The 144,179-nt window shown below is 39.9% G+C and overlaps 1 protein-coding gene across 1 annotated transcript; it reads left to right on the top strand.

Moving 5' to 3' along the window:
- Positions 1–41,328: 41,328 nt before the first annotated feature.
- Positions 41,329–138,160, top strand: PPARG (peroxisome proliferator activated receptor gamma). Its single transcript, XM_089499021.1, has 7 exons — positions 41,329–41,374; positions 98,317–98,544; positions 100,100–100,269; positions 102,388–102,526; positions 117,565–117,764; positions 129,530–129,980; positions 137,785–138,160. The coding sequence occupies exons 2-7, from the start codon at positions 98,325–98,327 to the stop codon at positions 138,030–138,032; spliced, it is 1,428 nt and encodes a 475-aa protein (XP_089355147.1). The 5' UTR covers positions 41,329–41,374; positions 98,317–98,324; the 3' UTR covers positions 138,033–138,160.
- The last annotated feature ends 6,019 nt before the right edge of the window (positions 138,161–144,179 follow it).

Here is a 144,179-nt window from a genome sequence, read left to right as displayed (position 1 = left end):
GACTGGAAGGAGCTTGTCAGTGACGTAAAGCACCACTTTATTCTTCCCTCCACCAGTCACAGAGCCACTTGGGTACCCGGCCCAGTTGCTTCACTGGGGCCGTGGTGAGTCTTTGCTCTCTCGGCGTCCGGGCTTACACAATCTTCCTAACCAAGTTACTTCACTGGGTAGGTGAGGCTCTCCCGCCTAACCTGGTCTTGCCCAGCCGAACGCCTCTTCACAAGGTTTGGGGACACGGTGTGCGGTAGTCCCATGCGGGGCTCTCTCGTCCTTCCTCCGCTGGGAGCCTGGCCGCCCCTGCTCCGTCCCGCTATCTCTCTCATGCTACCCACCAAGGCTCTTCCCCCTCTCTAAGCCCCTCTCGCCTCCAACCCACTTCCGGGTTCCACGGCTGGTCACCAACTTCGACCTCTCTCTGAGGACACGCCGGGTGGGTAGTCAAGACTGGGCCTACACGGACACTTCCTCCCAGAGAGGGGTCCCTCCGAGCCCTGCGGCCACCTCCAAACTCCTGCCGCTCTTCCTCGCTCCCTCTCCCGGAGGCCTCCTCGCGTCCCAATCTTCCGGTCGCTCTCCTCCCCCCTTGTGCCTCTCCCTTCCCCTTTATCAGGCTCCCTGGCGCCCCACCCCTTCCCACCGGTACGGCCCTTGATTGCTCCCCCGGTTCCAGCTGGCTCCTTTCTGGCCGCCTCGCCCCTCCCGGGTCCTCAAGCCCCTCTCTCGCCCGCTCAACCCGACCTCTACTCTCCTCCTCTCTACAGTGGTATTTCTATATTTCAACATATTTAACTGGTCAATAAATTATCCACAAAGTGGAGAAGAAGAACAGCACAATCAAAACATACCCAACAGATGGGCATCCACCCTCTGTTTAAAGACCTCCAAGGAAAGAGGCTCCACCACTCTCTTAGGACAGTGGAACACACTTCCTTGTAGAGTAGTGGAGTCTCCCTCCTTGGAGGTCTTTAAACAGAGGCTGGATGGCCATCTGTCAGGTATGCTTTTATTGAGAGTTCCTGCATTGGACTGGATGACCCTTGTGGTTTCTTCCAACTGATTCTATGGCAACAATCACAATAGTGTATAGAATAACAATCCCAATATCTATAGAAACAATAATGAACAATTCAATCAGTGCAAAAAGTTCAAACAATATGTCTGCAGTGGTCAAAACAATAAAAATCCAAATAAAAACATTTGCAAAACCATGTTAAAGAAAACCAGGTCCTGGATCAAGAGGATTTCATATCCACTAACTGTCCCAATTAATCCTCTGCCAGACCACTTTTTCAAGTACTTTTAACATGTCCCGGTCTCTCTCCTTCTCTCACTTTCTCCCTTTGCCCTCAGCTTACTTCAATTGCTGCAAAGTGAGTTCAAAATACAAAAGTAATTTGTATTCAATCAACTCAGCAATGAAGAGAATTGAGGAAGAGGGAATTCTGTCCTTTCCATATGACAGAGCAAAAGCAAACTGTTGCAGCTTCTTGAAGCTTATCTGTTCTTCTTCATTAATTACTTTATCCATCTTGACCATAACCTGGTGTTGCTTGTTGTGTGGTTACTTGTTAGAAATAGTTGTGTTGTCCATCACTGATAATTTTACAGTGATACCAGTGTAATAAGGAGACCTTGGTCTGGGGAATTTATCATTAGCTCAAACAGAGGAGCAGTCTCTATCCTATGTATACAAAGGTAGCCAAGGTTATAGGTCAACAGAGACAAGTTTTATGAAAACTGAATACTGTTTATTATTCATTCACACATAAGACAATCATACACTCACACAATCATCCAAGAACTCAGGAATATAGTAAGTTAGCGCTGGATAGATAACATGAGGCTTTCTAATGGGAATATTCACCTGTATTGGTGGTGCTCCAGGTCCAGATTGATGAAGACTCAGCAACATGGAGGGGAAGGAAGGGAGGGGGAGTGGATTGGAACTATATCAGAACTCAGACTGACATGAAGCCTGTCTGGATTCTAAGACAGAACATAGACAAAAGATTTGAGGGACCTTAAATAGGCAAAATTTTGCCTCAGGCAAAGAGTTGTTTCCACATTTCAAAGCAAAGCCAATCTACATATTAAAGATTGCTTGATCTATAGAAGTCTTCAAGGTGAGAATGGTTCTGGCCTGGCAAAGCATCCTGGCCATAAATCTGCCTCAAAGGTGTAAATGACTCTTTTCTGTTGGCAACTCCTATCTGGGCCTCTTTGATCTATATTTCAATAGCCTACGTGACCTGTCCGTCTTGCAGTGATGGAGAACTCTACGTCAGGTATCCCATCAGGCTCTCTGCATAGGGTCATCAGAAGAAAAGTCATACACATTTAGGATTTTAAGGCACCAATGCTGGTAACACCAGCTTACATCAAATAGTGTTTACTAACTCTCAGTGTACCAATGAGTATATACTGCAGAAGTTGTCCCTTCAAGCATCTCAGTTCAAGGCCATAAAACTACCTTATATATATATGGTCTTGAAGCAACCTGCCAACTAAGACAGCTCATAAAGAATGATGGTTATCCATTCCCTATAACCAGAACTGATAACAGATCTGATTGCAGCATCATGAAGCTGTAGTGAAATAAGAGAGTGAACAGCCATGTACATAAGCATTGTAACTTCTCAGCTAGCAAAATGGCTTAGTGCCAGTAGGAGATAGAGGAAAGCCTACAGAGGAAACAAGGATGAGCTGCAGGCTTCCAGAGGAAACGATAAGGCAAGAACCTTGTAGCTATACTGCAAATTTCCAAAATGTCCAGGAAGGAAGAGAGCAGACTGTAGAGAAGTTAGAGTAATTAGGATGCATAGCAAACGACTAAGGTGTTTAGTTTACGATTTTCTTTACTTGTGGCTTTGGAAACTCCCTCATCCAGTAGATAGCTTCATGTTTTCTATTAATATCTAATGAAATAATTTCTTAAATCCTTAAACTGCATACATAATCGTCTGTAAGACTCCAGGGTAAAAGTCGCTTAGCAACATTGGTGGCATTTTTAATGCAATAATTTCAGACTGTATCCCATAAGCCACTGTATCCTGGAAGGGGTAAGTTGCTTTTTTTTTTTTTTTTTGGCCATGCAATAAGGTCCTAACTGAAGTTGGCAGCATGAGCTTCAATGTGGTCGCAGCCAACGGAGGGGGGGTCCATGAGGTCCAGCCCCCCTTTCCGTTAATATGATGACTGGTGGGCACGCCCATGGCATGAGTGCACCACCACACCACCACACCCACCCACCCCTTCCCCAAATCCTGGCTACATCCCTGGCTTCAATCTACTTCCTCAAATGCTTTTTTGAGCATTTGATGGTTTCATTTAAGATTTAAGATATATCATTTTAATAAAGCTCCACTTCACGATAAAATTTAAGAGACGAATTTAGCTCTATGCTTCTTGATCCAATCAAAACTTTTGTGAACAAAAAGGGAGGCGACCATTTAACCTATTTCTCATCCCCATCTTCTGGAGTTCTCTGTGCCCCCTCCTAATCTTCTTGAAGGAGCAAGAAAAGGGACATGATGTAGAGGCTACAAGTGAAATGCAGACTTTGCCCCTAGTGACCCTCCTTTCACCTTTCATTACTGAAGCCCCAACTGAACTCTCTAAAAAGGCAGGACATAACTGGATACAACTCCTATTTTGTTGTTGTTATTAGCTAGCTGCCTTAAAATGGACTTGGATGTATGGTGTCCCCACAAATGAGATACCTCCAAGGTGCCCTGTCCTCCTCAGCTGCTCTGCTCAGGCCCTGTAGGTTCTGGGCTGTGATCTCCTTGATTGTATGTGGTCTTCCTCTCTTTCTACTACCATCCATCTTTCCTAGCATTATTGTCTTTTCCAATGATATGTCTTTTCATGATATGTCAGAAGTATGACAGCCTTAATTTAGACATCTTGGCTTCCAGAAGAGTTCAGGCTTGATCTGTTCTAGGAATAATTGTTTGGTGTTTTGCCATCCATGGTACCCTCAGCACTCTTCACCAGCGTAACATCTCAAATGAGTTGATTTTCTTTCTCTTCACAGTCCAGTTCTCACATCCATACAGAGTGATGGGAAATATGAGGGCTTGGAATATCCTAACTTTGGTGTTCAGTTTTATATCTTTGCACTTTAAGATCCTGCTTAGTCGTGGGTTTTTTTATCTGCCTTTTCCAATCCTAGGGGTTATTCAGATGTTGTTTTTAGCACAACTATATGAATAATCTCACTCACACATTCCAGTTTTGTTGTTCACACTATTTTTTATTGGAACCATATCTATGCACATCTCTCCATGTTCTGTTGCTCATACATGTCACCCCTGAGAATAAATGTGGAGTCAATGAGACAGATATATTTAAAACACATTCAAGACATGCAAAGTTGTATCCTGGTTTATCCCAAGTCTATTTACATCGGTTGTTCACACAGCTGACAATGCAAATCTGTTAGGAATTTTTTTGGGGGGAGGGGGACTCCAAGATTGATTATCCTGGTTCAGTGGGATTTTTGACAGCCCCCCTCCCCCCAAACTTACTCAGGTGCATTTGAAATGCCAGTGAGCAACAAAAATTCAACCCACATTCTACCAGGATTATTTTCACTGTCTGAATAACCCCCTAGTCTTCTGATTTCTTGACTGCCTTATAAATCAAGATGCCTTGTGACACCATGTTTAATTGGAATAAGCTTTTCTGAACTGAAGCCTGCTTCTTCAGATGAAAATAGTATAGCCTTAGTAGACAGACATTTATGTACACATCACATGAGACTGTGTGTAGAATATAATAGAAATTCAAAAGGTATCAGTATGTTGACAGTTTTAACAGTAGTCATTAAGGGCCTCTGGAAAATCTTCTACTGGGAGACAAGTTCCATTGAGTAAGTGACTATAGAGTTGCATCATATTGTTACTTCAAGCAAAACTTAGTTTAAGAAACACAATTTTGTAACTAAGGAAGAATCTCTGGGCAGTTTCTTTTAGAGATATGCAAACATGAAGACCAAATCAGTGCCAGAGTTGCAAAATACATTGTGTCTCCAACAAGTTTTCCTCCAGATAGTGCCAGTATTGCATACTATATTGATACATCTTGAAATCTAAAATTAGGTTCCTCAGAGCCAGCATCAACATTGCAAAAATGTGAGATTGCACAGACAAACAAGCAAAAGCCTTATAAAGAAACTGTTAAAGAGGCCCTGGTGTAATTGTTCTCGTGGAAACTAAAACTTTTATATGTTTCCCTGATATTTATATACACTACTATTTTTTTTTTTAAAAAAACAGCCTTTAAGTTGCTAATACACAGATTTAAATTCCATTCAATTTAAGAGGATGTGTGTGCATTCATCTTTCATTTTCCTCATTAATTGCTATTTTTCTTCGAATTTCCTGGTACGTTCATTATTCTGTTGATTGCTTTATTAACTGATTATTAATCATACAGAAGAGGCTCAAGATTATTGGAAGATTTTTGCATTCTCTTTCCCACTTCTTAGATAATAATAAATAATAAATAATAAAACTTTCATTTTTATCCCACTTTTCTGTGATGAGACAATCAAAGTAGCTCACAACACAGATAGATAGATAGATAGATAGATAGATAGATAGATAGATAGATAGATAGATATTTCGTGCATGCACTCTGCGCTCTCTCTCTCTCTCTCTCTCTCTCATTCAGACTAACCATGTGATGTAGGCCATTCCCCCTTTTGGGAAGCTCTCTCACTTACAGATTTTTCTCCTGAACTGTTGTGTCCTCCATCTTCCTCCTCCCTCAACTTTCTTTGAACAGATGGTGAGATAAAGATTTCTTTTTTTACCTGAATGATTCACTAGCTAGATTAGGATACAGCCTCTATGTATATATAGATTAAAGACATTAGTAAATTTTTGTTTGAACCACAAGCTACTTGTGTGGGGTTTTTTTTCCAGTCAGTCTCAGTTCTTAGAGAAGCATAGTTGAACAAGGACACATTTCTGCTACTCTGCTGATTTAAAGCTACATTCTCAAAGGCTTGGCTTTCATATTTTTGATATTTCAGTAGTTTTGTTTCCTTAACACAGGCTGAAACCTTAGAAAACCTTACAGAAATCAGCTATGATAAACAAGCATATCTCCTTGGAGTTTATCACACGGGAGGAATTTCTCTTAATTTTGAATGAAAAGAAAGTGGGGCCAGAATGCATTCACATGGATTCGCTAGTTCAGCGAATTTACATGAATTCGAATTGCATTCAAACTGACTTCCCATTGCCCGAAATAGCCTACCATTGCCCAAAATTGCGTGTGGTAGTCTATAACACAATAATGTGAAACCCCATGATTGCATCCAGACTGACTTCCCATTGCCCAAAATTGTGTGTGGTAGTCTATCATGCAATAATGTTAAACCCCATGATTGCGTTCGGATTGCTATTGGATTATACTTCCAATTTCCCTTGTCTGATAAACTCCCTTATCTGTCCCCCTCCATATTATCCATATTGTACTGAAAATAGAATCCTCAAAGCTTTGTAGGGAGACCATCATCTAAATTTTCTTCTCAAAAATCCACTAATGAAAGAAGCGATTTTAGATCATTTTCTGTCAATCCTCATCAATAAAACAAGGTCTATAATAACAACAACAATAATAAAAATAATCTTCTTTGTCCTCCTTTCTTCTTCATCATAAGCATCCTTTGTGGGAGAGCTGTGTCTCAGTTGTACATGTTATGCATGCAGAAAGTCCAAGCTTCTATCCTTGGTGCTTCCAGAAGGGCTGGAAAACTTTCACTATACACAGGAAAAAGTGAGAAGAACTCTGGAGGAAAAACACAGGAAAATAGTGAGGATATCATGCTCCCCTCCCCCCCCTTTATGATTCCTAGAATGGTTTCTCTAGGCTTCTGTGATATCAGTTCAATGCTTACTTAAGAGCCTGGTAGCACAGTGGTTAAATGCCTGTACTGCAGCCACTCACTCACAAACCATAAAGTTATGACTTCAATACCTGCCAGGGACCCAGGGTCGACTCAGCTTTGCATCCTTCCAAGGTCATTAAAATGAGTACCTGGTTTGTCGGGAGCAACTGGCTTACACATTGTAAATCGAAAATCTGTCAGTGATACCTTTATTGGCCAACCCAAATGCACAATATATTTGTTGCAAGCTTTCAAAGGTCCATGGGCTTCTTCAGGCAAGATGTTACAAACCAAACAGGAAGAAAAAAAAAACACTGGAGATGTTAGTCAGATGCCTGCATGTTGTTTCAGTCCTTAGTAAAGATGTTATGATGGGGAGGATATGGTTTGTAACATCTTGCCTGACGAAGAAGTGCATGGAACTTCAAAAGCTTGCAACAAGTGCATTTCGGTTGGCCAATAAAGGTATCGCTGATAAAAATTTTGCTTGTAATTGTTAAATGGCCAACATGGCTACCCCTGCATGTTTTCTACATTGTAAAACGCTTAGGGAATGCTTAAGTGCACTGATAAACGGTATAGGAATGTACTTGCTACCTGCTTGCTTTAAGGCCAAATTAATCAATAATTCTGTTAAACACTAGGTACTATTCTACATCTTTGTAGTTTGGATGGATTATTTATTTTCTGCCATTTGGCATTGCTTCCATTATAATGTAAGCACAGAGTGAATTTATTTGTTAGGCCATAAGCCCTAACAAAGCTTTTTAAAATAGCTTATAATCATCTTAACTTAAGAAATGACTATGGTGTCAGCTATCAGATAAATTATCTAACTTCCTTTTGTTTTCACAAAACAAGATATATCCTAGCAGTAAAGAAAGCGAAAACGACTTTCCACATTCTTCACTAGGAACTGAGTTGGACATATTCTGCTGTATTGTATTTGGTAAAAGACCTTTGTTCAGACTTACCTACATTTGACTGCTGCCAAGACAGGAAGTCCAGTTCTGCAATCTTGGCAACTTTTCTGGGGGTACACTATTGTATTCTCAGAGCACATGTCCACAGAAGGCTATTATGAAAAGAGCCATAAACATAAATTCTGAGTATTAGGATGCAAAGAATGAGGCTCAAGATTCCAGTTGTGTGCCAAGTATGGATGTGACCATTGACCCCATTCAGGCCTGGATGGTACAACCATGTTGTTCTTTTACCACAAGACACAGCACACTCTGTAATGAGGAAACAAACAGCTTGGCAGGACTAGGCTAATGTCAAGGACATCTATTTCTGGGAAAATATAATTAGAAAGTAACATTTCTATATCTGAAATGCTTGGGACCAGAAGTGTTTTGGATTTTGGAATATTTGCATATACTTAATGAGATATCTTGGAGATGGAACCCAAGTCTAAACACGGAATTCATTTATGCTTCATATATATCTTATACACACAACCTGAAAGTCAGTTTGTACACAATTATAAAATATTTAAATATTCTTAATAAGTTTGTGTACATTGAACCACTAGAAAGCAAAAGTGTCACTATCTTGGCCACCCTTGAAAAAAGTTTGGTTTTTGGAGGATTTCAGATTTCTGGATAAGAGAGATTTCAACCTGGATTAATTTAACATTCAGTGTATGCAAACAAGTTGAGCTAATTTAATATCATAAGATGCTGTCTTACACTGAGTGAGACCCCTAGTAAATCATTATCAGTGCTGAGTGGCAGAAAATCTGCAGTGTTTCAGTGTTTCTCAGTTGGTGGTAATGCCATAGTTTTAGGTGGGGAGTGAAAGAAATTAACTCTGGGTTCCTAGATATCTTGATTTAAGCCTTAAACGCTCTCTTCTTAAGGTACCTTGGGAAGTGTAGTTTGAATGATAGCAGATGATTTATCAAACCTTGTCAAACTTCAAACTTCAAATTCCACAATTCCATAGGATGAAGGCACAGCACTTAATGTGGTATCAAAATTCTATAATTGTGTAATGTAAATGCATCTTTTAAAACAATAAGGATATAGCAGTATTGAAAAACTGAAGAATCTTGAACCAGATGGCTAAAATGTTGAACACAACATTTTTTGGAAGGCGCCAGTTCATTGAATTTGGGTTTTGGGGTGTTTTTTTTAATTTTTATGAATTCATATACTCAGTCTCTATATGGAAACTGTCATTTCAAAAATTAAAAAGTGGCTTTAAGAAAGTTCAGATGGGGTGAGACTAGTGCATCCAAGATTGCACCCTGGCTGCAGTCCTGCTGTTGGAAGTCTCAGGGCCCATTCACACTATAGTTATAGCACTATTATTCCACTTTAACTGCCATTATTCTATCCTATGGAATCTTGGGATTTGCAGTTTAGGGGGAGGCATTTAGAATTTGCAGCCAGAGAGCGCCAGTCCAGGATTCCATAGGAATGGCAGTTAAAGTGGAATGACAGCGCTATAATTGCATAGTGTGGATGGGGTCTCGCTGTCAGAAGCAAAATAGGACAGATAGTTCTTCTTCCTTTAGCAGTCCATATCTCTGATAAACTTGATTTATTTAAAACCCTCAACTAAAACACTGGTTTCATCATTCATTCCTGAGAGAAGAATTACTAGATAGGAACTGCTCATTTTATGGCTGATAGAATTTAAGGAAAATCAAATCATTTGAAATATGGTGCTAGAGAAGAGTGCTGAAGATACTGTGGGTGGCTAAAAAGACAAACAGATGGGTCCTTGAAAAGATCAAGCCAGAAATCTCCCTGGTAGCCAAGAAGAGGCTGTCATACTTTGGTCACATCAAGAGACGACATACATTGGATACATTGGATAGAAAAGACAATGACACCAGGAAACATAGAAGGTAGTAGAAAGAGAGGATGATAACATACCAGATGGTTAGACTCAATCAGGGAGGCCATGGCTCTGGGTTTACAGGACCTGAGCAGGGCGGTAGAAAGCAGGGAATCTCGGAAATATCTCATCCACAGGATCGCCCTGAATTGAGGACAACTCAAGGGCACCTAACAACAGCAACAGATGACAAATGTATTGAATGGGGAGATTTGCCTACTTCTGCAATGTGTGTACTTCTTAAACTATCTAATGGAGGAAATGGATGGCTGTTCCTTCCCAATGTGCCGGGGACTGGCACCTTATTTTTGCCAATTGACTACAACCACTCTGAGCACTGCACTAAAGAACAAATTGTGTGGACTGTGGAATTGTTCTGTGGTTGCTATTGCTTCATCCCTAGCTTCTGGGTAGTTTTGTTGCTATGGAGTTAATATGTTAATTCTACCTATTCCTCCATTCACTGCTCTGTAGTCTACCTGGTTCTTTGTATTGAAAAGCAAATGGAAGGTTCCATGACTCACTCTGAATTTTGTGAATTATCCCTGCCCAAGAAACAAAACAAAAACAAAACAAAACAAAAAAACCTGAAGGTAATTTCCTACCAAAATTCATTTTACTTACACATTATACATTTATACACACACTACATTCAGTACGCTCACAACACAGTGCATCAATTAATGTGACTCTAGGGACAGCACAGTTACTTTTCTATAAAGAAAAAAATCTTAAACACATAGACACATTTAAAAAGCAAAATCTATTATGACAACTGATTAAGAAGATAAGCAACATTTGGTATTGTGAAATCTAAAAGCCATGGTAAAAAAGCAAGGAGGACACGCTTAAGAGACTACTCTAGTCATGAAACTGTCATTGGGAAAATACCTTTTCTGCTCAGTGTCACCTGGCTTGGATTACTAATACAAAGGAGCAACCAACCATGTGGGATGTGTGGGAAATGTAAGATTTAGTTAAACTCAAAAGCTTTACCACAAAATGAAAAGGGTAGAAGGAGAAAGAAACCTCACTCTTTATGCACTGGACAAATTTCTAGCATGAACTTTCATGGACATAGTCCGCTTCATCAGTTGCATCTGATAAGGTGGACTGAACCCATGCAAATTTATGTTAGAAAATTATTCTTCCTTGTTTAATTTCAAAGGAGCCACTAGATTCCTTTATGGGTTTTTTATCCTGAAAAAGACTAACATGGTTGTCTCTTTGAATACCATTTGTGCACTGAATCGATTGCCAACCAAATATATGATAGAAGAAGAAGAAGAAGAAGAAGAAGAAGAAGAAGAAGAAGAAGAAGAAGAAGAAGAAGAAGTTTTATTTATATTGTCCTGCCTCTCTGAACGGATCGAAGCGGGATTATAGTCAAATTATGCAATCAACAATAATGCTAGTAACAATTATTTAAAATCACAATATAAAACCATATACTATCTAAAAACAATTAATACAGTATAAAATCTCATTACAACCTAATCGGGAGGTAGCATATCTAATCATATCTATTTAGTAAGCTGGTTGGCTACATTTTTCCTTTTGATCTGGGGTGCATAAATCATAACAAGTCACCACCATCTCTGACTACCAAAAAAAAAAATATATGCAGTGAGCACTGGCTAGATCTGCTTTGCCACACTATCCAGAAGACTGGGTTGGGATGCCCTCCTCCAATAACCCAGAAGTAGCTGGAAACAATGTTTCCACATTGTAACTGATAGTATGAAACCAGTGATAACCACAGCATCAGTAGGATGGACAGGAGGCCCAAGACTTCCATTCCCCCTCCACATTGCTGCACATTGGAGTTACTTGGGGAGAAGAAGTTGTAGCCTCCTGTCCACACATGATTTTGAAAGACCTTCTCCAGCACACAGTTATTGCAATTACAATTAAAGCCTTCTGTCCATATGTGTGTGCCCATGTGACCCCTAGGGCCCTGAAGTTTATGTCTAGATTTCTGTAATGCTCTCTACATAGGGCTACCCTTGTACCAAGCCCGGAAGCTTCAGTTAGTACAAAATATGGCAGCCAGACTGGTCACCGGTACATCTAGGTTTGACCGTATAACACCTGTTTTAAAAGATCTTCACTGGCTGCCTATTCGCTTCTGAGCACAATACAAGGTGTCGGTTATTACCTATAAAGCCCTACATGGCTTGGGCCCGAGTTACTTGAGGGACCGCATTTCCCCATATAATCTGCCCCACACACTCAGAACATTTGGAAAGAATCTTATGGAAATTCCACCTTCCAAATATGTTTCTACATCCCAGATGGCCTTTTCAGTGATGGCCCCGCGAATCTGGAATAGCCTTCCCGAGGAGCTCCGTTTGACAACCTCCCTAGAAACATTTTTTAAAAGGCTTAAAACCTTCCTTTTTTGTCAAGCCTTCCCCCCTGATAAATGAAGTTGTGTATGTTGATGCCATTGATTCCCTGCCTTACCTTGCTGTATGACTGTGTTTTAAATTTTGTATAATTGGTTTTTATCTAGAGATGTTTTGTAACAGTTTTTTATGGTTGTAATGGTTTTCTACGGCTGTAAACCGCTTTGATCTGTGGAAAAGCAGTATACAAATAAAATTTATTATTATTATTATGTGCACCTGCATTTACCTTTCAGAGGGAAAAGGTGCATAACAGGAGGATAGCAGGAGCTGAGGGGTACAGGCGGCCCTACCATTAGCTTCAGTGAACTCCCTAACTCATGCAGCAGCTGCTGTGGGTCAGTTAGTGGTGGCATGGTGTTGGAGGACAGAGAAGTGTCTTATGCACCTTTTGCTCTCAGATGGGCCATGGTCAACTCTTTGTCCTGTCCACTTCTGTATATAGAGCTCTGTGTGAGTGTGTGCATATACCAGCACACATATACAGTATCTTATCCTTTGCTTCAGGCCGCAAAATGTCATGAGCCATTCCTGTTGAGAAATTGACATTCCATCTATACAAGGGCAGCCATATTCCCTAGATTTGTTTTGTGTTTCACACACTGAATATTTCAGAAAGTCTATCTCTAGGGAGTCAAGTTATGAAGGAACACATTTTTAATTTCCTCTCTAGGGATGCTGGGTAAAATCTTAGTTACTGAAAGGAAATTCCTCCAGTCGATATGCACAGTGGCCAAATTCCTAACTACATTCACCTACAGAAATATGTCAATTATTGAGGAAGTATGTTTCACAATAGTATAGTTTACATACCATGGATCAGTCACTGTAATTATGGCAATTATCTACTGTGGGATTCACATAGTTATTAAAGGAATCTGTTTCAGTGACTACTACCGAAAAAGAAAACATTAATTTTAATCATGCCAGTGAAATGAAATGGCCCCCAGTTTTAATTTAGTTTAAAACTGTTATCTGCCCTACAGAGTGTTCTAAAAATGAGGCATACAACACTGGAGTATTTGTGTATTTGTTGATGGAAAAAATGCTCCACCTTTCAGGTCAGTTCTTCATTGGGCATAATGTTGGAGAGGAGAAACTTTTTGCAAATCAGAATACACAGTTTTAAGGAGACAAGACTGAAATATGTGTCTGAATTGTTTAATGTGCTTTAATGTGGCATTTTAAAAACGTTTTATAAACATTTTCAATTTGTTGTTATGGAAGCCACCTTGGGTCCTGGCCTGAGAGAAAGGTGACACACAAATAAAGTAAATAAATAACAACTAAAATGTGTGTGATTGTGTACCACTATGCATGGTACATAATCACACACTGACTCATGGCACATAATCACATGACACTGTCTCTGACAACTGCAGGATCAGTAGGTTGGCAGTTCATGGCCCAAGTGCCACATGATGGAGTGAGCTCCTGCCACTAATCACAGGACATTATCATATGGGGATGGGACAGGGTCAGGATCGGTGTCTCGTCCTTATCCTGTTTGTGATTGCAATCACATAGCACTGATCCTGTCATTGAAGTGGAATGTCATATGAAAGTATTTCGCATGATTACTGTTACTCTCACTTCTCGGATAAGACAATGTCCTGATAAGTGTGAGGGCATGTGAAAATCCTTCTCACAATCACATGGGAAGGATGGAACAAGGACATTCTTTTCCCATCTGTTAATCTCCTGGGCTTCTGCCAACTTGGCAATTCAAAATCATGTAAACGTGCAAGTAGATAAATAGGTAACACTTTGGTGGGAAGGTAACAGTGCTCTGTGCAGTCAGTGTTCTGTGGGTACCACCCACTAGAGTTGGTCATGACTTGACAACCTTTTCAAAGGGGAAATGTTTACCTTTTTATTTTATGCATTATGAATCACTTGTCCAGCATCAGGTACCATTCTTTTGCTGTACGAGGTAAAATACAAAATGGCACCCAGTCCCACCTCAATGTACAGGAAAAACCTTTTTGACTTGGCAACAGAATCAGATGCCAATTATCAGCATTTTCCCATGGTATATGAGGACAATAGACTGAAGACATTGCACACACAACTTTGTCCACTAACATAACATTGCCACTACACCCAGCATCTTCTGGCTAAAGCCAGCCTTGCTTGACTTCCTTTTGTTGTGTAAAGTCTTCCCATTCTAGAATAGCACCATTACATATGCACTAAACATTTTCCAGTTCTCTCATGTGACTGAGAATCCAACCTGGTCAATTCTGGTATTACTTCATGAGGTTTTCATTTTAGGCCTAGTCAATATGGACAAATTATCCCAAATTTCCTCTGGGCTCTTTGCTCCGTGTTTACATTATGCAGGACCAAAATCCCCAATCAGGTGTGGACTGTCTTCACGACAAGGCCTTAGTCACAACGCTGATTTTGATTGAATGGAAGTATGTGTGCACACATCCCCTTCCTTTCATTTTTTGAAATAAGTTATGTTATTAATAAGTCTTTAAAAGTTAATAATGGTTATATAGACCTGGGAATAAATTACAAAATATAGTCAGAGATAAGATAACCAATTAGAGACAAAATCAGACATGGAAACATTACTTTATGGACTACAACTAACTAGCCAACATGGACAATGGGCTATCCTAGTTAGAGAGGTATGGTAGTTGTAGTCCAATTTTTTCCCCCCAAGCTAGGCACAAAGTGCATAGAATTAAGACATTGCGGGTGTTTTTCTTTATCAAAAACAGTCTCAGGGATCGATCGTTTCAATGAACAGAGTGGAGGCAATGCTTGTACATTGTGCTAAAGCTGCTCCATAGTCCTTGGAAAAAGAAAGCCTTAGAAGACAGAGCAGAAGAAAAATATAACAAACAAATGAACATTATTATAGAAATGTGAAGTAAAATTAGTTTCAGGAATATCTGGAAGAATCTTATACTCACTCCCCGTGTGTGTGTGTGTGTGTGTGTATGTGTGTGTGTGTCTGTTATAAATGAAAAGATTCTTGAGGACTGGAAGTTATCCAGAGTAGCTCAGCTTTAAATATGGTCCAAGGGACATATTTCATTGGGAAATTAATTACAGGGAAAGCATTCTGTATTTTTTTTTTTATTTTGTAAAAGACACATGGGACAGCTTCCATGTTAGTTCAGTAGTTATTGTAACAATTGAATTACAAGAGGGAAGGGAAAATGTTATGTGGAAACTGGCAGTCCCCCCCTCCCTCGAAACTATATAAGTCAATCTATGTCAGGCTGTTTGTGGGATTGTGCCTAATAGGTGATAATGTAGACCACCCCATGATATTGCAGTAAATCATGTGCAGCTGAGATTTCTCCCTACTCCTGTATTTTGTAAAAAGCAGAGTTGCAAGACAGGGCTTTGCTGGCAACTAGCAGAACAGGAAGGTGATGTATCCTGATGTCACACCTTCCAATGTTTATGAAAGCTGGGACAAGCAACCTCAGCAGGTGGCCAAGATGACAAAAGTTATTAATGAGGAAGAACACACACAAGGTAAGAATGGCTGTGGCAGTTTGCTTTTATCTGGCCATATTAGGAATGACCAGCATGAGGAATGAGCCAGTGTTGTGGATTGTTTTGAATGCTGGACTAGGACTCTGGAAGAACAGGGTTCAAATCACTGTACAACCATGGAAACCCACGGGATGACCTGGGGCAAGTCATGCTTTCTCAGCCTCAGAGGAAAGCAATGGCAAACCGCCACTGAACAGATCTTGCCAAGACTATTCCATGATAGGTTCACTTTAGGACTGTGCTAAATCAGAAATGATTAGAGATGAACATCAGCTGGGATAGGCAAGATTTTATCCCCTCCTCTCCTCTTTGCTGAGTTAATTAAATGCAAAATATTTTTGTACTTTGAAGTCAGTTTGTAGCAATTGAAGTAAGTCATGGACAAAGGATGAAAGTCAGAGGAGGAAAGAGAAGCTGGGACATTTTTAAAGCAAACAGGATGTCAGGGGATTAACCGGGACCATCCCAGCCAAACTGGGCCAGTTGGAGGGAGGGTAGTGCTCTTCAGATTCGATTTGGCCTTATTTTAGGCCAATTTCCAGATATATTTTTTCCATGTGAGTAGGTGTGGTCAAATAAGGCCCAAATGCCATGTTTTAGAGGGGTTTCGTTCAATTTGGCAATTTCTGCATGATTTCTTAATCTGAAAAACAATTAAATGGGAGATCCAGCAGCTGCAAAAGAAGGTGGATGGAGGCTATAAATAGCCCATGGACATTTTGTCCACTCTTGGTCTTAAGCAGACAACCACAGGGGATAACAAGTGTCACAAGCAGGTAACAAAACATTGGTCCAAAACACACTGTAGAAATAATCCAGTTTGAGATTACTTTTAACTACCCCGGCTCAGTGCTAGGGAAGCCTGGAAATTGTAGTTTATTGTGACACCAGAGCTCTCTGACAGAGAGGGCTAAATCTTTCACAAAACTAGTTCCCAGAATTCCCTAGCATTGACCCAGGACAATTAAAGCAGTCTCAAACTAAATTATTTCTGCTGTGTGTTTTGGACCGATGTGGATATTGGTTTACAGCTTTTTCAGATCTGATGTAGAATACAGGACCTGAAAAGACAACATGACTACCCGTGTCTTTTTGTATAGTTTCTCACAAATGTGCCCTAAAATGCAAGATTCTGACTGTGGTGCATGAAGTGGACTTTCTAGTTATAGTTTTCAAGCTCTTCTGGTTAGTTCTGTTCCCAAAACTTTGCCTCAATGGGGCCCTGGGGCAATTTTTAGAAGAGCCAATTCACTCTACTTTGCAGTACTGTTTGCAAGTATCAGATGGTCTGTGACTAAAATATGATGTGAATTGCTTATTTCCTTTCCTGTTTTTAGAGCTGCATAATATTTCATTTTCAAGCCATTTGCGTCTAGGGACACTTAGAAACATCGCTCTTGGCATCTGATTTTATTAAATTCTTAAAGCGTTAACTTTTTAAAGTTTTATCATTTCAAACAACTGTGGGGAATTATGCGGCTGTTTCGATGTCAAACTTCAACTCCACCAGTATTCCTTTTCCTATGCTGATTTTTCCTGGACTTCTGCTGGACTGCAGGGAGCTGCAGTCCAGGAATATCTGTGGGCTTCATAATTCTTACCTTGATTTTCATTTCCAATTTATGACCCACTAAGATAATTGAAACATAAGTAAGTCAGCACTTGCATAAGCTCTCTTATTCAATGAGTCTACTCTAGTTGTGATCAGCAGTTGGATTTAGGCCAGTGTCTGTTATTTTTGTCATAGAGGTAACTTTCTTTGCCTTTTCCTATGATTAGTCCATCTGTCCCTTCATCTGGTGAATCCCATTATGCCCAGGAACACAAAAGGAAAGAAAGATAGAGACAACTGAGGCTAAATCTACACTGTGGTTTGATATAACTTTAACTACCTTGGCTCAATGCTATGGAATTCTGGGATTTGTAATTTTGGGAGATATTTAGCTTTCTCAGTCAGAGAGCTCTAGTACCACATAAGACTACAAATCCCAGGATTCCATAGCACTGAGCTATGGCAGTTAAAGTGGTGTTGAACTGCAATAACTCTGCAGTGTGGCAGCAGCCATAGTTAAGCAAGGTGAGCCAAACGTCCTAAAGGGAGTGTGACTGAAAACTGGCCATTCTTTTCCAACTAGGGCTGCCTGCAAATATTTACACACATTCAGAACTCAATTCTGAATAGGAGGCATGTAGTGTATAGAATTGTGCCATGATTCTAACATTTCCTGAGAACAGCAATACCACTCTTCTTGTGTACAGCTGTACCGTGCCTTGAAGTGATCAACTCCAAAATTCAGTTAAAATTAAACAGAATTGATAGCAGAAATTGGGAAAGTGCTGAAAAATAGGCATGTGTTTCATGGTAGCAATCATGGGAAAGTCTTAACCCATAAAACATACAAATGATAGACTCATATATATTAATATATAAATAAACGAATGTGCAAGGGTGGGAGGAAATGTTCCTCTGTTTCTTCAACTGTTGCTAAAGCTAATTATTACAGGAAGAAAAATGATGGTAATCTAATTATACATATATAATGGATTTTAAGAAGAATTCAAGAAGAACCCACCAGCATCAAAATATGAGTCCTTCTAATTTGCAATAGAGGCTAGGCAGATAGTTCCACAGCCAGGCCAGGGAAACAAAAAGTCAGATGAATTAGACTGCAGCTTCCATTATCCCCAGTCTGCATAGCTGATAGTGAGGGATGAGGAGAACTGCAGCCCAACAGTTTCTTGACATCCACCTGTTGGCCACACAGATATAATCTTTCAATCTTCCAGTTATCACAGTGCTTTTCTTTCAGAAGCCCTTTCTGCCAAATATGAATACAATTCGCTTTCAGATGAGAACATTTTCAGCAATTATCATTTCATTTAAAAAAGTTTTTGTAGACGGCAACATGTCAAATAATTCTGTAACATTTTCTCCCTACTACTACTTATACAAAGCAGAACTGCAAATCAACACTGTATGCTAAACATTTTCAGAAATTAGAATTCAGCTTCAGAATTCTGTTCCAGACAGTTTGAAACAATATCATAACAAGTCCCACTGATATATGAGGGGAGACTATTCAGACCTCACATGGTACACAAGACTTTTGCCTGTTTTTGCAGGAATTATTCAAATAGGTTTGGAATTCCTATTTGTCTGTGATCATGTTACACCACAATCTACATTGAGAAACTGGAGCGTGTCCAAAGGAGGGCGACTAAAATGGTGAAGGGTCTGGAAACCATGCCCTATGAGGAACGACTGAGGGAGCTGGGGATGTTTAGCCATGAGAAGAGAAGGTTAAGAGGTGGTATGATAGCCCTGTTTAAATATTTGAAGGGATGTCATATTGAGGAGGGAACAAGCTTGTTTTCTGCTGCTCCAGAGAACAGGACCCGGAGCAATGGATGCAAGCTCCAGGAAAAGAGATTCCACCTCAACATTAGGAGGAACTTCCTGACAGTAAGGGCTGTTTGACAGTGGAACACACTCCTTCCTCGGAGTGTAATGGAGTCTCCTTCCTTAGAGGTCTTTAAGCAGAGGCTGGATGGCCATCTGTTGGGGATGATTTGATGGAGGGTTCCTGCATGGCAGGGGGTTGGACAGGATGGCCCTTGTGGTCTCTTCCAACTCTGTGATTCTATTATTCATTTTCAAGTGTTAAATGTCTACAAATTGCTGGATTGTATAGAGCTTTCAAAATAAAATCTTCAGGAGTGGTTTACCGTTGCTTCTTTCTATAGAGCACCTGCTCCTATAGAGTTAGTTATGCCGCCATTGCTCCTGTCTTTAGACGATCCTTTGCCAGTGTCACCCCCTACTATTGTTGCTTCCCAGTAGCTGTTTGGAACATTAATTGTGGCTCCCCAGCTAAAGCCTATCTGACATAGGAGATCCTACCAGCAGTATTGCTACCATCATATCATCAGCATAGTGTCTTGCCTCATAGGAGAATGCAATCTCACCACCACAAGACAGTAGCACCAAGATGGTGGTTTGGAGGTCTTGGATTCATAGGGTTGCCATAAATTGAAGTCGACAGCAAATAAGAATTACAACGGATTCCTAGTGAACCCATCCCTGTGGTTTCCCAACTGAGGAGGCCTTGCCTCCAGGAGGAAAGCCCAAATGTTATGACTGTGAAGGCAATCAATCATATACATTTGAAAGGCCACATTTGTTCATGAGACCAAGATAACGGGAGCTTGTTGAAACATGCAACCATGGCAGTCACTTTTCTAATAACTACCATTCAACTCACGAAATGATTGCCCTTACCTCATACTGGCTATTGTATCATTTACTGTATATTTACAAGTTTTGTTTTTCTATTTCTAAAGTACATTCAACACAAAATCAGACAGACTTAGCTCTCTTGGGAATATCTTCAGGATCAGGACATGCAAGAAAGCCAGGTGATCTTGTGGCAACATAAACATATGAAAACAAAAGTAACAAGATGAAATTAGAGGGTGTGCTCCCCTTGTAGATGAGGGATGGGTGGAAATATGTTGATACCCATGTTCAACTGGCTGTGAAAGACTGGAGAAGATGGGCTTACACTTCTAGGTCCATTTTGGACACTAACACATTTAAATGGTGTCTTCCCCAGTACAAAAGATATCTCCCCATACTAGCTTTAATTCCTGCTTCTAATTAGGGAGGCTTAATCCCATCTCTTGAGAATACCTGATTCTAGAGCATGCTGCAGAATCAAACATGTCCAAGATCGTAACCTACAGCCTAACAAACATCACCTGCATTGTAGGGTTCTTCTACTCCATGTTGAAACATTTTTTGCAAAGTAATATACTGTGTGAAGCATAGTGAAAACAGTGCAATCATTTGCTATGTTTGGTGCTAATTTAGAGGTATGTGAGAGCTACTGTCCTAACATTAATAATCCCCTTTTGGAGCAACGTGCTTGAATATGTGTGGCTGGATGACAGAAACAGACTTTCTTGGGGGGGACGGACAGATTATCTGGGGCCATTTTGGTCTAGTTTCAGGCCAGGCCACAGCACTGAAGTGAGTTAAACATTCTGACTGTCAGCCTGTTATTGTTGTTCTGGTTGTGTGCCTTCAAATTGTTTCTGATTATGGCGGAAAAACCTATACGTGATGGAGCAAATCTGAGGTCATTTTTGATTTTAGGATGCCAAAGTTCTATAAAATCAGCACACATTTTAAAAATGTTTTTATGACCCTCAATTGTGTAAACAAAATTTCTTGAACTGCTTTTAAGTGTTTATATTCCAATAGTATGCTGCCCTGAGATCTCAGAACAGAGGATGGCATATAAATATTTTAATGAAATAAATGAAACAAACAATTCAGCTTTATTTGACTACATGTTCTCATATTGCACATTCACTGAGAGATAAGTTGAGTGTGACTTCCTAGTATATTTTGCAGGTAGAGTGACCCACATATGGATTTCATGTCAGGCTGGCATTCAATGACCCATAGATCCTCACTCATGCATAAGTAAGGTCTTTTAAAATAAACTTGTTTACTTGTGCACATAAACTAATACTTGAATACTCTTCTGGATAAGGACAAAGTCTGCAGCCATTTTTTAAAACAGCCTTCCATAGCCCTGTTTACATAAAAAGAAATATAATTAAACAATTGTGAGTATGTAGATTTTTCATTATAGTTAAGAGATTTTGGTAAAACTTTCACTGTGCCATTATGTGATGGTTAATTTTGAAACATCTGCTTTGATGACACATCTGTAACATGCCTTTGCAATAAGATGAGCAATTGCTTATCATGGGAAAACACAAGTTTCTAAAGGAATTTTCAGATGTCTGCTGGTTAGAAAGCAGCTTGGGGCTATCTTTTGTTTTCAGTTTGCATTAGTTGAACTCCCTCCCCTACTCCCTGATCATTCTGTGTGTGTACCAGGATGTCCCTGCATATCCTAGTACACACTAAAAGCTCACTCCCCCCCCCCCGCCCCAGTAATCCATATTGATATTCACAGCTGTGAATCAGGGCGAAGTTGGGACTGAACTGAATTATTCTATTAATCATATAATTCACAGTTTCTCTCTAATAAACTTTATAACTTTTAAAATCTTTTGCTTTAACCATAGCAAACTCGTTGGATACAGACCTCATAATGTCATAAAACTGAGTACCAAGGCTAAAGGTGGGATTGAGAGCATATGATGGGCAAATGTCCTAGTGCGCTTAAAAAGCAGTTAAATGAACAATAATGGAGAGGAGCCAAATACTTGAAAGTTACCAAAGATCATTAGAATTGTTGTAGATATAATGGTGTTCAATGACAACAGCTGTTTTGGAACAAAAAAGGTTACTTCCTGAAAATTACTGGAAAAATAGTTCATAGTTTGCTAATAATATTGCCTCACATAACATACATTCATCTGTAAGCTGCCAGCTATATAGCATCTTTATCTTGTAGAAGAGGACATGATGTCAAAATTGACTGCTTCATAAAGGTAGACCAGTTGCATGAGATGTCAAATGTGACTTGTGGCTCTATCTGAACACTTTAGCAGGAAATATTTACCTCATTTATATACTTTTGTATGTAACAAAATGGATCTTGTCTGCCAGTCCTTATCTTGAGCCAATTTTGTGATTTGTGAAAAATACACTAACAAATCTACTGCTCCCAAGAACAGAAAGAAGCTAGGCATGTGCTCTAACAGTGTCAATACAAAGAATAAAACCTGCAACTATTTGTTCTATGTATTTTAAAGTAAACCATTTTAGTTTAAGAACAGCACGTATTCCACAGCCAGAATGATTTTATTTGATTTATGGTTAGCCTGCTTGAATGTAAGATTGCCCTCTAGATGCTAGGAGTCTGGCTAGATAATCTCCTATTCATTCCAGAACACAGAAGTTGATATGCTCAGTGCTTTATGCCTATTAAAACTGTGGAATATATGGAGAAAATGTACAGGAAGAATAAGTGGGAAATATCAAACTGATTAAATATGAACAGGAGGTTTGGATCTTTAAGTCAGGAATTAAAACACAGGCTTTCACCTCTATTTTCTACATGTATCCAATCTAAATTTTGAAGTAATTGTCATCAGCCATGGAGGGATATGATTAGTTCTATTGTTATATATTTTGAAAAACTTTATTAGTTCAAAATTAGAAAAAGTGCTGCTTGATCAGCTGGGGAGAACTTGGCATAATACAATGTGGAAATGTTGCTTCTACATTAAGCTTGGCACTTCAGCAGTCACTGGCATCCTCCATTCTTTCCTGCGTATAATGTTTACTATGCAATCCTATATATGTCTACTGATACCTATGGATTTGGTTGGTTTACTCCCAGGTAAAGTGGTACATGATTATAGCTTTGGGCTGCAATCTTATATCAAAATTAGCTCAGTATTGAGCACTGAGGGTTCAACAGAAAGTGAAGTGGAAACTGCTCTGACAACACTTGGGAGAAATAAATCACCAGGAACAGATGGCATACCAATAGAACTGTTTCAAACGATAGAGACAAAATCTATTCCGACTGCAACAAAAATTTGCCAATAAATATGAAAACAAAACAATGCTCCACAGACTAGAAACGCTCAATGAGCATATACAATATAAAAGAAATGGAACATGGGAGATTGTACTGATTATCAGACCATTTCACTAATCTTGTAACAAAATATTCTCATGATTTTGTTGCAAATGCTTTTGTCATATATGCAGTGAAAAATGCCAGAACTCCAAGCTGGGTATAGAAAAGGAAGAGGCTTTAAAGATTACACTGGAAGCATATTTGCATAACTCAGCTTTACAAAACTTAACATAATTCAAAAGTGGATGATGATGACAAGAGAAGAGTTAAAGGATTCTATAATTTGGCTCAACCATTAATCAAAATGAAACTGTAATCAGAAGAAATCGGAAGAGTTTTAGGGACAGCTATGAATACCAAAGTCAGGATCATCCCTGCCATAGTATTTTCATCAACTATAAATAGTTGTGAAAGCTGGACAATAAAAAAAAAGCTAACAGGAAAAAAAGTTAACTCATTTGAAATCCAGTGTTGGAGAAGAGTTATATGGATACTGTGGATTTCCAAAAAGATAGAGAGCAAATCAAGCCTGAATTCTCTCTAGAAGCCAAGATGATTAAACTGATGGTGCATCTACACTGTAGAAATAATGCAGTTTGACACCACTTCAACTTACATGGCTCCATCAACCAGAGTCTCATGATTTGTAGTTATGTGAGGCATCAGCACTCTCAAAGAACACTAAAGATCTTACAATTCCACAGAATGGAGCTGCAGCACTTAAAGTGGTGTCAAACAGCATTATTTGTACAGTGCAGATGCACCCTGGGACAATCATACTGTGGAAATATGAGACAACATATTATAAATGGATAAACTCAGTCAAATAAACAGTGGACTTTTATCTCCTGAAGGTCTCTAATGTATTGGGTTGCTGCATGTTTAAATCAACTTGATGGCACATAACAACAACTACCACACTTTGTATTATCTTCCCCAAAGGCGGATAAGATTATACTGTCTTATTGCTTGCTATTAACCTTTTTGTACATGGGATTGCAGCCTTAGAGGCTGTCAAGTTACACTATCAGTAAACAATAGATGTGAATATTGCAGTTCCCAGGGTTTCTGTACTCTCCCATTTACATTACAAGTACAGACTCCACTCCCTCCATTTGTTAGTTTGCTCTAATCATAGTTTGATATAACATCCAAATTACAAATCATGATTAGTACTAGCCATTATTGCCTCCTCAATATGGTGTGCAGATGCAATTTGAACCGTGGTTTCAAATAACTGTTAGAGGCGATTCTTACTAAGCTTTGCCTGAACAGAGCGCATTGTCATGCAAATGAGGAAAAGGAAGGAGGACAAGAGAAGAAAGTGAGAGAGTCTAGAGCCATCGTGGTGAACCAATGGCACACGTTCCAGTTCTAGCACATGGAGCTCTCTCTGTTGGAACGTACGCCGGCTCCTCCTCTTCCCCCGCCATCCCTTCCCTTCAATTGTCTCTGGGGAGGTAGAAATGGGAGGCTAGGTGCCTTTAACTGGTTCCCAGCACTCAGTTTCTAAAAGGTTTGCCATCAGTGGACTAGAGGGAGTCCACAGTGCTCTCAGTTACTGAAAGATAGTTTATTAACCAGCTGCTGTTACACCTGACAGGAAGGATAACACAGGCCTGTAACAGACTGCCAAAATAAAGCTGCTTCGGGTCTCTTTGGAGGTATGCTGTTTAAATGATACATGCATCCTAAGAATCCGGAAGCTGCACCAAAGCTGCACTCCAGTGCTTAGGAATGGAGTGTGGCTTTGGCGCGACCTCCGGACTCTTAGGACCCACACATCATTTAAATAGCATACCTCCAAAGAGACCCGAAGCAGCTTTATTTTGGCAGTCTGTAACAGGCCACAGGAAGGCCTAGAATTAGAAATTATAATGCTGTAATGGCACCCTTAGTGCAATCCTGGCGATGTCTATTTGGAAGAAAACCTCACTGTTTTCAGTGGTGCCTGTGTTAATGCTTTTTCAGAGTACCACAAGACCCTTTGCTGTTTCTGGTGTGCCTAGTCCACCACACTGAAGATACCTGTACACAAAATTTACTGTGAAAATATTGCAAAACTTTAACATAACATATTAGGTAGACTCAGGGGCTTATTACACAGAGGAGGCAAGTGTCCTCCTCCCATCATTAAATAACCATTAAATATTGTTAATAGCATGATCAGAGGGAAGATTATCACATGCCTGCATGCTTCTCCCATTCTTGTCCTGTCTGTAAACAGTAATGGAGGCATCATTTCATATTAACGGAAATTCCCGTTAATACCAAATGACGCCTCCATTACTCTTTACAAACAGGACAAGAATAGGAGAAGCACACAGGATTGTGATAATCTCCCCGCCCCCGATCTCGCTATTAACAGGATTTAATGGTGATTTAATGATGAGAGGAGGACATTTGCATTCTCTGTGGTAAAGTCCCCAGAATCATACAGTTATGCAGGGAGGAATAGTCACTACTAAGTACGGGATACATTTGAAAAACTTTCAGACGGTGGAATAATCTTTCACATCTTTTGTACACTACTGGTGGATTGTGCCCACCAACTTATTTCTAGCATAATTTTCAATTTGCTATGTTCCCTTTGGTCCCAATTGAAATGTATATTTTATTTCCCTGTTTCAACACTTAAGTAAGTTTCATGTATTCAGGAAGTCTACTCTCATTAGGACTAACCATTGGATCTAGACCATTATTACATACTACTCTGTAAGAATTAAAAAGTTTGGTTAGTTCATCAATCAGTTCTTAAATGTCTGTAGAAGAAACAGCAACTCAATTTCCATTCTAAAACACCTGGCTATTTTGATAATTTTTAAAATAATAGTTAGATGGCAGTATCCTACCCCGAGGATACAACAAAGCAATAATAACAAACATATCCAGAGGAGTTCAGAGTTTCAAAGTGGAGTTTGCATGATAAGAGCTTGTTCAAATGATGTCATGCTTGCGAAACAGGTAGTCTACTGAGCTGGGACTTATTTGCAGCATGTCTGAACTGGATCTGGGTATGTCCCTCCCCTTCTTATTTATGTGTGTGTTTGTGTGTGGGATGAAACTAAAGGAACAATATTTACTGTTAGCAATTCAGTTTTTGCTGGTTCCTGAGAGTGCCTGTAAAGTTATACTGCATGCTGCCAGTTTTTCCAGATAAGAAGTTTGTGTAAAGAAAGGAGAGTCATTGCTGTGGCTACAAGCTTGTTTAGGACTACAGCTATAAAGCCTGCAAGACAAGCTGTCTTTACTGTTATCTTAATGAAAAAACCCTCCTGATTGCTCTGATTCTTATTTCATAGTATCTCCTAGGCAAAAGGATCTTGTAGCATTTTTGAGACTCAGGTCTACTTCCTCAGATGCATGGAGTGAACTGGTATCATAATATCTTTAATAGACTATGGGTTGATGCTTAAGGGAACATTATTTAATCCAAGAAGGCAGTGACTGTGGGTTGGATACTTCTCATCTAGGAACCAAAAGACCTATCATGTATCTGTGCACTGTAGATTTCCAAGGTACAAAGAATGAAGAAAATGATTCTGAAAATGGAACGTACAACAACATTCTGCAATTTGTTTCATCCCATGCCACTGACCTTCAGTCAGGCTTTTGGATGGAATCAACTCTTATTTTCTGGCCTTGATCTGAAGTTGAGGCTGCTTTTATCAGCCTAGTTGATGAGCTTCATTGGAAAAATGTGGAGGGGGGGGGATGACAGTTGATTTTTAAAAATCCCTTTATGGCACTAGCAGGGTATTCTTGTAAGACTGGGGCTGAAGACAGAACTTCTTCCTGGTTTCGAAAGGATAATTCTTGGAGGCTGTTGTTCCTCCTCATAGGAGACCTTACCCAACAGAGTTCTGCATGTTTTGTGTTGCCCTCCACGCTGTTTAAGAAGGAACTGATAGGAGAATTGGGTGGAATAGGGTTTTGTGTCAACAGCATACTAGCTCTCTTTCTATTTTTCATCATCCAGTTGATGTGGACCTTGAAAACCTAATCTATGATGGACTTGAGAATCATCAATAAACTCAAGATTAATCTAACTCCCACAAGGTTGATGATAATAAGGGATTCAGCAAACAAGTAGTCAAACCTATTTGCAATAAACAGGCTCAAATACAGTGGAGGCATTTTTTGCCCCAACTTTGCTTCTAGATTCCTATGTTTGCAGTTGTTGGTGGGACACAAAGTGGGGTTTTTTTAAATCAATTTTGGTTTACATGCTAGTTACACTCGCTGTGGATAGACAGAAGTCAGGCTAATATCATTCATGTATTACATTTCTGTTCATTTTCTTTCTTTCTTTAATTTTATTTCTATCCCATTTTTCTCCCAATATGCAAACACAAATAGAAATGTCTGCAAATCAAGTTTTGGTGAGGGGAAAGGCATCATATAAATTAACAATAACAACACCATAATAGGAATAAAGGTTCTCAGATTAAACTGTTACAATGCACTGTACACATGACTGCCTCTGAGGATCATTCAGCATCTTGTGTTCCTACAAATATGGTAGTGCTCCTATTAGCACATGGACAATATTTGCATGTATCATCTGTTTAGAAACATCTGTCCTCGATGCCAGGTCATCTCCTGAATTGTTGGTTCTTATCTTTACAGTGCTCAAGTTCTAGTTTATGTCTTCCCTAACTCACAAAATGTCTCAATTAGTTTCAGATCTTAAAGACTTGCATCAGATATTCTTTTCCTTTCTTTTCTTTTTGTAAAGTTTAGGCAAACCTCCACACAGAAAATAGCATTCCTAGTAACAGTTATAGTGCCTTAGCTCTTTCTTCTAAAACAGCTCCACCTACATGCAGCCTTCTCTCTGCTGTCTGTCTCTCCAAACCTCACTATTTTTCACTAACAGAACTTAGAAATAACACATTACTAGTACAAGTAATGACTCAACCTGCAACAATTAAAGGATAGAAGAAGCATACTGATCATCCAGGTATCAGAATGACAAGCATTCTCTTTTTGTGTAGCATGTAATGCATACACATTTCTTTCTCTTATTATTTTTTGGGAATGATACTTTTGGGGATATTTTGGGGAATTACAAAAAAAATCAAGCCATTTTATTAGTTTGGGTTTTTATTTTTAAAAGGAACAAAAAAATTCAAGTAACACAGTGAGTGAAAATGTGTTACAAAGTTTATATAATGCCATCGTGACTGATAATTTATCAGTGTGTGTGTGGGGGGGGGGGGGGGTCAGTTTTGCAATGTGTTATTCCATAACAGTTATGGAATTAATTCTGTTCATCTTCTGGTTTTGAGCTTTGTTCCTTTTGTTTCACTTGTGAAATTTTGGGCAATGGCAACATATAAATATGATCTATATGCATCTACTTTTATTGTACAGTTAACCTATCTCAAACATGAAATTTTACACAAGGACTCCAAGATGTCATTCAGATTTCCAAATTTAACACTTTCTGCGTTTTCCCACTATTTCTGCCATTTTTTAAACTACTATAAAATCATTAAGGAGGGACAGGCAGAAGAGCTGTATACTGTCTTTGGATTGGCAGCAATAGTCCCCCATCTCCATTCTGATTAGAAGTGCAGCAGGCCATTCATAATCTGGGTATTTTTAGAAAATTCACATCTAAAAAGCATACACTGCCCTGTTGGAATGCCCATTATAAAGCAAATGTCCTGTGTCCTTTGAGATGCCTAATATTCAGTTGCTGTAATGAGGAGAGCCAGTGTGGTGTAGTGATTTGGATGTTGGACCAGGACCCTGGAGAACAGGGTTCAAATCCCCACTTAGTCACTGTGTAGCCTCAGACGAGTCACACTCTCTGAGCCTCAGAGGAAGGTAATGGCAAAACTCCCTCTGCACAAATCTTGCAAGGAAAACCCCTGTAATAGATTTGCCTTTGGATTGCCATAAGTCAAAAACAACTTAAAGGCACACAACAACAATAACAACAACAACATAGCTGCCTTGAATCCCATCTTGGGAGACAGGTGGTATATAAATTAAATAAATAAAATGAAATAAAAATATACAAGTGATCAAAGCTATTCAGATATCAGCCACTATATCCTGGGGCATCTTGAATGTAGAGTTACTTTGAAAGTATGTAACGGGGTTTTAAGAAGAAGAAGAAGAAGAAGAAGAAGAAGAAGCAGCAGCAGCAGCAGCAGCAGCAGCAGCAGCAGCAGCAGCAGCAGCACAACTCCATAGATAAAACATTGCCAACAGAATCAAACAGCTGAAATGAAAAGAGGTGGTTTACATGTCTGAACTTGGTCTTTCAAGAATTAATGTACATATTCCCAGAAATTATCCATGTATTAAAGCTTTTTTTCTGCCTTCCTGCGGTGAATGCCTATACAAATCTTATAAAGGATTAATGAAAATCAATGTGCTATCATATGTAACATAGTTGGGAGGCAAAAATCTCTAGTAACAAAACTTGATAATATATTGAAACTAATGTGCATTAGAAAAGAAAGTAGAAAGAAAGGTAGGTGAGACCTATAAGGTGTAATTTATGTTTCTTCTAATCTAAATGAATTAATTGAAGTAATCAAAGCAAGAGCAACAGAGAACTATGGACCTCAGGTAAGAGGTGCCAAAAATTGAAAAAGAAGACAAGGCAACGTTTCAAACATGTATTTTTCCTCCCTCCAAATTCTGCACATTCCCATGGCTCACGTTCTATTTTCTAGAATCTCAGTTTGGAAGCTTATTAAACCCCAAAATCATATATCCACTTGATGCATAGTCATGGCTGGGCAAATAGCATTAAGTAAGAGAAAAAAGAAGTTGTACATATATAAGGCAGCATAAATTAATCTGTTTTTGGGCAAAAAGCAGTGTTGGAATTCCAGAGTGGCACACAAAGGTGCCCACCAGGTCCAAATGAGATGTCTGACAGATGATTTTGTTTTTCATCTACTGGAAAGAGGTTATCCTGCCTTGCCAAACAAGGGCTAGATGAGGGGAAGATGTCTACTCCCACAAAGTACCTTCAGGGCACCTGGGTGGAATGAAAGATAGAATAGCAATTTTCTTTCATCTTCCAGTTAATTTGCAACAAGACCCTGGTAGTTGGAAATGAGACCACTAATGAATATCAGTTGCTGTAAGCTATATTCCAAAGGAAGGAACTGGCAAAACCACCTCTGAGCATTCTTTGCCTAAGACAACCCTATGAAATTCATGGGGCTGCCATCATTCAACAGGTGACTTGAAGGCACTTACACACACACACACACACACACACAGAGAGAGAGAGAGAGAGAGAGAGAGAGAGAGAGAGATGTTTTTCCACCCATTCAAATGAATGGATGGGTTCATTCAGTTCACTGATAAAGGGATGAGCCCATCCTGTGATGCCTACCCCATCCCCTCACCACCCCAAAAAACAAAAACAGAAAGGGGGAGAGAAGAAGAGCTGGGGTGATAGAAAGAAAGGATGAGAGAACAAGAAAGAAAGAAAACAACAGCCAGGGAGCAAAAAGAAAGAACACACATATACCATACATAAGGTGCATATACTCTGGGTGTGGGAACCCCTTTTCTTTGGAGTTAGTTTCCAAAGAAAAGAAGGCAATCCCATGCATGTCTCCTTGCAAGTTCTCCTTGGAGTGTAGTGGAGTCTCCTTCCTTGGAGGTCTTTAAGCAGAGGCTTGATGGCCATCTGTTGGGGATGCTTTGATTTGGATTTCCTGCATGGCAGGGGGTTGGACTGGATGGCCCTTGCAGTCTCTTCCAACTCTACGATTCTATGATTCCTGTGTTGAACAGAACTTGATCCCCCATAAATGCTATCTCCTTAGAATCTAAGGCTTCAAGCCTACACAAACCTGTGAGTGTTGTGTGCCTTCAAGTCATTTCTGACTTATGGTGACCCTAAGGCAATGCTGTCATGGGGTTTTCTTGGCAAGATTTGTTCAGAGGAGGTTTGCTTCCCCTGCGGCTGAGAGAGAGTGACTTGCCCAAGGTCACCCCGTGTCATAGTCCAACACTCAGACCACTATGCCATGCTGGTTATCTGACAATCACTTGCATTCAACTCAATAGAAGCTACTTTTCAATAGGTAAGTATTGCATTGTTACAAGCCAACTTAAATAATAATTGTTACAAGTCTGCTTAAATAAACATTAATTGTTTGCATTTCACTTATTGCACCAGGTTTGTGTCAAGCAAATTATTTTGGGCTCAGTAATTCACTCTTTGAGATAATTCTGCAATTTGTCAGATGTGTGACTATTAGAAAATAAGAAATACTGCCTGCTCACTCTTAAGAGCCAAGTGTGTAGATGAGAAAATTCACCTCATTTTCTCCTCAATTTGGCGTAAAGGTTAAATATTTGGTATAGTCTAAATCCAGCATTCTTTCCCTAAGAAAAACATTAATATCTTTTCTGGGATCCATTTTGCATAACAGAGTTTTCTGCTTATATTTGTTTAGTTCATTTACAAGAATTACAACATCAAGATGGATACAAATTTTCTTTCACCAGGTTAAGTGATAAAGAAAACCAGTATTGTTCCCACAAATTTAAATGTTTAATGGAGAAGGAACATACCATGGTGACGAAAATGAGGTTTTAAAAACCTCTAAAAGATAAACAAATCTCTCTAGACTGGAAGCAATTAAGTGGTCAATCCCTAGCACAGCAACCAGAAAGTAATCGCTTATCCCCATTAGAACGGAGTCATTGAATCAATTGCTGAAAGTAACTGCTGCTGCAGTTGTTGTTGTGTGTCTTCAGGTCATTGCCAACTTATAGCAACCTTAAGGCAACCCTATCACTGTAAGCAAATGCTACTGCCTAAACACCCTAGAGGTACCTGATCCTATCTTATCTTGGAAGCAATGTATGGTCAGCCCTGGCTAGTACTTGGATAGGAGGCCATCAATGAATATCAGGTGTTACAGGCTATATTTCAGAAGAAGGAACTGGCAAGACCACCCCTGAGTATTCCTTGAAATTGATGGGGTCCCCATAAGTGAACAAGCAACTGGAAGGCACACACACAAATGCTTATGCAAATCCCACAGATTCAATGGGTCTACTGTAGATGGGACTTGCAACTTGATTTAGGCCTTTGGAATTTACTTCCAGGGGATGTATAAGTTTGTACTGTAAGGCTGCAAGTCAAAGTGCGGTGTCATGGGACAACACAGAGATAGGGTCTGGAGTAACACAGAGATAGCACTAGGCTGTGAAGGCACTAACCTCAGCCAGATTTGTTATACTGTTCAGTGGTGTCACTAGGATTGGCGTCATCTGGTGCAGTAATTCATGGTGTCGCTTCCTCCCATATCATGCCCTACAGAGTCCTTAGTAATATTTTTTGTACCTATGTTATGCATAAATTTTAATTCCTTGATATCACTGAATGTAATGGCAATAGTTGCAATGTAAACAACTAGCAAAATTAAAATGATACCTTTAAATTACACTATAATGTGCACAGCCTAAATGTATTTACAGATACATAGTTTCATGTTGTTAAAGTGTTAAATTTCATAAGATATGGGTTTTTTTAAAAAAAGAAAATGTTAAAAGAATATACACATACACACACTTGGGGCTTCTCCTTCTCCCACAGAGCCTTGCCCACTCATGTGATCTCTTCAGCATTTTAAAGGGATACAAGTGAATGCCACAGCCTATTTATGCCAAAAAGGAAATGTTTGGGAAGCAGTGGTATCACCCAACTTTAGGGTGTCGCCTTCTTCACTCCGCATCCCCTGCACCTGCTAGTGATGCCCTTGTTTCTACTGTTTTGTCATAAGTTAATTCTGCTCTCAGTGCCATCTTATCATGGGAAATTTTATTTCTGCACCAGGAAGGCACAGAACAAATAAATACTATGAAACAGAATAACTATTATATGAGCAAGAAAACCTGGACACTGTTTGTCCACATTTTGTTTGTACATTCCTGAATTTCAGTGCTATGTGGCGAAACATTTAAAGTACAACAGACTTTCAATTCATTTATAATAATAATAATAACTTTTATTTATATCCCACTTTTTATTAAAACAATCAAAGCAGCGTACAACATTAAAATGATACAACCATATATACAATCCCCCCTTAAAAAAGGATTAAACAGTTCTAACAATTAAAATTACAAACAATAAAATCTAAAAACAATAATACAATAAAACAATAACAGTGGGCAGAATCATCACCTATAAATGTATAGGGGGGATCTTTACATGGATCCTCCTGCTCCATTATAGGATGCCCTCCATGGCTCCCTTCTTCCCACGGCTCCTCCTCCTCCTCCTCCTCCTCCATCACTTTCTCCATCTCTCCCCCCCCCCCCGCCAGCCCTTTGCAGCCGAGTCACCCTGATTTCCCCTTTTGGCTCCTGTCACCCTTTGCATCCAGATTCCCCTTTTTCCTTGGGCTCTTTCCTCCTCCCCTCCATGGAATCAATTGGGAATAAAAGGGAAATGCAGCGCAGGCATTCTGACTGTAGCATCTGCATATAACACAAATAATAATAATAATAATAATAATAATAATAATCCAGGAGCAAGAGGAAATGAAAGTAGCACAAGGAAGCACACAGACATGTCACCCAAAAAATCATGCGCATAAATTATCAGAAATAAAAGAGGCTGCTTCTGCTGCAGCTGGATTTCCCTACATCCCCCGGCTTAGCCCCGTAGCCCTATTTCCCTGGGCAATCCTCCTCCTCCTCTTTCCTTCCGGCCCTCCTCTCCCAAGCTGCCCTGGCTCCTTCATCATCCTCCTCCTGCTCCATTAGAGAATGCCTTCCATGGCACCCTTCTTCCCAGGGCTCCTTCCTCCTCCTCCTCCTCCTCCTCCCCTCCTCCTCCTCCATCATCACTTTCTCCACTCCCCCTCCCTCTTACAGCCCTTTGCAACCCAAAAGTCACACTGATTTCCCCTTTTGCCTCCTCTCAGCCTCCAGTCCTTTGGCTCTTTCCTCCTCTCCTCCTCTTCCTCCCCCTGCCCTCAGATGAGGGGAGGGAATGTTCTGACCTCTGCCCACCCTCCGACCCTAATCCCTCCCTGAATTTGCCCCGAACATGATCAAGGACAAGTTCATATTTCACGGAACCCGGATCTTTTGGGAAAAGACGGATTTTAGCCCGATTTTGGATACCCCAGGGTAAGGGGCATTTCCTTGTGCAAGCCTCGACATGGATTGTGACAGAATTGGGCCCAATATGAACTTCACATGCAAATGTCAAATCTGGAACCGGGTTAAAAGGTAGTCTGAATGGCCCCTAGGTTGGTAATTTGACGGATCTCGTCTGGCAGGCCATTCCATAAGGTGGGAGCAACTGTGGAGAAAGTCCTCTGGGAGGTCTCAGTCAATCTGGTCTTTACGGACTGCAACAGGTTCCTTCCAGAGGATCTGAGTGCATGGGGTGGATTGTACGAAAGAAGGAAATTCCTTAAACAGGTTGGGCCCAAGCCATGAAGGGCTTTAAAGGTAATGACCAACACCTTGTACTGTAATATTTTTAATTAAAGTAGATTTGGTTGTCTTTATTTACCATCCAGTCACCTTTGACTTACAGTGACCCTAAGAATGAAAGATCACCAAGAACCTCCATCATCAATAGCCTCCTGATCAGATCTTGCAAACTCAGGGCTGTGGCTTCCTTTACTGAGTCAATCCTTCTTTACATAATTCACAGTTTTGTGTGGATACAAAATTGGAAACATTTGTGTTGCTTTTCAACATTCATTTCATATGCAAGATACTATGGGTATTTCTGACCCTTATACAACCACATTTTCCTAGGGCTGTTGTCACCCACATAAAAAAAAATTATAGTCCATTCATTGTCTGAGTTTGAATCAATTCATTGAATGATTGAAAAGTAATAATCCAATAGACCAATTAAACAAACATTGCAGTTGGACATTCTAGGTATTGCTCACTAGCACAACAGAATTGTACATTCTAGGTATTGCTCACTAGCACAACAGAAGTACAAATCAGAGAGAAATGCAACTTTTTCACTCTCTTCTGACAGAAGGATAGCTCAGTCCACTTCTGTTCAAAACACAATGGTTGAAAACATAAATTACAAGGTAGTTGTAATTGGTGACCTGCATGTACTCTCTGAGAAGTAAAGTTCCAGAACCTGGGCAATATGTGCATGATCAGACTGCAAATCACAGCTAACTTTAGCTATATCAGAATCATTGTATTGTGGAAGAAGAAGAAAAAGTGTAATTGTGTTATATCTCCTGGGTGCCCAACATCTGTGTATCAGACATACATTTTTATTAGACCAGTTTTTTTAGGCAGGTTGTATATCTCCCATGTCCTTTTTAAAGCACTTTGCTGTGGTTCTTTGCCTTCAAGTCAGCCTTCCGCTGAGGCAGAGAGTATGCAACTTGCTCAAGGTCACCCAGTGGGTTTATGGCCAAGCTGGGAATTGAATCCTGATTGCAAGAGTTGGAATCCAACTCTCAAACCACTACAGCACTCTAAATTCCTCCTTATTGGCAATGTCTTCTCCTGGGCTTAGTCAACACTGGCATAGATGATTGGAATCATTGTGTAGCTATGAGGGCACCAATGTCTCTGGAGATCTGCTAGTTATACACTTTGACTAGCTGCTGTTTGTAGCATCAGTCTGTGTCAGGGAGAGTACACAATGTATCATTTTGGTCCAGCTGCTACTTAGAACAACAAAACCTCCTCTCCTTCCCACTCAAAGCAGAAAAGTGAGTAGCAATTCAAAGTTGCAGCACTCTCCTTCCACTCTTTGAGAAACAAGGCATGTTATTAGAGCCAGAGAGAGAGGATAGATGTGGCTGTTCCTTGGATATACAGTTAAGGCCCAGAGACACCACCGTCACTCAGTTACTACTTGTCTCCATCTGGGTGGTGTTAAGGAGAGCACTAAGCTAATCCAAAATGCCACTCTTATGTACTCAGGGATAATGATTAAGATGGTGGAAACTACATGTCAGCCATTCCAAGTGAACAAGTGTCAGGGTACCTGCAAGGAACAAATGATCCCTGGTGATGTGCAAGTGCAATGGCCCCAATCCCACCTGCCCCAACACCACCCAGAGATACAGGCAAGAGTTGGGTGCAGATTCTCTTTACAATCAACTCAGGCTACTGCTGCACTGCAGAACTAATACAGTCAACCCTTCACATTTGTGGCTTTGGCTTTTGCAGATTTGATTATTTTCAGATTTAATTGACATGTTCTCTCTAGGAATCTCTAGGTCCTCCAGCATGACACTGCTGGAAGCTGACTGTAGAGTCATGCTGGGGGACCTAGAAATTTCTAGAAAAACACTTCTCTAGGTCTTTGTAGGCCCTCCAGAAAGGTTCTATGGTCAGCTTTTGGCTGATAGAGTTGTGGTGGAGGACCTACAGATTCCCAGAGCAGTGTTCTCTCATGTTAAGAAAAATGAGTGTTTTTTAATTTGCAATTTTCCCACTTTCACAGAGGTCCTGGGCCCCTAATCCCAGTGAATGTGGAGGGCCCACTGTAAAGTTTGGCACTAATTAAATGCCATTGCTCTATACTATGGAATAATGGGACTGATGGTTTGTTGTGGCACCAGTGTGTTCTGACTGTAGCCCCATTCTCATTAGTCCATTTGCTCTGGATAGAACTGGGCAGATCTGGTTGCCCCCATACAGAATCTGCCCAGAAAGAAGTTTGTATTACCCTTTTACCTTGATCAATGCAATTTGCCCCTCTGAAGTTCACATTTGCAGTACTGCTTTAAAATAGAGCCCCCTTTATTGTCAATCAAATTCACTCCTGCTTCCTTCAAAGGTGGCATATCCTACAATCATTGGCCAATGGAATTGGTTCTTTCCCCCCTCCTTTTTTAAAAAAAATCTGGCGACTGTGTGCGCATATTCTGTCAACTTGCAAATTTAAAAGCTTCCAGGTGTGTGTGCGTGTGTGTTGTGTGTATTTGGGTCATTACAAATTATGGCAACCCTAAAATGACCCCATCCTGGGGTTTTTTGTGGCAAGATTGGTTCCGAGGAGATTTGCCCTTGCCTTTCCCCTGAGGCTAAGAGAGTGTGGCTCCCCCAAAGTCATGGGCTTCCACAGCCTTCCCTCTGAATGCCAGCCTCTACCTTCCCCTTCACTTCCAGCCCAGCATTTCTCTTTGGAACCTCTTCCCTTCCCTTTGCTTCCAGCCCAATGCCACCTCCGAAGCCCTTGCCTCCTCCCCTGATGCGAGTCTCTTCCTTTCCCTTCCATCCTAAAGCATGTGCATAATCCGTCACAATACTACTACTACTACTAATAATAATAATAATAATAATAATACCTCACCTCAGAATGTATCTCTGCATCCTCTTTCTTTGCTTTCCCTCCGTTTGCCACTCCAGAATGCCATCTCTCCTTACATACACATATGTAGCAAAAGCACTCACACATTGTATCAATCTGGCAAAAAGGAAACACATTCATTTGCATATTGTGTCTCTCTCTCTCACACACGCACACACGCACAAAATAATTTTTTAAAAAATGCCACTTGCAAAGTGACCTGCCATCCCAGCAGCAAGCAAACGAAAGGGAAATGTAGCACAAGCAGACACATTCTATCAATATGTATCAACCTGTAGAAAAAGTATTTGCATAATCTGTCAAAAATAAAATTACAAAAAGAGAGAGAGAGAAAGCTGCCTGCAAGAGGGAGGCATGCTCTGCCCCCTGCCCTCCCTCTGACCTAAATCCCTCCCCTGAATTTGACCCAATCATGACCGGGGCCAAGTTCACATTTGCTGGCAGCAGGGAAGAAACGGGTTTTCCAAAAAGATAAGGGAAATAATCCACTTTCAGAAAAAATGCTCTAAGGAGGATTTGCCCCGGATCGGGTGTGAAAGACCCTAATTCTGATGTGTTTAAGCTGGTACCTATGGGAACTTCTGACTTTTAATCCAGGTTACAATTCAGTACAAAAGGTAGTCTGAATGTCCCCAGAGAAGGCTAAATATCACGCAGAATCAGAGAGTTGGAAGAGACTCCAAGGGCCATCCAGTCCAACTTCCTGCCATGTAGAGATGCACAATTAAAGTACTCCTGAAGATGGTCATCTCTCCTCTGTTTAAAAAACTCCAAAGAAGGAGACTCAACCACTCTCTGAGGTAACCTGTTCCACTGTCAAACAGCTCTTACCATCAGGAAATTCTTCCTAATTTTTGGTGGAATCTCTTTTCCTGTATTTGACATCCTTTCTATTATTTATCTTACAAAATTACAAATCCCAGAATACCATAGCATTGAGCCATGGCAATTAAATCAGTATCAAACTGCATTAATTCTGCAGTGTAGATGCAGCCTCAGATGTTCAGGATTGAGCAAGCAACAGAAGCAGCTATAAGAACCAGCTTACTTTACTCACTTACCTCTGCTCTGACTTGGAGATCCCAGCATCCTAATCCCTGTCTAGCAGCCACTGAACTGGAGTAGCCAAAGTTAAATTTCCTTTTATTTCTAGCGTCAGTGGGCAGCACATAATAATGGTAGGTTTCCCATTGTGGATGTCAGTGGAGAAGGTCTGGCAGTCCCTGAGCATGGAAAACATAACTGGATAGCATTTTGCACAGCTCACAGTATAGTGAAAGTGACCATATGGAAAACAAAATTGAACGTTTTAAAGCGCCCCAGTTTTAAGAAAAACTTCTTGGTTTCAGAATATCATTCACCATATTGAACCTTACAACTATATCGTTTTTTAAAAAAGTAATTCCAAAACAAAACAAATTGCGGAGACAGAAAAGTTAAAGGGGAAGAGGGGACTCTGTAAAGTTTCCCAGAAAATATGGATTCTTCAAACCTGTAATATTGCAAGAAAAATAACAATGGAATGCAGCAGGTGCCAAACTCTAGCCACTATGTCCAAAACAGGTTCTTAGCCAACAGGGTTCCAGATTGGGGGTGGTTGGGTGGATGTGGGGTGAGAGACCAGGGAAGGCCGTGGGGTAGAGGCTGGAGCTATTTGAAGCAATGAGGAAGAAGAGCACAAGAAAAAAAAGAACTGGGGAAGAACAAGGAAACAAATGGCTGTTGTGTGCTTTCAACTTTCAAGTCATTTCTGACTTGTGACAACCCACTATCACAGCATTTTCTTGGCACAGGGTTTTCTTGGTTCGGAGGGTTTGCCTTTGCCTTCCTCTGAGGCTGAGAGAGAGTGGCTTGCCCAAGGGCACCGAGTGGGTTTCCATGGCCGAGACCATCTCCACAGTCCTAGTCCAACACTCAAACCGTTACACCACACTAGTGCTGGTTCCTTAGTTGATACATCTTATCTTTTAGTTTCTTAGTAAGAAGTGGAAAGTGCTGCCAAACCCAATAGAGAGGCCCAGGTCTGCCCTGCTTTGCTGCGTTTCTCTGGGTTGAATCAGCAGAGAAGGTGTCCCACTATCCCCTCTTTACCATGGAAAGAGTCCACCAGGAGAGCAAGGCCTGGAAGAGAGGCACTAGGGGGCACTGAGGCTGGCATCTCTGAAGATGCCAGCCACAGATGCTGGTGAAACGTCAGGAAGAAAATCTTCTAGAACATGGCCACATAGCCCGAAAAACCCACAAAAAACTATGGATGCCGGCCATGAAAGACTTTGACACTGAGGGGATGTTACTGAGGGTCTCTGTCTCTGTGTGGTCATTCACACAAGCCTCCAAGTGGCCCTGACCCCTGTGACTGCCACCTTGCATCCCATTCCATCCACATGCATTTCCTCCTTGGCCATGTTCAAAGCACCTTTTGTGCCTTCCTGGGAAGACTCTATGGCTACTCTCAAGGCTCTTCATGCCTTTTGTGTGTGCTGTGTGCTTTCAAGTCATTTCTGACTTATGGTGACCCTAAGGTGAACCTATTATGGGGTTTTCATGGCAAGATTTGTTCAGAAAGGGTTTGCCATTGCCACCCTGTGAGGCTGAGAGCATGTGACTTCTCCAAGGTCACCCAGAGGCATTCATGGCTGAACTGGGAACTGAAGTTGTAGTCCAACCTTCAAACCACTATGCCACACTGGCCTTTTACCAGCCACATTTCTGGCATGCCTGAGGCTGCGTCTCCATAGCAGAATGAATGCAATTTGGCATTGCTTTCACTGCCATGGCTCACAGCTATAGGATTCTGGGACTGTTGGTTTCCTGAGCTATTTCTCCTTCTCTGTCAAAGAGCGAGCTCTGGGGCCACCACAAACTAGAAATCCCATAGGATGGAGCCAGGACAGTTAAAAGTGGTGTCAAATGGCATTCATTCTGCCCCCCATTTTGAGCATGACTAAGCAGCATGAATTTATATTTATATATGAGTTTATATGTATATCTTGAGTTTTTAATTTGGTCAGGTCCTCCCTTTTTCCTGAATGTCCTCCATTTTAAACCTGAGGATTGAATTCCCATTTCTATGACTGTTTTTGACTTTGAATTTAGTCGTGTCCTCCATTCCCCTTGAATGTCCTCCATGTGGAGCCTGACTCAGAAGCCTGAATTTACATCTCTACGACTGCTTTGAGATTTTTATCTGGTCATGTCCTCCATTCCCCATGTATGTCCTCCATTTTTGAGCCTAAGAAGCCTGGATTTACATTTGGTGGGTTTGGGGCTTTGAATGTGGCCCCGTCCTCCCTTTCCCTGGCATGCCCTCCTCCACTTTGGGGGTGTTTTTCCCTTGGAACGTAGCCCTGTCCTCCCCTTCCCTTCCTCTTGGAGGTCTGAATTTACACTCCTATAATCAGGGGGTCCAGTTTTTCATTTGGTCCTCCACTTTTTTCCCTCCATGTGGAGCCTGCCTCAGAAGCCTGGAGGGGGGGTCCCTCTGGCCATTTGGTCTGAGGGGGGTCCTCCTTTGGTGCCAGGAGGAGGAGGAGGAGGAGGAGGAGGAGGGCCTTCCTTCCTTCCTTCCTGGCCCCCTGCCTTGCCCTCAGACAGGCCAGAACTGCCTCCCTCCGGCGGCCAGCCAGCCCCAGAGATCCTTGGCGTGGGCGCCTGGCTGGGAGGGCCGGGGGCCGGGCCAGAGGGAGGGAGGGAGGCGGGGAGCTGGGGCTCTGCCTGCCCCTAGGACGGAGGGCTGGGACCCGGAGGGGGAGCCCAGGCCGACAGAGGAGCCCGGTTTCTCCAGCGGCGGTGCCAGACCCAGGTCAGTGGCAGCAGGCGGGAGGCGGGCGGAGGAGAAGGGCTGCTCTCCTGGCTCCTGGGCCGGGGATGCTGGGGCTGGCAGGCAGGCAGGAGGGCGCCAGAGGAGCCCAAAGTTGAGGGGAGCTGCCAAGTAAGAGCTGCCTTGGGCAGAAAGACAGCACTGCTCCCCCGGAGAAAGTTTCCCTCTTCTCCCTCTGTCTGTGTGTCTTGTTCTTGCTGAGGCTGGTGCTGTGTGCGGGGGGGGGGGGGGGGCTGATGGCTGTGGGTCTTCCAAGCCCGAGAGCCGCCCTGTCAGGGGGCTGCTCCTCCGAGGGTTGGCCCTGGGCCTCCCCCGAGAAGGCTGAGAGAGTGTGACTGGCCCTCCTCAGGCGAACTTGTCCTGGGTTTGTCTTGGAAAGTTTTTGTCAGTCAGGTTTGCCCTTGCCTTCCTTCGAGGCTGAGAGAGTGTGACTGGCGCAGCATCACCCTTCTGAGGAGGTGAGCCTGTCCTGGGCTTTCCTTGGCGAGCTTTTTTCAGAGCTAGGTTTGCCCCTGCCTTCCTCTGGGGCTGAGAGGGGGTGACTAACCCTCCTTTGGTGAACCTCTCTTGGGGTTTTCTTGGCAAGCTTGCGTCAGAGTCAGAGTCAGGAGGCCGAGAGAGTGTGACTGGCCCCAGGTCAGCCAGTGAGCTTCCTTGGCTGAGTGAGGGTTAAACCCTGGTCTCCAGAGTCGCAGTCCAAGACGGGCTTTTGGGGCACATCCTGGGTTCCCTTGAGAGAAGAAAGTGACTGTTCCTAGCCTGCGGGGGCAGTGTGTGTTTGAGGGGTGCCCACATCCCCAGCCCCAGCCCTGGTCTCTTCTCTGTTCCCAGGAAATGCAAAGAGAGGGGGAGGTAGAGGGGCTTGAAAGTGAAGTTCAAGGAATCTGATACGCCTGAGTTTACACACGAGTAGAAGAGAAGGTGTTGGATGACATATGAGCATTGCACATGGAAAGTCTCAGAAAGAAGAGAAGGGAATGCCCTAAGGCTTTAGCCATGGCTGGGTGGCCTGCCTTTAACTCTGGTTTGAGAAATGTTCATAGCAGAATGGGGACAAGACCTTATTAATGGGAGCTCTGTTTGCATTCATTGTAGAAGGCAGATTTGTCAGGTAGGATGGGAAGGTGCATGCATAGCTGCCATGCGCTGTATGTCTTTAGGCTGTATCTGCACTGCAGAAATAGTCCAGTCTGACCCCACTTTAACGGCCATGGCTCAATGCTGTGGAACAGTCGTTTGTTGTGGCACCAGAGCTATCATTCCCAGAATTCCATAGCATTGAGCCATGCCTGTTAAAATGGTGTCAAACTGGATTATTTGTGCAGTGCAGATACAGCCCAAGTGTCCTTTCATAAGACACGTGCCATAGTCATAGATGCTAAAGCAAGCTAGTTTGTCCTATGGAATATGTCCACTATGCACCTATATGTGGTGTGATACTGTACAAGTGGTGGCAAGGTGATGGGAGGAAGCTTCGTTCTTGAAATGGTTGGTGGTTTTCTTTTCTTTTCTTTTCTTTTCTTTTCTTTAAATCACAGCCTTTTCCACTAATTTAGTAAGCCCAGTAGGGAATGTGAATGTATGCACTTACGTTTCGCGTATAATCCTTCCATAACAAATATTACACATTGTGAAATATATGATGCCTTGGTGTCATATCCAAGTCTGCAGGAGGGTTTTGTAAGTTTCCCACTGTCATTTCTCCCAAGGGCATTATGCACTAGAGACTGTAAGTTCCTGTTAGTGTCGTAACTTTGAGGCAACATGTATGAGTTATGATCCGACCTGGCAACAAGGTCATCATTTAATACTATTGTGGGGACAGGTTTCTTTCTTTTTTCTTTTTTGGTGGTGTTTTGGTGATGAGTTTCTTTCTTGGAGTATGACTCTTTGGTGGTAGTGAATGAAAAATCAATGTGATTTTCAAACACTGGGTTCTTATTGAACTATTATATTCATGAAATTTCCTGTTCTACTTTCTGAAAAATTAGGTTGGTAGAATAAATAATAACCATGTTAAAATATACCATTTATTTTCAAAGAATTTCTTCAGAATTTAACAAGGTTGCTTAGTTAAAATTTATGTAATGCAATGTTTCGGGGGCATTGAAGACAGTAACATCAGTCAAGCAGCACTTCATGGAGGATGATCTGTGAATCACCTCTTTGCTGTGAGCTGTCAGATGATAACAACATCGGAGCCAGTGTTACCCAGGCAAAGACTGTTTTCGCACGTGAACCACCTTTGAACCTGTCTCCTGCCACTTATGCTCTGTGTGGATTTTGCCAAAGTGAGAATGCCCATGAAAGAAAATTAAGCATACATTCCGGCTACTATAGGGTTTCATTTCTGTATTATAAACTGATTTAAAGAAAAACCTGTTTAAAGTTGTGTCTATGAAAATAGCTTTACTATTCCCATACAGCATGCCCTATTGGTCATATCCAGACTGAAACAATATTCCAAAACTATTTTGTTATTTCCTCTCTGGATACTATCAAAACTTTTATTATGATCCTCATTCAGTCACTCTCTATCCCTTCAATTAACAATTATACTTTCACATCTTTTCAAAACATTCAGTATTATAACGATTCTGTTGCATTGCTTAAACGTATTTATGATTTCCATCAATTTATGTTCCACTGTATCTATTCTAATCTCCTACTTAATCCGGGGAAAATGGAAGCATACATTCATACACATGATCACTCTAAGAACACATAAAATCAAACGCTTGGTCCTCAAATATGGCACATGGCAATATAAGTGTTTGTAATTCTTCATATTTGAATGTGCAGTTATAGTTTGCATATGTACCTGACCCCATATATAGCTTATTCCTGAACAATAAAAATGCCATATGTAAATTGGCATATAAAATGCATAACATGCCTAAATTTGATGCTTGATGTTCCTGACAGTTTGATTCTTGTTGTACTTAATCCTAATCCCATATACAATTCAATCACATTTGTAAATTCTAAAGAGGCGTGAATAAGATTACAGTTTACAGTTCTGGGATAAATAAGTGTGTTGATTTACAACAGAATTTCCCAGTAAATTTCCTTAGGATCATAATATGAGACTGCTAACCTAAAATTAGCAAAACTTTCTGTTAGTGCATCATAGGTATACCTCTCCATTATACTGGGCTCTGTTTTTGTTGTTTTAGTAGTGAAATAAGCTTCTTAGAGAATTTTCTTTTTTGATATGAAAATATGAACATTTCTGAAAAAAAGTATTTCTGGATTAAGGTTGGATGGAGACAGTTATTGCAGTACCTAGAAGGATAATAATAATAATTATTATTATTATTATTATTATTTCCCGCCTCTCCCTGCGGATCGAAAAGGGAGACTTTCATGTGATCATTTCAGAAGGTAAAAGCTGTGGTAGACTATCCACTTTCGCTCAGAGGAGAATTGTAAATGTTGCTCTGCTTTGGCCTAGTGATTATAGGGAACTAAATTTTTATTTTAATTGTTTTTCCCCCAGCTGTTGAAAGCTATATTCTGATCACGCAAGGAACAAACTGTTTAGCACTGATTCAGTAAAACACAGATCGAGCACACATATTGAAAGCAATGATTATGTAGAGAGACCTTGTAGCACCTTTGAGACTAACTGAAAGAAAGAAATTGGCAGTATGAGCTTTCATAGACTTCAGTCTACTTCCTGAGATGTAATGATGTTCATTTTGCTGTTTCTACAGCTCTTTTCAATCTTCCAAATGCCTTACGTTTATTACAAAATTCCTTAATAGAAGAGGCCATGAGACTCTGCATCAGTGCTCAGTGTCAAGGACAAGGTGAGAAGGGCTGGTGTTCCTTCCTTGAAACCAGGAGGAAACTGTGCTTTCCCATTTGAAGTAGGGGAAATTGAAGGGATTTCATTGTAACTTCTTTTGCAGTGCAAACAAGTGTTCAATGCAACTAAATGTAAAAGTATACAAGTGAAGCCTTTTTCTGGGTGAGCTTTTTGCTTGAGAGCTTGGGAAATGAATTACAACAGAATCCAAAATTAACAAAAGAGTGATACCTTTATTGGCCAACCAAAATACGGAAAATACATCTTGCAAGCTTTTGAAACTTCACTGGCTTCTTCATCAGGCAAAGATGTTAAAAATCATACAGGAAAATTAAAATTACAGGCCGACATTTTGTCTCAGGTATTACTCCTGTTGTCAGTTAAGATGATTTGAAAGGATCCCAATGCAGGCAAAGACCATTTCCCTTCTTGACCATGTGGACACTAGGGACAAGGGGCAATAAAAGACAGGTAATACAATTTCAGCTCCATTAATAACAGAAAGGTGATTTCCATTAAGATCTAAGCTGCCTCTGTCCTGTGCAAAGCAACCTGCCCCTTTCTTAGGCAAAGAACCTTGAATTTCTCACGAAGTCCCTGTACTGTTACATCTAGAAAAACCTTTAGGTGATGTATAGGTAAAACCTGCCAATTGTGGTCCAAATGAAAGAGTTTACCTTTGTCAGAGGTAGAAATCTCCAATTATTAAGTCTCAATCCATTAGCTCTCTCTTGTTAAAAATTTCCTCTGTTGCAGTATAATCCAGTAGTTGCAAACCCAGGAAACATATTCAGGGATAGCTGTGTTTGCCAGGCAGAAAAATACAATAACATCCAAAATCCACAAAATGGTGATACCTTTATTGCCCAACCAAAATGCAGAAAATACACCAGGCCGGCTTTTGAAGCTTCACTGGCTTCTTCACCAAGCAAAGGTTAAAAATCGTACAGGGGAAGAAAAGTGAAAAATAAATTATTCCTAGAGTGAATTTCCATTGCAGGTTTAGATGGCAAGCAACCCAAGTACCATCATGTGAAAATAAAGTCTTGAATAAAGTAAGACATTACTCCTTCCTATTTATTTGTTAATAGTTATTAACAACCCAAAACACACAAGGGGAGGTCCATGCTTTGTATTGAAACTGTATGATAACAAACTTTGTTTTTGTTTTTAACTATGACACTGAAAACACAACTTGCATTGTGGTGAAGAAGGGTTGCTGTCTTGACGAAATACAGTGAATACTTCTAATCCTTTGGGTATATACAAAAGGAATTGCTAAATAGAAATTTTACTTTTTTGAATGCATAACTGTCTTTGATAGAGAAGGTTTATTTAATTTACTGAGGATCATATGGAAATCTAAGACGTATTACAGAGCTAACCTATATTTGTCTGTTTGAAAGTAGGTCCCATTGAGATCAGTAAGGTTTGCTGCTAGATAAATTGGTATAGCAGTGAGCTTTAGCAATCCAAAATCTAAAATTTTAGGAGCTCCCTCAATTAGAAATACAAGTGAATATGCACAGGTATCATTTTTGAAACATGATTCAAGAAATATCATGCCACTCTTCTTCCCCCTAAGTGCTGGAGCACTTAGAACTAACTTCCATAAGTGTGGAGGTTATACCACACTTAAATGTAACCTCCATAAGTGTGCTTGTATACACCATGTGTGATAAAATACAAAGAACAAATAGGATGGGGTTATGGTGTATTGGTTGCTGTGTGCCTTCAAATCATTTTCAACTTAAGGCAAGTGTATCACAGATTTGGCAAATTTGTTCAGAGGGGGGTTCCTTTTGCCTTCCTCTGAGGCTGAGAGTGTGACGTGGCCAGGGTCACCCAGTGGGTTTCATGGCCAAGCTGAGAATTGAACTCTGGTCTGCAGAGACATAGTCCAACAGTCAAACCACAACACCATGCTAGCTAGCTCTCATTATAGTGTATAGCTAAGGGGAAATTTCCAACAAGAGAGAGAGAGAGAGAATTTTTTGAACAACAGTGTATCAAAAACAATGTGTGGCTGCTATTAAAAAGTAATTTCTATGTTTCAGATCTTTAGGAAAGGAATTTAAAAAAAACTTGTGAATGTCATATTTTATATAAGCCTGTGATGTTAGCAGCCTTGTAATACTGTTCTGGAGAATATACATAAAAGGGCAACCAGAATTATCAAGGGCTGTCATAATTTGGAGATTTGCTTGTTTTTTCATTTAGAAAAAAGGCAAGTAAGGGCTGTACACATGAGAGAGGGTTATAAAATGATGCACAGTTTGGAGGGAGTTTTCTCAGTTTCTTATATCACCAAAACCCAGGATTATCCAGTGAACCTGAATGGAAGGATACTCAACACAGATAAAAGGAAGTACTGTATTTCTTAACAAAGCACATAGTTAAACTATCAAATTCAATACTACAAAGTGTACCATCGACTGCCAAATAAACAGCTCCATACAGAAACAAATTCATGGAGAAGAAGGTTATCAAATGCTGCTAGTTGTGATGGCTATACAGTCAGCCCTCCTTATCCATGGATTTTTATACACGGATTCAAGCATCCACAGCTTGAAAATATTCCAAAAAAAAGGATAAATTCCAAATAGAAAACCTTGATTTTTCATTTTATATAAGGGACACACCATTTTGCTATGCCATTGTATTTAATGAGACTTGAGCATCCACAGATTTTGTTATCCACGGGGGATCCTTGAACCAAACCCCAGTGGATAACAAGGACCCACTGTATATTATTTCCTGTATCAGAAACAATATGCCTCTACATATGAGTCCCTAGAGAACATGAGTCCTACTTGGCCTACTTGTAGTCTTCTGATAGACAGGCTGGCTATTCTATGAAAAAGGGTGTTAAACTAGAGATGGCTGTGGTCTAACCTTGCTCATACTGGCTTGAACTGCTTTATGTCTTTTAAGCTGCCTGCATTATATGAATTATATGATCTTGCAGTATTGTTGATTGTCAGATGTTGCCATATGATGATGGCATTACAGGTTGTACTTTGAATGTACTGGCCAAAGCTATATCAACAATATGTAACGGCTCACTTTTTCCAGTACTGCTTTATCATAATAAGATGCAGTGGCATTATATGGCAGTGTATGGGTTTGTACTTGGATGGGAGATCACCAGTGAATCCCAGGTGCTATGGGATTTCAGAGGAAAGAGCTTGAAAAACCACCCCTGAATATTCCTTGCCTAAGAAACACTATGGAATTCATAGGGTCACCATAAGTGGACAAACAACTTGAATGCACATTTAACACCTGTGTGTGCCTTTAGAACAGTAAATTTACAGTGCTTTATAAATAAAGGTTAATAATAATAATAATAATAATAATAACAACAACAACAACAACAACAACAACAACAGTATGGCATACTAAAAATTTCCTGCCTCACATATACCAAGGAAATTATTTATGTTATTCACAAAGTGGCACATGCCAAAAATCTAATTCATTAACTCTGAGAATCAGCTAACCAGTATTGCTGTAGAGACATACAGAAGACAACTCTTTCCTTCATGACTCAGCATACTAGACAGTCTTTGCTCAGACAGGACAAAGTCTATGTATTAAATACTATGGATCCTAAGGTCTAACCTTACTGAACAACAAGCATGTTGCTTGGCACCTACCTGGCTGATAATGAGCAATAATAATAATAATAATAATAATAATAATAATAATAATAATAATAATAATAGAAATAGCTACTCTGTTGCATCCATGCCATAGTATACAGTGGCATCTCCTTTAGCAATAGTAAAAGAATCATAGATGCACAGATAGATCTGATTAGAAACTAGGAAACAGTCCACAGTGGTGTGAATAACACTGTGTCTAAGATGATATAAAACTTTTATCATTAAAAATAATTTCTTTACTGTCACTGCCATTCAACAGTGGGATTCATTGCGTCCTAGAATGGTGGACTCCCCTTCTTTGGAAGTCATTAAACAGAGGGTGGATGGCTATCTCTCAGATGTGCATTAGTTGTATGTTTATGCATGAGGGGAATGGTTTCAACTAGTTGACCCCTGCAGTCTCTTGCAACTCTATGATTCTGCAATTCTACTATCAATGATAATTGGTCAGTGATGGCTGTTTCACAAGTACAAGCCACTTAACTGAATACTACAGTTATCAGATGATTAACATGTACATGTGAATTCACCCTCAAGAGGAAAAGGAGAGGCTTTGATTTTTAAACATTTGTGATTTCAGTGCAGTAAGGTATTTTCAAATGAACAGGTTTTCTTTTCTTAAGTATATTTCTAATATGTGCATCAGTTCTATTTTGGCATTCATGCTAATTGTGATAATGCTATGTAAGAATTTCAGGGAAATAGACATTTGAATTAGGCTTAGCCTAAAGCTTTTCTACCTTTTGATCTAGATTGCAGTGATGAGTTCATGGCTCTCTACTGTAATTTCGGCACGGTACAGACCACCCCAAAGGGATTGGGGCCAGGGTAGCCTCACTGGCAGCCCTGCAGCCCCAATCCAGCATTTTTCCAGGCCAAACAGAAGCAGCAAAATGCTGCTTCTCTTTGGCCTGGGAAAAGGGGTGACCTTGTGCCTTAGGTGCCAATGACACCCCAGTGCTAAAGAGGAGAAAGCAGTGGCAGCCGTGGCCCCTTTCTCCTCTGCATAGTTGGTGTAGCCATTTGGTTGCCATGCCAATGATGCAGGGGCCCAAAAGGAGCTCCGTTTCGGAGCTCCTTTCCATGCCTCCACCATGCCGCCATAAGCGGCCTGGGTGGCACAGACACATCACACGTGCACTGCACCATTTGAATGCAGTGCATGTGTAACATCATCGTTACGTGCATCGTGTGGCACCGCATAACAGTGGCACCCCCCCACACATACTAGAGTTAGGGAGCATGTGGTTGGTGCATGCTCCCTAACCCTAGTATCGCCAGGAGCACGCCACTTTATGGCGATATGTACCGGCCCATAGTTTTCTTGTAGAGAATTGGGTGACTGCTACCCATCCTTCCAAACTTCCCCACATATGCACATGACAAATAGTTTCAGAGAGTCAAGCTGTGAGATATGACTAGCTCTGTGATATCACATCCTCTTGACCAAATATGACCTGAAAGCAACCATATGAAGGTGCAATAGGAGTGTGTGTGGATGCCACACACACACTTAACCCTTCCACTCCCTGCAGTTTGTTGTCTTAGCACATCTTCCCCTCCCTACCTTGCTGTACATGGAAAGTTATAAACAACCTATATCCCCACCCAGCCAACGGCAATGAAAAGAGCTGGGACAAAAAGTGAGGTTTGGACAGACGTCTTGAGAAAAGTAAAAAAGACGGTGTTTTGACAGATGCCTTAAGTCCTTCTTTATCTGTGAAGTAGGGGTTTATTTATTTAAATTCCCTTGGCTATACATTGTTAAAAAGATCACTGAGATCACAGGAGTTACTATCTCAGAAGTCATAGTTTGGCCTTTTGTGGCAGACAGAGGTCTGGAAATAAATGATCTTGCAATGCTGAAGTCTGAGAAATCACAGATGGGTTTCCAATGTAATCTGCATCTTTACAGAAACTGATGTTTCTTTGTGGTCCCATTGCTTTATCCCTACTTCACATATATCTTCTCTCTCACACAGATAGATAGATAGATAGATAGATAGATAGATAGATAGATAGATAGATAGACAGACAGACAGACAGACACAGACAGACAGACAGACCGACAGACCGACAGACCGACCGACCGACCGACCTACTCCAGCATTACATGGACATAATTTCTGCCTCCTTACTGTGCAAAAACTCTCACAGTTTATTTATTATTATTATCACTTACAGTACTTATACCCTGCCCTTCAGCCCCAAAGGCTCTCAGAGCAGCTTACAATTATTATTATTTTTAATTAGATGGTTATTTATTTTTAAAGTATTTTAATGCCACATTTTAGGATGGTACCCACACCAAGTGATATATTTGTAAAAGAATTTGGAAGGAAAGGGCCTTGGTAATTACAAAGTGATTACATCATAATGAATCTAAACAGACTGTTTTGGAAAATTATTCCTATTTATTTATTGATCGATCAGTCAATTAAGTCAAAACATATCCTTCATTCTTACACAATCTGAAACAGGTTCAGTGAAGATTCTAAGTTTTTCAAGTTCCATTGTTTGGCAGGTTTTTATCTGTGAGATTCCAGAAATGAATGTAGCTTATAAGAGTGAGTAATGAACAATATTCATTATATGTATTCATTACATAGGTATATTTCGCAGTGTAGTTTCTACTTTTAGTTGGTCATCATGAGTCCACAGCCTGTAGCATGAGAATTATGGAATATACTCTTAACCTCTGAGGTTTGTAAAATAAGTTTCCCCATGCTGTTTTACAGCTCAGTGATATTGATAACAAATTGCCTGAGGAATTAAGAGTCTTATTTTCCCTTTCTCGTGTCTGAATAGGTCAGCTGCGGGTTTCTCTTGATCTTCATTCCTGTTAAACAGGAAAATATTTAGCCACTGTTCTTTTAAATTGTATTTCCATGTTTGCAACTGTAGAATCTTTGAGAAACTTTTTTGCCCCGAGAGGTTCAATTCACAAATATAGCAAATTTAAAAAAATAAAGCTTTTTCTCAGCCTGGTGGTAGGATCACATAGAAGTTTAACGTTCTCCCATCTTAAAGCCACACACCTCACTACGTCTTTTAAAAAGTAGCATGCCAGGGAGAAACTTGCCTTCAGCCTGTCAGCCTTTTTTCCTATAGGCAGGGATTATGTTATTTTTTGATAATAAGAGGACATAAAAATGCATCACTCACTCCAGCTGTGCATCACTCCAGCATAACTTGTTGGATTGTGCTATTTAGCTCTACTGGATCTGTGTGCTGGTTTTAAGGCTGAGGTCCCAGGCATGTATATTAGAAAAGAGATTTATAGAACCAACTAACTGAAATGGATGGAAATTATTTCCAAGTATGTATGGTCCAGACTCTGCTGTAGGAGTTACAAAACTGGTTCTCTCTATAGGACGTCATCTGTTTTGTGAGGATCTGTTTAAGACACAGGTTGTATCTAATTGCTGTGGCTCCTTCCTATGGAATTATTCCATTTTTAGTTTGGGAAAGATAATTAATGTACAGTACTGTACTCAGTAAGCAAGGCTTAGTCCATGCTCCCAACACTAGAACTTTCTGGCAGAGAATTCTAAATGCCCCTCCCTAAGCTGCAGAGTCCAGGATATCATAGAATGCAATCATGACAGTTAAAATGGTATCAAACTGTCCTAACTGTGTACTGCAGATACACCCTTGGGCTGTTGGACTGACAGTGCTCTCCAGAATCTCATCAGAGATCATTGTAAACCCTGCTGCTGCTTGTTGTGCTTTTTACAGTAATTGAACCTGCCAACATATGCTGCCTCCATTAAATTTTGAATTGATTTAAAGACCTGTTTCTTCTGGCAGCCTGCCCAGTCAAGTTTAAACTATGAATTTTAAATTTGTATATTTTAATCTGGATGGTTTTAATGTATAATAGTTGTTTTAGGCCTATATTCATTTGTTTTAAATTATGTGTTTAATAGTCAGTTATATATTGTATTTTAATCTATATTGTATCCCTCATCAAGACTTGGTGAAAGATGGGTAAGAAATAATAATGATGATAATAATAATAACAATATAGACCTTTTTGACATACTTTTTATTATAAGGCTGTGATGTGGTTCTTACCCATCCATGTGCATTCTATTAGGGCATTGGTAAAAATAGGTTCAATGTGTGTTGGAAAGGAGCATAAACTACAACTAGGGCTTTTTTTTTTACTATCTTATTATTTTACTATCTTCACTGTATTTTTATCTCAAAACTGGGAGTCAAGTGGTCAGTAGACCGTGAAGTAGCAGAGTAGTGGGTCTTTCTTTTCTCTTTGGACATTTTTATATTCTATGGTTTCTTAATGGTTGTTGTTGTTATGGTGGTGTGCCTCCAAGTCATTTTTGATTTATGGTAACCCCAAGGCAAACCTATCATAGGGTTTTCCAGGCAAGGTTCTTTGAGCGGGAGGGTTGCCATTGCCATCCTCTGAGGCTGAAACAGTGTGCCCAAGTGGGCTTTGGATGCTAAGGTAAACCTATCATAGGGTTTTCTTGGCATGTTTCTTCAGCAGGGGGTTGACATCACCTTCCCCTCAGGCTGAGAGAGTATGACTTGTTTTTATGCTTGAGTGGGGAATCAAACTTCAGAGTCGTAGTCCAACACTCAAGCCACTACACCACACTTGCTCTCACTAATAATCCTTATAATTTGACAATAATTTTTCACAGTATTGATGCAAGTTAAATTTACAAAATTGTTGACTGAAGTCATTTAATAGCCCTTATGCCCACTGAATGATTTCCATCAACAATTTTGTGAATTTAACTTGCGTCAATATTGTGAAAAGTTATTATCAAATCTTATTATCACAGGACGGTGCTATTTGTTATTGCTTCAGACCAGGTGATATGCAAAGAAAACACGTTAATTACAGGCTTTGGGAACTTGTTGATAACTGTCTTAGGTAGTGATGGTCAGAAGAACAGGTTTTATCACCTAAGGGCAGGATCTTTAGAGAAAAAAGTCGAGTGTAATATTTTCTAATATTCTTTTGCACAATATATTTATTTTCTATTTTGTATGTATGTGTGTTTGGAATTTGCAAAGAGAGAGGTTTAACTGAGCTTATGTCCCATTGAAATGAATAGAATAGCGATAGCTAATGCCACCAGTGTGTTCAATGGCATTGAAACTAAACTAGCTTCCTCTTAATTGGGCTCATGTATTTTATTTTTCAATCTTTAAAGGACTGCTTTGTTCAATCCATTTAATGGACTGATTATAAGGCTTTTCTGTTCCAGATTGCTCAGATGCTACTCTTGCAGAACCACGATGTTACGTGAGCACCACAGGCTGATATTATGGGCTTTGCTAGTTTCAGTTTTATAGAAACATAGCTACTGAAGTGTTTTTAAGATTGCAGTCTTGTGTGCACTTGATAAGACCAAATGTAGTTGGACTTACCTCTGAGTAAGCATGGTTAGGTTGGCTGTGTATAGATTTCCAACAGGAAAAATATTAATACCTTTATATTATTTAGCAAAATCTAGTGATTTCCAGAAGAGCATGGCTTATGAGCAGAAGCAAGAGACTAGACGTTCACAGTATATTTCTAAAATTGTGTTCAGCCCTCCCAAGATAAAATTTCTTATGTTTATGTTAATATTATTATGATTCAGTCATTCCAGAACTGACCAACATTGTCACTGCAGAAAATTAAAGCAAGTCTTAAAGTATTTTGAAATTATTTGAATAGGCTGAAACCCTGTCTTTATTTCCATAATTCAGATAACTATAGTGATAATGGATCTGGATATTAGTTTCCTTTAATTAATTTGATTTATGAAACTTCTATACTTAAAACGTGCCCAAGAAAATATACATTAAAAATCTAGATATTCGCAATGGCACAGATTCAGAAAATTACAGTAGCTTCCTTCTCAGCTGACCACAGGCTGCCTAATGGTGTTTTGCTACATACGTTTGTTCAGTGCTCATCTCTACAATCAGGTTATCTGACCCCCTTGTCTGTCATTTCATGCCTTCCTTCAGGGCAAGATGGTTCTTCAGGAATTCTGTGATGATAGGTGGAGGTATGTGGGGCTATCTCAGCTACAACCATTGAGAGAGAGCTGGGTAATGTCCCCTCTGCACCTGGGGCTTTTTCACACTACATGAGTTAACAGTGCGATCCCACTTTAAATGCCATGGCTACATTTTATCGAATCCTGAGATTTGCAAATTAGGAACAGTTCTTTGAAATTTCAGCCAGATAGTTACTCTGAAGTAATGGTATTCAAAGTGGTGATCCCTAGACTGGTGCCAGTTCCTGAGCCATTGATGACAGCGTGAGAAACACTTCTCTAGCACCTTTGACTACCAGGATTCCATAGAATGGAGCTATGGAAGTTAAAGAGGAATCATAATGTTATATAGCATGAAAGGGCCCAAGGCTATTCTGTGCTCTCTGTCTCCCACACCTTAGGACCACATGGTTCTTAAGGGGAGAGAAATTCATATTCACCATTTACACAAACTTACAGTACACATCTGATGCACTTTTCATCCAAAATGCTACTCTAAACCACTTTATATGTCTGGCACGGCACTGTCTCCTAAATAAACAAGTCCGGAAGGCCTCGGTGCTAGCAGGCCTTGTGGAAGAAACAGAAGGAGATGCCTTCAGTATGGAGCAGTAAGTTGTAGCTGCCTTGGATCCCATCAAATAATATAATAGGGGCAGTTGGGACTTGTATCTCCTCCTTAAAGGCCAGGACAATATTTTGCTTCTTTATGTTATCACACTCTTTAAAATCAAATATTACTGTGTTTCAAGGGATTAAAATAAGGACTACTTAGTGTATAATATTGTTTGATATATTCAACAGTTTTGGCATTCCTCCTGAGTATTCTAACAATTTGCTGATGTGAATAGTATAAAACAAAGTCTATACTGTAATAAAATTGTTATTTTTGAAGATGCCATAGGCCTGTTTGCCATTTTTGCAGTTACAGAATAGTAGAGCTACCCCAGTGAAACCATCCTGAAAATAATAAGAGGTTGCCACAGAAAATGTCAGTAATATCCCAATCTCAGCTTGCTAACTGTTGCTATCTTAGTTTATCTATGAGTCTTGAATGAGATACAGACGTCAACCTAGTATCGTTCCCAGCTCTGCAACTTACAGCCTGATCAAAAGAATGCCAAGAAGCAGCAAAAGAGAAGCAGTTTTCGCCTTTCCCTTCCACATGCTGCCATAACACTTCCATTCTCCTTCCATAGGGAGATGGTTGTAAAAGTGTGCCTTTTCCAGTGCGACAGAATACATTTACAACCATCTATCTCCCTTGGGAAGAGAATGGATGTACTTTCATAACACGTGGAGAAGCAAATAAAAAGTTGCCTCTCCCTCCCTTCCTTCCTCTCTGCTTCTTAGCTATTTTTTTGTCCTGCGATAAGGCTTTTAGATGATTGTGTGGTAGAGTCAGTTGTATACCACTTTATGTGATAACTAACTGCTTGATATTGCTGGAAGTTAGTATAGCAACCATTTAATTAAAGGGCATTGAGGAAATTAACTTTGATTGCTTACACTGCCTCGCCTCACCCTTTTGCCAGTAATTTCAGAGAAATTGCTCACAAATATATTGATTTACTCGCTACATTTTTAACCTACCTTTCTTCCAGTAAGCTCAAGGTGGAACATGTCATTCTCACATTTTTATTCTCAAAATGACTCTGGCAGAGAGGGCAAGTGACAGGCTTAAGACCATTTAGTGAATAAAGACATGAACCTTGGTCTCCTGAGTTTTTAAAGGATGCTCAGCCTTTGTGACTGAAGATGTGTATTATTTTATTTCTTCAGTTTGTTCAAACTAAGAGCTGGGCTATCCATGATCCTCTCTTGTTCTTTGATACCATACTCTTTTGTGCTTTATTGCACTAGCTTCTATAGCAAATAGGATTCACTGGAATTTTTATGATGCATGGATAAAAATATGAATGGTGCTACTATTAAATCAGTAGTCATCATGAGAAATTGACAATAATGAAGGTTATTTCAATTTTCACTTCTCAAGCCACTTAAATTTAATATTTGCCTCAGCAGTAACTTTTTTTCATTCTTGTTTTATCTTTATATTGTGCAAATTACCTTGAAGTGTTGCTTTTATCTGAAAAATACTGTAAAAATGTTTACAACAATATGTGCTGTCTATATTCACATATTTATGAAAACCAATGTATTTGCTGTGTCCTGTAACTTTTTTTTAATGATTTGCTAATATGCTGTGCTGTCAGTAACTTCTTTGAACCTAGATCATACTCATCTTTTGACTGCTATTTTCATTGTTGTGTGTCACCAATTAAACTTTAATTCTGGAAATAGCTTTTGTGCAGATGTTATTTCTGTCTTCTTATTTTGTGTATGAAGGCAGTTTTTCTAAAGTAGCAGAGAGTCACATCAAATAGCTGACCCTATGGATCATCCAGTGTTGCATCCATAGTGTGATGTAATGTTGTGGTTGTGAAAGTCATGTGCACATATTTCCATTCATTTTTGATTGGCAGGATGCTGGTTCTAAATAGGCAAAAGTTCAAGTGAAGATTTAGAAAACTGTTCCAAGTGCCTTATCTTTGTTTTAGAAATTAAAAAATGTAGTTTTCCAAACAAGAAGGACTTATTCTCAGTACAGAAAAATGCACAACATGGCTTGGAAACTGTTGCAAGGCTGTGACATGTTCCATGCTTGCTGTATTTTGGAATATTTGCAATATCTGTGCTCTGAAACATAAGGGAATTTTCTTTTCAATGTGTTTCATATAAATCCTTTGTGCAAAAAAACTTGAGTAAGATAGGATAAGATAGGATTTCTGGGATGCAGGCCCAGTTTTGCGGAAGAGCACAAGGAAGGAGCAGAAACTGAAAGACTTTCTAGAAAGATTCACTGGAGAGTTGAGATTATGCATTTGGGAGTGTATGATGCTGAGTTATAAAAGCAATTACAGGGGTGTTTTAAGAGTACAGATATTGGGAAAAATCTCATAGACTGTCTTCCAACCATCCCCCCAAATTTGTTTGATCTTGAAATACTGTTTTTTGGCATTGTCTAATGGTTTTGGATGTTTGTTGTCAAAACAGCACAATACTAGTCTCTCAAAATGTTTTTAATACTCCTGTTAATATGTATTAATTTTTCTGTAGTCCTGTGGTGTCAGAGATAAAATCATAACCAAAGAAAACTAGATTTAAGATGCAAAGGGATCTTGTAGCACCTTTGAAACTAACTGAGCCAAAAACGTTGCAGCATTAGCTTTTGTAGACTTGGTCTATTTCCTCAGATGCAGGGAGATGCATAGGTTTAGAATGTAATGTCCTTACTCTATTTTGCTGAAACAATCCAAGTGATGTAGCTCATTTTTCTAGAAGCAAAAAAAAAATGTTTTTCATATATAAGTTTGTCAATTGGCACCTGATGCTATAAAATCAGCTAAATATGGCATTCTACAAGTCTCCCCAAAGGACCAGCTCCGCACCACCCCTTTCAGCGCCAGATCAGGTCTATTGCAACCGCATGCTGCAGCCCAGATCCAACCCTTTTCCAGTGCTAAAAAGAACAGCAAAATGTTGTTCCTTTTAGTGCGAGCAAAAAGGTGTCCTTGCCGCCATGGTGGTGGCTTTCCAGAGCTTCTTTGGTGCAGTATGTCAAAGTGCTGTGGCAAAGGAGTGCCATGATGCCCCCCGCCGTGTCGTCAGGCATGTGGCGTGATGCCGGAGTCAGGGCAGCATCAGGGTATACAGCATGCAGATGCCATGCCCCCACTCTGCCCCAAGGCTGGCATTAAACACATGTTTAGACTGTTTCTATTTTTCTATTTTTCAAAACTTCAGAGTACAGTGGGCCCTTGTTATCCACTGCGGTTTAGTTCCAGGACCCCCACGGATACTAAAATCCGCTGATGCTCAAGTTCCATTATATACAGTGGTATAGGGAAATGGTGTTCCTTATGTAAAGTGGCAAAATCAAGGTTCACTTTTTAATTTTTGTTATTGTTGTTATTTTCAAGCCATGGTATGGTTGAATCCATGGGTGCAAAATCCATGGGTACAGAGGGCTGACCGTAACTAAATGTAAAGGCTAGAGGACAAAGAGATTAGAGCAGTGGTTCTCAAATGGTGGCATGGGACACTCTGGGTGATATGAGAGTTGCTCAAGGGTGATGCAAGACTTGGAGATCCCAATCCCCCTCTTCTTCCCAAACTTTTCCTGTCCTGGGGGTATGTGTACAATTTACATAGGTTAAGTATTGAATTTATTTAAATAATACTGTTCTAGTTTGAATAATGTCATTTCCTTATAAAATGTTGAAATATGAATGTGCATGAATGTGTGACTAAACAAACAAAATATTTTTATTCATATACTACATTGAGGTGGAAACATGGTGTCTGCATGTAGATGTAACAGGGGCCACAAGGACAAAAAGTTTGAGAACCAATGGATTAGAGTACATACAGCCTACTATGCTGAGATATGAATAAGTTTACTACAGAACATCAGGTTGATACAAGAAGTTATATTATATTATGTTATATTAGAATAGGAAAGCTATGGTTAGATTTGGAATAAGCCTAGACTTTAAACCATACTAGTAGTTTGAAATTAGTTTAAGAAATTGGACCTTAACTTGGTAACTACAGCTCTCCACCTATTGAGCAGTTATATTTAATTTTAAAATTCCATGTTTAATTACGGTGCATTGAGAAAGGAGGAGGAAGAGGACTGTGTGCATAATCACACACCTTGTTCCTAACTTAGTTTATTAAGTCAAGATATGATCAACTGAATTAATCCACTTGCTACCTGATATCATCACAACATTGTTAACAGATTCTCTATGTCAAAGTCACCACATTGAAAGCAGAAAAAAGATTTTCATCACTGGATTTCATTGTGACTATGCAGATTCTCCTCATAATAAACTCTGAAGCAGAGTTGACAAACTGGAGACATTTGTAGATTTTAGTACTTTTTTCAACTTTTTTGTTCTTGTGCCATGTTATTATGCTTGCTACTTCATAAACCCAAATATATATTGGCCCTGGTATAATCTGTTACTTAGATAGACAAAACATTTAAGAAGACTCAGATTAAAATTAAGGAAATTTTTAGGGCATGCAGTTTTAAAATACATTTGCAGTATAATCCTTAAACATACACTGGAAAAGATCTGTTGGAGCCAGTTTGGCTGCCACAAAAGATGCTGGGAAACTGTGGCTCTCCAGTTGTTGCTCAGTTCCAATTCCCATCAGACACAGCCAGCATGATCATTTGACAGTGATAATGGGAACTGTATTTAAATAATACTTGGGAAGTACAAGTAAAGTCAAATCAAGGAGTATGGCAGTAGAAGGATTATAGCAAACTACTCCAGTGTGATGCTGGACAGCTGTTTTGTACTTATCATCCCATCATTCTTGATAACTATATGCAGTCTGGGACTGATGGGATAGATTTTGAGGGCATCAGATTGGGAACACAAGAAGATGACCCACCCCCGAAGCAAATGTTTGTATTCCACAATTATAGAAGTACATTGTTTTTTAATCTAATATTGGGGGGGAAAGGTATAACAATGTAGGTTTTAGATATTATTTGAAAAATTCACAGTACACTATCCCTATTTCCTTAGTGCTTTATTGCTATATAGAGATCTGGAGAGTGGAGTGGAAAAAGGGAGCCTTATTCCCTGTTACTGAACAGAGATGACATATCATCAACTCACAGATACGATAAACTGTTAGCAGATGAAGCAGGTCGGTTCCTTCCCTGCTTTTTTTTTAAAAGATAGATGAAAAAATAAGTAAAATTTAACAGACATCTTAAACAGAGCCAAGAGTCAAGAGACCTCAATATTCTATAAAACCTGGATGTTACTGAAGAGACCCCTTTCTAACACTTTTCCATTTTTCTTTTAGTTTAATTTACTTCTGTAAAACAAAAGAGTGCCACTGACTATTTAGAATTCACTATTGGCGAGTCTGCCAGGTTTGATGTTTGGACTTCTTGTTTCTTACCCTATACCATAATGGTTGTGCCATCATCTCTGATGAAGGGTTCTGGGAGAAAAGCGTAATATAACCCATTAGTGCCCCAATAAAAGCTATTACCAGTCTCTAATTTTTGTTTTTACCCATAGTTCTTTTTTTAAAAAAAATCTCTGTTCTAAATGGTGTTCTTTTGATATAAAACAGAGAAGTATATGCGCACCCAAATTAAATGGTGATGATTCAAGTTGATAATGAATAGGAAGCCTTATGTGTTCACTGAGAATTACTTAGCTAATATACAAACTTACTTTCTGCCCAGGACAAAAAAGCTCATTTGCATGCCCACCTAGCCTACTTTTTCCTTTCCATCCTCTACCCAGCTGGAATTTTTTGGCAGCATCATTGTGTGGAGGATGGTGGAAGGAGGCTCGAGCAAATAGACTTTTGGTGTTTCATTTTAGCAACAGTCTGCAGAAAACAATGCAATTAAGCTTGGGCTGGGAAAGAATGGGATTCTACTCTAACCAGCCCTACTGTTGCTGCATGTCCCATAAGAGACAAAGTAAATAGTGGTTGCCTCCAGAATCTCTTTACTGAGCATGTGTGGACAGTAGAACAAAGTGGAAAGGAAATAAGCTTGCCTCACCAGCTAACTCATAGATCTACAAGTTTGGCTATCAAAATAATAATTGTAGGGGGAAAAATAAGTGGTGAAAGAAAGAAAAATCATCCCTGGATGTATTTAGAAAGAAATGTTCAGTGGTCTTTTTGTTGGTGGTGTGTGCCTTCTAGTCATTTCTGATTTATGGTGATCCTAAGGCAGTGGTTCCCAAACTGTCCTCTTTGAGGGATTTTGGACTTCATCTCCCAGAATCCCAGACCATCGACCAACATGCTTGAGGCTTCTGGGGAGCTGAAGTCTAAAATCTCTTAAAGGGCACCGTTTGGGGACCACTGTCCTAAGCTGAGCCTATCACAGAGTTTTCTCAGCAAGATTTGTTCAGAAGGGGTTTACCACTGCCTTCTCTGAGAGAATTAATATGTATTATGTTTAATTATTTGTCATAGAATCTACGTCATAGGCAGGTTTATTTTATCTATTTTAATTGATTGTATGTACAGCGCTGTGTAAATTTACAGCACTTTATAAATAAAGCTTAATAATAATAATGAGGGAGTGTGCCTTGATCAGGGTCACGCAATAGCCTCTAGAAGATTTAAAATGTTTTGGTTTCCTTATGCAAGGTTCAGCTAGCCTGGTTATTTCATTTCACACGTGCATATGCTAGTTTTGAATATTTTTTTTTACTGAAACATGTTTAAGTACTCTTCTTTATTGTGATTCAGGAACCTATCCCTATTCTTTCCATGCCATTTCTTTCTCTGGTATCAAATTTTCTGTTAAAGAAGTCATGCCCAAGAACACATCTACTTTAACTGAGGTATACCTGTATTACTTTATTTAATTAAGAAATCCTGCTACTGTTGTGTGGGTCCACAGAGGCAATTTGTTTTGATAGTCTTGCCACTTTCGCTGTGTCTGTTCAACCAAAATATCATCTCTGCAGAGACAAAACAAAGAGAGCTGGTTGACCTACCCTAGAAGATAAGTGTGTAGTTGACAATAACAAATCATTGATCAGATACAAGATTCCCCAGAAACTATAAGGATGGGTTGTCAAACTGGCAAGCTACAATAATGAACAATAATGATTAAGCAATATATTCTGCTAAATGAGAAGCTGTTAACAGTTCTTCACGTGGCTGTTAAAGAGCCTCAGAGGCAGTATACCTCTGGCTTTCACAGAAGGTTTTGGAAAGTTTTAATCTATGCTGCAAGACAACTTGGCTTCTGGGCTGGGAGAAAGATGGTATAGAAATTAAATACTGTACAATCAATAAATAAAGGAGAGAGAAGGAGATTAGGAGATGACTGAGTGCCAGATCTTGAGAAGAGAAACACTTTTCATTAAAACTGATGCAGTTGGATAGATACTTATCTATATATTAACATTACCCACCCATCTGAGAACTAAATTTAATGGTGCTCAGGAACTCTTGTGTGAAGTGCCAAAGGCAACTTTCAATTGTGATCCCTCCCAATTTAGATTGTGGATGCAACGGACTATTTCTTCCTGCACCAATTCAGATTCCTGCCCACTTCTCAGAGCTGCCATTAATCACTGAGGATTATTGCACTCCATGTGAGCAGTTACTTGGGTGGGGAATAAGGGGCAATCTGGATTAGATCTGAAGGATATGGGGAAAGAATTATATTCCTCATCGTGTGCTGTGTCCCTGGTCCAAATGTGTGTATGTTTGTGCATATGAGAATGAGAAAGAGCCTTGTAGCTACTCTTGCGCTAAGAAAATAACACTAGAGGCTCAAAACATCGTTCTCATGTTGCATGTAGTTTTGGTTTACGGTAGTGCAAATCAAATTCTGCTTTGTAATGATGTGTAGAGCTGGAGAGGGATAACCTAGCCACAGTAGTTTATGTACTGGCAACTTCTCAATAAAACTATTTCACCGCACTCGCTGAGGGGCTGTCATTAAAGATGGTTGAGAAGCTCCAGGAAGAATTCAACAGCTAAATAGCTGACTAATGCAGCTTTTGCCTGGTTTTAAAGGAATGGGGTTGACTGCCTATACATTTCTAGTCTGAATTCAAGATTCTAGTAATGACATTTAAAGCTTGGGAAACTCAGTATTTAAAGAAGCAGTGTCCCTGTGCCTGCTTGCCCAAGGGTTGAGGCCTGCTGGAGGAGCAGTCCTCTGTGTCTCACCAGTGGAAGCAATACATGAGCTGAGGATATAGGAGAGGGTTTTCCCTGTTGAATGCCATTGTGGGAGAAAGGTGGAATATAAATCCTTGAAATAAATGGAAATAATATATTTATTCAATGCCCTCCCCTTGGAGGTCTGATTGGCACCTTTGGGGCTTAATACTTTCATCTACATCTGTATGCAGAGAGGTTTTTAGGCTGTTTTAATTTTTTTAAAATAATCACCTTTTTAGACTATTCAATGGCTTAATTTGTTTTTAGAATGTTAGTTGAGCACCACACTTAGAAGATCTTACATGGTATAAATTGAATTTATTGAATTAATGAAATTGTATAGTATTTCAAAATTGTTTATAATGTATATTTTAGCCAATACAGTTCCAAATGCTTTCTAAGCCAGTTTTGATGAACTCCCAGCTTCTCTGAAGTTTCTGTGTTCATGTTTCAGTTGCTAAAAATTATTCAGAAACTGTTTAGAAAACAAGTTCCTAAAATGTGGATTCTTTTATGAATATTTTAACCAAAAATAATGTTGTAGTATTTAGTCTCTGGGAGAGTCAGCTCTATAGTTAATTTATAACTAAAACAAATGAATCTAAAAAAAGAAGAACAGTTACATAAGAAGTAAATCAAGAAAGGGAGGCACAGATAAGGGCTATCTGAACTTGTATGATCCCAATGGTTTTATGACTGTGGACTTCAATTAAAGGTGTGTTGAGGATAGCAAATCAAAATTCTATAAATTAATGGGACACAAATATCTTGATCAAATTCTGTACGTGTTCACATGCAGCAAAGTTCAATCCTGCCTTCCGTAAATAAACTCTTATTAGTTACACTCTGCTGAAACTGAATGGCACAAAAATAGAAATTCAAATACAGCATTGGCTGAATCATTTTTCAAACATACAAGCTGATATTGAGCTCTGCTTTAAATAAGATTAACCACATTTATTTTTCCTTTGCGGAAGCAGTTCATTCTGCATCCACCACATTTTTCTTTCCCTAAATACTTGGTATTAACAAAGCAGGGGATACAAAAGACAGTGGCAATACATTTAGATAAATTGTACCTACATGGGATGTTCTATGTTCTGCTTAGATGACATGATTTAATAAGGTTAATGCCTTGTTATTTAGTAATTGCAGATAGATTAGCCTTGAATTAACTGCAGATTTTACTGTGCAACCTATTTCCATATGATTTTTTTTTCAATTGCTTACTCCTCTCTTCTTGCAAGACAAATCATTTTCTGGTTATTTAGCCTGCAATCCTATATGCACTTGTTGAGATGTAAGCCACATTAGAGCCTACTCTCATGTGTATATATGTGTATATGTAAAGCCTTAATAAAGGAAGACTTAATTTTCTTGGAATGTAGTGAGGCAAACATATAATTAGGATTTTCCATACTTTGGTACAGACATTAATCAGAATGGAGACTGCAGTCAAGAAATTAGAAGAAGGTTAGGAACGAAAAGGGCAGTTATGAAAGAACTAGACTGGACCCAAAACACATGGTCCAAATAAAACAGCTTCCAACACTTTGGGGGTGTGGTGTAGATGACACATGCCTCTAAAGCAGCCAGAAGCCATGCCAAGGCCATGCTCTGGTCCAAAGAACTGGATTAAAAAGGAGTCAGTTTGAATCAGCTCCTGGCCAGTGGGGCTTGAGATTGCAGGTGATGGCCCACTTTGGTGACCGTGTAGTCACCATGGTCCTGGCCCAATTACAGCTGGAGCAGCCAGAAGTCAATCTTTAATGGCTGTCTGCTTCACCCCCAAGATCCTGAAATATAAAGATATATCATTTTAACAATTGATTTAAAATTGTAATGTGTTTAATCCTTATTTTTTTAGGGAGGGGGGAGAGATATAGTATTTTACAGACTGTATGTAGTGTATATTGACTGTCTTTCAATCATATAAGCCACTTTGATTGTTCCTGTAGCAGAATAGCGGGGTATAAATAAAAGTTTTATTTTTTATTTAATTTTATTTGACTATAATGGAACCTTGGTATCCACTGGGGTTTGGTTCCAGGACCCTCCATGGATACCAGTCTGTGGACATTCAAGTCCCATTAAATACAATGAATATTAAAATGGTGTCTCTTACAGCTGCATCGGGAGAGTGCATTGTCTGCACATTATGCCCCTGAAGCTGTTGGCAGCCACTCCTTTGAGTCCATCTGTTTCAGGTTTTTGTCATGGAATCGTAGAGGGAGACTAGGCTTCATCATTTCATTTCAAAGAATGTTGTGTTTTCATTTCTTCCATCTTTATCTCAGCAAAATCATCAGGGAAGAAAGAGCTACAAGGTGCTTTTGACTTTAAAAGCTGTCTTCTGGAAGAAACATTCACAACTGATATTGTCCCATTAAAATAAATAGCATTTGAGTTCATCTGAATTGGAACCCTTGAGTTAAACAGTAAAAATATTTGAAAAAGCATATTGTTTAAAAATGACACACAGCCTAATGCCATCTCCCTATGCTTTAGACTATTAGAAGAAGAAGAAAAATGGGGAAATACCTCAGAGACTTTCCTGTATTCTTTATGTAACAACTTTCTTCCACATCCCTTGAGATACTTAAGGCATCTGTCAAGACTCAGTGTTCTGCGCTGTAGAAATATATGGAACTCTTGTCTCCAGAATTGTCACTGCTGTTTTCCTTATCTGTGAAGGAAGCACAACTGCTCCCAATGGAGAAATTTCTTGCTGCCTTGGTCTTAAAATAAAGTTTAAAAAAAATATCTGAGGGAAAGGTCACATTCTAATAACTGTGACAATCTAAATTCCCAGGGAGTTTTAGAATAATGCTACATAACTACTGCGCTGACAGCTTTCCAGCAGGGACGTAGCCAAGGGGGGGGGGGTTCTTGGAGTCCGGACCCCCCCCCTTCCATTAGAAAAATGAATGGTGTGTGCTGCTGCGCCGCCGCACCCAAGCCCCATTATAATGGTGGCACTTAGTCTGGACCCCCCTTCCCAAAATCCTGGCTACGTCCCTGTTTCCAGTATAAGGTACTGAAATTCTGCCAGGGATAGTCCTCAGCAATCATATAGAGCTAGTGGGATAAGGCTACATGTGGCAGTACATAATGGTCTAATTTGTTGCTGAGTAGACAAGTATATCTTCCATCTGGCTTTGGAGCACTTTCCTGTTTCTGGCCACAATTTTGGTCACAGTTTCTGGTGATTCACACCAAGTTTGGTAGAGAGTCCCAATTTGCAGTACTAGGGTTATCAGAAACAGATACCAGAAAGAATGATAGTAAGAGTATTATAGCATCATCAAGACTGGAACAGGCTGCAATTTTTCTCCCTCTTGTGAGAAGCCAACCCCTTCTAATAAATTTACTAATTAATTGAATTTGAAACTCTCAAGATGGCCATCCCGTCAAACAAACTACAGATACAGAAAAAGGATATAAGATAACAGCTCTCTTTATTTCAAATTTGGTTTTTCTTCTGTATCACAGCATGGTTCAAGTTGAAATAAACGTAGTACAGTTGCCCTTCCTAATTCGTGGGTCTCAGATCCGTGACCTCAGTTATGCACGGAGGGGCGACCACCCTTCATTCTAATGGTGTGCAAACCTATGAGGCTTGAATACGTGCAAGGCTCTGTTTTCATGGGAGCGGGGAGAGTCCAGAACAGATTCATATAGCAGTATATATTGGTCCAGTTCTGCTCATGAGCTCTTGAGCTTGTCTCTCATTTGGCTTTGTAGCACTTTTCTGTTTGTGATAATGCTGAATAATTTGGTCCAACGTTCTGTTCACACAATGGCCAGCCAGTTGCCTGTGAGAAAAGGACAGTCATTGAACACCTAGGTCTAATTGAAAACAATGAGATTAAGCACATATCCCTTTGATTTCTTTCTGCAGATTGAGACAGTATTAAATTTCAGCTTTCTTGGACCCTGAATTAGACTTTTAAGAACAGCCTTATACTGAACTGTGCAAAATTTTCATATTCCTGAGTACCAGCAGGAAAAAAAGTAAGAACTCAGAGAATCGGCACCTGCAACTTTTCAGTCCTGTTCATAAGATGTGTTCCAGTTCTATTAAATTTCAGCATCGAGTTCATTTGGCAACAATATTTGAAGTGAAACAGAAATCCAGTGTGTTGGGCTTGGAACAACCATGTTCAAATCCTTTCCTTCTTTGCTTCATTCTGAATGACAATCACTCCTATAACATGACTGTGGGGAAAATGTTAAGGGGAGGAAATCAATAGTTGCCACCGAGAACTTCTGGTAGCTCTGTGGAAGGAGAGTCCATTGTCATTATGGGAGGGGGAGAGAGTTAAACCCCTCTCTGAATGCTGCAATTTCAGTGACACACATAAAACACTTGTATTTAATTTTTAAAATAGTATGCTAACTGTCCAATTAGAATCTAATTTGGCTGTCAATCATGAAGCTACTTCAAGTCTCTCAGACTAACCTATATCATAGGACAATGTTTTCTGTATTCAAGTCACTGTTATAATAGGTTCACATTCAAGTGCTGTCCTGGGAGAAAGGCAGGATATAAAAAATAAGTTAGTAGCTATCCAGTTTTAATTGTCAGTCACTTTTAGACAATTTGATAGATTATTATTAGTAATGCATAATTTATTTCTATTATTTGTATTCCTTTAAGCTTTCCTTGTTTGGAAGAATAAGAGAAGTTACATGTTTGAGGTCTGTAGTGTTCAAAGCGCTTCACAAATGGTATCTCTGTAATCCTTGCAAAAGCACTATAAAGCAGATGAATGTTATCATCCCTTATATTGTAGATGAGAGTAGAGTCTGGTTTATCTAAAGCTGGCTAATAAGTTCATAAGTGGGAATTGAGCTGGAGGGTCGAGTTTCATAGCTCAGCTACTATGTGACACTATCTCTGTGGGCTACTTATTAAGCCATAATCAACCACACTTGAATGTACTTGTTAAACCATAAGCTCAAGTCTGTTCCAGTTGCTTGACGTGGGCTTATTTTCCAAGTCTCAGACCATGCCTTGGAGTGCCTCTGTACAACCACCACAGACAATTGTGCAATTTCTTTCCAACATGTATCATACTGTCTCCATGTGCTTGAAACATAAAGAAGGTAGCCCCTCGCCCACACTGTGCTTTGTTGTTTTTTGGATGTGGTAATGGAATGCATGTCTTTTTCCACTTGCATGCCTAGATAATTTGCTTGAGCATGGGGAAGAGGAATGTATACCTGGAGTGGAGTTGTACGTTTCCTCTTCACTGTGCCCACAAAAGTTAATTTTAAGACAATTTAACATTTCTATGCATGTCTATCTGAGGCAATAGTACATGTATCAGATAGACTTTTTACAAGTAATGTTCCTTGGTATATTGTTTCGAGACATAATGTAGGGATCAAATAAATGTGTGTATAGCTTTTAGCCATGACAATTAATATTTTAAAATTCCCTGTTTCATTAGATATTTGCACTAACTCAGCTCCCAAATAATGGGATAGCTCCTCCCTTAGCCATATTAGGTATACAAATTAAATTCAGAAGTGTCTGATACACATATGACAAAATTGAAAATGCACAAAATTATACATTTATTGGGACAACTCCATCTTCCCACTGTTCTGGGACTCCCTGGAAGTAGCAGCAACAGCTCCAGCTCAGCAGAGAGAGAGGCGGGGCAGTAACCCCTCAGAAATCCGGAAGCTCCCATAGCTACCCTTCTCCTCCGTCAACTCCCTCATGTCTTGGGATCCTCACCCCATCCCTTCCAGCACTGTTGGACTGTATCTTTATTTTTCTGCTTTTCTCTTTTCTACATTTTCTCCTGCCATCTGTTTGTCACCCAAACCTCTCTTCTCCATGGCTCCTCGCACCTCTCCTTCTCCTTATCTCATCCCTATCCGCCCCCTCCCTATCTCCCAACTCCCATTCTCTTGCGCTCTCTGGAATTGCTGCTCCGCTGCCCCAAAAGCAGCGGCAATCCATGATCTTTTTCTATCTCAATCATTTAATCTTCTTGCCCTCACTGAAACCTGGCTTCCGGCCCACGATACTGCTACCTCTGCTGCCCTTTCTCTTGGCGGTCTCTCTTTTACCCACACTGGCTGCCCTGAGGGTCGCGGAGGAGGGGTCGGCATCTTATTATCAAAGTCCTGCCAGTTTCAGGTTCTCTCTTCTCCCCCCCAGCTACTCCTTCTCCTCATTTGAATTACACTCTATTAGACTCTATTTTCCTCTGCAACTTCGGGTTGCCATCATCTATCGTCCTCCTGGTTCAGCGTCTCAGTTTTTCACAGATTTTGAATCTTGGTTGACATTTTTTCTTTCGGATACTGTCCCCTCCCTGATTTTAGGTGATTTTAACATCCACCTCGACGATTCCCAGAATTCTTCAACCTCTCGCTTCAGCTCTCTCTTAGCTTCCTTCGGTCTCCAACCCATTCCCTTGGTCACTGTCTCGACTTAGTTCTCCCCTCCAAGTGTGTCGTGTCTGACTACTTGGCTTCTGATTTCCCACTATCTGACCATCACCTACTTTCCTTTACTCTTACCTACATTCCTCCTCCCCATCATACCGTCCTCCGCCAGTTCCGTGATCTTCATTCTCTTAACCTTAACCATCTCACTCAGTCCTTGGATTCATCCTTCGCTTCTCTCAATCTTGGGGACTCTGCTGACTCAGCTATGTCTTTACTGAATTCTACTCTCTCTTCAACTCTTGACAGCTTTGCCCCAGTATCTACGCGCGTGTCCTCCTCTTCCTCTACAACTAGGCCTCAGCCCTGGATCACTCCCACTGTTAGATTTCTCCGGTCCTGCTCCCGAGCAGCCGAACGTCTCTGGAGAAAGTCCAGGGAGTGGGCTGACTTTATCCATTTTAAGTTCGTTTTTTTATCCTTTTCACACGCCCTGTCGATGGCAAAACAAGACTACTTCAAATCATTGATCTGCGCCAACGAGAGGCGCCCGCAGCGCTTGTTCTCCTGTTTCAACACACTGTTAAAACCCTCTCCTCCCTCCGTCTCTCCACTATTTTCTCCCTCCGACTTCGCCAACTACTTCATTACAAAGATCACTACCATTCGTTCTGAGTTAACTCTTCTTGATTTGGCTCCCACCACTAATCTCCTCGCCCCTCCTACTGATAAACTCTCTGTGTTTCCTCCTGTTTCTTTGGAAGAACTCTCTTCGCTCCTGAACTCATCCAAACCTACCACCTGTTCTCTTGACCCACTTCCTTCTCGTCTTCTAATCTCTATAGCCCCCTCTTTGTTACCCTCCCTCCTCTATATCTTTAATCTCTCTCTCTCTTCGGGTTCCTTCCCCTCAGTCTTCAAACATGCCTTAGTTTCCCCTATCCTGAAAAAACCCTCTCTCGACCCCTCTTCCTTGGCTAGCTATCGTCCAATCTCTCTTCTTCCTTTTCTCTCCAAGGTGTTGGAACGAGTCGTCTATTCACGCTGTCTTGAGTTTCTTGAAACCAACTCCATTCTGGATCCCTTCCAGTCTGGTTTTCGCCCACGGCACTCCACAGAGACGGCCCTTACTAAGATCTCAAATGATCTTTTGCGGGCCAAGGCGAATGGCCTTTATTCTATCCTTGTCCTACTTGATCTGTCTGCGGCCTTCGACACCGTGGACCACTGTCTCCTAATAGATGTACTCTCTGACCTTGGTTTCTCGGGCCTTGTTCTCGATTGGTTCACATCTTACTTGTCAGATCGATCTTTTTCAATGGTCTCGGGTGGTCAGACCTCGTCTTCTGTCCCCTTATCTGTTGGAGTTCCTCAGGGCTCTGTTTTGGGTCCCCTTCTGTTCTCTTTATACACACTCTCCCTTGGCAAACTTATCAGTTCTTTTGGTTTCTCCTACCATCTTTACGCCGATGATACCCAGCTGTACCTTTCCACCCCTAATCTTTCACCAGAGCTAGAGCAGCAAGTGTCATCCTGTTTAACATCTGTCTCCCACTGGATGCACCATCGGCGTCTGATGCTCAATATGTCCAAGACTGAGCTTCTTGTTTTCCCTCCTAAGCCCACCCTTCATTATTCCTTTTCTATTTCCGTCAATAACATCTCGATCCAGCCGGTCCAGGAAGCCCGCAGTCTCGGTTTCATCTTTGACTCCTCTTTGTCATTTATCCCACAGATCCAGACTACAGCCAAAGTCTGTAGATTTTTTCTCTATAATATCGCCAAAATCCGTCCATATCTCTCAGCTTCTACCGCAAAAACACTGGTCCATGCCCTAGTGGTCTCACAATTAGACTACTGTAACCTCCTCCTGGCAGGGTTTCCTCTCTCTCACCTCCACCCATTAATTTCTGTTCAGCATTCAGCTGCACGCATTATTTCACTCGCTCGCCATTATGATCATGTCTCCCCTCTGTTGTCTTCCCTTCACTGGCTCCCTCTTCCTTTCCGCATCAGGTACAAACTTTTGCTACTCACCTTTAAAGCCCTGCATGGGCTGGCCCCTCTTTATTTAACTGATCTTCTCTCTCCCTACATCCCTACTCGCACTCTCCGCTCTGGTAGCCAAAATCTCCTCTCTCAACCCAGGATCTCCTCTGCCCCGTCCCAGATCCGTCCCTTCTCTCTAGCTGCCCCTCATTCCTGGAACCTTCTTCCTCTGCATGCACGGCTCATCACTTCCCTAACCAGCTTTAAAGCTGAGCTGAAAACCATATTGTTTAGGGAAGCGTTCTCAGGGAATTTGTGATTGTTATCTGGCTGTCTGACAATATTTGATGTGATGTGATTTGTTTGATATTTGATGTTTTTAATCTGTTTTTTCCTTTCTATATGGTAATTTTATCTATTCCTCTTTTAATTGTTATTATCTTAGAATGTACGCCTTGGGCAGGCTTTTATTTACTCCTAATTTTACCGACTTTGTACAGCGCTGTGTATAATTACAGCGCTATAGAAATAAAGTTTAATAATAATAATAATAATAACTAAAACAGCACAAAATACATTATGTACGCTTTTGACACTCTACTGGCTTCTTCAGGTAAAGGTGTTAAAAATCATACAGGAGAAATAAAAATGACAAAGGAGTGGAAAAAGTGATGTTAGAGCCTACTTCTTGTCTCAAGATATTATTCTGTTGCTGGTTTAGATGGTCTAGAGACTGGCAGAGACCATTCCCTACTTTTTTGGCCATGTGGGGACTGAGAAACAAAGAGCAGTAAAATCCAGGTAATCAGATTTCAATTCCACTAGCAACAGAAAACTAACTCTCCTTAATATCCAAGCTGTCCCTGTCCTGTGCGTAATACTGGCTGCTTTCTTAGGCAGTGGCCATTGAATTTCTCAAAAAGCCTGTGTACTGTTGCATCTGGAAAAAGTTTCAGGTGCTGTATAGGTAAAATTTGCCAATTCTAGTTCAAGTGAAAGAAGTGAGTGGCCCCTGCTTGCATCAGTATATCTCCAGACCATCATAACTGACAACAAAAAAAATCTTAAGACAAAATATAGACCTGTAGTTCTGGCATTGCTATTTTTATTTCTCCTATATGATTTTTAACACCTTTGCCTGATGAAGAAGCCTGTGGTGCTACAAAGACCTGCATGATGTATTTTGTTGGTGTTTATTTGTTCCAATAAAGGTATTGTTCTGTGGATTTTGTATTTTGCTGCATGGCCAGCATGGCTACCCCTGAATATGTTTCCTGATGTACATATGCTATCTGAAGACAATGAATAGTACAGGTATGGGTTTTCTTATGAAATATATATGTAATATTTCTGGCTGCAGTTCTGTTGTTGTTGTTGTTTATGATATCCTATAATCTGTTTAACAGTTAATAAAATTGTGATGTTTTCACACTATAAACTACCATTTGTTAATTACATATTTACATTAATGCCTTTTTTATTCTTTGATATTAATAAATAATCTTGAAAGCATGGTGTTTTGTGATACTTTTAGTAGGCTATCTTCAACATTAGATTACTGATGGGCTTCATTACTGTTTGTGATCTTTTTACTGATTTTATTTCTTCTTTAAGTTGTTAGTCCCTCATATCTGTTACATCTCTTTTCTCTCCCATATTCTCCAAACCCCCAATATTAAGAATCAAATTAATTATATTAAATTACCTAATACAGAATAATGTAGAATGTTGTGCTTCAATATCGTTCCAAAGAACCAACAGCATATTTTAAAAATGTAAATCTGGAAGTAAGGCATCTTAGAGATATTACAGATTCTAAGTTATATTTTAAAAATAAGAAATTCTCAGTGTGAATGGGGAAAAATGTTGGTCTACACTTCCTATTTCTAGGCCAGCATGAAGTTCCAAAAAAAAAAAAAAGACAGTCTTTGTTGAAAGCTGTACGCTTCATGGAATTAATGTGAGAACACTTGCATTTGCCTTATTCCACAAAGACTAGGAAGAGCCGGATGTGGGAAGATGTTGCCTCTAAGGACCCATCTTGAATATAAAATGGTTCCAGTTGGAGAGTTGTGTATGGAAGGAATGCAGGAAGTGGACTTTTCTGGTCTGGTTTTACTGTTCAGTTACATTGGAGACCATTCATGTGCCCATCCAGAGTTTATTTTAGGCCATCTTCTAGAGGGCGTGTGTGTGTATGCATGTATGTGTTTTCTGAGTGGGGTTCTCAATGAATGTATGAGTACAATGGAAGATTTATGATCCAACTATGTTTTCTGTCCTTCTGTACGACTTCTTCTTTAGGATGTCAAATGTTTATTTTTTTAAAAAACTGATTTTGTTCAAAATAAAAATGTCACAGTTGCTCTTATTACGTAATACACCCACATTTGAACCACATGACTCTTAGCAACAGCAGCAGACCCAGCAGGCATGCTGCAGGGATAACAAAAGGTCATAGCGAGAGCTGCTTAGTTCCTCATATAGTCCTTCCTTTAAAAAAAAGTGGGGAGATTTGAGCTAAATTTGGAGTATTCTGTTCTATTCTAAATCACAGAAATCTTGTATCTGCTCCCCACCACCACCACCACAAAAAAAACCACCCTTCTACTAAAACATATGCAAAATGAAAAATGCCTTAAGGTCAAGGTAGTAACTTCTGGAGTTGTTTAAATACAAACCCTACAGTTTACAATGTAGTTATGTATGTTATAGTTTATAATGTGATGCAGATGATTCCAACTTTGGTATTTAAAGCAAGTCAAAATCATCTATGACATCATATTTCCAATTTCTATGCATGGTTGTAAAAGTTGGACAGTGTAGAAAGCTGATAGGAAGAAAATCAACTCATTTGAAATGTGGTGCTGGACAAAAGTCATGAGGATATCAATGCACTGTAAAAACAAATAAGTGGGACCTAGACCAAATCAGGTCTGAACTTTCCCTAGAAGCCAAGAAGATTAAACTGAGACTGTTGTTGTTCTTTGAACATATCACAAGATAGTGTGACTCACTGGAAAAAATGATAATGTTTGGCAAAGTGGAAAGCAGTAGGGAAAGAAGGAGCTCACACTACAGGTGGGTTGGTTCAATCAAGGAAGCCACAGCCCTTGAGTCTACAAGACCTGAGTAGGGTAGATACTGATGAAAAATCTTGGAGGCCTCTCATTCTTAGGATCACTGTAAATTGAAGGCGACTTACCAGCAAATAACAAAAGCAACAGCAATGAGAAAACATTTAACTAATGTAACTAGTTTTTTTAAAAAAACCACACACACATCTGACACTTCAGATGCTTGCAAGAAAGTTTCTGTTCAGGTTTGGAACACTTGTGAGAATAAATCTTGAAGGGTAAGGTGTGTGTGTGTGTAATCTGAACGCAAGGGGAAAATGGACCTGGGGTGTTGCCCAACAACAGTGCAAGTGTCATCTGACCTGCCTTGTCCTAGAGATAGGATCTTGTTTAAAACAAGCCCAAGGTGGGATGAGTTCTGAAAGTAAGTTTTAACCCAGAGAGCATGCATCCAGGGAAGCACAAATCCTAAAGCAGAGTCAACAGGCAGGTGGGAAAACAGGTCAAAAATGTCCCGATAGAGCAAGGGGTAGTCAGGAAAAGACAAACAAGACCTAGACACAATTGCAACAATAATGTCAGTTTAAGGCTTGTAAGCCCAAACTCTGAGACCCAGCATGGTGTACTGGTTTAAGCATTGGACTATGACTCTGGAGATCAGGATTCAGTTTCCCAGCTTGACCATGTTAAACCCAGTGGATGACCTTGGGTGAGTCACACTCTCTCGGTCCCAGAAAACCTCTGATAAGTTTGTCTTTGGGTCGCCATAAGTCAAAAAGAACTTAAGGAAACATAACAAAAACAACAAGCCTGAGGTTTAAGAACCCAGGAGGGATGTAGCTGGGGGGGGGGGGGGGGCTCCATGGGATCTGGACCTCCCCTTCCATTAGATACAATGAATGGTGTGTCAGTGCACCACCATGCCCAAGCCCTATTATAATGGTGGCCCTTAGTCTGGAGCCCCCCCTTCCCAAAATCCTGGCTATATCCCTGAACCCAGCCTTAACTTAGCTGATTGTCATAGGTCCTCTGGCAGAAGTCCTACTTATGAAGAGTAACCTCTTCAAGAGCGGGGTATAAATACCATAAATAAATAAATAAATAATGAGTGGACCTTTACTGCATTCTCTGGAATTAGGAAATCTTCCCATCTAATTCTGAGCAGAACTCTCTACCTCTTGCAAGGCAGGTTCCATGTCATTCCCCACTCACCCTAGGCCTTTCTAGACAGTTGGGGGTATTTATCCTCCTATTTATCCTCCTCACACTCTTTGCGCTTTGACTCTCCTAGTTGTCCTATCCAGTGGATTCTTCTCATGGGGCCATGACAGGCAGTCATCTCTCATCAAGTCCTGCCCATTATGTGCAATGAAGCTGTTTTGCAAAGGAAACTGAGCCAAAAAGGAGTGGATGGGTGTATTATGATCTATAAACATCATAATACAGTGTAGAACTGACAGACACTTTGGAGTCCCTCTAATTTAGCTTCCTGGTCAGTGCAAACTCTGTAATACAGTTGTAACTATAGCATTCCTGAAGGATATCCATCCTTCACTTAAACAATTCCATCAAAGATACCAGAAGTTGCCCATTTTCCTATGAACAGTTGTGCAAGTGTTTCCCCCCCCCCCCTCATGTTTAGCCTGACTCTACTGTGTTACTCTTTCCATCTGTTGGTTCCAGTCTTGCCTTCTGCACCCACAGTAAACAGTATCTTCCATCTCCTGCATGAAAGGCTCTTCAGATATTTGAATGTGCTTATCATGTTTTTCCTAGTCTTCATTTCTCCAGATGAATAAATAACCAGCACTTTCTCATAGAACTTCATTTTCAGGCCTCTCATTATCCTAGTTTGTATATGTGTACAGACAACATAAATATGGACAGTAAATGCCTTACTGAAGTGTGCATGGAAACATTATTGGAATATACATGAAATATAAAACTGTGACACACATACAAATTAGATTTCTGTTTTATTGGATTTTAAGTTGAACACCATAAAACAATGGTAGGTACACGCGACAGGAAAGAGAACAAAAATTAACTACTATAACACTAAGATTTTTTCAGAGAAAATTAACCTTTCAGACCATAGCACCATCTCAGCAATCCACACCACAGTTTTTAAACACCTTTCCAAGAGCCCTAGTGCAGATGCAAGAAATTGCTACAAACAACTCCCCCAAAGAATGGAGTGGACACAGAGATGACAACAACAAAAAACAAGGAGCAATATCATGAGAATTCACATTTATTTAGATCAGTCTGGAGTAGCCCTTATTTAATCTCAAAGGTGCAGCAAGATCCCTTTGCACATTATACTGTAGCACTTGCTTACTTAAATTCCTATTCCATTCACATTTTTATTCCTGCTGTTCTAAAACCTTACTGGGATTTCAGTATATTGTATAAAAAGTGTTTAGAATCATGAACTTCTCCTTTTATGTATTTTAAAGCAAGTATGATAACATGTCTTTTGGCTATTTTGTAAGAAATGTGGACAAAGAGATAATACAAGGACATGATAGGACAGCATGTCACCTGCAAATTATTTTAAATACATAAAAATATTATTATATCTTGGAAAATTCAGATGCAGAATTCTTCAAACCTCTTTATTTAATAACTGTCAAGAGTACTCAAGAATAATTGCAATATGTTTCAGCACTTTGTCAATGTGAAATCGTATTCCTTAATTCTGTGGTATGAAAGTGGTTGCAAGCAAAATGAGCTGTGAATCTTCACCAAAATAGAAGCACAGTTTGGCAATCTGGTAGTCTGTCATCAGTTTAATCACGTTAGGCCATCAATATTTACAATACTTGACACAGAGAATTTCTGTGTGTGTGTTAGTTATGGGGGCAGCAATATCAAACTGAGTTCATATTCTCAAACTGAAGAAACAGACTTATGTGAAGAAACATGATGAACTATTTTAAAAAGGAACTAAAATGCACCTAGTTTGACATTTGTATAGAATTTTCAATGGGTTCAGAGCCTCCCTTTTAAGTTCATTGTTTCCAGAAAGGTAACATTTTCTGTTTTATTCTGTAAACCCATGTGATGAAGTACCTTTCTGAGTCCATGACAGCTTTACCATAATAAATGTATTTTGCTAATCTTTTATGGCTCCACAAAACTCTGTCTTGTTTTCATCACACTGAAGCAAATATCTGAGTAAATGGGTTCTTTACATGCAGGCACACACAAAGCACTTTCTATACATGCACATGTTAATACAAGTTGGTATTTCTTAAATAGCATTTGTATGGTTCAAAAGTGCAGCTACATGAAAAGCTATTTGGCTTATCAATAAAATGTGGTCAGCTTGTTTTTTTCTTGAGATTGAACAGGTGAGAAAATAAAGGCTTGTTAAGAGAAAGTTTTATCTGCCATGCTCTCTGCGTGTCAATTCTACATGTACCTTAAGGACTTCTTAGGCAAGGCTGACAGGTGTTGGGAAATTGCCAGTTCAAGAGAACACACCCCATAGCCAGCGATGACCTAAACTTTCTCTGCCCTTAAACTGTGGTTAACATAGAAGTGGGCACTTAGACAATGATAAAAATCCATAAGAAAGACTAGAATATCATGGGAAATATTCCACTCTGAAGTTACATTTAAATTATGTTGTTTGTTTTTGTGTGCCTTCAAGTTGTTTTCAACTTATGGCAACCCTAAAGCAAACCTATTATGGGGTTTTCTTGGTGAGATTTGTTGAGGTGAGTTTTGCCATTGCCTTCTCCTGAGGCTGAGAGCATGTGTGCCCTGATGGCGCAGTAGTTAAATGCCTGTACTGCAGCCATTCACAGCCGCTAAGTTGTGAGTTTGATCCTAGGGCTCCAGCGTCGACTCAGCCTGGAATCCTTCTGCGATTGCTAAAATGAGTACCCAGCATGTTGGGGGCAGTTAGCTTACACATTATAAACCACTTAGGGAGTACTTAACTGCATTGATAAGCGGTATAGAAATGTACTTGCTATTGCCCAAGGTCACCCAGTAGGTTTTATGGTGGATCTGGGAATCAAATCCTGGTCTCCAGAGTCCTAGTCCAGCACTCCAACCACTTGCCAAGAAAGTGGCACTCAAATCATGCCAATAAAACCCCATGATAGGTTTACCTTAGGGTCACCATAAGTCAGAAATGACTTGAAGGCACACACCACCACCACATTGTTTGTATTATTCTGTGTAGTATCTGTATCTTTCTGCTGACATTAGATAATGGAAGGATTCTTATGAAGTTAAAGCACTCTAACATTCTAAAATACACAGTTACATATGTAGATTTATCCAGGAGCAAGTCCCAGTAACTTCAGTGTAACATGCTGCCAAGTAAACATGTCTAATCTCGGAAGCTAAGTAGGGTCAGCCTCAGTTAGTACTTGGGTAGGAGCAGGTGCTATAGGCTATGCTTCAGAGGAAGGTGAAGCCACCTCTGGGTTTTCTTTGCCTAAAAAATCCTTTGAAATGAATTGATGAGGTCGCCATTTGTCAACAGATGACTTGAAGGCATACACAAACACACACATGTGAGTCCAAGATACTGCACTTCAAGTAGCGATCACATTTACACCAAGTTAGTCAATTGAGTGAAATAAAGCAAGTTTGCCTTTCTCTCCAAAAAATTCTCTCAAAGCCATTTGTGTGAATAAAATGTCATATTATAGTGACTTTAGGGATGCTGGCCTGAGTTTTCTGTAGGAGAATAGGATGCAAATAACCCCTGTGTGCGTGGTTTTTTAATAATAATAATAATAATAATAATAGTAGTAGTAGTAGTAGTAGTAGATATTGCATGTAACCTTTGAGGTTTATGTCAGTTTGAACTGTAAAATTACCATGTCAATTTGTCTACACTTGTCTCTGTTTCTTTTGTCAATTGCTACTGTCTTTTATTTGATTAATTGGCATGAAAAATGTCCATGTGTTACTTTAAATTCAGAAGATTGTCATTTCCATGCTAATTTGTCTTTGAGGAGAGAAATACTATTTCTCTTTCATGCCATTCCCCTTTAAAACATTTACATATATAACACACCTTGGCTGGAAATAGATTTGCATGTTGACTGTAAAGAATGGGAAAGAACCTGATATATTTCAAAAGTAAAGGAATGTGCTGGCTTTCAGGGGAGTACCAGTTATAACTTGAATGACCTGACTGGTAAATTTTTACTCCTGTCATTGTTGTATGTAAATGTTTGGCCAACTTTTCCACTTTCCTAAAGTGACTGTGAGATTATTAAAGAACTGGAAAACAGGCTTCCTTCATTGGCATGGTATGTTTGCTCCAAGTAGATTGCTGCAATATGCATGTAATGTTTATTTCTTTTTGATCTTATAAAGGACTTTCCAATAATAATAATAATAATAATAATAATAATAATAATAATAATAGTTTTTATTTATATTTCCTGCCTCTCCCTTTCTAATTAAAATGTCAACAGTTTTTTTAAAAAATCACAGGTCGTTCCACTTCACCATTCTGACTGGCCAATACACTAAACATTTGGAGATGATATCCAGAGTGTTGAAGCTGGGAGTCATTTTGGAATTTCCAGCATTCTTGACCATTTTCTAGCTGGGGTTTAGCAAATCTGTAGTTCAAAACATCTGGCAGCAGCTTGATGCAGCTGGCACCTGCCTTGGCATTTCATTCTCATTGCACCCAGATGCAGTCTGGAATGTCTTAGCATGGTTTGTAGTGTCAGGCTGCATCTGCACTGCAGAAATAATACAATTTAACATCACTAACTTTAATTGCCATGCTCCATCCTATGGATTCCTGGGACTTGTGCTTTGTTGTGGCACCTCTGACAGACAATGCTAGATAGCTTACAAAACTACAAATTTGAGGATTCCATAGCACTGAGCCATGGCAGTTAAAGTGGTGTCAAACTGCACTAGTTTTGCAGTGCAGGTTAGATCTGTCATGGTCAGGAAGAGGACTATTAAACTGAAGATAATTTCACTCTTAAGGGTCCAGTTCACAGCTTGGGGGTTATTATTATATTCAGTGATGTTGATGGGTGCACAGATGGCTTCTGGGCTTATAGTGCCTCCCACCAACTTCAGCTGTTCCTACTTTTTCCCCGTTCTCTAAAAATGTCCAGTCTTGATAACCATCATGTATAAGGCCATTTGGAAACTACAACTACAAAGAATATAGCGGCAATGTAACTGACAGAGACTGAACACCAGGTTTATGTCTCAGGGATACTGTAAGATATATAGTGACTCCCAGTTCATTTGGGGGTCCCTTCACAAGCTGAGTCCTTTTTGTACCACACAGTTGTAGCACTATGATTCCAGTTTAACTGCCATGGAAACAACATATGGAATCCTGGGATTTGCAGTTGAGGGGAGAGGATTTGAAATTCACAGTTCCTCTGCGTTCACAAACTACAGGCATCAGACTTCCATTGGATGTTGTCATGATAGTTAAAGAGGAATCATAGTGCTATATTTGTGTAGTATGAAAGGGTCTTGATTTTGGTCTTTAAAGTTCTAAATAGGCTGACTATTGTCTGGCAGACTATATGCTTAGTTCTTCATTAGAAACTGTTATGGTGTCTTTTACCTGGTGGTGTCACATTTATTTATTTGATCCAATGGTATCATCTTCAGGTTGAATTGCTCTAAATGGCTAACAAAATAAAAACAAATTCATTATAACAAAATAATAACGAATGCATTGAAAATGACAAAATAGCAGCAGCGGAAAGAAGATGATGGGAGTCCCTCTTTAGATAGTGTTGGCCTGGTGGTGCTTTCTGTATTATGTTTAACATGCCATGCAAAGTCCTTCCTTTTTCTACCAAGCCTTTAATGTCAGTTTATGACACCAGCCTCCCTTTTAATTGACTGGTTTGGTCTTTTAAAAGTTGTGGTAAACTGCAACTCACTGGTCTTTTAATCTTGCTTTTGTATAGCTTTTTTTTTTTAAAAAAAAAAACTTTTTATATGTTTTGTGCTGTATGTATTTATGTGTATTTGTAAGTTACCTTGAGGCTATTATGAAAGATGAGGCACATATATTATAAATAAAATAACTTGGAGGCGGTAGCTGTATTAATCTGTTGCAGGAAAAATAATAAAGAATTTTGTGGCATCATAAAGCCTAAAAAGTTTTGTTTGGCATAAGCTTTGTGTAAGGGCTGCTAGTCTTCATGGTGCCCCCAAAATTTGTTATACTGTATATACTCGTGTATAAGTCAACCTCATGTATAAGTCGAGGTCAACTTTTGGGACCAGAAATGGGGATTTTATATAACCCGTGGATAAGTCGAGGGTCAGACTTAAGGGGGCAGTCCAGCTGGGGAGAGGCTCCAGGATGATCAGCATCTCTCTAGCCGGCCTCCCTTCTCAGGAGGAGGGAGCCCGGCTGGAGAGAATGCTGCAGGGCATACGTGCGCCTTTTCCAGTGTCGCCCCAGCTGGGCTTTCTCTATTGGGGAGAGGCTTGGTCGGAGGACCCCACTGCCCAGTGTATACGTCTACCCCAGTATTTTGGGGACCATTTGGGGGCAGAAATTTCTTGACTTATAGTCAAGTATATACGGTAAGTATTTTAAAAGAAATTCTGCTACTTGTTAGCATGTGCAGTATGCTAAAAGATTAAATCCTACCATAGAAAAGGGTTGGTAATGGGTCAGGAGTCCTGATTGAGGATTTCATGTTGTTGATGTTGTTATGCCCTCAAGTCATTTTTTACTTATGGCGACCCAAAGGCCAGCCTGTAATAGAGTTTCTTGGCAATGTTTGTTCAGGCTAGTTTGTCATTGCCTTCCCCTGAGGCTGAGAGTGTGTGATTTGCCCAGGGTCACCAGTGGGTTTCATGGCTGAGCAGGGAATCAAACCCTGGTCTCCAGAGTCATAGTCCAACACTCAAACCACTACGCCAGGCTGGCTGTAAGGATTTCAAGGTGATGTTTAATAAGTAAAGAACATTTTACAATGTCAGACTATTTGTCCATCCAGCATCACCTCTTCAGAGTCTCAGACTGAGTTGTTCCTCTTTTCTTCTGTTTTAAAAAGTAATAATAATGGAGAACCTGGATATTAAATATCTGTTCTGAAACTGAGCTCCTACATTCAAGTGGGCAGAAGTATTTATGGCACTGGTGGACTAAACCCACATGTGCCATTCCTTGTATTTTTTTATGATGATGAGGTTGCGATTTTGCAAGTCATTTAGGTCAGGCCTTTTAAATTTTTTGCCCATACAGCTGCAATACAGCTCACCAGTTCCCTTTACAAGCCCACTTCAGGGTCAGAAACAGCACAATTTTTTTTACTTCCATCTTCCACAATTGAGACATTGAAGGCTGCCGCATAAGGATGAGGGGAGCACTGGCCCACTAAGGAAAAATGGCCTATATCTATTCTTACAGCAGGAATTGCCCGTCAGACTGCAAATCTCCCCTGCAAAATCCAGATAAACTTGCCTATATTTTATTCCCTTTGGTAAAGAGACAGGAGTTTACCACATGGAAGGGATTTCTCTTAATTTCAAATGAAAAGAAAGTGGGGCCAGAACGCATTCACATGAATTTGCTAGTTCGAACTGACTTCCCATTGCCCAAAAATAGCTTGCCATTGCCCAAAATTGCGTGTGGTAGACTATCACGCAATAACATGAAACCCCATGATTGCTTTCAGACTGACTTTCCATTGCCCGAAATTACATGTGGTAGTCTATCACGCAATAATGTTAAACCCCATGGTTGCATTTGGATTGCCATTGGATTATACTTCCAATTTCCCTTGTCTGATGAATTCCAGACAAATTTGAGAACTGTGGACTGGATGGCCCTTGCGGTCCCTTTCAATTCTATGATTCTATGAGAGCCAGTGAGGCATTGTGGTTTGAGCATAGAACTATTACTCTGGAGAATGGGGTTCAAATCCCCACCTGATCATGGAAACCTACTGGGTGACCTTGGGTGAGACACACACACTCAGCCTCAGAAAAACCCAAAACAGGTTCCCAGTGGCAGAATGTAATAATAATGTCCCCCATACCCTCTAAAAGCCATGAGGAAGATTGAAAAAAGATTTAAAAACTTTTTGAACCCTGAAAGACCCTGTGGGCCACAAAAATGGCTCTGTGACTGCATGTATCCTGTGAGCCACACTTTGGCAGCCCTGTTTTAGTAGTAGAAGTTTTAGTAGTAGAAGTGGTGGTTCCTGGCTGCTGTTCTTAATTGTATAAATAATAAGAACAACAATAACAGAGCAAAACAAGTTGTACTAGACTTGGGCTGCATCTACACTGCAGAAACAATCCAGTTTGACACCACTTTAACTACCATGGCTCAATGCTGTGGAATTCTGGGAATGCTAGTTTGTTGTGGCACCAAACTACCATTCCCAGAATTTCATAGCATTCAGCAATGGCCATTAAATTGATGTGAAACTGGATTATTTCTGCAGAACAGATGCAGCCCAGGTCTGCTTCCTCAAATGCATCAGATACATATGTCAGATACAGAGGGGGAACAGACTAAAGCCCTTATCAGATGAGTCTGGAACTGGGGGTCTTCAGCACTGGGCGGTTCGAATTCACGTTATTTCGCACAATACCATCATACCAGCATTCGAATGGCCCAATCCGAACTCACGTGAATGCGTGAGATGCCGAACTGAATGCGTACTGGCTCCTCTTTTTGGAGCGTGTTGGCCAGTGCGCTGATAAGGGGATTGGCAATATCCTGGATTGGGGCTCTGTTCGATCTCAGTGCGAATGGCTCTGGTGTGACTACCCAATCCTGAATTCCATCGCAAGACCCCCAGATTCCAATTTTAACTTCCGGTGGGTCTTTCCTCTTGCCGGTTCCAGGGAAGCGGGGGGGGGGGGTTCCAGCGGCCTCCTCCTCCTCCTCCCGGCTTGGGAGCCAGCATAAGCTGCATCCCAAGAAGGGAAGAGGCGCGGGGGGCCGCTGGAATCGTGGTTCCGGCAGCCTCCTCCTCCTCCTCCCGGCTTGGGAGCCAGCATAGGCTGCATCCCAAGAAGGGAAGAGGCGCAGGGGCCGCTGGAACGGCGGCGATCGCCGCGATTCTAGCGGCCCTGCGCCTCTTCCCTTCTTGGGATGCAGCTTATGCTGGCTCCCAAGCCGGGAGGAGGAGGAGGAAAAAAGCATCCCCATTTACTTAGATGGCCATCCAGCCTCTTTGACAGCCGCTGGAACTGGTCCTCCACCCCCCAGAATACATATTCACACACTCACACACACACACGTACAACCGGGCATTGCTAATTTGTTGCAAGGGAAGGTCATGGTAACGTTAAAACCAAGCAGGAATGTAGAGAGGAAACAGAGAGGAATGTAGAGAGGGCACGTTGTATCGCGATTGTTAATGTGCATGAGCTGGCTCTCCAGCTGTTTACCGGGCTGTCATGACGTGACCTCCCCTTTCACCCCGGAAGCGTTTAAGGTCGCAACCCATGCAGGGCACCACTGAGCATGTGCGAGGGGGCCGATACGAATCGGCCAATCCTCATGTTGAGCACCGGTGTGACAAAACATTCTGCACTGAATGCACTTCGCGCGAATGCGTATTGGCCAATTTGAATCATGCCAATTCGGAGGGGCTCCCAGGTATGATGGTATTGTGCGAAATAACGTGAATTCGAACCGCCCAGTGCTGAAGACCCCCAGTTCCAGACTCATCTGATAAGGGCTTAAGTCTAGGAAAGCTTATGCTACAACCTCTTTGGCACAGTTAATATCAAAGATGCTACAAGATCCCTTTGCATACTGATATTCCAGACTTAACACAGCTATGGACTTTTTCACACAGGGAAAATTGGAAGGTTAAAGTGGGGCATTAGGGACAAGTCTGCAGCTGCTTTCCACATGGCGCTGCACGCAATCAGGCCAGAATCCAAGGAGAATGTGAGGTGAATCAAGAAATAAACCAATTTGCAAAACTACTGGATTTGCATGTCCATTTTGCTTGCTAATTCACTCTCTTTGCGTAATGCCACCTGTCTGAAAATGCAAGCCTCCAGATGCATTTCCAGATTTCCCAAGGTGCCTTACTGTGCCAAAGAGGGAGAAAGCCTTGTTCTTACTTCCCTCGCCCAGCTGCTTTCCTCCTCTGTGCAGGCTCTAATTAAGGGATCAGCTGCTGGGAGAAGGCAGAGAGATGACATTTTGGCATTCCTCCAGGACAGGAGGGAGAAATGGAGGACATGCCCTGGAAAAGGAGGGCATCAGGGACTGTGGAATCAGGCAGGCTTATGGACCCAGCCCTCTCCTTTCTCTCCCTCTCGTGTGTGTGTGTGTGTGTGTGTGTCTTTGTGGGTTTACGGAGTTTGCCAAGGGAAGCCTCATCCTGCCTTTCTCTGACAGCTTCTGGGGCAAAGAGGACCCCCCCCCCAGTTTCCCCTCCCTCCTTGGGGCATGTGGGGGGCACTTGCAGAAATGACAGTTTGGAGCATGTGCAGAAAAAGGTATTTCTAAGCAAGCAATGGGGCTTTGTCTTCACCCATTTGATAGCCAAATTCAAATCTGACCCTAAGTAATGAGCCTTTAACCCCTTGTTGTGCTTTTGCATGTGATAACCATTAGCAAATGGGCTTGCTATTCTGGGATGCCACCACTTTAACCATTTTGGGATGGAAGCACATAGGTCCTAGTGTGGGAAAGTCCTATGCCTCCTCCTCCTCATCATCATCATCCCTTACACACTTTATTTCTTACCTCACTACAAAGCTTCCAAGTTCACAAGATGCCATTGGGAAAGACAGTGAGGGGAACTTGAGGAGCAGCCATTCATTCTCATTCCCATTCTAGGACCCACTACAATGACTCCATGAGAGCAGGATGAAGAGTCACCCAACAGCCAGCTGGCACTTGTTTTAACATCTTTTTTTTTTTCATGGAAACCATGGCCATCACTCTCCTTATTTTTCCTAGCTCTTCTTTGGGCCTCCAAGGCCAGGAAAAGAGGTAGCCATGCTGCTTTGAATTCTCTTGTTTTAGACATTTCTGAGGAAATCCAAGTCTTCTGAATGATGTGTGGATCAGGGCAGCAAGGCTGGAAGAGGATGGTCTGAAGATGGGAAGAAGGGTTTAGGGGACTGAAGTGTCATCTGGAGAAGGAAGAGCAGCTTGATCCAACTTAATACAGTATTGGAACGTATGTGTTGCAAGTATTATAGTTTTACTAGTTGTGTATGAAATGTGTGTTTGTGAGAGAATGGGTGGGAACGGGATAATGAAATCCAAGCTCATTTGAATCCACGTTAAACACCTAAGAAAGGGAAAGTCTGTTTTGTGACTTTTGTAGGCGTTTTATTGTTACAGAACTTTACAATTCCTCTTTAGTGTTTTATTTTGTTTTGTCCTTTAAAAAAACTGCTTTCTGGGTTCTGGCTGTTTTCTCTTATTAAATACATTTAAATACTTTGTTTGAATTCTACTTTCTTTTCTATCCATTCTCTTCCCAACATTTTCCCTTTATTGTTCTTTCCTCTTTTTTCCTCCCGCCCTAACTTCCTCCTGATTTCCTCCAGCATCTGTTTCTGGGATTCCCCTTATTCTCCTGCCATCCTTCCAGTCTGAGTTATTCTTGTTCTCCCTGCCTTTCCTTCTCCCAATTGCAGTTTTAATCTTTCCTTTCTTTCTTTCTTTCTTTCTTTCTTTCTTTTATTTTCCTCTTTTTTCCACCAGTCCCAATTATTGCATTCTTTTTTCTAGCCCTCCTTCTTTCTTCCAGCTTCCCTTGCTGCTCTTTCTTCTGTCATCCCTCTCCTCCACACCCTTGCTAGACTTCTTTTCTCCACCCCTTTCTTTCCCCTCTTTTTTTCCTCCCACCCCCCATTGATGCGGAGTGTGCCGATTTTTGCTCCTGTTTTTTTCTGTGTGTAAATGCCCAATTTCTGCTGCTGGCTCTACCTGTCATCCTGTGCTTGTTCTGTCCAGATTAAGCATGAGCCACCAGGGCCAACCTGTTGTTGTCCCATCAGTGACCATGCTCCCTGGGAATGGTAGGAATTATAGTGAATATGACACTTAGAATCAAAATGTACACCCAGCCCTCCGCATTTGTGGCTTTGACTTTTAGAGATGTTATTATTTACAGATTTGATTAACATGTTATCTCTAGGAATATCTAGGTCCTCCAGCACAACTCTGCAGGACGTTGACCATGGAACCATGCTGGAGCAATTCTTTAGGCATTTGTAGGTCCTCCAGTACAATTCTATGGTCTGCTTCTGCTGGGATGTTGACCATAGAGTTGTGTTGGAGGGCGTAGAAATTCCTAGAGATGTTCTCTCAGATAAAACAATTGTTGTTGTTTTGCAGTTTTCCCATTTTTACAGGGGTCCTGTGCCCCTAACCCCAGCGAATGTGGAGGGTTGACTGTATAAACTCACACATATTCCTTTACTATGGAAGTGGACAGCTGTAACCTTCAGATGTTTTTACACTACAACTCCCATCATCTCTTGCCAGTCCACCCAGTGATGAGATAGTGTGGAAGCCATAGTCTAAAAACATCTGAAAAGCCATAGCTGCCCACCCCTGATTTACTAACTAATAGTAATACATAGTTTCAAGACTAGGCTATCAGAACATAATCTCCAATTGTTATTTGGGCAGGAGGGAAATAGGTCTGTCATACAGAAAGCCACTACATATGGTTCACTGCTTATGGGTTTTTTTCCCTTTTACCCAATGAACAGAAACTCTAGTTTATAGTTTTGGTAAAAGGAAGACTGTACATTATAACTGAAGATTTGTACAATCCAACAGAATTCTGTGCTTACCGTAGTTAGTAATATGAATATTATATTATTGTTTCCCAGTAACTATACCAAGGCCACAGCACTGCAGATAAATCAATCAGTGGGTCTTGGTGTTCTGTGCCTTCAAGTCATTTCCAGCTTATGGTAACCCCAAGGAGAACCTATCACAGCATTTTCTTGGAGGGTTTGTTATTGCCTTCCTCTGAGTGGAGCATCTTGCTATGTGGGCTTCCATGGCCAAATAGGGATTTGAACTTCTGGTCCAATACTGAATCCACATTGGCCCTCAATGAATCATACTTCTAACTAAAAGTGGTCAGGGCCTGTACAGCAATAGTCACATGATTGTTGTCTTTCAATTATGATACTTTTATGAATTTTGAAATTCTGGATAAAGAAGACTCAGCCTGTAGTCTCTGTACTGTTCCATCTGGAACAACGTTTAGGTGCTGTATAGGTAAAACTGGCTAATTCTCGTCCAAATAAAAGAGTTTTACCTTTGTTGGACATTAGAAAACTCAAAGCATTAAGTCCCATTCCATTCATTTCCTGTAGTTAATGCTAATAGACTGAGACTTGACTCTTCGTGATTTCTAACCTCCAAGAGAGCATAATATGTATAATGTCAATATGTATGGGATATTAGCTGTTCCTGTAGAAAAACCATCCTCTTTTAGGTTTTCGTTCTCATTCCTAATGAGAGAAGGGTTGAAAAGAAAAGAAAGCCTCTTTCAGATTTGCCACATTATAGTGTCAGGATGTATGCACATCTTAAATTGATTTTGTAAACAAACACTTACTTGTACATTTTTGCAAGATGGGTCCTTGAAAAATTAGCATGATGTTTGGATAGGAAGAAAAATATTTCAAATTCATAGAAACTTGCAAGAAAGTTTTAGGAGCTGATAAATTACAAATATAGATATAGTTCTTCTGTGTGGTCTTTGTGACTCACACATATGGGCTTCCCATTGTCCCTGGGCCGAAGTAAACTCTTGTGTGTGGGTTTATAGTTCATCATTCAAAGAAGCAAAGCTACATGTAAATAATCTGTAAACAGCTATAGCTATAGGTTTTTTCCCTAATTCTGCACAAAGCAAAATGAAATTACATATTTTTTAAAGGGACAAAAACATCAGCTTTTTACTTTCTGAACTTCCCAAAAGTAAAAAGCTGCCGTTTTTGTCCCTTTGGCCTTCACTTTATCTTTGCATTATTTCACTTTGGCAGTAACATTGTGTGAAAAACTTCCCGCATTTGCAGACTTTTTCTAATGTTATTCTAATTTAAATCCTGTTTCTGTTTGGGATTCCATGAGTGTGATAAGGTCCATAATGGCAAAACTGCAGGAGCTTGAGTGGGTGGGCTTTGCCTTCCAGAGGCCATACATGTGTTTCTCCAGGATGGGACTTCAACACACACCTCCTGTTTTCCATTGTGCTGCCCTTTTCACCATGCCAGTTCCTATGGGCATAGTATGAGCTCTCATGCTTACTTAGAAGAGACCCCAGGGGCCATCCAGACCAACCCTCTGCCATGCAAGAATACATAATCAAAGCACCCCTGACAGATGGCCATCCAGCCTCTGTTTGAAAACCTGCAAAGAAGGAGACTCCACCACACTCCAGGACAGCATATTCCACTTACTTCCCTTCACTCTCACTTGCAAAAAAATAAACAACCAAAACCCCTTATTCCTTTCTAATCCATGTGTATCATTAGTATTGTATAGTTGTGTGTAATGGTTGATAACCCCCATTGGGCTCAGATTTCCTGAGAAGCATTTTAATGCTACATGCAAACTATCTGAATCTAGGAGAGCTGGGGATAGAATGTGTTGTGGGCTCAGGTACTAAGAGCCCATATATAAGTGATGCCTATGAACTGTTTAAGGTAGTATCATTGTGATATTCTAGCCATCACTATTCATTATAGGTCCCTTCTATTTGTGGGTAATTTTTTTAAGTGGATGTTGGTCTGTATTCGACTGATTTAAGACTGGCAGTGCAATGCTGAGATGCCGCGGAAGTAGGGTTGCCATATCCCGCCTGGGGGCGGGACTTTCCTGGTTTGGGGCGGGGCCACACGGTCCCGCCCGGTTTGGCCCCGCCCCCAGGACTCCCCCCCCAGCGAGGCCCTGGAGGCAGCTCCACCCCTCCCTCCCCGTGGCTGTGTGCCACCCCCTCCCTGCCTCCCTGCCTGGCTCAGCCTAGAGAGCAGGTCTTCAGGACACCTGCCACTCAGAGCTATTGCCAGCCCACTTGGTATATATGTCTTGCAAAAGACATTACTTTCCAGGTTACAGTGAGGGGAAAAAATGCCATAAATCGTTCATGTTTCACTGGGAGTCTAAATGCCTCATCTTTTAAATGTATACCGCGTCAGTATTCTTGTAATTCTTTATCACAGGATCGTTTTTGAGGCCCTAAACACCTTTACTTGTAATATGCAAATTTCTCCCGAAGCTGACCAATGAGAAAGAAGCAATCAGCCCTTCACTTGGGTTGGTTTTCAATGGCTTGGAAGGAAGAGATTTTGCCTTGCTTGTAAATAGGAAGGGCTTTGGGGTAGCAAAAGGCTGCAGAAATAGTTTGACCACCCCCCCCTTAAACATCCATGGCTCAGTGCTATAGGATTCTGGGAATTGTAGTTTCTTGTGGCACCAGAGCTCTCTTGACAAAAGGAGGCTGAATGGTCCACAGAGCTACAGTTCCCAGGATTCCATAGCCTTGAGGAGAAGGAGAAGGAGGAGGAGGAAGGGTGCCTTGAAGGGCAGAATTGGGGCGGAGGAGGAGGAGGAGGAGGAGGAGGAGGAGGAGGAGGAAAGCTGAGTCAGTGGCCATTAGGTCTGCCTTGGTTTTTTGGGGGTTTTAAATTATTTTTAAAAATATAAAATACTTATTTTATTTTATTTAATTAATTTTTATTATTGCTTGTCTTTATTTTATTTAATTAATTTTTATTATTGCTTGTTTTAGTTTATTAATTTTTATTATTGCTTGTTTTATTTTATTTCATTAATTTTTATTATTGCTTGTTTTATTTTATTTCATTAATTTTTATTATTGCTTGTCTTTATTTTATTTCATTAATTTTTTATTATTGCTTGTTTTATTTTATTTCATTAATTTTTATTATTGCATGCTTTATTTTATTACATTAATTTTTATTATTGCTTGTTTTATTTTATTTCATTAATTTTTATTATTGCTTGTTTTTTATTTTATTACATTAATTTTTATTATTAAATATATACACCCCTGCCTTGTTTTTTTAAATTATTTTTTATTATTAAATATATGCAAGTGCATTTTCTGTGTATTTATGGCGATTTGAATGCTAACAAGTCTGCCTTTCTTGGACAATTATAGTGATGATGATGATGGTGGTGATATTGATATCAACAAGCCTCTGAGGCACGGCCAATGTAACTTGCTATGATTTTTACAAACTCATGCGCAGTGAAGAAAAACCACAGTCCCTTGCCCAAGTACACACTTCTGAGAAGTACAGTTGAACCCGAGGGCAAGTCCATTTCTGCCATCTGTCTAGGAATAATGCCAAAATGTCCTCCATTTTGATCATGCCTAAAAAACATGCATTTATATTAAGATTTGTTTAAAAAAACTCAATTTTTTTGCATGTCCTCCCTTTTTTAAAAAAACGTGTCCTACATTTGAAAATGTTGCCCTACATTTGTCCTACATTTGTCCTGGTTTGGAGGTCCTGACTTATGGCAACCCTACGCGGAAGGGGCTCTTTTGTGGTTTCTTATTTACGTCTGGTAATGTTTAGGATATGAATGTGAAAAATGTCTTGTTCTTGTTGAGAGGGTTGCCTTGACATGTCAAGGCAGCCTGCTGAGAAATTGCCTGACTCCATGAGAGTTCCTGTTGACAGTGTAAGAACACCACAGAGCACTTCTTTTAAAACAAGATTTCTCTAATTTCTTATGCAAAATTTCTCTGTGCATAACTGCTGCCAAAGCACAGGGACACAGCTGAGGCAGATTAATAAGAAAGATGCAATCAACCCATCCAATGCTTCTGGTTTTGGTTCTAAGTACATGCAGCAAAGCAGTGGTCATGGCTTTGTACAATCATACACTACACTGCAGAAAAGATTCTCCTTGCAGATGGAGAAGACGGGAAACATCTTGGCATTTCACAGGCAAGAAGAAAAATTAAGTAGTTTTTCATTCTCTCATGGAAGAACAAGATAAGTGGATATTCACATCTCTCAAGGGATATGGACTCTGGGATCACATTGACATTATAGCAAGTTTAGCACTGCCCATAATATAAGTCCATGTGATTTTTTTTAAAGTTCTCAGCCAGAAAGTTCTGAAGATGTAAGGAAAAATCTGCTTTCCTTTTTATTGAGATTGCCCTGTTTCAATAATGTGGACATATCAATAGCATGTATTCCTGCAGCATTTTCCATTCTCAACCACACTTTTAGATCTTATTTCTAGAAAATAAACCAGATAATAAATGGCAGCTTGTCGGCTATTTCATACAGATTGAAAGGTAGTGCAATAAATAAATAAATAAATAAATAAATAAATAAATAAAAATAAAAGCAACTAAAAGGGTGCAACTACAGTTCTAACAGTTCAGTGCTTTTGTTTTTATAAAATAGTATCTTTCTTTGGTCTTAAATGCTTCGGGATATGTAGACTGGAACTCCATAACTATTTTGGAACATAATAAAGAAAATTACAGAAATCTCAAAAAGAATGTGATGGACTAGTAAGGCTTTCTGTTTGTCATAGATAATTACTTGTTTTGACACTGTGGGCAGAGAAGATTAAAACTAAAGTCCTGGCCATCAGTTTGTCTCAAAGAATGGCTGTATTGTGAACATATTAAGGATTACAGCATCTCACAGATGAAACCTGGGACACTTGTGGCCAAGCAAGTTGGCAAAAAATTATTAATGAAGAAGAAAAGACAAGCTAGGAGAGGATGCAGCGGTTTGTGTTTGTCTGAGCCTATGGGCAAGAACAAAATTCTACCCCATCTTCTCTCCCCAACCCCTCCCCCCCAGTTGAATGGGATTCAAATGTAAAATAAGCATACACATCCTATAATATTGGCTGATGACATCTCGAGATTAAACGAATAGGAAAGTCTCCTTCAGTGCCCTATATATTGAAAGGCCTGGTCACAATGGCAAATCTCTGTAATGCTTTTCATAGCTTTACTATCATAGTAGCTATTCATATAATTTCAGTACCAGGATGGCTGCATCACAATGTGAAGTCAGGCATTGGTAATGTCTGATGACGATAACACCACATTGCCTGCCTCCATGGCCATCTCAAAGTCACCCTTAAAAGTAAAGATTTCTTTCGGATGGCAAGCCAAAACATGGCTTTTTATTAAAGCTTTGAGAAACTAAATCATTCCCAGCATATATATACATGGTTCAAAATTTTATAGTTTTTAAAGTATTAATTGTTACTCTGTTTAATATAGTTTTATATTATTTGAATTATTTGTGCTTTTATTCTCAATATGTTTTAAGATGTTTAAATTATACGCAGCCCTGTGATAAAAGGTGGGACAGAAGTGCTTTAATAAAAATAATTTATTTAAAAGATGATGGATTCCACATAGATGACTTCCCAGATGCAATATATGTGAACATAGCATCTAGTATCCTCTATCCCCAATTTTTCCTCCTCCTCACAAAGCTGAACTGACTTGTACCACAGCAGTATCCCAATGAAACCTTAGAGTTTGGTGAAGTTGCTAAGAAAGTCCCTAAAGACCCCTTCAGTAAGCATCCAAATTTCCAGGATTCCCAGGAGAATGAGAAATGTCCTCCCTTTTGTCTCTTTGAGCTGTTATTCCAAATTTGCTTTAGAAATTTCTAGAGCAAAACTGAACAAACTGCTGAAAGAAAGTATTGTATGATGTATGTCTCATGTGTCTGCTTAGTACTTTACTCAAGTGTCTTAATCGGATCAGATTCTTCTAACCTGCTCCCCAGATATGTTTACTCATGAGAAAATTCACTAATTTCAATGCCTCCCCCTCCCCCATAAATACATTAGGATTTTAAACTTTAAGGCATACCCAGACTCACCCAGGCCACAAAGTTCATCAGCTGCCTCAGCAGTGGCACTAGCTACTGTGAAGTGTTTGCATATGTCACAGAGGAAGTTAAAAGTTGACATAAGCCTCTCCTCCATATTCCTACAGTTATAGTTGATAAAACATTGCTGATTTAAAAAAAAACAATTTTTGGGCAGAAGGACAGAGAAGTGTTACCTGGTTCAAAGTAAATAGAACCAATCCAGTTTTTATTATGTAAAGGTACAAAGTCCACTCATGCTGATAGGTTCCAAGTTCAAAAGAAATAACCAAGCAAAGTAAAATTTTAAAACAGATTATTTTTAATCGAATCTTCAATTTATTAATTTTAAATACACACACACACACACACAGAGTTAGGTCCTCTAATTGAACAGTAGTCTTTTGGGGAGGGCAGAGCAGTTACCTGAAAAACTGGTTTGGAAGAATGGTGGAGAGTGTATGTGCAAAGGTTCCTTCTTTAAATCTCACCAGTTACCATTAGAATTCAGAGACATAGTTGTGTTAATCTCGAATATCAGTATGCAAAGTGATTTTGTAGTTCCTTTGAGACTAACTGGGAGAAAGAAACAAGGCCTCAAACAGACAGCCCAAAAGGCTACTGTCGGGCCGCGTTCGAGGTGTGGTGTTCAGATTATGCACGCTCCAAAGGTGGCCGGAAGCCGTCCCAGGCGCATATCATCTGGGAAGAACCAGCCCAGTTCAGACTTGGTTCGAGACTGCTGCCGTGGCCCAGATTGGGACCAGGCACATGCAACTGCCATGGTCCTGAGGCAAACAGCAGTGGCACAGTCCCAGGACAGACCTTTTGCATTGTTTGCTTTGACCCTAAATTGGTGGCATAAGGTTTTGTAGACATAGTTTGCATAGTTAGCCTTAGGTAAACCAGCTTGCCTCTGCCACAAATTTTTCAGTAGGTTGTATCATTGCTGGGTTGCCTTGAAAATTTGTCGTAAAGGTTGCTGAGATAAATGTTTGATGGGCATGAAGTACACTGTATGAATCGTTGGGTTTTAGAAAAATGTTATTAGAATCTTTTCTGACTTTTCTATCCTGGTTATTGAATCATAGTATCATATAATTATAGAGTTGGAAGAGACCACAAGGGCCATCTAGCCTGACTCCCTGCCATACAGGAATACATAATCAAAGCACTCCTGACAGACGGCCCTCCAGCCTCTGTTTAAAAACCTCCTAAAAAGGAGAGTGTTTTCAACTCAGGATGTTCTTCCTAATGTTTTGATGGAATCTCTTTTCATTTAGTTTGAACCCATTGCTTCATGTCCTAGCCTCTGGAGCAGCAGAAAACAAGCTTGCTCCATCTCTGCTTTACCATGACCTGGAATAGTTTTACAGTTTCAGACTTCAAGACTAGAGATTCCTAGGCTAGATGGACATTGGGGGAAAACAACAGAGTTCTTTTTCATGCCGACAGCGAAATGGATGAAACATATAACCCAGCAGTATTTTTTCAGACTGACATGCATCCTCACAGGTTTAGGGAGGAGTCACTTCTAAGAAGCTCTTCCACTAGAGATACTTTTCACTTTTTAAACTGGGGATGCTGACAACTGTCTGTGGGACCTTTTCTCTGGTAAGAATAGCATGTGCATTCCTACTGAACCAAACACTCTCCACACTTCATCAGGGCAGTGGGAACAAAATCCCATGATAACAGAGAACATCTTTCCTCAACCTGGAATTTTACAGACATGTTTAACCACAGCTACAACTTTGCCTAGCCTGCCCTCAATGAAGTGATGGGAGTCATAGTCCCATGTATCTGGAGGACTTTGAGTTTTGGAAGGTTAGACTAGAGGATGCTGATTATGTAAGAATCCATTTCAGTTATAATGACAAGGGATTGTGAATACATGTAAGGTGTATCATCATCCATCTGCCAACACCTGTATTTAGGAGCTGGTTTCCCATCCAGTGAGTATGGATTCCAAGTAAACAATGACGTAATAACTATAGGAGCCCTAGTGGTGCAGTGGTTAAATGCCTGTACTGCAGCCACTCACTCAAAACCACAAGGTTGTGAGTTCATGACCAGCAAAAGGGCTCAAGCTTGACTCAGGCTTGCATCCTTCTGAGGTCGCTAAAATGAGTACCCAGATTGTTGGGGGCAAATTAGCTTACAGTTGTAAACCACTTAGACACTGCTTAGGCGGTATGAAGCGGTATACAAATGAAGCTTGTTTGTTTGTTTGTTTATATTGAACACAATCTATATGGTAGACCTCCCACACAATACTCATCTCAGTAAATGGGAGTTATATGAAATGACAGTGGTGAACTACTTTATGCCTGTTGCTTTCTAGGTTATCCAGCAACAACTTAAATACATTTTTCCTCTCCTGTACATGATGAAGAAATGCCTAACATACTTGGTTCATTAAAAAAAAAAGTACACTAAATGCACAAAAATAAGTACCCTTAATATGTATATTTGCATATTGCATTCATGCAGCAAATAATGGAAGGGAAAATCTGCTAGTAGTTTTGTTCATCATAGGACATATGTGATGGAAATTTTTCATTAAGGGTGCTTATGTACAGTAAAGTTCATTAGTGGAGTTTCACTATGTGACATTAGTTGTGCCTCATCTTCTGAAAAGTGTTCTGAAATGGGCCAGTAATATATACATTTGGAGCACTTCTGGCAAGATGATAACAGCAACTAAAGATAATGCAACAAAATATCAGCATCCACAACTTTTGCCACATTTGAATTTATATAGATGCATGGGGGGGGGGGGGACAAATAACAATAACTACATCGTATCCTATGCAAATTGTATTGAAGAGATGGTACTGCAGTGTAAGACCAGAGTGAGATGGTTCTTTATTTTTTTTTCTATTTTGTGTTTTTGAGTAATTGAAATCATATATATGTATATAGTGTGTGTGAATGGGTATATAATGTCTTGTTTTTCCATAACAACACTGCACTTGAGACAGCTAACAGGGTTGTTTTGCAGTATAACTAAAACAGTCATAAACAATATAAAGAACAGGAACAGTTTCAAATAAGAAAAAGATTCTACTGTAGATAAATGAAAATCACTAGTCAACGTAAAAACCATAGCCAATTAAAATTATATGAATCTGCCATTTAAAAAGAAAAAGAAATCCCACTGGGTGTTTTTCAATCCAGTCCTTTCTGGATTGGTTTCATTTCCTTTCCATATCTGTATTTTCCTCACTGTTCATTTGACCTTTGGTCTTTCCCACTATTCCTTTGCCAGTACATAAGTTTATTTTAGCCACCGGTATTAACATTTTTCTCCCTAAACTCTTGAGTCTCATCCTTATTTTTCTTTTTCTTGCAGGGTTTACAATGGTTGATACAGAAATGCCGTTTTGGCCCATGAACTTTGGAATTAGCCCTGTAGACCTTTCAGCAATGGATGAACATTCCCATTCCTTCGACATAAAGCCCTATACTACTGTTGATTTTTCCAGCCTTTCTTCACCACATTATGAGGACCTTCCTCTGGCAAGAACCGACCAGATGGCCATTGACTACAAATATGATGTGAAGTTTCAAGAGTGCCAAAGTAGGTTGGATTTTTATGGCTTGGATGGTTTAACTTTTGGGGAATGTTTGTAGCTCTTTCACTTTCAGATACATATGGAAAACAAAATAGTTTCAGCTTTAGTTTAAACAAGATATAGTATAAATAAAGTATGCAAAATATGTTTTATTTTTCAGGGAATAGAATAATGTGATTATATGAGGGAAGAGGGCTTACTTTGAATCAGTCATTAGTTTTAATACTTCTACTCTTCATCTGGGTAATGGTAATGTGTTCATAAGGCATGACTGAGGAACTAGTGACACTAAAGACATTTCTGGACTGTACCATACAGCATCCCTTACCAACACCCATGTTGAATCCAATAACATCTGTAGGGGCCATTCCTGAAGAATAGCTTGTCTTCATACTCTTTCCTAAATGGCAGGAAATTTGTCTTTTTGCTACAACAGTTGATTGATCATATATTTATCAGCAGCTCAGCCATTTTACTAAGCAGCTCTTTGATTCACAAGGCATTTTAGTACTGTTGACAAAGAGTATTACATGGAGATATAAAAAAAAATTACACTTGCTCATTAGTGGATTAAAAATAATCCTCTGGTTCTCCAATGGCAATAATTAACAAAGGGTACAGCTACCACTGAGTGAATTAATTTCAGTTTAGTTTGTTGTTAAAAATATGTTATCAGCAATATGAGTAAGGCAATGGCAACCCCCTTCTGAATATATCTTGCCAAGAAAATCCTGCAATAAGTTCACCTTAGTTCAGAAATGACTTGGAAGCCCACAGCAACAACAACAACAATATGAGTAAATGAAAACTGATTTCTGAACAGTTGGCAGCTGGCGGGTCCCATGTAAATGGGCCACTGAATCCACTCTGTCTTTAGTTTGAAGTTTAAAGGAGCGGTCTAAGATCTGAACTTGCTTTGGGGAAAGAGTTCAGTACCTTGGATACTCCTTTAACCCAATGCAGATTCACCACCCAACTGATATGGAAGCCTCCAGGTGTGGCCTATTATATGGTAATAACATGAAATATATCCATTTGCCATTACAATCCAGCACTTTCCACAACAATCTCTTTCTGATTCTCAAAAGTGATGTACATGCATAATCTGAATTCCCTACAGCAAACTTGAAATATATTGTGCCAGTATCATTCTGCTGGGGATTAGCTGGAAGAATAGTGGTTTAAACACGAATCCAGCATTTGTTTCTCACAGTAGCCTATCAGATTTCTGTGAGAAGCTGACAAGCAAAACATGGATGCAAAAGCACCCTTCTGCTTATGTTCTCCCGCAGCTAGTATTAAGACATGTATCGTCTCTCCTTTTACTCATTTTTTTTTTACTAATATAGGAAGCCCCAATTTGATCAGTTTGGTTTTTCCACGCCTTTTCTTTTCTTTACACATGTACACCAGATATGAGAAATATGTAATTAAGTGATGGAAATTAGAAGATGATAGGGGGAAAAAAAGAATGCATTCAGAATTGGCAAATATGGTTAGAGATAACATACATTTCAAGGTTATAGTTATTTCCTCTTTTACAACCTTCCTTTTGTACAGATGCAATCAAGATGGAGCCTCCATCTCCACCATACTTCTCAGAAAAAGTTCAAATGTATAATAAACCTCATGAAGACACCTCCAGTTCTCTCATGGCCATTGAATGCAGGGTGTGTGGAGACAAAGCTTCTGGGTTTCATTATGGAGTGCACGCATGTGAAGGCTGCAAGGTAGGTAGACTTAAACAATTTAGAAAGTTACTGGAAAACCACTTATTCATGATTCTTTCTTCATCATTATCAGATATGTTAGAACACCTTGCATGTGATGATTTATTTTTTAATTTAACTTGTAACTTAGTGATACAGGTAGGGCTGGACATTGGGTGGCACTCAAAGGACCTTGAAATATCTATGCAGAGAGCAGCAAGTGTTGCGTGCAGCAAACAGGCCCACATCCAATCTAGGCCACCATGGGCATGCCAGCAACATGGACATGCTAGATCCCCACACCATCCTTTCATCATCTTCTTTTTCAAAACAATTTATAATCAGAGGATTATAGATTTCATTGTGCATGGTTACAGATGCTCATAGCATTATTAATTTTTCTTTACAAATATATTACAACAAAATGATGCTTTGTTGATGGCTCCGAGTCATCATGTTTGCATCAGAGCAGTAGAAGCAAATTCAGTTTTATTTTTGTAGTCATTTTGGTGCTATGATTTAAATTACTTTAAAATGCAAAACTACACATGTTGATATCATATATTTTTAAAATCAGATTTGGTGTAAAGTTTGTTTGCTTGCTTGCCTAACCATACCAGAAGTGTAGATGTAATTCTGATACACAGAATGGTGCGTGAGGACAGAGAAGTGCCACAAGCAACACATGGCCTCTAAGGATGGGGAGCACATAAAACCTTTAAGCCTGTGGTTTAAAATTACGTAACTGCAATACTGATGAAGCTATATTTCATCTGTGCTAATCTTGTTTTAACAAACAATGTACTCATTTCCTTTTAGCTAACAAGCAGATCCCAGTTTGGACTCTGCAGTTCTGAAAGCAGCATTAATTAAAGTGTGTGTCTGTGTGTATGTGTGTGTAAAGGTTTTAGGAAAAGCATGTGCCTCAAGATCTGCAGGGGAGGACTTTCCCTCAGTCCCACTACCTTCGCAGGTGCTGTTGGTGAGGACAAAAAGAGAGCTTTCTCTTTGGCTTCTCCCAGGCTCTGGAACTCCCTTCCATGGGAGGTCCGGTTGGCCCCCTCCCTGCTCTCTTTCTGACAGCAGGTGATGGTTTGCTTTTTTTACTGAAGAGGCATTTGGCGATGGCAAATAAATGCAGTGCATTTTTATTTTATTATGTTTTAAATGTATTTAAATGCTTTTTAATTTATGTTTTAAATCAAAGGTAGTTTAATTTTAACTTTTGCATTAAGAGTTTTTTTAAAAAATGTGTTTTAGGGGGATTGCTTACCACCTTGGGTCTCACACTGGGGAAAAGGCAAGATATAAATTAGATAGATAGATAGATAGATAGATAGATAGATAGATAGATGGAAGTCAGGTTTGGAGAAACCAGCCAAATACATAAATGTCCTTATAAGAAGTATAAGAAGAAATTGTTTGATTCTAAAAGAAAACTAAGAGACGCATGGAAGAGGAATTATAATATTCAAAAAGCAAATATTATGCAGGAATTACAGTAGTCCTTGTGATTCAGAGCCTCTGAAATAATTAAAAATTGTTCCTAAAAGGATGTACCTCACCAAACACTGAAAGCTGTTCAGGCACCCACTTTTCTGTATGTGTTTTTTACTTAAAATGCAGAAATTCTTTCTATAAAGGTCTAGCAAATCATTTTTCTTACCCGTTATAATTTAACACAGTTTAAAATTCCAAATACTAGGTGGGAGATTGTTCTTGCAAAGTTATAATAGCATAGACAATAGCATAGACAATAGCAAAGTTATAATAGCATAGACAATAGCAAATATAGCTACCTTCTTTCTTCCCCTATTATCCTACATCTGACAACTTTGTTACTTGGGGTGGTGTTATCACAACTACAATCATAAACATATCCATCAGGAAGTAAGCTCCCTTGAAACCAAGAGGAAATACTTTAAAATAAACAGAAACGTATCTTATGAAATACTAAACTGTTCTGTACAAATCTTTGAGCAATCAGAGTTTATAAAATTCAAATAATTGTTCTTTATATCTTCTAGCACAACATTAAAAGAAGTATAATTGGTTTAAAATGAGGCCCTCTCCATGAGGCCAGAAATGGGGAAAAAATTATGATTAATGTTTTCCCCCATCCCTTTATTCCTATTGAAGGGCTTCTTTCGTAGAACAATCCGGTTAAAGTTAATCTATGATCGGTGTGACCTCAACTGTCGCATTCATAAGAAAAGCAGAAATAAATGTCAGTACTGCAGATTCCAGAAATGTCTGGCAGTTGGAATGTCACACAATGGTGAGTATATAGCTGTTATCTTTTTACATATGTGTAGTACAGACATAGTGACTTGAAAGGTATTAATATTCATTTTGATCTAGCATTTAAGGATCAGAAACAAGTTCAGCATGTGTAACTGATCAGTCAGTGTTGGGCCATTTCCTGAACCTAAAAAGTTACTTTCTGGTTTACCATTTCGAGAATCCCCTAGGCAACATGGCCAAAGATTTTCCTAACTCTGGCCATTAGTTTACTGATTGCATTCTATGCAGGACAATCTTGCCCACTTCTGAAATTTGTGGAATCCATGTATGAGTTGCTTACTTGAACAAAAGTTCAGCATGGTAGTCTGATTCCATGCAATAAACAGTTGGTATCCAGACCTATTTTAATAAATATTATACACAGGCACTACACATTTGAAACAGTCACAAAGATGTCCATTAGACTCAGAACAGAATTTGAAGCTGAAGAAACAAGCAACAGCTTCCCAACTTATGAGACCAAAGGCCTGTGTTATCCACCATTTTGTTTTTATAGTGAATCCTGGATGCATCTGGGAAATCCACAAGCAGGACATAAGTACAAACAGTATCCTTGATGAATTATTCCCCAACAGCTGATATATAGAATAATATGGCCTGTAGTTCTGGAGGTGATGCATAGTCATCACAAATAGTATAGCCTTTGGACAGTTTTATATTCATGGTAATAGACCTAAGCATTGCATGACAGAGTGAGCTCCCATCATTAGTCCCAGCTTCTGCCAACCTAGCAGTTTGAAAGCATGTAAAAGTGCAAATAGATAAATAGGTACTACTTTGGTAGGAAGGTAGCAGCGTTCTGTGCAGACATGCTGGCCACATGACCATGGAGTCATCTTTGACAATGCTGGCTCTTCGGCTTAGTAATGGAGTTGAACACCAGCCCCCTACAGTCAGGCACAAACTTTACATTCTAATAGACATGTTACACAGAGCAAAGCTGGTTTTGCTGTAAAATAGACTATCAAGAGGGAAGGCTCGTCTATCTCACAACTACAAAAAGTGTACCTATGTGATCCTGTTTTCCCATGCACCTATTATTATTATTATTATTATTATTATTATTATTATTATTATTTTCAGTGGGATTCAAAGCAGCTTAACAACATATTTAAAAACAATACAAATTAATAATTATTTATTGTTGTTAACTGCACTGAAGTCAGCCCCAGCTCATGGTGTCCCTGTGGATGAGACAACTCCAAGCCTCCCTATCCTCCACTGCTCTGCTTAGGCAGATTCAAGCCTGTGACCTCCCTGATTGTTTCCAGCCATCTGGCATGCAGTCTTCCTCTCTTTCTACCAATTTACTGTCTTTTCTAATAAGTCATGCTTCTCATGAAAGGTCATTAATGAAAGTATAACTATGAGAGTTATTTAAAAAGCAGTTAAACAATTTATAAAGTTAAAATGTTAAAAACATTAAAATTTGTTAAAGGGCCTTAAAAACAGACCTTAGAAACAGCACTGCACAGCATTAGAACCTCACCCTAAACAGTTTCTAAATGCCTCTATTCATTTTTATCCCAGTCACACTTTACATTGTTTGATGTATTACTAAAACGTTTTAGGTGCACAGCTGAAAATCTTATGTGGGCCCATAAACCAGTTCACATGAGTGATGAGAGTCTTCTCAAGCAAGGCAGCTGAGCAGGAAATTGTATGAGCCTAGGTTCCTCAAAATAGGGAACCCAGTGTGATTACTGTGGCATTATTTGGATCCTTGAAATTACAAAAACTGAAGCCAGAGTATGTACATGATTGAGTGCTAGTTTGCAAAACAGTGCAGCTAAAAAAATGTAAAGAAGTGTGATCATTTTGCAAGACAGCTGGAAGAGATCTACAGTTATCAGCAATATGCTAGATGGTATTTTGCTTGCTGTGTCTGTTGTACACAAGCAATGTTTATCATTCTTTATGTTCCCATCACTACTGCTGTTGTTCTTTTGCTTTGCCCTGTTATCTTTTACTATGTTCTACCATGCTGTATATGTCTATGTCTTAGGCACAAATCTAAGAAGTTCTATCCTTATTTCCAGTGTATTTCAATGCATGACATCTTGGCATTACCCAAAATATATAAACTAAGCATCTAACAAATTTGGGTACAAATTATTCTACAGGTTAAGTCTTCTTTATCCATGCTTGGGACCAGACGTGTTTCGGATTTTGGAGTTTTTCGTATTTTGGAATATTTGCACGTACATAGTAAAATATTTTGGAAATGGGGGCCATGTCTAAACATGAAATTCATTAATTTTGTATACACCTTATACACTGAAGATCATTTCATAATATTTTAATAATTTGGGGGCATGAAACAAAATTTGAGTAGATTGAACCATTAGAAAGTAAAGGTATCACTATCTCAGCCACTCATCTGGATAATTTTGGATTTTGGAATGTTTTGGATTTCAGGATCCCAAATAAGGGAGATTCAACCTGTATACGCAGAAGCTCTCCGGTGTTTTTTTCCTTCTGATTATTTTGTCTGAATGTTTCCCATCAGTTACAGGTGATAAATTACACAGTAACTTTGTTGTACATGTCTAAATCATTAGAACTTGTAATTTCTACTTTTCCAGTTTTTGGATAAATATGGACAAAATAAGCCTAAATTATAACACTAAGCAAAGGCTATACATGAGAATATCCATGCATATACATGGCTCATGGTCAACCACTGCATAAATGTGTGCCTTGGAAAACTACTCTGTTGTCTAGGTTACGGTTCTCCTCTACTTCCCTGATCCCCTTTCCTTCTTTTCCATTGCAACATTTCCATCAAACTGCACTGGCTTTTGCTCGCTTGGTTATTTGCATATTATTTTAGTAATCAGACTTGTGTAATCACTGCATTTTCCTTGTTATCCGTCTCGTGGCCCTTTTTTGTTTCTGACTCATTTGCTGCTTTGCATCAAATGATAAGAGGTATATTTTAAAATGTGGTGAGTGACTAATAAACTAACATCAGACTCCTTACTTCATCTGCCTGAGGAAGCCTTCCTGTGAAAAGGATCTCAAATGGAAATCTGTAGCTGAACATGCATAAGTACTACTAACACTGGTAATTTTAAATTATGAGATAATGTTTCATATTCCATTCTACTTGAGGTGACAGGATGGAAATTTATGATACTGTATTAGTCTCACGTAATTTTTAATGAAGAAAAATGTTTCTGGTAATGTGAGAAACTCATGCCAAGGAATGAAAAAGTATCTTGGGAAGGTGGCTAATTGTTTCCAAATTATGACAACCGTATGGCCATGAACGTATCATGGAATTTTCTTTGAAAGATTTGTTCAGAGGAGTTTTGCCATTATTATTATTATAATTGGCCCGTTCTAGACGGGCCTTTAATACGCCCCCGTCACATGCTAGGGGTTGGCCGAGGACCTAGCATCCATACCGGCCTCACCCCTAGCACATGATGGGGGCGTAAAAATGGCGGCGCCCTATACACAAGGCCGCCACCATTTTTACTTGCCAGATGCTTAGGGTCCGCATGTCCCCCCTGCGCTTGCGATGTCACGAGTGTGCCATTTGCATTTTAAATATTAATACATATTAACATTCAAACAATTAAATATAGCAAACACCAAATTAAAATAAACATTGGATAACAATCATGTAATTTCTGGGGATGCTTCCCTGAACAGTAATGTCTTTAACTCAGTTTTAAAGCTGGTCAAAGAGGTGATCACCCATGCTAGTGGGGGGGAAAGAGGTTCCAGGAGTGAGGGGTAGCAAGTGAAAAGATGTGGATCTGGGATGGAGAAGCCTTTCTCTGCGACTGAGAACATGTGACTTGCTTAAGGTCTCCCAATGGGTTTCATGGCCAAGCCTGGAACCAAACCCTTGTTTCCAGAGTTGCAGTTCAACTCTCAAACCATCAGGGAGGCAGGGACATAGCCAGGATTTTGGGAAGGGGAGGTCCAGACTAAGTGCCACCATTATATTGGGTCTTGGGCGTGGCGGCACACACCATTCATTGTATCTAATGGAAGGAGGGTCCGGACCCCACGGACCCCTCCCCCCTTGGCTACGTCCCTGAGAGAGGGTAAAATAAGCCAAAGTGTAATGACAAGTTATATGGAGAAAAGCAGAAGATCTGGTGGGTTTGTGTTAGCTGGTGACATCTGCTGTCATGTCACTTCTCCAAAGAGAATTATGGGTTATGATGTTGAAAAATTCTTGGCCAGAATTACACTGTTCTATGACAAGCAGCACCAGAAGTGTTGGAGGGGGGTCTAGTGTGAACTGTAAAGTAGGTAATAATTTTGCCCTTTTGTAAGCAGGTAAAATCCTTTTATTAAGGCATTTGTTCCACATGAACACCATTACTTTTCCATTTCTTGAGTTGTTGGTAATTGTCATCAAGTCAGCTTTGACTTATGGCAACCATATGAATGAGAGACATCCAAGAGCATCTTGTTATTGACATCCCTACTCAGATCTTGCAAATTCAGGACCATGGCTTCCTTAACTGAGGCTACATCCATACTGCAGAAATAATCCAGTCTGATACCACTTTAACTGGCAAAACTCAATGCTATGAAATTGTTGGAATTGTAGTTTGTTGTGGCAGAAGAGCTCTCTGAATATTTCACAAAACTTCATCTTATAGAACCTTTGTCACATGCCCCTAGGTTTTACCCTTGACTTATTCACGAGTCATATCAAAATCTATAACTGGCCCAAAACCTGCCCTCGACTTGAAGTCGATATAGTTGAGTATATACAGTATATAGCACCGTGAAAACTACACATCGACTGAATCTAGGGAAATCAACTACCCAAGGCTCAAGGACTGCACAAACTCTTTATAGGGCTACACTCACCATGCCCCAACCTCTGATTTTAAAATAAATTGTTAAACTTTATTTTAAATGACTCAGAATTCATCCCTGTGCCCTCTAAGGGAGCATGGGAGGCAGTTTGGCAATCCTTTGGGCCTTCCATGGGTTGTTCTATGCCAAAGAAATGCTTTAGAAACAGAAAGTCAAACAAAAATCACAGTTCACTTTCTGCTTGTTTGTTTTTTTAAGACCTCTCTCAGGCTTAAAATAGCTGAGGAGATAGCAGCAAAACATAGCAAAAGTATGCTGTGCACCTACTAGAGAGTTTGACACATGTTGACTTTTTCCCAAAAAAAGTTTTCCAAAAAAAAGAAAGAAAGAAAGAAAGAAAGAAAGAAAGAAAGATTTTGGGAGGTTGAGGGAGTTATTTGGGGTGGGGGATAATGTCACATCCGAGCTGCACTTTCCTCATCTCTGGACTAAATGATTCCAGGTTGCCTGAAAGGATTATTTTGTACAGAAGAAAATGGTGCCAGAGATTAGCAGAGACGTGGAATGCAGGGCAACAAATAGATGCAAAAAGAAAAAAAGGGAAATTGTATATTGGGGGCTTTCTCAACGCACATTCTATGTTTTTTACATCTCCAGTTTTTAATGGGGAAAAAATCACCAAAACCTGACTTGTTTGATTCTTACATATCCAATGGCCCATTTCCCAGAAGATTGGTTGTGGTTCTGGCACCCAGATGTAATATCTTGTGCAGTTCTTGAGCTGTGGGGGTACTATGATGCAAAACAGTCATATAAACCATTCAGCAAATGTGCCTTCAAATAGTCATCACATGTAAGTGTAAACACAGGGGCATCACTCGGAAGGTGCAGAGCACACCAGGTCACACTCTAAGGGGCGAGGTGACACCACTGCTTCCCAAATATCTGTCTTTTGGCAGAAATGGACTATGGCATTCACCTGTGTCCTTTAAAATTCTAGAACTCAGTGGAAGAGATGAGGTGAGTCTCACTGGGAGGAAAGCTCCCAGTTGTTTTTTTTAATAAATTTTTAAGTTTTAAAAATTTAATTTAATTTAATTTAAAAATCACATCTTACCATATTTTCACTTTAACCACATTGAACTATGCACATGTAAATACATTTAGGCTGTGTGTGTGATATTGTAATTTAAAAGTATAATTTTGATTATCCTAGTTGTTTATGTCACAGCTATTGCTATTACACTGAGTGATATACAGGAATTGTGATTTATGAGTAACATTAATACAAAAAACATTACTAAGGCTTCTGTATGATGTGGTATGGGAGGAGGTCAAGGGGGAGATGACCCCATGAGTTACTACACTGGGTGATGCCAATCCTAGTGACACCACTGCACCAACTTGCAGCCCTTTTGAAAAAAAAGTGGTTAAGACGAATTAGAGTGAAAAAGTGGTGGGCAGGAAAGGAATGAAGCAATCCTTCTTTCCCCATACCCAATATTTCTGTGTCCATGATCTCTCTCTTACAATGCTTTATTTCACTAAAAGAAGCTGTTACTGGAGTTTAAAAGAAGGCATTTGGGTGTAAAATGTAGTTGGCCCTGTCTAGAAAGACTTAGGAGGCTGGTATATTGTATAAACAAAACACAACCTCTTTTGTATTTCAGTCTCATCCTATAAATTCATTTGAAATCACTTAATATCTTCATTTCTAAAAGTAAATTCTAATGAGGTTTCTGTAGACTCTGCTTGTCAAAGCCAAATGAAAACAGGAATAGAATGTCATAACATAGAGATGTGTATAATTAAAAAAAATTGCAAACAAGATGAGAAAATATCTTCTCAGTGGTTTTTGCTATTCTCAGTATAAAACAGTTTACTGATGCCAAAAAGAAATCTTAACTTTGGGTGGTAACAGCAACAATTACATTGGAATGAAAAATATTTTCTCAAATATGACCTGTTTTTGGTTTAAGGACAAGAATCTTAATTTTAAAATATGTTTGAATAATATCTTATAAAAACATACTTTATGAATTATTTTTAAAGATTAATAAATCATAACATCTCCATCTGAGGGGCTCTAAGATTCCTACTGGGCATCACAATATAAAATCTAAGAATCAGTGCAAAGATTTATCCATTGGGTATGAATCAAATCTTGCAGTGGTGCTAGCTCTACTCATTTGAGTTTGCTGATAACTCAAAGCATTCCCCTTAGATACTTTTATCACCACCACTACTACCACTTTTTAACCTTATGGGCAAAATTCAGTCCAGCTCCTCCTTTGCTTTCATCCTTGTGCTGTCCCCATTTGCATGTTATTGAACCAAATCAATCAGACACATGCTTTATAAATTCACATAAACCTGTATGCCTCACATGTTAGTATGTGCCCCTCCTAATCAGTTTATTAGCTCTAACAGTAGAATAAGGATTAATTGTGTAATATAACTCAAGACAAATCTAAAAGCTATGAAGGATTTGAGCCTGCCATCAAAAACAGAATCTGTGACAGTGGCTTCACTCTGTTTGGTGTTACCTGGTGTGGTAATTCATGGTGTCACCCCACCCCCATTGACCTCTTCCCATATCACACCATACAATAGTAATAGCAATAGCAACTACATTTCTATACCACTTATCAGTGAACTAAGCACTCCCTAAGCAGTTTACAGTGTGTGTAAGCTAGTTGCCCCAACCATCTGGGTACTCATTTTAGTGACCTATGGAGGGATGCAAGGCTAAGTGGACCTTGCAGCCCCTGGGATCAAACTCACAACTTTGTTGCTGCAGGTTTAACCACTGTGGTATCAGGGCTCCCTTATCCTTACTAGTATCTTTAGTATTGTTCTTTGTACTAATGTTACTTATAAATCATAATTTCTGTATATCACTGAACGTAATGACAGTAGTTTGTGACATAAACAACTAGCAGCATTAAAATTTTATCTTTAAATTACAATATCATATGCATAGCCCAAATGCATTTACGTGTACATAATTTCAAGTGGTTAAAGTGAAAATTGGTAAGGTGTAATGTTTTTGAAGAGATTTTAAAAATAATAATAAAAAAATAAAATTGTAAAAACCTGGGACCTCTCTTTTCTCCTCCCACTGAGCTTCACCCTACTCATACCATCTCTTCTACTGAACTCCAGCATTTTAAAAGGACTCAGGTGAATGCCACAGCCTGTTTCTGCCAAAAGGCAGATGTTTGGATAGCAGTGTTGTCATACCACCCACCCCCCAGTGACACCCCTCATCTGTGTATTAAGTTTTGCCCTAACCTCTCCCCCCTTGCTCCAGTAATGTCTACTACAACCTTTCCCTATAGTAAAACCTACACTAAATCCTTGGCTAGTACCAGCAGGGCTGAAAAGAAACAATGCAGTGATAAAGGGTGATAAAATAAAATTTGAAGGGAAAAAAAATAAGCAGGTTGTTCTTTAAAAATGATTAAAATAAACAAACAAATAAAGGGTAAATGCCATTATATTTCCATTACAAAGGAATCCAAGGTGGCATTGCAACTTTCAACCATAAGCTTTTTAGGTTTTTTATTTTTTTTTTGGGGGGGGTGTTTTATGTAATATCCTATTCCACTATCAGGGAAAAAATGTGTTTCCCTATTTCCTTCTTTGCTAATCTTCAAACTCTCCTCACATGCTTCTAGTTTATTACATTTTTTTCTGGGAAGAATAAATAAAAGTAAATACATATATTTGTAAGTTTACTAGTTATAGTTAAAAGAATATGAATAGGTGTGTGCTTTAGATTTTCAGTACAAGAACTGACAGCAGTAAAGCATGTATTTATTGAGTGAAAAGGAGAGCATTCTGATCCTAAAAAATATACTTCCACATGGTAGTATGACTGAAATATCAAATTGTTTGGATACAGCATAACATTAAGACTACCAATCATTGACAGGAATAAAGATTTGCAGGAAATCATATAAAACAGTTGGAAATATTCCAGCAAATGTATACTGTGCCAAAACTGGCTCTTAACCATATTACCTGTTTCTCTCATTTTAAACTGATCAGACCCTTGAGGGGGGAAAATACTTGTTAGACTTGAAGCTCCCTAACTCCAAAGCCAATGTGGCAAATTCTGAATCTGATCATATTTTTTTTCTTGTGAGAACAAGAAGTGATGACCTTCTTCAGCTACCCCAGGCATTTCTTCTCTATCATCTGCAATAGGGGGATGGATGCAGCATGACAAGGAGACACAACTTGTGTTGACCTCCAGTGCTTGCAGTTTATAGCACTAATCTAGGAAATTCTCAGATTGTTAAAGGGATTATGTGCTTTGCTATGAGTTTATTGCAGGCAAATACAACAGTGTATCTCAGGAACAGAGGAATTGTCAGTTGCCTGCTTTGTTAAGGGCTATAAAATTTGATGTTCATGGAAATGTGCCGTAGAAATGAAGACTACAAATAATACTGTCACCACCTATAGGAAGTATGCAACTCTTCAAGGATACATAAACTACAGTTTGATTCTGTATCCCTTACCATAGTATGTATATTGTCACCAGCAATCTTCAGTTGGAGTAGGAGCTTGCTATCTCCACTGCCTTCTCTTTTCTCAAGGTACAATGGGGAATCCAGAAAGCAAAGGTTCATGACAAGATGACTAGATGATGTACATAATTCTAAATTCTCCAGAAAAGATCAGCTGTGCTTGATGAATCCCATTTGCAGGATTTGCAAAGCAATCTAGATATGGCTGAGGAGAGGGGATAACTAGTGAGGATATTAAAACAAGATGACCTTTATTTTTCCCCCATTGTTGTTGTTAACTACTGTCAAGTCAACTTTGACTTGCGATGACCCTGTGAATGAGAGACCTCCAAGTCAGCCTGTCATCAACAGCCCTGCTCCGATCTTACTGACTCAGGGCTGTGGCTTCTTTGAGTGAGTCTAACCATCTGTAATAAGATCTTCCTCTTTTCCTACTGCTTTCTACCTTACCATGTGTTATTGTTTTTTCTATAGCAATATAGCACTTACATTTCTATACCGCTTTGTAGTGCTGGTCACTCTCTAAACAGTTTACAGTGTGTTAGCCAATTGCCCCCAGCATGCTGGCTACTCATTTTACTGACCTACAAAAGGATGGAAAGCTGAGTCAGCCTGGAGCTCTGCAGGATCAAACTCACAACGTTGGTTGCAGTACTGACATTTAACCACCCATGTTGGAAAGTACAACAGTCTCAGTTAGTCAGTTTGGCCTCCAGGGATAACTCAGGCTTGATTTGCTCTAGGACCCGTTTATTTGTCTTTTTAGCAGTCCACTGTATCCATAGAACTCTTCTCTAGCACCAAATTTCAAACAAGTTGATTTTCTTCTATCAGCATTCTTCAGTCAGCTTTCACAGCCATACATAAAAGTGGGAAATGTGGTGACATGGACAATCGTAACTGTAGTAGTCAACAATATATCTGTACACTTCAGGATCTTGTTTAGCTCCCTTATAGATTCCCTTCCAAGTCCTGTTCTTCTGATTTCTTTGCTGCAGTCTCTGTAATGACTGAGCTAAGAGGGGGGAAATCTTGAACAATTTCAATGTCTTCATTGTCTACTTTAAAATTATATAAACCATCTATGGTTATTATTTTTGTTGTATTAATGTTGAGCTGTAAACCTACCTTTTCACTTTCTTTCTTGACTTTCTTCAGTAACTGTTACAAGTCTTTGTTATTTTCTGCTAGTAATATGGTATCATTTGTATATCTTAAATTGTAGATATTCCTTCCTCCAATTTAGATGTTCCTTCCTCTAAATCTAATCCTGCTTTACATTTGACATGTTTGGTATACAAATTAAACAGATAGGGTGATAAAATGCAGCCTTGCTGAGTCTCTTGCTGATACTGAATAATATTAATCTTTTTCATTAATGATGGAACTCTGTTTAAGAGAGAATATTGATATCCTAAGCATTAAGAGTATGAATTACATTGGCATAAGATGGCTGATCGCTGTAATGTGACTGTGACTTCCCAGTCACAAAGCATTTTGCAGATTTTAGATGCATGCAATTATTAATGGAGACAAAACAGAGGAAAGAGGCTTCCTTCAAACTTTTACAGAGAACCATTGCTCTGCCTTGAACCACACTGTATTGGCAGCAGTCATGTGCTGCTGCTTGAAAATGATTACAAAAGTTTCAGCTGTAAACTTACTTATTGTAGAGAAGTACATTTGAAAGAAATGGGATTTTACTACAGTAAATTGTTTATACCTCTAGCCTAGGAAGGGATTAATGGCCTATAGATGAAGGACTGCATTTGCTTGTCCATGCCATTTCATCAGAAATGTTAATGATACTTTTAGAAGTTTACCCGAAAAGAGTAAGAGCAATATTTTCAGATGCTGGCTTTATTTGCATGCAATCTTTTTAGTTAACATACAAAGTCTCAGTGTTTTTGAGAAAATCATTTCCCCCTACTGTCAAATAAATAAATAAATAAATACAATGGTTGCAGCTTGACAATTATTTCCCATTGGCAAAGATTACTCACAACCAACTTAATAAATGTATACAATCTTCTGGAAGGGAAAATATATTTTACAGGCTAGAGTCCAGAACAAAGATCAACAGGGAATTATTCAAAGGTTCCTGTTGGATGAAATAATGAGCAAGGGATATTTTCAGGAAGTAGCTTAAATGTACACTTTGTTTCCTGTCCCTATTCCTTTTTTCTTCTCTATGTAGGGTTGCCATAAGTCAGGACCTCCAAACCAGGACAAATGTAGGGCCACATTTTCAAATGTAGGACACGTTTTTTAAAAAATGGAGGACACACGGAAAAATTGATAATTTTTTTAAAATGTTAATATAAATGCATGTTTCTTCGGCTGCTCAAAATGGAGGACATTTTGGCATTATTCCTAGACAGATGACGGAAATGTACTTCTCTTTCTGGCCAAATACCCCCCCCCCCATTCTACAACTACATGTCCCGTTTCCAAGCAGGCATAGGATTTGAAAGACCACAGGCACCCCCTTTTGCCACTGCAAACTACAAGTCCCACTCCCAAGCAGGCATGGGATTTGAAAGACCACAGGCACCCCCTTTTGCCACTGCAAACTACAAGTCCCACTCCCAAGCAGGCATGGGATTTGAAAGACCACAGGCACCCCCTTTTGCCACTGCAAACTACAAGTCCCACTCCCAAGCAGGCATGGGATTTGAAAGACCACAGGCACCCACTTTTGCCACTGCAAACTACATTTCCCACTCCCAAGCCTTCTTAGCAATTCCCCCCTTCCTCCTTTTCCTTGCCTCCTCCAACCCCCCCCAAAACCCCTCACCCCCTCTTTTTCCCCAGGTATGTCTCAACTTAGGGGGGATTTATGGGTCAGATCCCTTGCAAAGTCTTTTTTCTTTTGTAATGGGGGCAAAGCCTTGAGAAGCCCTGGACCCCTGAGAAGAAGAGGAGGGGGGCTTAGAGGGGGGGTAAATAAGGGGGCTAGAGGCAGGGTTGCCATAAGTCAGAAAGGAGTTGGGCACACAACAACAACAATGCCAACAACAACAGCAGAAGAGGAAGGGGGAGGAGGAGAAAAAAGGGGAAGGAGAAAGAAGAAAAGAAGGAGAAAGAAGAAAATAGAACAAAGAGAAAAAGAAGATGAGGTGAGGGAAGAAAGGAAGAAAAAGGAGAGGAGGAAGAGGAGGGGAAAAAAACGGAATAACAAGAAGAGAAGGAGTGGAAAGAGAAAGAGAAAGAGAAAGAGGGGAAGAACTAAAAGCAGCTTGCCTGAGTGCAAGCCCTCCCTGCTTGGAGTTGGAGCATGGCCAAATAAGGAAGCAGAGGGCTGGCTCCTTGAGAGGGCTGGCCAATAGGGGCAGGGCAGAGCAGCAGACCCCGCCCCCTGCTAGCTCCAGCCGCTGCTGCTGCTCCAGACATGCTGCTCAGCACTGTATGAAAGGGAGGCAGCAGCCCTGGGAGCCCTGAGTCGGGCAGCCACCCGGGAAAGGGGGGAGGGCAGGGTGGAACCGGGCACGCCCCCCAGGAGGCGGGAAAGTCCCGCCCACTGCCGTGAAATGGCAACCCTATCTCTATGCAAATAAATCCTGAAATTAGAAAACGGGTTCCCCACTTCCACAGGTTGCTTTGTAGTAGGATTCTCTGGAAGGTGGTTGTAACAGAAATATAGAGGGAGGTGGTAATCAGGATCTAATCATAGCCAGTGTCCATCAATTAAACAGATCCAAGGCAGCATACAGCATTTTAAAAGCAGAATACAATTTAAAAACAATTAATACAATAAAACACAAACTAAATTTCTATTTTAAAACACGAGTTCAAAACAGCATTAAATATACGCTAAAATATATTAAAATAAAAACACTACCTTGGATTTTGTACCATCACAGACTATTTCCAGCTGTAAGGAAAATTCTGTTTCTGGCCCTGCAAAACAGTATAACCAACTGAGTGCCCAGTATAATTACAGCGCTATAGAAATAAAGTTTAATAATAATAATAATAATAATAATAGTTACCTAACATTGTTGGCTGGGAAGCAATTCAGAAATACTATATATAAATAAATAACAGGAAACAACTAGAAATTTTGGAGATTATCAGATGGCAGAGAACCGGGAGTAAAAGGCATACTCCCAGCAGAATTACACAATTGAACTGAAGATTTTTAGAATCATAGAGTTGGAAGAGACCACAAAGGCCATCCAGTCCAACCCCATTCTGCCATGCAGGGACTCTCAATCAAAGCATCCCCAACAGATGGCCATCCAGCCTCTGCTTAAAGACCTCCAAGGAAGGAGACTCCACTACACTCCGAGGGAGTTTGTACCACTGTCGAACAGCCCTCACTGTCAGGAAGTTCTTCCTAATGTTGAGGTGGAATCTCTTTTCCTGTAACTTGCATCCATTGATCCAGGTCCTAGTCTCTGGAGCAGATGAAAACAAGTCAGCTCCCTCCTCAATATGACATTCCTTCAAGTATTGAAACAGAGCTATCATATCATTGCGTTCATTCAGAAAGTATCCCATGAAGATCCAGGAATGCTCCAGCAACAAACTATTCACAGGTTGCTGGAGCATTCCTGGATCTTCACAGGATAAGTCCTGGATGAGCACAATGTGTCTGAAAATCTTCAGTGTGATTGTGCGATTATGCCTGGAGTATGCCTTTTACTCCTGGCTTTTCCCCCATCTGATAATATCCTGTGTCAAGTGATTGTGCTGTTCATAAGGAAATAATTGTGGACGTTAGATTCATGAATCAAATATTTTATTGCTTACAATTAGAATACTACCACTAACTGATTACATCTCATTCTTCCTGTTCCCTTCCAACTTTTTCTCTTTATTTTTAGAGCCTGAGATCTTAGGCTCATAAGATTGAAAGCTGTTTAAATTTGTTTACTAGTATTGATATACTGGGCCCAAACAGACAAGCCAAAATAAAGCTGCTTCGGGTCACGTTGGAGGTATGCTGTTTAAATGATTCATGCTTCATAAGAGGTGGACACAGCTTCTGGCCTCTTAAGATGCATGTGTCATTTAAACAGCATACTTCCAAAGTGATCTGAAGCAGCTTTATTTTGGCCTGTCTGTTTGGCCCATTGAAGGGCACACACGTATTCTGTACATGTGAGTCCATAATACGATTCAGATTATGCTAATTATGAACAGTGCTGGGAAAAGTTACTTTTCAAACTACAATGCCTAGTATCCCCCAGCCAGCATGACCACTATGCAGTGGGAACAGTACAAAACATCCATTATCATCCCAGAAGAAAAGGTACCGGTTTACCACAGTACCTGTTTGCTCCTCCTTCGTGCACAGTCTGGTTTAATCCCAAATTATTTCTCTGAGAAAGCAGAAAACAGCTACATCAGCATGACTCTGGAATGAATCAGGCCCTTTGAGTTTGGCTTCCAGCAAAATACCTCTGAATTCTCCTGGGGAACTTTATAACTAGTCAACAATTTGTTGCAAACATGCAAACTAGCTTTGCAGAGCCCAGATACTATCATTAACTGTTCCATGAAGCCTATCACCCCATGCGCATTTTATATATCCACTCTTCTTAATGCACTCTTGCCATAAAAATTCCATTCCATGCAGCTGTAAAAGATCATGAAAAAATTATTACAACTGTTATACATATGTTAGTGTGCAGTTGATCATTATTGTAACATTTGTCTTTTTCCCTCTCTGCCCCAGCTATCAGGTTTGGGCGGATGCCACAAGCTGAGAAGGAGAAGCTCTTGGCAGAGATTTCAAGTGACATCGACCAGCTAAACCCTGAGTCTGCTGATCTACGAGCCCTTGCCAAACTCTTGTATGATTCATACATCAAATCCTTCCCTCTGACCAAAGCCAAGGCAAGGGCCATCTTGACAGGAAAGACAACAGATAAATCTGTGAGTTTTCTCTACTTTCTGTTCTCTTCTCTGAGGCAGAAAAAAACAATTACCATGCAAGCAGACCGGTATTTATTTAATTTTTTTAGAAAAATAACAGCATTCTGCATTGGTAATTACATATTTCAAACTATGGCAGAAACACAGGAAATGTTTTTGGATAGGATAAATAAACATCATTTGGGAAAAAGAGACCCTAATAAAATATTTGAATCCAGTACAAGAATGTGAAGGTCAGCATAACCTTTCTAGACTTGTCGAGCACCACTTCTTCCTGTACTGTCACCCCTTTTCCATAGGTTATCGCCCATATTATCCATTGGAGCTATCTGTTAGAGAATAAGCTGTAATATCCATTTCAAACATCCTGATAGTCATATACAACATAACCTAACGGAGTCCCTTGAGATCCATTCTTATCCAGTCGCAGCTTCTGGCATTTCTTTTCCTTTGATTTATAGTGTTGCTATTCTCTATACAGTGTAACACTTCATATTATTCTGATTTCTTTGTTCAGACTGTAACACTTGGGTCACCTTTGCTCCCAGCACTAAAGAAGAAATCTTCATTTTATTTAAGAACATGGAATTTAAGGAATGCTTCTTCTGTGATCTATGTATGTTCCCATAGGCACACAGAGGTCATGTATACAATCATCCCTCCATATTTGCGGCTTTGATATTTGCGGATTTGATTATTCACGGATTTCATTAATATAATAATAATAATAATAATAATAATAATAATAATTTGTTTTATTTATATACCGCTATTCCAAAGATCATAGCGGTGAACATCAAGTAAGCTAATTAGCAAGTAAGCTAATTTGCCCCCAAGTCTGGGTACTTATTTTAGCGACCTCGGAAGGATGCAAGCCTGAGTCGACCTTGGGCCCTTTTGCTGGTCTTGAACTCGCAACCTTGTGGTTTTGAGTGAATGGCTGCAGTACAGGCATTTAACCACTGCGCCACCAGGGCTCCCTTGTATGCTCTCTAGGACTGTCTAGGTCCTCCAGTGCAACTCTGTGGTCAACTTTAACTAAAAGCTGCACTGAAAGACCATTTGTAGCTACTCCAGTGCCATTCTATGGTCAGTGTATGTTGGACATTGACCACAGAGTTGCACTGGAGGACCTAGAGATTCCTAGAGAGGTGTCCTCTCAGGTAAAAACAGTGTTTTTGTTATTTGCGGTTTTTCCATATTCACGGGGGTCTTGTTCCCCTAACCCTAGCGAATACGGAGGAACAACTGTACATGGACTTTTTTCTTGGGTTCAGGTGTACATGAAACCGTTTGTGATATGGAGCTTTGCCAGCAATAAAATTAGGTAGTAAGATTATGTGGAGTAATCCATTAAAGCAGGGTTTGGAATCAGGGGACTCTTCAGATACTGCTGGACTAAAACTCCCAGCATTCCTCACCCAAGGCTATGCTGGCTAGGACACATGGGAGCTGCAATCGGCAACAGTTCAAGGGCTGCATATGTTGCACTATGTTTGTTCATAGGCCTACATCAGCAATTTCACTTATGAGGTCTTCTGAAAATACTCATATGTATACCATTTCAACCAACTGATCTGTTTCTTTTCAGTTTACCAATAAGGTCTACAACATCTTTTATTGAGACTATGATTTGCCTAATTCCCAATATTATTCCTGACAATAAGACTTCATGTTGCCATACATCTGCATTTAAGACAGACAAATAACTTATTCTTCTTCTACAGTTTCCTTATCCCCTTTCATTATTCCTTTAACTCCCTTGTCATTCAAAAGTATAATCTCCCCTGTCTGTTTTCTCCCTCTGATGCATTTTTTTTGTTATTGTTATTTTTAATGAAATATTTTCCTCAGCATCCTCTTTTGCATCTCTTCTTGTCTCCTTGCACTTGTTATTTACAGTTTGCCCCTTTCGCTGAAGGGATTTTGCCTTGCAGATCTCTGGATCCAACTCATTACAGTGCGCCCGTGCCATATGCGGCTTTCAGCTTACACTGAAGCCACGTAATGGAAACAGCAATGGTGGGTGCGTCGCACTGTGCACGTGAGCCCCATTGTTTTCAATGGTGCTCGAGCATAGGCGGTATTTCCCTTACGCGGGTGGGAGAAAGTCCAGAACAGATCTCCACTTAAGGGAAGGGCCAACTGTATTTTTAGTACAAGAACTGATGGTGCGCAGTGTGCTAAACTAGAGTCATTGTGTCTTCATTGAAGCCAGGGTTGATTAAAAATAAAATAAAATAAAGATCTTTTTATTTAGATTTCTTAAATTTAAATCAGTTTCCAAAATATTCTCAAAACAATTAGTAAAACATAGCTAAAAGATGTGTTCATGAATACTAGTAACAGTATTTCTAATTACATTGTAGAAATGTGTTTTGTTGTTGTGTGCCTTCAAATCATTTCCAACTAGGGCAGGGTTTTCTTGGAAAGTTTGCCATAGCCTTCCTCTGAGACTGAGAGAGTGTGACTTGCCCAAATTCACCGAGTGGGTTTCGTGGCCAAGCTGGGAATAAGACTTGGTCTCCACAGTCATAGTCCAACACTCAAACCACTATACCATGCTGGTAACATAAGAAATATATTAGTAGCAGTTTATAGAAATGAGAAATAACCTGATCAGTCCTGTTCAGCAGCTGGTGTACATGAGCTGTGCTCTCTCTCATTCTCTCTCTCTCTCTTTCTCACTGCAAAGCTAGAGAAGGTCAATTCAATGCAAAGATAATTTGGAGACATGGGGTAGATCTGAATAAAGAGGAAGGGTGGGTATAAATGCAAGAGATCCTCTTTTTCGATAAATTGAAAATTAATCTGAAAACGGAATCATGGCTTAATGTGTACCTACCTGGTAATGAAACTAACATCTCTCTGTTGTGCTAAACAATAATATATTTCTGTTAAAAGTGATGATTAAATTGAAGATTGTTCACTAGTGATTTAAGTTGTGATTTAAATGTCCTTCAGATCCATTCAAATCATGATTAAAATCAATTTGATTTAAACCTATTCTGAAGAAAGTATATTTTCTACAATCTTGCCTGCTACACTGCTAGTATAGTAGTGCATCATGCATCATCTAAACATAAAGTAAATCCTTCAAATAATGTTAATATGATCAAACTTATTTTTTAATAAAATATTATTTTTCTCTTTGAGTGAAACCGAAGTTTGTGATTAATTCTGTTAGGTTACAGTCCTAACATGAATGAATGAATGAATGAATGAATGAATGAATGAATGAATGAATGAATGAATCTTTATTTGTATACCGCTATTCCCATGATCACAGCGGTTTACAACAGTAATAAAAACATACCGAAACTACAAAATCCAATAGAAAGAAATCCCCCCACATTAAACAATACAGTACAGCAATAAAAATATAACATAACTCTTGAGACTGTATGCACATGCCAAAAAGCATGTGTTCACCCCAGCCTGGCGGTGTCCTGTACAGATAAAGCAGGCCATTAGCCCTGAGCCAGGATCGGCCAGTTCAGACATCAGTCTGGCAGTCCTGGCTCAACCCTGGCCCAAAGGGCCCTTGACCAGCTGCTTGCAGCAAAGTTTCCTGAAAACTCCACTACAACAGCCAGCAGACTACACAGACTGCATGCCCCTTACCTGCCAATGCATCTGTTCTGAAGGCCTCCAGTGAAGCCAGTGACATTGAAAGGGAATACCTCGGCCATGAGGGTGTCGTCAGGTGCTCCATTTCCATCCTTATGGGTCTTAGCAGGGGCCTTTGGAGCAGATATGATGGTGGTGACAGGTAATGGGTGCACGGCAGCAGCAGATCCACAGCATGGCAGTGTGTGGCCATGTGAAACCCTCTTGTTTCTGTGCTTCCTGGGGACTGACCTGGGTCAGAATTACCGGCAAGATACCATTGGCTTCGCTCATGGTATCTTGCCCATCCCTCTAGGCCTTTAGTTCTTACTAGACATGTATAGGATTACACTTACATTTTAGCTTGTGTATTTCAATACATCTATACGAATATACAAATGCAGTTGGCTCTCCATTTCCACTGATACTTTGTCCACAGATCCAAGCATCCATGGCTTGAAAATATCAAAACAATAAATACATTCCAAAAAGCAAACTTTGATTTTTCCATTGTATTTAAGGGGCACCATTTATTATCTATTGCATTTAATGGAACTTGAACATCCATGAATCTTGGTATCCACGGGGAGTCCTGGAACCAAATCCCAGTGGATACCAATGGCCCACTGTATACAAAAGAAAATAATATAATTTCATGCTACGGATGTCTACCAAAACATCTGTGAAAATATCAGTAACAAAAATTTATCCTTGCTTGATGTTAAAATATTATATAAAAACTTAATTTTTCCAGCTGTCTCCACAGTTTGGGATGCCTTTGCCTGGCATTTTTGGAGATAATTTTATGATGATGACTGACCTCTCCAACTTTTCACTATCTTGCTCTGCCTCTCTCCACCACCACAGCAGTAAACAGTGAACTGTGTAATTAGTATACCCATAAAACAATTTAAAATATAACTAACTCATTTTCTATGTACAGTGCCTTTATGAAACTAAGAAACGGGCCATTCCTCCTCTCAGATCATTTGTGTTTTACTACAAGCCATAGATTAGAGACTATTCTGTTAGGAACAATAGACACATGCAGGTATATAAACTGTTATTTTCAGAATGCTCAGAACTGGAATGGAGGAAAGGAACAGATCATTACAGATTAAGATCTGGCAGGCTTGGTTTATTGGGGGATGAGAGGGTTGATTTTAAATTACTATTTTTAACTTTGTATGTTTTAAATGTTATATTTGTAATTCTTTATATTTTTTCGATTTTAATTCTATGATTTTAATTGTTGTTTTAATGTGTTGTTAGCTGCCTTGGGTCCCACTTTGGGAGGAAGGCGGGATAAAAATAAAATAGATAAATAATAAAATAAATAATAAATATGTGCGTCCAACGCCACATATGAGAATGCTGAACCTGAATCTTGCTATCTAATTCCTAATTCCTTCTGTAGTTTTAGGCTAGGAATAGGAAACTGCGTCCTTCCAGATGTTGAGGGACTCCATCAACTAGCATATCCAATGGTGAAGTAGCAATCCCATGACATCTGGAAGGCTACAGTTGCCCACCCCTGTTTAGACCCATGCTATAAGACTTGACACATACAAAAAGGTGTATGAAAGCCGTATTCTTATCTATGCTATATTAAAAGAATATGAAGGATTAGAAATAAGCAATTGGCTCATGCTGGTTTCATGAGAAAAACAAATTTGGGAATGATCAACATATATTAATTTAACAGTAGTGAATCTGATTTATGAGATGCTGATGTCAATGTAAAGTCCATTTCAAAAAAAGAAGGGAATAAGGAAAGGATTACAGCACATATAAAACATGGCTACAAATAGGATATATTGCTGTATGAACCCTTAGAATGTTATAAAACATCATGACATTATTCTGCACATTAAATTATCATAAAACACTCCACATTACATACTATATTGCTGATTTCCTTGTACATTTCCTTTATTTTCTGCATTTATGTTTATTTATGCACAGAATTGGCCCTAAACATGTTTTATTATGCCATTATGCATTAAACAAACAGTATGCATGACTTTTTCAACCCAGAAGGACTCCATAGGCTAACATCAAAGTATTAAAATATAAGTACTTTATAAATCAACCTCTTCAAATATGAGTGATAACACATCTTCCATATATTATATCAAAGTAACATTGCCCATTAGTTGTATGGGGCATATTCCAAATTAATGTAAACACTTTCTATGTACCATTGAATTAATAGGAGAATTAAATACAACCCTTCACATTGAAATCAATGGGACTTTATAGTCACATTTACAGTTTATGTAAACGGCAAGTTTACTGGATTATGTCCATTTTGTACATATCAGTGGGATCTCTATCCAGCATAATTGGGTCTTAGCATAAAATTAATTACAGCATGAATTCTCCATGAATTTTGTGATCCTGTTTTGAAGCTATGATGGAAATATTTTCAAAATGCCATAAAAACAGAATTCAGGTTACTAAATTTCCTATGTGGCTGTGACTGCATAGACATGTTGCCTCTAGGCATAATCTAATAAAACATGCTGCCTCTAGGCATCATCTAATCCAGTGATGGCGAACCTGTGGCACGTGTGCCAGAGGTGACACTCAGAGCCCTCTCTGTGGGCACATTTGCCATTGTGCCAGCACAGAGTTTGCCAGAGTTTGTTACTAGAAAGCCAGAGGGACATGGCACTTTGCAATAAATAAGTGGGTTTTGGGTTGCATTTTGGGCACTCGGCCTCGAAAAGGTTCACCATCACTGATCTAATCCATTCATCAAATTCTTGAGAATCCTGTTCTTATTTAGATTAAGAGCTTTTAAACTGCATGGTCAGTGGCATAATGTTTTTAAAAACTGATGCCATCATGTATAAAAATCTAGAATGGATTTATTGTTATTGTTGACTATTGTCAAGTCAACTTGGACTTATGGTGACCATATGAATAAGAGACCTCTGAGTCACCATGTTATCAACAGCCCTGCTCTTGCAGACTGAAGGCTGTGGCTTCCTTGACTAAGGCCCGATACAGACGGGTGCTTTGCGCTGGCCTGAGGCAGATATTAGGGCTCCGTAGGACTGGGCACCCGTGTGCAATCCTGCTATGGCCCCATCTACATGGGGCGTGGCATTGTGACACATAGGCGTCCATGCACCCAAATGGCTCTAGCCGGAAGAGACGTCATGGCGCCTCTAAATGAGGCCTCTAAAAAGAAGCCGCTCTAGGGAGTGCATCGGTGCTGCGCCATGTGGCTGGCGCAGCATCAATGAGGGGCAAAGATGGGCAGTAGCCCCTCTCAGTCTATCCACCTGTACTACAGTCTTCATCTTTTCCTACTTTGTTGTAGGAATGCCTTCAGGTTGTTCTTGACTTATGCCAACAATAAGGTGACAGGGTTTTCTTGGCAAGATTTGTTTCAGATATGGGTTTGCCTTTGCCTTCCTCTGAAGCTTAGAGAATGTGACCTGCCCAAGATCAACCAGTGGGATTCCATGGCTCAGCCAGAATTCAAACCCTGGTCTCCGGAGTCATAGTCCAACACTCAAACCACTACACTGCACTGCTGCTGTCTTGCCCTACTACCATCTACCTTACCAAGCATTATTGACTTTTCCTAATGAGTCATGTCTTCTCATGATATGTCAGAACTACAACAGTTCAGTTGAGTCATCTTGGCTTCTACAGAGAGTTCAGTCTTGATATGTCCTAGGAGCCATTTATTTGACTTTTTTGCAGTCCATAGTATCTATATGCATTAACTCTCCTCCAACACCATATTTCAAATGAATTGATTCTCATCCTATCGGCTTTTTTCAGTGTCCGGCTTCACAACTATACATAGAAATTGAAAATACAATGGCATGGACAATCCTGATTTTGGTTTTAAGTGATACATTTTTACACTAGAGAATCTTGTCTAGTTCTTTTACAATAGTTTGTTTAACAGGTTACAATAGCTAAGGTGAAATCTTTCCAGCTCTTTGTATCTCTGTTGTCCATACATCCCAATATACCTCACCCCATGTCTAGCCTCACTTTATTTTCTGCTTGCTGTCAATATTCTACTACTTCCAGTTTTCAAACTCTGTACTGTTGTATCTTTCTGGGGTCTGGTCAGAGTTCATTGCTTTGGAATAAATTGCTAGCATTCTCTCTCTTGTTGATGCATATATTAAAAATCCTTTTTTTTTTTTTTTTTTTTTTGGCTCATAGTCACTTTGAGAATCTGATTAAAACTGTGGAACCTTCCCACCCCCCACCCTCAAGAAATATGCACACATAAGTTGGCATAAAATTTATTTTTAACTGTATATGAAATTGATTTTCTTCATATGGAGTAGTGTAGACTGCGGAAAAAAGTTACTTGAAAAGTCTAAACTGGTACCTTAAAATTCACTGTGAGAGAGGAAAATATTAGTGTAGCAGAAAGCAAAGTACATGGGGAAAATAATCATTTTTTTCACTCCATTTCCCAGATTCCCCCACACTAAAGTCCATTGAGGTGTTAAGAACTCATGGACAAACCCTTTGAAACAGAATAAATGAGGGAATAGTGACTTGTATGGGACCAATGTGGGTTTCTTACATCCAAATCCAATGCTTTAGTAACTATCCCAGACATTGTTTTTGTTTTTAAGTTATAGAGTTATAGTGCAGAAGTGCAATTTCACTGCTTCACTATAGCACTATGCCACTTTTTAAAAATTTAAAAGTAAAAGAGAAGGGAAATACAATTCTGATATGTCTTTGAAATACAAAAAAGAAAAAAGAAACCCAGTGTTGCAGCTGGTGCCAGATATTGCCACGAAATAGTCTGGGACAACTGAAATATTGCTTGGATATTTTCAAGAACCCAAGAACAAAAGCAAGAAATACCACAATCCCAACACATTTGCCCAACCTAGAGGAGCTTGAGTGGGAATTTGCATCTGGTCTTGTCTGTCATTGTCCAACATGCCACACTACTTTATTTTTTGGATTTGCAGAAATCTAGTATCCATTCTGAATTCCAACTGAAATGAAAATAGTGCTTAATGTCACATAGAAGCAGCATTGTAATTCAGTGGCTGAACATTTTTTAAGGATTGCTTTAGTTGTGTATTTCTGTCTGGCAGGGGGATTGGACAAGATGACCCTTGTGGTTTCCTCCAACTCTATGCTATGTATAACTAGTGCATTAGTTTATATCCTTCTGTTCCTCATGTAAAAGAAACTCAATTGTTATATAAAAAGAAACCTGTTTAGACACTATTATTAAATAATCAATAGTCAGTATTGTACCGTAATCTGTCTGTAGATGAAGAGTCTGACAACTTGAATCCAAGTATAGTGTATAATTTTGAAGAACTAGTGCTATGTTTTTGGTTGCAGTGTTTTCAAACATATTTTGTGCTAGTTATGTAAATCGCTAGGGCATCTGTCAGTCATTTTGTGTATGGTGTGCTTAGTTTAACTAGTTAATTTGGACCTTGTGAGTGATTCTGTGAAGTTTGATCATCACACTAATGTACTGTTCATGCAATTTATATAGGGTGTGCTCATGGGACACTGTTTGCTTCAGAGCATTCAGGAACTAGTTGCTGGGGTAGAATTTACTAGCATAAAACTATAAATGAAAAAAACCAACCCACTGTAAAATTGTCTGGCTTTATCGAGTTGACGTTTGAAAGTACTACATCCAGAGTAAATGCACTCATTCAGTAAATAATGAGTAAAACTTTTATTATTATTTGTACTGCAATGGACTTTGGGCTCTGAAACATCAAAATGTTTATGATAGACACAACTGAACATTACATTCATCCTTTCAGTTGTGGCCACATCTGCATCACATGTCAATGATTACTAATGGTCAAGTCGTCAGTACCATCTGAAATTACTATATAACCAACTTCTCTCTGGAATGTACAGTACAACTCTCTCTGTCACATCAAAATATGCTCTAGGTTACAGAGTCCATTTGAGCTTCTCCAGTTTGGACTGGTATGTGTCTTCCTGCAAGACCAACACAGCAATATTGCAGGAATGGGTGTCTCTAGCTGAAGCATTTCTTTGCTGATCCAGAAAATCCTGAAATCAAAACATTAGTTTTACACTTTCATGGCTGTTGTGAAATAATCTTCATCCCACATGATTCCGTTGCTTCAGCATATGTGGACTGAGGCTCACGTCTTCAAACAGATCTCTGTAATTTGTATCATTGTCCTCATCCCTGTTTCAGAGCAATGAATAAGAACAGATGTTATTAACTGTGTGTTATTAGCTGTGTGTAAGCAAATACTAAGCAGACTCCTTGGGTTGTACCCAGTGCTGTCTATACACATGGGGAAAGTGCTTATCATTGTACAAGGTAGGGCATCAAGTTTTCTCCTTTCCTCCCTCCCTGGACTGTAGCCCCCTGGGCCATGTCCCATATGATTTCATAGGCTCCTCTAACTTTAAGGAACAACTTTTTCAAGTGGCAGCAGTGAGGAAGGCAAACTGGGATGAACGGGATGCCCTTTCTTACACTAGTGTAAGCGCCAGCATGACTTCGAGCCCTTTAGATTTCCTGGGTTGTAGTGTTTATCATCATTCATTGTTGGTTATGCTAGGGCTCGAGGGAGAGGCAGTGTAACAGCATCTAGAGAATCTGTATGCAAAGGGATCTTGTGATACCTTTGAGACTGAGTGAAAGAAAAAGTTGGTAACATGAGCTTTTGGAAAACTCAGGTCTACAAAAGCTCATGCTACCAGCTTCTTTCTTTCAGTTAGTCTCAAAGGTGCTACAAGATCCCTTTGCATACTGATTTTCTAATGTAACACAGCTGTGTCTTTGAAAACTTAGAGAAAAACAAGTTGCCCATCCCAGTGATACTTCAAAGCTGCTGTTAGATACTACTTGATGTTAAAGCCAGTTACTTTGAAGTCTAGTTTATTAGAGTGGGTTGAGTATTGTAGTTGTGCCTCCCATTCCTCAGTAGGTTTCACTGCAAGTACCACGGGTTTTTAAGGGAGTAGGATGAGCTTGACATGCATATTCTTTAAACAGTGATCACAAAGATCATACAAAATTGTATACCTTAGATCAAGTTCAACAAAAGGAACTGAGTCCAAGGGCTGGGGAAGGGGCAGATATATATATAAATAAATATGATAACAACAATAATGATAGTGTATGACTTGGCCTTGCATCAAGCACATTAGTTTTTCAGTGATAGTTGACAGAGATGGGATACAAACCGCCGCTTTGCGGCGGTCTGCCGCCACCGCCGGTTAGTCTGCGGGGGAGCCGGAGCCTCCACACGGCGCGGCTCCTGTACAGACTGAAAAAGAAGCTCCAAAATGGAGCTTCTTCTTGAGTTGCGTTTGCGACGTAGCGAGGCGCCAGGGGCGCACTCGCTACGTCACAACGCCCGCGACGCGTACGGACGCTCAGCGTCCGATACGTCAAGATGGCGGCGCCCATGTAGAAGGGGCGCCGCCATCTTGTACGTATTGAATACGTACTAGGGTTAGGGGGTGCGGAAGCACCGCCCCTTCCTAACCCTAGTACGTATCCTATATGTACTAAATGGCGGTATGTATCCCGCCAGAGTCACTAAATTTGAATTCATCAGGTGATGTCAAAACCAGCCATTACCTAATCAAGCCCATGGAGGTTTATGCTGAAAACAACTGGTTTGTCTTAAAGATGCCACAAAACCTCTCCCTCCTCCCCTTCTAAGTGGTAAAGTTCAAATGCCAATACATACAGAAATCACAGCTGAAAGTATATGCGAATGTAGTAATAGCGTTCCAAAATTATGAAGAGAAATGTTCCCTGTTTTTAATTGTTTGTGCTTTTATTTTCTTTAAAAACGTTTATGTTAGGGGAAAATATGTCTATGTTTACAGGACCAAAAGCCATTTTATTTTATGGAGGAGTTTGCAAACTTTCCCAAAAAGTCTAATTTCCTTGCAAGGGAAAATATTCAGGCCTTGTTTGTATAAGTATTCTGCTGCTGTTTATTTTCATTATTCTCTGTTTATTTCCCAAAATTATCCCCCAAATATGTCAATGGACTATATACCTATTCTTTCCTAGCCTCTTTTTGGTCTTCACCCGGATTTCATCCTTTCCACTGTCTCTGTGTCTGCTGTCTCTGTGTCTGCAAGGAAGCATTGGAATCAATTTATTTTTTATTTTTCAGCCATTTGTCATCTATGACATGAATTCCTTAATGATGGGTGAAGATCAGATCAAGTGTAAACATCTGGCCCCCATGCAAGAGCAGAACAAAGAGGTGGCCATTCGTATCTTCCAGCGTTGTCAGTTTCGCTCAGTGGAAGCTGTTCAGGAGATCACAGAATTTGCCAAAAGCATTCCAGGATTTGTGAGTTTAGACCTGAATGACCAAGTAACTCTCCTGAAATATGGTGTCCATGAAATCATCTATACGCTCCTGGCCTCCATGATGAATAAAGATGGTGTTCTTATATCCGATGGACAAGGATTCATGACTCGGGAGTTCCTCAAGAGCCTCCGAAAACCTTTTTGTGACTTTATGGAGCCCAAGTTTGAGTTTGCTGTCAAGTTCAATGCACTGGAATTAGACGACAGTGATCTGGCAATATTTATAGCTGTCATTATTCTCAGTGGAGGTAAGTGTGACATAGAATCATAGAATCATAGAATCATAGAATCGTAGAGTTGGAAGAGACCACTAGGGCCATCCAGTCCAACCCCCTGCCATGCAGGAAATCCAAATCAAAGCATCCCTGACAGATGGCCATCCAGCCTCTGTTTAAAGACCTCCAAGGAAGGAGACTCTATCACCTTCCGAGGAAGTGCATTCCACTGCCGAACAGCCCTTACTGTCAGGAAGTTCCTCCTAATGTTCAGGTGGAATCTCTTTTCCTGTAGCTTGCATCCATTGTTCCGGGTCCTGTTCTCTGGAGCAGCAGAAAACAAGCTTGCTCCCTCCTCAATATGACATCCTTTCAAATATTTAAACAGAGCTATCATATCACCTCTTAACCTTCTTTTCTCCAGGCTAAACACCCCCAGCTCCCTAAGTCGTTCCTCATAGGGCATGGTCTCCAGACCCTTCACCATTTTTGTCGCCCTCCTTTGGACACGCTCCAGTTTCTCAATGTCCTTTTTGAATTGTGGCGCCCAGAACTGGACACAATATTCTAGCCAAACTCAGCCTGCCAGCTAGATATTTTGGCCCACCATATATTTAGAACTTCCTGTTTTTGCAACTGCAGACTGGAAATGGAAATAGGAGTTTCCTGAATTGCTGGTGCCTTTCTGCACACAGTTCAGGAGCTGCCTTCAACCTGTTGGATCAGAAGTTGGGCAGACTTACCTTGAGAGCTTCATAGCTCATACTGTACTCATATTTGACAGATAGGCTTCCATCCTCTGTGGTCTTGATTAATAGTATATGTTTTCACTGAGTTCAAAAAGGAATCACAATGTTGGGTGAAGGAAAGCACAACTGAATGAAAAACCCTGCAGCACACATGGAGCAACATCTGGGTCAGGATGCAATTGATGTGGTGGTGGGGGAATAGGAAGGAGTGGGGAGGCAAATATTACAGATGTTCTCAGCGCAGGCATCCCTACCCTGCTTTGTTCCCTGAATGTAGAAAGTATCTGCCTTTTAACTGCTAAACTGGGAAAATGCCCTTCTGAAGACATTATAAGCATCTTCTGTTATTTATACAGATTCTTGACCAATAGGACTCAGGCTCAAACTGGGAGCCTTTGGGCCTCAGTGGTGAGCCAAAAATATGCCCATTAGCAGCATCTTTCTAGGCAGCTCAGTGCCCACAGGCCCTGGCCAGTACCTTGCCTATTAAGGCTGGCCATTGGGTCCTCTTGCACAGGAAAGAAATATAAGGCCCTGTTTACATGGCCTTTTAGTACGTCCTGATGATGTACTAGGGTTGCCTGGGAGCATAGTTTTTAGACGCTCCCTAACCCTAGTACGGTGCCAGGACGTCAAATGACGCCTAGCGTTCGCACATCCCAGCGCGCTTGTGACGCTGCAAGTGCGCCATCGGCGCATTGCGGCGTCACAAGCGCGCCGCATAAAGAACCCGTCTTTTAAGGGTTCTTTTTGCTCCACGGGGCAGCCCTGCAGTCTGGCGGCTGCGGCTTCCCCACGGAGCAAACTAGGGCAGCAGGAGACCACCCGCTTTGGGCAGTCTGTATCCCGCCTAAGAGATCTTCCTGTTCCACACAGTCCTTTTCTGAGCACAGTCCTGTATTCTTTCATTGTCCATTAATCCAGATGCCTGTTGTTTCTCAGTCCTATTTCTTAGTTTGTCCTTTGATTTTGACTTACATTTTGGTTATGACCCTTAGTTTTGACTCAGGGTGCATTAACACTGTAGAAATAATGCAGTTTGACTCCACTTTAACTGCCGTGGCTCCATCCTATAGAATCCTGGGATTTGTAGCTTTGGGAGATGTCAGCATTCTTTGGCAGAGAAGTCTTGCAAGAAGACCTTGTAAAACTACAAATCCCAGGACTCCACTGGATGTAGCTACAGCACTTAAAGTGGTCTCAAATTACATTAATTTCTACAGTGTAGCTTCACCCGCAGACTGCTGCTTACAGGGCAATGCTGATAATTCTACCAGAGAATATAGTGTAAAAATTACTTTACATCAAGTCACACTGGTGGTCCCAGAATTTTCCTAGAGACTCTGCAGCCTGAGGATTCTGGGAGTTGTGGTCCAAAAAAGTAGCTTTGTGCAAGTTCTGACCATGAGTAGCAGCTTCTGCTTAGTATCTCCAGCAGAGGTCTCATTGTTGATCCCTATAAGCCATCCAAGTGCAACATAAAGGTTTCAAATAGGTGTATTTTGCAAGTCCATGCCTATTAATAGATAGAAAAAAGTATTCTGCTCCATGGCCTATGTTCCAAATTGTTTTCAAGAACAGCCTTATATAAAGGAGAAGAGTACAAACAGTGAAGCAAACACGACAATCATGGCCGGACAGTTTCATAAATGAAAGATACGTAAAATGCATTTTTTTCCTCTCCATCATGTGTGTATCTTTACAATTTCCTTCTTCCATCACTGGGGTGGCAAAGGGGGAAAGAATGGAGGGGCAACCAGTCAGGATGACTGACAGGCAGACCATAAGGGCTGTTGGCTCCTAGATTGATGTACACTGGGTGAGGGAAACACAACAAGTTCACCAAGTAAAAATGTGTGGCCAGTTGTGCTGGTGTCATTTTGAAGTGCTTTGTGGTGCATGTGATGTTTTTAAGTTCTTTGTGTGTGGGGGAGCCCTTATCAGGGTCATTGTGGGATGGATCCCTATGGATCAGAAAAATACAAAGTGAAACCAATTTTTTTCGTCAGTGTAGAAGCAGCTTTAGACTTTGAAGACCAGGGTTTGAATCTCTGTTTGGCCATGGAAACCTTCTGTGTGACCTTGGGCAAATCACATTCTCTCAGCCTCCAGCAAAGGCAAACCCGCTCTGAATAAATCTTGGCAAGAAAACCCTGTGATAGGCTTAAGGTCACCATAATTCAGAAACATCTTGAATGCGCATAACCCAACAACAATTGACAAAGCCTTTTAGAAATGTTTTTAATGTTGTTGGTTTAACTTGTCAGCTTTGCTTAGACTCCTACTTTATGGAAGGAGAATTGACCTAAGATGTTCTTCCCCTTCTGGATCTGAAATATTTTGTGGCTATTCATCTTCACATACATTTTACAGTACAGTAATTTGTGAACCCTGGATTTTTACCAGTACATGAACAGTTGATCATAAACTGGGGGGAGGGGGTTGGTCCCTCTTAAAACAAACATACCCAAGAACCTCCAGGATCTCAAAGTTTCTTCCCTTTAAAAATGATATTTTGGTCTTCTTAGAATAATGGAACACAACTTAATCATATGTAAAACTGATGACAAACCTCTCTGGACCTGAAAGTCGATTTGTGGTACATTCATTAACCAAGGCCCACAACTGCTGAGTCACACCAATAGTACGATAAGGGCTCTCAGCCAAATGCCCATTCTTACTCTAAATGACTTTCAGTAGCATTTGCTGTTAGAGATAAGAAATGCATAGGAATTTTGCCTGTGTACATAAAACATAAACTCATTCTTATGATCCTTTTGTCAGTAAATGATTAACAGGAAGCATGGTTAACACAGATTTTTGAAGAATGGAATAGGGTTTCACATTGAGAAGAAACACCCTTCTACATCTATTTCATCTATTTCAGTCCAACATTGAATCTTATCACATAATCTGTAATGTTTCAGAAGTAGTTTCCATTCTATTGATGTTACAGTAGTGGTGGTCTTAGTATAAGGCTGTTTTTGTGTGTGAAAGAGAAAGGGAAAATGTGCATCCATTTTTAAAGGTCTATTTTTAATGATCTAGCACTTGTCTGCTCCAACATAACTTCAGATTCCAACTATTGTTTCATAATTTCAAGGAAAAATAATGTTTGAAAAATCATGACGATTGTAAAACTTTGTGGGGTCACAACCACAAGATGGTATTGACCACACAACACAGTAATCCAGGATTCAGGGGAAGCTGGCTCACTATGCACAAACATGCTGGTGTGTGGTACTTGCTCACTCCCTCTTTACTCTGTAGATTGATTTTTATGTGCACCTAGACTCAGCTATCCAGTCAACAATGGAGAAATAAGTAACAAACAAACACAGAACAAACTTCTTTGGTTTCTTTCCTGGTTGACATAACATGGTGAACTTATAAGAAGGTTCAGCCATGGTGAATTGAGCAGCCATATTACTTGTACATCATAAGATCGAATTTCCCATAGATCTCCGGAGTGTACTGGCCCTAGACCTGCCCTAACATTCCCCATTACCCAGGCATTATATTAAGATGCCAGGTGGCAGTTTCCATGTGTGACCGACTGTGCCTCTGGCGTCAGCACCGCTGGCATGCACCACTCATTCTGAGGTCAGAACAAGCTACCCAGCTTCGATCAAATGGCTGGGCACCTTGTTCTGATCTCAGAGTGAGCAACATGCACCAGCTGAGGCAATGCTGGGCAGCATAGCGAGACTCATTGAAAAGTGCCACTTGGTATCACAACTGAGTGCTCAAGATCTTCTGGGAAGATCCAGAGCAAATGGTGAGGCTTGTTACACTATTTTAAGGTGGGTTTTGTGCTGAATTGGGTGGACATCATCTGGAGAGTTTTCATGAGAACCAGGAATTGGGTCATTATGACTACTTGCCATGGGAACGGGGAGGATGTTTTATTTGGCCTATGCGGTTAGGGCCTCAGTCACTTTTGTGATTCATAGGATTGGATTGTAAATCCTCACAGAACAAGTTCAGCCCACATATCCTCCTTTAAATTGAGAGAAATAGTTCTGATCTGATAGGCTTGATTTTTTTCAAGTTCCTTTATCTGTAACAGTGATGTAGACACGGGTCAATTGACTTGAACTCAAGTCAAACTCAAGTCACTTCAGTATCTCGACTTGGACTAAACTTGGCAATAAATGATGCACTGACTTGACTGGTGACTTGTATATTTTTAATGATTGACCTGCTGGCATCATTCACTTCAAGCAACAAGCAAGACTCACCCCCTGTGTAGTGGATGCATTTCTCAGAGGGGAACAGATAATGTGTTAGGCAATGGGCTTGAGATGGAAGGATCATTCTAAAACTTTTGAAAGGCTTTAGAAGGCTTTTCTGATGTGCAGCAGGGACAGGCTGACAAGCAGACATCAAATGCCCCTCAAACCCATTGCTGTTTTGGGTTTGCTGTTTTGTTCCAAGAAACATGCCCCTCCTCCTTTTTTCTCTTAGAAGATGGCTCCCAGACTTGAGACTTGACTTGAGACTCAACTTCAAAGTATCTTGCAAGGGCTTGAGACTCAACTTGAGACTTGAAGGTAGAGACTTGAGACTTCATGGTGTGACTTTGGTAAAAATTACATTCATTGTACTTGAGTGAGGAAAATGCTTAGAAAATGTTCATATACTGAAACTGCTATATCCAAACCACTACTGAAAGTAAATTTCATCAGCTGCAGTGCAACTGAACTACTGGATTTATAGAACTACATTTTTATCCTCTCGTTTTTGAGGAAGATGAAGAAAATGCTACAGAAATTGCCTTTTTCTTCACAGAGGCTCTTGTTCAGAGCTTTAAAAACCAGGATAATTCCTCTTTAGAAATCAAACATTCTGTGTTAGCCTTTTATTAAATTTCAGTACCTGATCCCTTAATTTCTGGTGTATGGAGGAGCTTTAATGATGTGGTTATACGTGGCAATTTTAGGTTATACTTGTTTCTTTCCTTGTACTTATATCTTCCAAGGCTGAATATTAGTATTTGGGCCCTAAAGTATAAATCACTTCTCCAAAGTGAACGTCAGATCATATTAAGCCAATGCTTGTACAGGCCACTCTGATGTGGTGTACGCCAGGGGTGTAGCTATGGGTGTGAGGGGTGAATTCATTGTCACCTCAAATAATAATTCTGCCCCCTCAAATGAAATTTTCATTATGTCTCCAAACTTCTAGTGTTGCAGAGAGTAAGGCACTGAAAATGGTTCACACTTAGAACTCTCATATTTACTGTGTTCACTTTCCCTTGGTAATTGTGCCTCCCTCTTTTCTTTGGATGCCTAAACTGCATTTCTAAATGCTCGACTGAAGTGTTAAATTACTGAAATGCTACAAATTTGGGGACTGAAGGAAAAATGCATGGTGGGGACAGAATTCCTATGTTAGGCAGTGGCCTCATCCCACTCCCCTTTCCCTTTTGGCACACAGTAACCCCAAGCCTGCACTTTGAAGAGTCCTAAAAGGCCTGTCTGTTTTGTTGGATGGCCTAGCCATCATTTTACTTATTAACTTCTGTTTTGCTGCATGCACACAATGGATTGTGGTAGTCAGGATGCCATTCCATGTTGCCAAGTAAATTTAAGAGATTATACATTAGCAGCAGAGGCAGCAATAAGTCATTTGCAATTGCTGTTATAACATGAACAGTCTGCACAGTTATAAGCAGCATTTCACCCTATATTCAGCTCTCACGTTTGTCAAATTTTAGTGTTTATTAGTTTAAGTTCAATGTGGAGCCAATGAAACCTTTGGAAAGTTTGGGGATTTTTTTCAGGATGTGCACTAAAGCAGGGGTTGCAAAGGGAAAGGACTGATATGTTGGTAGGGTTTGCCTTCAAAAAGCTTCAAATAAAACTATATACATAAGGAAATGGCAGGTAACAAATGCAGTGAAATATGTGAGAAGTGAAAGAGATGAGTGTATGTATAAACAGAAACGTGGGAGGGGAGGGGAGGAGAGTAATTGATCTTACAGTGCTTGAATTCCCATCTACATGTCTCTTGCTTGTGAAAATCTGGAGAGTTTCATTGATACAAAATACTCTCGTTTATTTATTTGATCACTTACACTTAAGTGCAAAAATTAATTTAGAATATCCAAAAGGTCAAGTATTTAGGGAAGTGAACAAGTTGTCTATAATGGTTCCAGTAGCCAGTTGCAAGAGCTAACTTTGGATAGTTGAGCAACCTGAGACCAGAGTTCAAATCCTTGCTCTGCCATGGAAATCCACTGGGTGATCTTGGGCAAACCCCATTCTCTCAAACTCAGAGGAGAACAAAGACAAACCTCCTTTGAACAAGCTAGAATCAACTTGATGGCACACAATAGCAACAAACCAGTACCCATTAAATACTGTACCTGCCAATAAGGTGTTTGACAGGAAGGGGAATGTGAGACGAAGGATCTTGTTTCCACCTCTGACTCCTGAACAAGTGATCATGCAAGAATGGCAACAGTTGTGATAGTGAAACAGGAGATTCAAGGCAAGAAAAACAGAAATGCATGAACCCTGGTGTTGCCAAGAGTCTCATAAATGCATCCTACAGTCAGCTGATTTAAGTGCACTTCATAGGAAAGACTGTACTGAAAATCAGAAAAATCACCACAAACCAAATTCTTAGGGAAAATAGTGGGATAGGAAGCCTCAACCACAAATTTTAATGAAAACATCATCGTCATCCCCAAAAATAGATGAAGTTCTTTAGAAGCACCACTTCCAGAGAAAATGGCCAGAGTGGAAGTATTTACAGAACTGTTCATCTTAGGTCTAGGAACTGTTTTGGTCAATCCCCTCTAATACGTACTGCTTCAAGAAATGTACAGTCCACTTCCCAACAAAGCTCGCCCTCCATCTTCCTATAGGACATAACACTTGATTCAGTAAAACATTCCACCTTCTGTAATGAGCAGTTTTTATATGATAAAAATTTACAAATGCCTCTGCTCAAACTTTGTTTATTTTCAAGTACTTCAGTGGTATTGTCTTGGAAATCCTGCAGAAGCATCTATGAATATAGTTAATGTGTGTGGTTGTATCCAAATTATTTACATTTTGTTTTGTTCCATTCACTTTTAGATCGCCCTGGATTACTCAATGTGAAGCCTATTGAAGATATTCAAGACAATTTGCTGCAAGCTTTAGAACTCCAGTTAAAGCTGAATCACCCTGAGTCATCACAGCTGTTTGCAAAATTGTTGCAGAAAATGACAGATCTCAGACAGATTGTAACAGAACATGTGCAGCTGTTGCAGATTATAAAGAAAACCGAGACAGATATGAGCCTTCATCCACTCCTACAAGAAATTTATAAGGACTTATATTAAGGGCCATAGAATTTCTAATCCACTGACATGATGTACGTTCTTCAAATTGCACTATTTCTTTGAAAGGGAAAATATTACATGCCAAAGAAATTACTGTGAAAGAAGCATTTAAAAAGACAGAGCTTTACCATTATAGATATATTTTATGCCTATTGTTTATAAAGACACATTTACCATTTGCTTTTAATATTAAAACGTCTATATAAACAAATTGTTGGCAGTATTTTCCAGATTATTTTTTTATTTGTCTGCTTGTTTGTCTGATTAAAAATATCATTGAAGTTGGTTAGCTGTGCAGTTAACAAAATTCAGTTTCACAATAAATAAATAAAAACGCCCTTGCTCAGACAAGCTTTCTGGATATTTTAATAGTGGTGTGCAAAAAAACCAGTTAAAGATTACTGTATTGTCCCAGGAAGCACAGATTAGCTACACGAGCCTTGGTTTCTTTTTTCATCCATGTTTAAATTCATGCAAAGAAAGAGAAAATGGCCCATTAAAAAGACCCTGAACCAGCACGTTGGGGCCATTTGAATGTTGGAGTTGGACTCCAGGAGACCAAGGTTGAAATGCCTGATTTTGGACAAGTCATATTCTCAGTCTCAGAAAGGCAAATCTCTGAATAAAAATCTAGCCAAGGATAGGTAGTCATAGGATAGAGTTGGCTTCAAGGCGCACAACAGTACCAACAAGCTAAAGATCTACAAATGCCAAACATACTTTGACTTAACTGATTTTGAAGGTCAAGCTACTGAAGTGTCATCAGGATGCCTTTTCCCACTGCCAATTATAGTTATGAATTATTATTATTTCATTTGAACATAGTATGAGCAACAAATTATGAATATAAAACAATACATGCCTACTATGTGCTACAGGTTCCTTACAGCATAAGCATTATACTATAACACTGTAATGTGGACTGTTTACAAAGGGACCTTTTAGCACCTTTACAACTACAGAGCAAAAATGTTGTAGCACAGTGGTCCCCAAACTGTGCTCTTTTAAGGGATTTTGGACTTCAGCTCCCAGAATCCCAGACTATTGGCCAACATGGCTGAGGCCTCTGGGAGCTGAAGTCCAAAATCTCTTAAAAGGCACAGTTTAGGGACCACTGTTGCATAAGCTTTTGTAGACTTAGGCCTACTTCCTCAGATGCATCTGAGGATGTAAACCAGCATTGGAGGAAGTAGACCAAGTCAACAAAAGCTTCTGCTACAACATCTTTCATGCAGTCAGTCTCAGTGGTGCTACAAAATCCCTTTGTATACTGATATTCCAGACTAACACGTCTATGCCTCTGAATGTAACATGGACTGTTTATCTGTTGTTGCTCCTACATGTTATGTACTGATTCCAACTGTTAGTTTCACAAGCAAGATGAATGGACCTACTCTGATAAATGGCTTGCCCCTAGTGGAAATTAGCACATGACCATAAAATTGGGTTTGCTTTTCAGATTGCCTCCAAGATTGAAAACACTGTGTGAGGTGGCAGCAACATGCATGCTCCTTTTGATCTTGGCAAAACTGGCAATGGGATCCCTTCATGTGATTGCCCTCGAGCAAACTGAATGTTGCAAAGCAGCAGTGACTTTTATGAGGGCAGATTGTGCATGTTTCCAACTATGTTATTCAAGTTAGGCACATTGTATTTACTGAGCGACAAGTTGGAACAAGTCAATTGTTTGGGATTGTGAGAGAGGGGAAATTGTTATGTGCTGGGAATAGGTGGTGACATTTACTACCTCCTGAACTGAAAATCCTTTTTTTTTTTCTTTTTGATGTTCAAAGAGGTTGCTCCCATCCCCAGCTGATCAGAGGTGCCTTTGCCCTTTTGTTTTGTGAGAGAAAATTGAATGGTGAAGTTGAGCATCTGAGCTAAACTTGAAGCACAAGAAAAGGCATAGCCCTTTCCCTCAAATTGCAGATGAAGTGGCTTGGAGATCTTTCCAAGGAAGGGGGTATTTGGAATGGGAGTATTTTAGGTGGTGTGGGTATATTTCAGTGCTAGGAATCATGCAGTCCTCTAGATGTTGGGTTACAGCTCCTGGCATTCTTCACCTGCCTAATTATCCTTGGCTATCCTAACTATATCTTATTGGGATTTGCAATCCAAGAAAATCTGGAGAGCTGCATGATTTCTACCCCTGATGAATACGATGTGGTGACCTCCCAATCAGAGACTTCCAGCTGTTTGCAGAGTTCTAAGGAGTGCACAAAGAAAAGTAGAACATGGAACTGCCTAAAGGCTCTGGGGGGAAATGAATCTCACAAGTCCATATTTGGCTAGAAAGTGTCTGTCATCTTGTGGCTGAAGATAGTAATGATTTTAACTAACTAAAATTAACACATATTGTGTGGTATGCATTAAAAGCAAAAAGGAATTCTGAGATGTACACCACTAGGGTCACATTAGCATCCACATCAAGTTTCAAGGGTCTAAGTTTTAAACAAAATGGGCAATATGGAGCCTACCAGATGTTGTTGGAGTGTAGTCCTCAGAAGTCTTAGCCCAATGGTGAAGAGTCCTGGGAGATGCAATCAAACAGCATCTGGAGAGCTTCACTTTCCTCATCCCTGATCACAGAGCTCTCTCTCTCATTATGATACATGTTGGAAAGTTAACAACATCTGTGAATGTTTCAGCTAAGACTTGGGTATGGTACAGATTTTGTATAAAGCACAATTTTCTAGAGCATATGATGAAGGACAAAGACATTCAACAGGTTGTTTGCTGATGTTTTTTAAAAGACATTTACCTTATAGTAGCTTCGGCTTTCTTAGAAATGAAGATGTTTGAAAAAACAGACATTTAACTATTTTGAAATTTTAAACAGAAATGTGTGTAAATTCCTAGCTATACAATTACATTTAAGACATATCAACATTTGAAAAGGGAAAAGAGAAGAGTTTCACAGCAGACTTTTGCTGTGTGTTTCAATACACCATACAACCACAGCAAGGAATCGAAGACATTTTCTAAAACTCCTACTGTTTTCTCATGTGAAATATTATCATAATTTGGGTTGGAGTTTAAATATACGCTGTTTCTATGGGATTTTATTTTACTTTTTAAAAAAGAGTTTGCTCTTGTCAGTTTCTAAGTAGGCTATGTTATTTTCAGAACCTCCAGGGCTTTGGTGAAAATGTTCCAAGTCGTAAATCACTGGCTGCTTTGTAATCATGAGAGCAAACAAAAACATTTTATAACATGCAATTAACTGAAATGTGTATGTATGCATGTGTGTAGCTCTTTTCTTTTTAAAGAGCCTTAGCATGAGCCTACCATGCTGTGGGAGTGCAAAAAAAAAAGTCTCCTTACAGTTTTTCATACTGAATTATTCATTGCTTTGTTTTTCCAGAGGAACAACTATTTCATGGAGCTCAGAGACATAGTCCTGTTGGTCTGGAATATCAGTATGCAAAGTAGCACCTTTGAGATTTACTGTGTAGAAGAAGTAGCATAAATACTCCACGCATCTGAGGAAACAGACCTAAAGCTATGAAAGCTTATAATTAATAATTAATAATTTGTTTTATTTATATACCACTATTCCAAAGATCATAGCGGTGAACAGCAAGTAAGCTAATTAGCAAGTAAGCTAATTTGCCCCCAACAGTCTGGGTACTCATTTTAGCGACCTCGGAAGGATGCAAGCCTGAGTCGAGCTTGGGCCCTTTTGCTGGTCTTGAACTCGCAACCTTGTGGTTTCGAGTGAATGGCTGCAGTACAGGCATTTAAACACTGCACCACCAGGGCTCCAACCTCTTCTACACAGTTAATGTCAAAGATGCTACAAGATCTTTCTGTGTGCTAATACTTCATACCGACATTTCATGAAACTGACACTTTGGTGCTCCCCATCTCTGTCTTCTTGAAAAGAGGAACTGATAAACATGTCCCTGCTACTCAAGTTTTTAGCACATCTCCCATGGATAAATAATCACAATTATTTTATTGTCTTGTTCCTACGCAACTATTAGCAGGCCCAGTATTTGTAGTTGAGTTTCCAAATAATACTATCAGAATAAAAAGTCCCAGTAGCATACTGATGCTGGATTTCAGGCTCAAGGAGGAATAGGAGATGGAAACAAATTGGAGCTAATGACAAGCCCCTGTGTGCCAGTCCATGCCCTCTTGGCTTGTGGGATGGGGACAGAGCTCTACAACAAAGAAGTGAGCAGTGTAAATGATTTCTTGTATGTCGGTTTCAGAACTTCCAAAGAGGGGAGTATCCTATTAGGAGGAACTTCCTGACAGTAAGGGCTGTTCGACAGTGGAACATACTCCTTCAGAGTGTAATGGAGTCTCCTTCCTTGGAGGTCTTTAAACCGAGGCTGGATGGTCATCTGTCAATGGGGATGCTTTGATTGAGAGTTCCTGCATGGCAGGGGTTGAACTGGATGGTCCTTGTGGTCTCTTCCAACTCTACGATTCTATGATCACTTGCTTCCTTTCACAAGCTTTGAAAATGTACAACTCCTCATGCGGTTGCTATTTGGACAAACTTTAAGGACCCAAGGAAATGCTGGTCTTGCTGTAATTTTGCCTGTAGTTTGCTGTTAAAGGAAGAAAGGGCAGCTTCACCTCACTCTGTAATCAAGTTTATCAAGTTCCCTTGGCCCTATCTACAAGTGATGTAGACCAGTGTTTCTCAGGCTGATGTGTGGGACTGGCAATTATTATTTTTTTTTACTCCAATATGTCAATATTATATTTGTGCCCATTGGTTAAAGTTGTTTCTTTCATTTCTGGAAACTTACCAGGGGCCAGCACTCTGAGTATCACTGAGGTAGACAGTTGCTCTCTGCACCATGTATGCCTCAACACAACCCACCTTGTGTTTTGCTCTATGCGTGCCCTTCTCTTCCAAGTGGTAAGATGCTTTGGAATTCTAGTGTTTACCCAGGATTTAGTTTCTTTCAAACAGTATGATCAAGCTCCAGGTTCCAGGGCCACTTAGCTGCATCTGGGACCCACTGGGACATCCACAAAAGAAAAAAAAATCCCCCAAATACCCCCTACCCCCCAGAGCATAGCAAACCTAAGCCAATAATACATGGAAAGTTTTAAGAAAGGTTGTTTTAATGAAACTTTTAAAATAATGACTATTCTTACTCTTTTTCTTTCTTTTCTTTTTTAATTATCCAGGAGGGAAGTCTGGAGGGTCTGCAAATATAGCCTTGGAGCTTCATAAGGCCACAGGCCGCATGATCACCACCCCTCTCTTTGAAGGCGGTCATTGGAGACTTAATGCACACCCTCCAACTGTTGGGACAGTCCCAGCTATTCCCCTGTCATCCCACTTTTTCAGCTGTTTCTAAAATGTCTCTCTTTTCTCATTTTCCTCCTTAGTTCTCAGTGTACTTCAGTTGCTCAAATTAAGTTCAAAGTCTAAAAGCAATTGCACTCAACTCAGCAGATAGGGGTGGAGAAGCAGAGTGGGGAATCTTGCCCTTCCCACTAGACTCAGGCAAAAGCAAACTGCTACAGACTCTCCTAGCTTGTGTATTTTCACTCGTTAATAACCTTTGCCATCTTGACCATGCTCTGATGTTGCTTGGCCACACATGTCCCTGTTTTCATCTGCAAAATATTGGAGAGTATGTAAACATACTGATGTAAGGTTTATTTACACATTGACACAAGCTCTGCATGCTAACACACCAACAGATTCCTCTCCCTCCTCAAATGTCTAGGGAATCTATAGTACTGTAAGATTCCCCGTTGGCAACAAAGTCAGTTCTTCTCCTTCTTTTAAGATCCTCTTATAGTTTAGAATGATGCACATTTCTATGCACATTTACCTCATGTTGTCTGTGGAATGGGAACAGAGATGCATCATCTAGATAGTCCAAGCTAGTGTACATGGCAACCACTGTGTCCCAGGAGTAAAAAACTAGGTGTACACAGATGCCCATGCATGACCTTCTTGAGACAGTCAATGACACTCCTAGATCTGTCTCTGGTATGTTCATAGAATCATAGAATCATAAAGTTGAAAGAGTCCACATGGGCCATCCAGTCCAACCCCCCTGCCATGCAGGAAATCACAATCAAAGCATCCCCGACAGATGGCCATCCAGCCTCTGTTTAAAGACCTCTAAGGAAAGAGACTCCACTCCCCTTCGAGGAAGTGTTCCA

This window comes from Sceloporus occidentalis, unplaced genomic scaffold, assembly GCF_023333645.1.
Source record: "Sceloporus occidentalis isolate IW3139 unplaced genomic scaffold, rSceOcc1.0.p SCAF_1, whole genome shotgun sequence".
NCBI classification, from domain to species: domain Eukaryota; kingdom Metazoa; phylum Chordata; class Lepidosauria; order Squamata; family Phrynosomatidae; genus Sceloporus; species Sceloporus occidentalis.
Note: the sequence above shows the minus strand (reverse complement) of the source record. Positions and strands in the feature narration are given on the sequence as shown.

Bases quoted from the DNA above. Each gene is read 5' to 3' on its own strand.
- PPARG (XM_089499021.1), top strand. From the start codon at position 98,325: ATGGTTGATACAGAAATGCCGTTTTGGCCCATGAACTTTGGAATTAGC. The intron at 102,527-117,564 runs GTGAGTATATAG...TCTCTGCCCCAG, and splicing joins AGTTGGAATGTCACACAATG to CTATCAGGTTTGGGCGGATG. The intron at 117,765-129,529 runs GTGAGTTTTCTC...TTTATTTTTCAG, and splicing joins GAAAGACAACAGATAAATCT to CCATTTGTCATCTATGACAT.